The following is a 144179-nucleotide window of genomic DNA, read 5'->3' as shown; positions in this document are numbered from 1 at the left end:
TCTGCATTCTTAATTAAAAGGGGTTGTCCACATAAAAAAAAGTTAGGAACTGCTGAGGGGAGGATCTGTTGGGAAGTTGTCGAGAGGATGCTGAACTGGATAAGACGGAAGGCAGATGGGCTCAGGCTGACCGCAAGGCAACTTTTTCTAACAGCGGGTGCATGCATAAAACATGGTGGTGGTGGGGGGGGAGCTGGGTAAGAGGTGGATTGGCTCTTCTCAGGAGGACATGGTGGAAGTGATATTAGGGTAAAAAAAAAAAAGTGGAGAGCCGACACGTTTTGCTCCTCCTAGTGTCAGACTCCTTGTGCTACTCCAGTCACTGTTAGGCTCTATTCACACAGAGTAACGCCAGGCGTCATTTGTGTGTAATTTGTGTGTCTTTTACGGCCATCATAAAACGTTTACATAGAGTTCTATAGGAAAAGACATCCGTCATTTACGGCCGTCATTACAATGACGGCCATAAATGACGGCCGTAAATGACGGGACGTCTTTTCCTATAGAACTCTATGTAAACGTTTTATGACGGCCGTAAAAGACACACAAATTACACACAAATGACGCCTGGCGTTACTCTGTGTGAATAGAGCCTTAAGCTGCATTCTCTCCATTCACATCCTAGATAACCAGTCATATGCTGTCGAAATACATGACCTCTGTGGTCAACCATTGGCCTCAGTGGTGATACCAATGAGGCCTGTAATTGGCTGCACCAGGTGTGATGTCATCTAACTGTCTGCTACTGTGCTTTGGCAGTACAAGACCAATTATCCAGACAGTGAGTAGAGAGGGTGTAGCCCATGGGGGAGTGGGAATTATGTTTTTCATTTACAGTGCAACTAGCAGTTGATAAAAAAAAAAATCTTTTCTGTGCACCAACACTTTAAAAGCTCCATTTGTTTTGATCTTTCTAGGAATCATCTGTTTCTGACCTCAGTAGGCCACCATATACATGGTTCTTACTAGGGCACCATTTATTTGACATCTTAAAAGACTCCATTTATATTGACCTCTGTAGAGCACAATTTCTTTTTAAGTCGTTTTATTCATCCTCACTCGTGCACTATTTCTTTGGACCTCTTACAGGCTCCATGTTTTGGCCCCCGTTAAAGCTTCATAAATTTTGGCCACTCTAGGGCACCATCTATTTTAGGCCTCTTATGGGCATCATGCCTATGGTCCTCACTAGGGCACCGTTCTCTTGGTCCTCACTTGGGCACCATTATATTAGAGACGTGTAAATATAGGAAAGATCCGCAACTCTTCATCATAGTAAAAATTATGTTCTTTATTTCTTAATATTAAAACGGTATAGAACCATAGACAAACAAGTGCAAAAGGAAGAAAAACACTTTTTTGAGGAAACATCGGTAACAGAGAATGCAGGGGGAGTACATACAGCACATTCTATTAAGGAGAGGGATGCATTAGTCCTCAGCGCTTCTTGTCAGGAGCATACATCAATGCAAAGCCTCATTGATTTAGATTATGAGAACAGGACAGTTATTAGAGATTTTGACACAATTAAAGTTGATCGGGAAAATTCTAAATTTTACCCCCTTAAAGCTAGAAGTGTTAATTACACTATATTTCAACAAAAAATAGAAGATGAATTAATAGAGTTAGAGAAAAAAGTAAAAAATAAAAAGTTAAAAAATAATCTATCATGGAAAGAGAGGAAAGCGTTTTTGGAATTAAGAAAGGAGAAAAATCTAATTATTAAAAAAGCGGATAAGGGGGGAAAAACAGTTGTACTGGATAAAACCGATTATATCGAAAGTTGTCTTAAAATCTTGGAGGATAGAAATACTTATTTACCACTTTCTTTTAATCCGACTGATAAATTCAGCCAAGAAATTAAAAACTTGATTATGGAAGGAGTTGCGCTTGGCATCTTTACCCAGATGGAGGCAGACTTCTTATATAATCCTACACCCACAGTGCCCACTCTATATGGGCTTCCCAAAATTCATAAGGAAGAAAAACCGATGCCATTGCGTCCTATTATTTCGGGAAAAAACTCCATCAATGAAAAGTTAGGCTCTTGGCTGGACAAGATCCTTCAGCCCCTGGTTAATCGCACGCCAGGGTACATTCGGGACAGCAAAGAAGTGCTACGATGTTTTGATAAATTCAAATGGAACAAAGATTGTTCCTGGTTAACTTGTGATGTTCAAGCGCTTTATCCAAGTATCCCCCACGGTGATGCCCTGGAAGCACTGGCATTCCATCTTTATAAATATAGCCAATGCACGGAGACACTTAATGAGTTTATCATCACAGTAACCAAATTTTTATTGAGTCACAACTTTTTTGTCTTTGATGGGGTCTATTATTTACAGATACGGGGGGCACCTATGGGTGCCCCATTTTCACCTTCCTTGGCAAATTTATTTTTAGCACATTGGGAGGAACGGTTTTTGTTTTCTATCAGTAATCCGTTTTTACGGCATCTGTACTGGTATGGGCGCTACATAGATGACCTACTCATCGTGTGGGTCGGAAATGTAGCGCCCATACCAGGCTTCATAGATTTTTTGAACAGTAACATTTTTGGTTTAAAATTCACCTTTGAAAGTCACGTTACAGTTATTAATTTTCTGGATATTACTTTGAGGGGTTCTGTAGAGGAGGGTAGGGTGATCACAACTCTATACAGGAAACCAACAGCAGGTAATAATTTATTAAAGGCCAATAGCTGTCATCCAAAGGCTACTGTCCGGGGCATCCCCGTGGGGGAACTAATACGCGCTAAAAGGGCTTGCAGCAATAATGAAGACTACATTAAACAAAGTGGAGAACTTGTAGAAAGGTTTAAACAAAGAAATTATCCTGAGTGGACACTCAGAAGGGCTACAGCTTTGGTAGATAAAAGAGAAAGGAATTCCTTGCTTTTAGAATCCTTGTCCAACAATAAAGTGGAAGAAAAAGGATTAGTATTCACTACATCATACAGTCCCGAATTTAATGAGATTAAAAAAATCATTAAAAAGAATCTACCTATCTTAGAAGCAGACGAGATTATGGGCAAGATTTTACAGCAAGGAGTGCATTTTGTACCCAAAAGGGGCGCTACTTTGGGTAGTACCCTTTCTCCCAGTCATCTTTGTACAGATGAGTCGGTCCACGAAAATGTTAAAGTTAAACCAGGTTCTTTTAAATGTAAACAACTAAGATGTAAAACTTGTAAGCATACGAGCAACATAACTAGTTTGAGAAGCTTAACCACGAATTATGAAGTTAGGTATCGTACACACATGGATTGCGGTACAAATGCGGTAGTTTACTGCATTAGATGTGAGCCATGTAGAGTTGAATACATAGGGTGTACATCAAGACCATTGAGGGTTCGGATCCTAGAACATATAAAAGATAGTAGCAAAGGAATACTGGAGGGTATATCAGGGGCTTCAAAGCACTTTGCCCTGGAACATAAAGGATCAGTATCCACACTTAGGTTCTGGGGGATAGAAAAAATTCAAGAATCGTCAAGGGGAGGAAATGTAAAAGAAATGTTATTCAAAAGAGAAGCCTGGTGGATACTACGGTTTGGTTGTAGACAACCGCAAGGCTTAAACATGAGATCTGATTTAGCCCTTATCTATTGAGTCAGGTTGATGGCAAGGGTATCTGTATTTATTGTTTATTGTTCTATTTGTCTGTCTTTATATACCTTATGTTTATTTTTGCAGTTTCAGAAGTTCTGGACAGTGCTAGCCGCAGTTTGTAGTAAGATTCATCAAATTCTCTTAGTCCCGGGACTTTGTAATAAGGTTTGAATGTTGAGTTTACCTCATTGGTGTAGTTCGGTCACGTGACCAGTAGTAAATTGTGAATGGAGTTTCAGTCCATTCACATATAGGGGTAAACGATAGGGAGTTATTATTGGTCTCCCTGGGTCATGTGACCGGACACACGCAGAATACTATGTAGGAGTTTTCCGGGTGAATAGAGACATAGCAGGAGTATAGAATTCGTAAGTACAATTGTTCTAAGATCTATAATTATGCCATTTATATGCGTGTGGTATCTCCTGATTAACTAAGGAGTGTTGCTTGTTTTCTTTATGATCTCTTTGGTCTTCGTTCCCTCTCCTTTTGGAAAATAGAGTTGGAAGCTAAAACTTTATTAGTATTTACATCGGTTGTTTAACCCCCTGAAGGGAGGTTCTACTCAGTACATTAATTGATTCCACTTGAGTTTTGAGTTCCATTTGCTTTATACAGGTAGATGCTATTTTCACTTGTATCGAGCACCCATAAGGCTATGATTAAGAGACCTTGCGGTCTTGAAACGCGTCAGCCAGTTATGTGATACCAGCGTTTTTTTATCACACTTCATGTTTTTCTTCCTTTTGCACTTGTTTGTCTATGGTTCTATACCGTTTTAATATGAAGAAATAAAGAACATAATTTTTACTATGATGAAGAGTTGCGGATCTTTCCTATATTTACACGTCTTTGAATACTTCGTCCTTCCTTAAGTCCGGAAGAATTAAGATCGTGCACCTTGCATCAGAATACGGTGAGCTGATTTATCAAATCTTTTTTCTTGAATTACCATTATATTAGACCTCTTAAAGGCTCCATTAGTTTATGCCCCTTTAGGGCTTCATACAATTTGACCTCTCTAGGGCACCATCAATTTTAGGCCTCTTATGGGCACCATTCTCTTGGTCCTCACACGGGCACTATTCTATTAGACCTCTTACAGGCTCCATTAGTTTATGCCCCTTTAGGGCTTCATATAATCTGGCCTCTCTAGGGCACAATCTATTTTAGGCCTCTAATGGGCATAATTCCTATGGTCCTCACTCGGGCACCATTCTATTAGACCTCTTACAGGCTCCATTAGTTTATACCCCTTTAGGGCTTCATATAATTTGGCCTCTCTAGGGCACCATCAATTTTAGGCCTCTTATAGACATAGTTCCTATGGTCCTCACTCGGGCACCAGTCTCTTGGTCCTCACTCGGGCACTATTCTATTAGACCTCTTACAGGCTCCATTAGTTTATGCCACTTTAGGGCTTCATATAATTTGGCCTCTCTAGGGCACCATCGATTTAAGGCCTCTTATGGGCATAATTCCTATGGTCCTCACTCGGGCACCATTGTATTGGTCCTCACTTGGGCAACATTCTCTTGGTCCTCACTCGGGCATGATTCTATTAGACCTTTTTAAGGCTCCATTACTTTATAACCCTTTAGGGCTTCGTATAATTTGGCCTCTCTAGGGCACCATCAATTTTAGTCATCTTATGGGCACCATTCTCTTAGTCTTCACACGGGCACTATTCTATTAGACCTCTTACAGGCTCCATTAGTTTATACCCCTTTAGGGCTTTGTATAATTTGGCCTCTCTAGGGCACTTTCAATTTTAGGCCTCTTTTGGGCACCATTCCTATGGTTCTCACTCGGGCACCATTCTCTTGGTGCTCAATTGGGCACCATTCTATTACATCTTTTACAGGCTCTATTAGTTTATGCCTCTTTAGGGCTTCATATAATTTGGATTCTCTAGGGCACAATCTATTTTAGGCCTTTTATGGACACCATTCCTATGGTCCTCACTTGGGCACCATTCTCCTGGTCCTCACTTGGGCACCATTCTAATAGACCTCTTAAAAGGCTCCATTAGTTTATACCCCTTTAGGGATTCATATAATTTGGCCTCTCTGGGGCACCATCAATTTTAGGCCTCTTATGGACACCATTCCTATGGTTCTCACTCAGGCACCACTCTCTTGGTCTTCACTCATGCACTATTCTTAGACCTCTTACAGGATCCATTAATTTCTGCCCCGTTAGGGTTTCATATAATCTGCCCTCTCTAGGGTACAATCTATTTTAGGCCTCTTATGGACATAATTCCTATGGTCCTCACTCAGGCACTATTCTCTTGGTCCTCACTCGGGCACCATGTTCTTGGTCCTCACTCGGGCACCATTCTATTAGACCTCTTAAAGACTCCATTAGTGTATGCCCCTGTAGGGCTTCATATAATTTGGCCTCTCTAGGGCAGCATCTATTTTATGTCTTTTATGGGCATCATTCCTATGGTCCTCACTTGGGAACCATTTTCTTGGTCCTCACTCAGGCAAAAGTTTTATAGTCAACATTTGAGAACCATTTATTTGGACCTGTTTAAGGCTCCATTAGTTTTTGCCCCTTTAGGACTTCATCTATATATATTGACCTCTCTAGGGCACAATCTATTTTAGTCCATTTATGTGCATATTTCCTATGGTCCTCACTCGGGCACCATTCTATTAGATCTCTTAAAGGCTCCATTAGTTTATGCCCCTTTAGGGCTTCATATACTTTGACCTCTCTAGAGCACCATCAATTTTAGGCCTCTTATGGGCATCATTCCTAGGCTACACAGTCGGGCACCATTCACTTGGTCACCATTCTCTTGGTCCTCACTCGGGCACCATTCAATTAGAACTCTTACAGGCTCCATTAGTTTATGCCCCTTTAGATCTTCATATACTTTGACCTCTGTAGGGCACCATCTATTTTAGGCCTTTTATGGGCATCATTTCTATGGTCCTCACTCAGGCAAAAGTTTAATAGTCAACATTTGGGAACCATTTCATTAGTTTTTGCCCCTTTAGGACTTCATCTATATATATTGACCTCTCTAGGGCACAATCTATTTTAGGACTTTTCTGTGCATAATTCCTATGGTTCTCACTCGGACACCATTCATTAGACCTCTTAAAGGCTCCTTTAGTTTATGCCCCTTTAGGGCTTCATAAAATTTGGCCTCTCTAGGGCACCATTCTTTTGGTCCTCACTCGGGCACCATTCTATTAGACCTCTTAAAGGCTCCATTAGTTTATGCCCCTTTAGGGCTTCATACAATTTGGCCTCTCTAGGGCACCAATTTTAGGCCTCTTATGGGCATAATTCCTATGGTCCTCACTGGGGCACCATTCTATTTTCTATTAGACCTCTTAAAGGATCCATTAGTTTATGCCCCTTTAGGGCTTCATAAAATTTGGCCTCTCTAGGGCACCATCAATTTTAGTCCTCTTATGGGCACCATTCCTATGGTCCTCACTTGGGCACCATTCTCTTGGTTCTCACCCGAGCACTATTCTATTAGACCTCTTACACGCTCCATTAGTTTATGCCCCTTTAGGGCTTCATATAATTTAACCTCTCTAGGGCAGCATCTATTTTAGGCCTCTCAAATGCATCATTCCTATGGTCCTCACTTGAGCATCATTCTAGTGGTCCTCACTGGGGCACCGTTCTATTAGTCTCTTACAGGCTCCATTAGTTTATGCCCCTTTAGGGCTTCACATAATTTGGCCTCTCTAGGGCACAATCTATTTTAGGCCTCTTATGTGAATAATTCCTATGTTCCTCACTCGGGCACCATTCTATTAGACCTCTTAAAGGCTCCATTAGTTTATGCCCCTAGTCCTCACTCAGGCACCATTCTATTAGACCTCTTAAAGGCTCCATTAGGTTATGCCCCTTTAGGGCTTAATACAATTTGGCCTCTCTAGGGCACCATCAATTTTAGGCTTCTTATGGGCACCATTCCCATGGTCCTCACTCGGGCACCATTCTTTTGGTCCTCACTTGGGTACCATTCTACTAGACCTCTTAAAGGCTCCATTAGTTTATGCCCCTTTAGGGCTTCATACAATTTGGCCTCTCTAGGGCACCAATTTTAGGCCTCTTATGGGCATAATTCCTATGTTCCTCACTGGGGCACCATTCTATTAGACCTCTTAAAGGACTCACTAGTTTATGCCCCGATAGGGCTTCATATAATTTGGCCTCTCTAGGGCACCAATTTTAGGCCTCTTATGGGCATAATTCCTATGGTCCTCACTGGGGCACCATTCTATTAGACCTCTTACAGGCTCCATTAGTTTATGCCCCTTTAGGGCTTCATATAATCTGGCCTCTCTAGGGCACAATCTATTTTAGGCCTCCGATGTGCATAATTCCTATGGTCCTCACTCAGGCACCATTTTCTTGGACCTCACTTGGGCACCATTCTATTAGACCTCTTACAGGCTCCATTCATTTATGTCCCTTTAGGGATTCATATAATCTGGCCTCTCTAGGGCACAATCAATTGTAGGCCTCTTATGGGCATAATTCCTATGGTCCTCACTCAGGCACCGTTCTCTTGGTCCTCACTCAGGCACCATTCGATTAGACCTCTTAAAAGCTCTATTAGTTTATGCCCCTTTAGGGCTTCATATAATTTGGCCTCTCTAGGGCACCATCAATTTTAGGCTTCTTATGGGCACCATTCCTATGGTCCTCACTCGGGCACTATTCTATTAGACCTCTTACAGGCTCCATTAGTTTATGCCCCTTTAGGGCTTCATATAATTTGGCCTCTCTAGGGCACCATCAATTTTAGGCTTCTTATAGGCACCATTCCTATGGTTCTCACTCGGGCACTATTCTATTAGACCTCTTACAGGCTCCATTAGTTTATGCCCCTTTAGCGCTTCATATAATCTGGCCTCTCTAGGGCACAATCTATTTTAGGCCTCTTATGTGAATAATTCCTATGGTCCTCAGTCGGGCACCATTCTATTAGACCTCTTACAGGCTCCATTCATTTATGTCCCTTTAGGGCTTCATATAATTTGGCCTCTCTAGGGCACCATCAATTTTAGGCTTCTTATGGGCACCATTCCTATGGTCCTCACTCGGGCACTATTCTATTAGACCTCTTACAGGCTCCATTAGTTTATGCCCCTTTAGGGCTTCATATAATTTGGCCTCTCTAGGGCACCATCAATTTTAGGCTTCTTATGGGCACCATTCCTATGGTCCTCACTCGGGCACTATTCTATTAGACCTCTTACAGGCTCCATTAGTTTATGCCCCTTTAGGGCTTCATATAATCTGGCCTCTCTAGGGCACAATCTATTTTAGGCCTCTTATGTGAATAATTCCTATGGTCCTCACTCGGGCACCATTCTATTAGACCTCTTACAGGCTCCATTCATTTATGTCCCTTTAGGGCTTCATATAATTTGGCCTCTCTAGGGCACCATTCCTATGGTCCTCACTTAGGCACCATTCTATTAGACGTCTAAAAGGCTCCATTAGTTTATGCCCCTTTAGGGCTTCATATAATTTGGCCTCTCTAGGGCACCAATTTTAGGCCTCTTATGGGCATAATTCCTATGGTCCTCACTGGGGCACCATTCTATTAGACCTCTTAAAGGATCCATTAGTTTATGCCCCTTTAGGGCTTCATATAATTTGGCCTCTCTAGGGCACCATAAATTTTAGGCCTCTAATGGGCACCATTCCTATGGTCCTCACTCGGGCACCATTCTATTAGACCTCTAAAAGGCTCCATTAGTTTATGCCCCTTTAGGGCTTCATATAATTTGGCCTCTCTAGGGCACCATCAATTTTAGGCTTCTTATGGGCACCATTCCTATGGTCCTCACTCGGGCACTATTCTATTAGACCTCTTACAGGCTCCATTAGTTTATGCCCCTTTAGGGCTTCATATAATCTGGCCTCTCTAGGGCACAATCTATTTTAGGCATCTTATGTGAATAATTCCTATGGTCCTCACTCGGGCACCATTCTATTAGACCTTTAAAAGGCTCCACTAGTTTATGCCCCTTTAGGGCTTCATATAATTTGGCCTCTCTAGGGCACCAATTTTAGGCCTCTTACGGGCATAATTCCTATGGTCCTCACTGGGGCACCATTCTCTTAGACCTCTTGAATGATCCATTAGTTTATGCCCCTTTAGGGCTTCATATAATTTGGCCTCTCTAGGGCACCATCAATTTAAGGCCTCTTATGGGCATAATTCTTATGGTCCTCACTCAGGCACCATTCTCTTGGTCCTCACTCGGGCACCATTCTATTAGACCTCTTAAAAGCTCCATTAGTTTATGTCCCTTTAGGACTTCATATAATTTGGCCTCTCTAGGGCACCATAAATTTAAGGCCTTTTATGGGCACCATTCCTATGGTCCTCACTCGGGCACCATTCTATTAGATCTCTTAAAGGCTCCATTAGTTTATGCCCCTTTAGGGCTTCATATAATTTGGCCTCTCTAGGGCACCATCAATTTTAGTCCTCTCTAGGGCACCATTCCTATGGTCCTCACTCGGGCACTATTCTATTAGACCTCTTACAGGCTCCATTAATGTATGCCTCTTTAGGGCTTCAAATATATATAGGGCACCACCTATTTCAGGGCACTCATAGGCATCATTCCTATGGTCCTCACTCGGGCACCATTCTATTCGTCTCTTAAAGGCTCATTTAGTTTATGCCCCTTTAGGGCTTCATATAATTTGGGCTCTCTAGGGCAGCATCTATTTTAGGCCTCTTATGGGTATCATTCCTATGGTCCACAGTCGGGCACCATTCTCTTGGTTCTCACTTGGGGGCACCATTCTCTTGGTCCTTACTCGGGCACCATTCTATTGGTCCTCACTCGGGCACCATTCTCTTGGTCCTCACTCGGGCACCATTGTGTTGGCCCTCACTTGGGCACCATTGAGCTGGTCCTCACTCGGGCACCATTTTGTTGGTCCTCACTTGGGCACCCTTCTGTTGGCCCTCACTTAGGCACCATTCTGTTGGTCCTCACTTGGGCACCATTCTCTTGGTCCTTACTCGGGCACCATTGAATTTGCCCTCTAACAGGCTCCCTTATATTATGCCCCTTTAGGGCTTCATATATTTTGGACTCTGTAGGGTACCATCTATTGTAGGCCTCTTATGGACATCACTCCTATGGTCCTCTAGGGCACCATTCTTTTAGTCCTCACTCGGGCACCATTCTCTTGGTCCTCACTCGGGCACCATTCTCTTGGTCCTCACTCGGGCACCATTCTGCTGGCCCTCACTTGGGCACCATTCTGTTGGTCCTCACTCGGGCACCATTCTGTTGGTCCTCACTTGGGCACTATTCTGTTGGTCCTCACTCGGGCACCATTGAATTTGCCCTCTTACAGGCTCCATTAGTTTTTGCCTCGTTAGGGCTTCATAAATTTTGGCCTCTCTAGGGCACCATCTATTTTAGGCCTCTTATAGGCATCATTCCTATGGTCCTCACTCGGGCACCATTCTCTTGGTCCTCACTCGGGCACCATTCTGGTGGTCCTCACTTGGGCACCATTCTGTTGGTTCACACTTAGGCACCGTTTTGTTGGTCATTTGGGCAACATTGTATTAGACCTCTTACAGGCTCTAATAGTTTATGCCCCTTTAGGGCTTCATAGATTTTGGCCTCTCTAGGGCAACATCTATTTTAGGCCTCTTATGGGCATCATTCCTATGGTCCTCACTCGGGCACCATTCTTATAGTCCTCATTCGGGCACCATTCTGTTGGTCCTCACTTGGGCACCATTTTGTTGGTCCTCACTCGGGCAACATTGTATTAACTGTCTTAAAGGCTCCTATAGTTTATGCCCCTTTAGGGCTTCATAGATTTTGGCCTCTCTAGGGCAACATCTATTTTAGGCCTCTTACGGGCATCATTCATATGCTCCTCACTTAGGAACCATTCTTTTGGTCATCACTCGAGCACCATTCTGTTGGTCCTCACTCGGGCACCATTGAATTTGCCCTCTTACAGGCTTCATTAGTTTTTGCCTCATTAAGGCTTCATATATTTTGGCCTTTCTAGGGCACCATCTATTTTAGGCCTCTTATGGGCATCACTCCTATAGTCCTCACTCGGGCACCATTCTGTTGGTCCTCACTCGGGCACCATTCTGTTGGTCCTCACTTGGGCACCATTCTGTTGGTCCTCACTCGAGCACCATTCCGTTAGTCCTCACACGGGCTTCACATATTTTGGCCTCTCTAGGGCAACATCTATTTTAGGCCTCTTATGGGCATCATTCTTATGGTCCTCACTTGGGTACCATTCTTTTGGTCCTCACTCGGGCACCATTCCGTTAGTCATCACTCGGGCACAATTCCGTTAGTCCTCACTCGGGCACCATTCCGTTAGTCCTCACTCGGGCACCATTCTATTGGTCATCTTACAGGCTGCCTGTGTTTCTGCCTTTAGGGCTTCATATATTTTGGCCTCTCTAGGGCACCATCTATTTTAGGCCTCTTATGGGCATCATTACTATGGTCCTTACTCAGGGACCATTCTCTTGGTCCTCACTTGGGCACCATTCTATTGCTCCTCACTCGGGCACCATTCTGTTGGTCCTCACTCCGGCACCATTCTATTGGTCCTTTTACAGGCTCCATGAGTTTTCTGCCCCTTTAGGGCTTCATATATTTTGGCCTCTCTAGAGCACCATCTATTTTAGTCCTCTTATGGGCATCATTCCTATGGTCCTCACTCAGGCACCATTCCTTTGGTACTCACTCAGGGACCTTTCTCTTGGTCCTCACTTGGGCACCATTCTATTGGTCCTCACTCGGGCAGCATTCTATTAGTTCTCACTCGGGCACCATTCTATTGGTCATCTTACAGGCTGCATGTGTTTCTGCCTTTAGGGCTTAATATATTTTGGCCTCTCTAGGGCACCATCGATTTTAGTCCTCTTATGGGCATCATTCCTATGGTCCTCACTCAGGCACCATTCCTTTGGTACTCACTCAGGGACCTTTCTCTTGGTCCTCACTCGGGCACCATTCTGTTGGTCCTCACTTGGGTACTATTCTATTGGATCTCACTCGGGCACCATTCTATTGGTCCATTTACAGGCTCCATGAGTTTTCTGCCTTTAGGGCTTCATATATTTTGGCCTCTCTAGGGCACCATCTAATTTAGGCCTCTTATGGGCATCACTAATTTGGTCCTCACTTGGGCACCATTCTCTTGGTCCTCACTCAGACACCATTCTCTTGGTCCTCACTCGGGTACCATTGTATTAGGCATTTTAGAGGCTCCATTAGTTTATGCCTCTTTAGGGCTTCATAAATTTTGGCCTCTCTAGGGCACCATCTATTTTAGGCCTCTTATGGGCATCATTCCTACGGTCCTCACTTGGGCACCATTCTATTGGTCCTCAGTCGGGCACCATTCCGTTGGTCCTCTTACAGGCTCCATTAGTTCATGCCCTTTAGTGCTTCATATATTTGGCCTCTCTAGGGCACCATCTATTTTAGGCCTCTTATGGGCATCATTCCTATGGTCCTCACTCGGGCACCATTCTTTTGGTCCTCACTCGGGCACCATTTTGTTGGTCCTCACTTGGCCCACACTCGGGCACCATTCACTTGGCCCACACTCGGGCACCATTCCATTGGACCTCACTCGGGCACCATTCTATTTGTCCGCACTCGGGCACCACTCTGTTGGTCCGCACTCGGGAGCCATTCTGTTGGTCCTCTTACAGGCTCCATTAGATTATGCCCCTTTAGGGCTTCATATATTTTGGCCTCTCTAGAGCCAATTTTAGGGCCTCTCTATTTTAGGCCTCTTATGGGGATCATTCCTATGGTTCTCACTCGGGCACCATTCTATTCCCCTTACAGGCTCCATGTGATTTCTGCCTTTAGGGCTTCATATATTTTGGCCTCTCTAGAGCACCATCTATTTTAGGCCTCGTATGGACATCATTCCTAAGGTCCTCACTCGGGCACCAATCTTTTGGTACTCACTCGGGCACCATTCTTTTGGTCCTCACTCAGGCACCATTGTATTAGGCCGTTTAGATGCTTCATTAGTTTATGCCCCTTTAGGGCTTCATATATTTTGGCATCTCTAGGGCACCATCTATTTTTAGGCATCATATGGGCATCATTCCTATGGTCCTCACTCGGGCACCATTCTATTGGTCCTCACTCGGGCACCATTCTATTGGTTCTCTTACAGGCTGCATTAGTTTATGCCCCTTTAGGGCTTAATATATTTTGGCCTCTCTAGGGCCTATTTTAGGGCCTCTCTTCGGCATCATTCATATGGTCCTCACTCGGGGATTATTCTATTGGTCCTCACTCGGGCACCATTCTGTTGGTCCTCTTACAGGCTCCATTAGTTTATGCCCCTTTAGGGCTTCATATATTTTGGCCTCTCTAGGGCACCATCGATTTTAGGCCTCGTATGGGAATCATTACTATGGTCCTCACTTGGGCACCTTTCTTTTGGTCCTCACTCAGGGACCATTCTCTTGGTCCTCACTTGGGCACCATTCTATTGGTCCTCACTCGGGCACCATTCTATTGGTCCTCACTCGGGCACCATTCTGTTGATCCTCACTCGGGCACCATTCTTTTGGTACTCACTCGGGCACCATTCTCTTGGTCCTCACTCGGGCACCATTCTCTTGGTCCTCACTCAGGCACCATTGTATTGGGCATTTTAGAGGATCCATTAGTTTGTGCCCCTTTAGGGCTTCATATATTTTGACCTCTCTAGGGCACCATCTATTTTAGGCCTCTTATGGGCATCATTACTATGGTCCTCACTCGGGCACCATTCTTTTGGTCCTCACTCGGGCACCATTTTGTTGTTCCTCACTTGGGCACTATTCTATTGGTTCTCACTCAGGCACCATTCTATTGGTTCTCACTCGGGCACCATTCTATTGGTCCTCACTCGGGCACCATTCTCTTAGTCCTCACTTGGGCACCATTCACTTGGCCCACACTCGGGCACCATTCCATTGGACCTCACTCGGGCACCATTCTATTTGTCCGCACTCGGGCACTACTCTGTTGGTCCGCACTCGGGAGCCATTCTGTTGGTCCTCTTACAGGCTCCATTAGATTATGCCCCTTTAGGGCTTCATATATTTTGGCCTCTCTAGGGCCAATTTTAGGGCCTATTTTAGGCCTCTTATGGGGATCATTGCTATGGTTCTCACTTGGGCACCATCCTATTCCCCTTACAGACTCCATGTGATTTCTGCCTTTAGGGCTTCATATATTTTGGCCTCTCTAGAGCACCATCTATTTTAGGCCTCTTATGGACATCATTCCTATGGTCCTCACTCGGGCACCAATCTTTTGGTACTCACTTGGGCACCATTCTTTTGGTCCTCACTCGGGCACCATTGTATTAGGCCGTTTAGATGCTCCATTAGTTTATGCCCCTTTAGGGCTTCATATATTTTGGCATGTTCCCCTTCTCATTCTTTTCCTGTCTTCTCGTAGAATTGGTGTCTTTGTAGCGTTTGTATGTCTGGCCCTTTGGTCTTTGCTCGTTTGGTCATGTTTGTGTCATCCATATATTTGGGTTGCAGCCCGACGTTCCAACTTGTAATCCCTGTCCTACTGATTGGACCTATGCCGATTCTTCTTCTGTTTGTAACAGTTTCTTTTTTATTATATTGTAAAAGGTTTTCTTCTTTTCAATAAAAATCATATTTAAAATAAAATATATTTTGGCATCTCTAGGGCAAAATCTATTTTAGGCATCTTATGGGCATCATTCCCATGGTCCTCACTCGGGCACCATTCTATTGGTCCTCACTCGGGCACCATTCTATTGGTCCTCTTACAGGCTCCATTAGTTTATGCCCTTTTAGTGCTTCATATATTTTGGCCTCTCTAGGCCACCATCGATTTTAGGCCTCGTATGGGAATCATTACTATGGTCCTCACTTGGGCACCTTTCTTTTGGTCCTCACTCAGGGACCATTCTCTTGGTCCTCACTTGGGCACCATTCTATTGGTCCTCACTCGGGCACCATTCTGTTGGTCCTCACTCGGGCACCATTCTATTGGTCCTCTTACAGGCTCCATTAGTTTATGCCCTTTTAGTGCTTCATATATTTTGGCCTCTCTAGGCCACCATCGATTTTATGCCTCTTATGGGCATCATTCCTATGGTCCTCACTCGGGCACCATTCTTTTAGTCCTCACTCGGGCACAATTCTGTTGGTCCGTACTCGGGCACAATTCTGTTGGTCCTCTTACAGGCTCCATTAGTTTATGCCCCTTTAGTGCTTCATATATTTTGGCCTCTCTAGGCCACCATCTATTTTATGCCTCTTATGGGCATCATTCCTATGGTCCTCACTCGGGCACCATTCTTTTAGTCCTCACTTGGGCACCATTCTGTTGGTCCTCACTTGGGCACCATTCTATTGGTCCCCTTACAGGCTCCATGTGATTTCTGCCTTTCGGGCTTCATATATTTTGGCCTCTCTAGAGCACCATCTATTTTAGGCCTCTTATGGGCATCAATCCTATGGTCCTCACTTGGGCACCATTCTGTTAGTCCTCACTCAGGCACCATTCTGTTAGTCCTCACTCGGGCACCATTGTTATTCCTCACTCGAGCACCATTCTGTTAGTCCTCAATCGGCACCATTCTGTTGGTCCTCACTCGGGCACCATTTTATTGGTCCTCTTACAGGCTCCATGTGTTTTCTGCCTTTAGGGCTTCATATATTTTGGCCTCTCTAGGGCACCATCGATTTTAGGCCTCTTATGAGCATCAATCCTATGGTCCTCACTTAGGCAGCATTCTGTTAGTCCTCACTCGGGCACCATTCTGTTAGTCCTCACTCGGGCACCATTCTGTTAGTCCTCAATCGGGCACCATTCTGATGGTCCTCACTCGGGCACCATTCTATTGGTCCTCTTACAGGCTCCATGTGTTTTCTGCCTTTAGGACTTCATATATTTTGGCCTCTCTAGGGCACCATCGATTTTAGGTCTCATATGGGCATCATTACTATGGTCCTCACTTGGGCACCTTTCGTTTGGTCCTCACTCAGGGACCATTCTCTTGGTCCTCACTTGGGCACCATTTTATTGGTCCTCACTCGGGCACCATTCTGTTGGTCCACACTCGGGCACCATTCTTTTGGTACTCACTTGGGCACCATTCTCTTGGTCCTCACTCAGGCACCATTGTATTAGGCATTTTAGAGGATCCATTAGTTTGTGGCCCTTTAGGGCTTCATATATTTTGACCTCTCTAGGGCACCATCTATTTTAGGCCTCTTATGGGCATCATTGCTATGGTCCTCACTCGGGCACCATTCTTTTGGTCCTCACTCGGGCACCATTTTGTTGCTCCTCACTTGGGCACTATTCTATTGGTTCTCACTCAGACACCATTCTATTGGTTCTCACTCGGGCACCATTCTATTGGTTCTCACTCGGGCACCATTCTCTTGGTCCTCACTTGGGCACCATTCACTTGGCCCACACTCAGGCACCATTCCATTGGACCTCACTCGGGCACCATTCTATTTGTCCGCACTCGGGCACCACTCTGTAGGTCCGCAGTCGGGAGCCATTCTGTTGGTCCTCTTACAGGCTCCATTAGATTATGCCCCTTTAGGGCTTCATATATTTTGGCCTCTCTAGCGCCAATTTTAGGGCCTCTCTAGCGCCAATTTTAGGGCCTCTCTATTTTAGGCCTCTTATGGGGATCATTCCTATGGTCCTCACTCGGGCACCATTCTATTCCCCTTACAGACTCCATGTGATTTCTGCCTTTAGGGCTTCATATATTTTGGCCTCTCTAGAGCACCATCTATTTTAGGCCTCTTATGGACATCATTCCTATGGTCCTCACTCGGGCACCAATCTTTTGGTACTGACTTGGGCACCATTCTTTTGGTCCTCACTCGGGCACCATCGTATTAGGCATTTTAGAGGATCCATTAGTTTGTGCCCCTTTAGGGCTTCATATATTTTGACCTCTCTAGGGCACCATCTAGTTTAGGCCTCTTATGGGCATCATTCCTATGGTCCTCACTCGGGCACCATTCTTTTGGTCCTCACTCGAGCACCATTCTCTTGTTCCTCACTCGGGCACCATCGTATTAGGCATTTTAGAGGATCCATTAGTTTGTGCCCCTTTAGGGCTTCATATATTTTGACCTCTCTAGGGCACCATCTATTTTAGGCCTCTGATGGGCATCATTCCTATGGTCCTCACTCGGGCACCAATATTTTGGTCCTCACTCGGGCACCATTCTCTTGTTCCTCACTCGGGCACCATCGTATTAGGCATTTTAGAGGATCCATTAGTTTGTGCCCCTTTAGGGCTTCATATATTTTGACCTCTCTAGGGCACCATCTATTTTAGGCCCCTTATGGGCATCATTCCTATGGTCCTCACTCGGGCACCATTCTATTGGTCCTCACTCGAGCACCATTCTGTTGGTCCGCACTCGGGCACCATTCTGTTGGTCCTCTTACAGATTCCATTAGTTTATGCCCCTTTAGGACTTCATATATTTTGGCCTCTCTAGGGCACCATCGATTTTAGGCCTCTTATGGGCATCATTCCTATGGTACTCACTCGGGCACCATTCAGTTGGTCCTCACTCGGGCACCATTCTCTTGGTCCTCACTCGGGCACCATTCTCTTGGTCCTCACTCGGGCACCATTCTCTTGGTTCTCACTCGGGCACCAATCTATTGGTTCTCACTCGGGCACCAATCTGTTGGTCCTCACTCAGGCACCATTCTCTTGGTCCTCACTCGGGCACCATTCTCTTGGTTCTCACTCGGGCACCATTAAATTAGACCTCTTACAGGCTCCATTAGTTTATGCCCCTTTAGGGCTTCATAGATTTTGGCCTCTCTAGGGCAACATCTATTTTAGGTCTCTTATGGGCATCATTCCTATGGTCCTCACTTGGGAACCATTCTTTTGGTCCTCACTCGGGCACCATTCTATTGGTCCTCTTACAGGCTCCATGTGTTTTCTGCCTTTAGGGCTTCATTTCTTTTGGCCTTTAAATTGATTTCGATCTTTTTGGGTCACCATTCTTATAGTTCACACTTGGACACTATTTTTCTGGTCCTCAGTCAGACACAAGTTACATGGTCCTCATTTACGATAAAAGGGTAATGAAGGAGAGGGGTTGAGGTCAGGAAACAGGTCAGTTTCAGAGATCAGCAAAATATCACATATGTAAGATGTAGGAATAGACATAGTAATACAGTAACAGAAGAAGGCAGTGTACATAGACAAAACAAAGTATAACAAAAAGCATAGACAATAAAATCATAGTCAACTGTCACCTACCTCTTGTAACTTATCTGTTCATCACATACCTGTAGGACTATGACTAGAAACTAGAGATGAGCGACTACTATTCTAAACGGCCGTTTCGAATAGCACGCACCCTTGGAATGAATGGACGCAGCCGGCACGCAGGGGGTTAAGCGGCTGGCCGCCGGCAAAGTTTCATTCATTTCTATGGGTGCGTGCTATTCGAAACGGCCGTCTTGAATAGTACTCGCTCATCTCTACTAGTAACATCAGATGAAAGCAGCTTCACTCTAAAAAGAAAATAAAAAATCCAAAACACAATATAGATATAACAGTAGCAGAAGGCAGAATGGGCACCTCAGATGCAATGGGTGTCATTTGTAAATTGGTGTAATTTGCACCAAATACCTGTCTAACGTGCAATATTTGTCAAGTACTTTAGACACGTTTTCAATTTCTGTGAAAGGGAACGTGGCCTTATAGGAAAGGGACGTGGCCTACATTTCACCAAAAATGCACCAAGAACTTTTCAGCCAAGTAATAAGTGGTGTAATGTTAGAGTAGACAGTCGAACTATATCCAGATTTAGCAACACATACTAGGATAAATCTGGTGCAGATAAAGATTGCATTGTCTAAAACTTACTGGGGAAGATTTCTGAAGACAAGGGCTACTAATCCAGTCACTGGTGGAGGGTCCGCCTCATTTATGACAAACCACACCCTACTTTAAGAAGTGGGCCTGGAGGGACATCTACATCATCTCATAGCTGGCGTAAATTTCCAGACTCAATTTATGCCTATCAATAAATCTGGTGGGGCTGAAAGTGGTGAAAACAGCGCAATAAACAAAAACCTGCTGAATTGCTCAAAAAGTTTGCACCTTTTTATGCCTTGTAAGCCAGAAAACGGATCAAACCTGCCCAACTGTTAATAAGTCTGCACCATTATATATATTTGTTTTTATTTAGCACTTGCTGGTCACAGCTCAATAACATTCATTACCTTTAGGTGCAATGTAATAATACAACTATATGTATGCACCTAGCCCTAGCCTGAATGGTGAACGCTTGACTACCTGCAGACATGACATGTAGGGTCCTACACGTATTTTGTGTGTACATCGTGTATATGCTGTACATTATGCATAAGTGCACACACTATATCTATACATATAAACATCATGTACCCAACGCAAATATAAAGGAAAGATATACTGTAACTCAGTTTTATATACAGTATATTTACACCTTAATATATCACAGAACTCTTAATATACAATGACATCCCCATGCTCTAATACACAGTGAATGCCCCCGTCATATTCAGTCTCTCATACATATCGATATATATAGTTCTCTCACGTATACCGGTCCGTGTGTAATATACAACAACCCTACTATACAGTGATATATAGGTACTTATGTAAAACAACCAAAACCAGTGAGGTGAAGGAGAAGTTCTGCCCCAGCTCTTACCTGTAATATGTTGAGCTTCCGGCCACAAGTGCAGACCTCCCTCCGTGCTTCTGAGTCCTCCTGTGCGGTAACTGGGTGACGTCCTTCTGGTCAGGGCTCAGCCGTTGTTGTACCGATGTGTCCGACATCCTAATTCAGAAGCAGGACCGGTCTGTGCTGGAGATCTGTAATGGAGGGGCTGCTTGGTCTTCTGGTGTAAACACGGCCGCCTTTCCTGGTCCTGGAGCAACCGTCACATCAAGAGTCCTGGAACTGCCATACTGTGACCTCAGTGTGGGACTAGTCCTGAAGTCCTGGTGTCTGCAGACATGGAGGGATGACAGGTCCTTATTATTTACTATCTGCCCTGTGGACGCTTCTTGTAGTAACTGAACAAAATCTCTACTGTCTAACTCCAGGGAAATACTACAATGCCATCTGCTGAGGTCTGTCTGCCCCCATTTGTCTTTTCTCCTTACTAACGCCATTTTGGAGACCCCTTCTGTCTACTAGGTCTCAGCTGAATCCTGTACTGACCATGACCACAGAGAGGCGCTGCCATGAGTCGCCCTGCAGATAGGAAATATCCCAGTATGCCTCTAGTGGTGAGCCTGGGGATTTATGGTGATGTTCAGATAGCAGAAATAGGGTCCTTTAAATACATTTGAGGTTCCCACTGTCGGACTGGGACGTCTAGGGCCCACCAGTGGAGTTAATTCTAGGGGCCTTACACTATTGTTACTGGCGTACAAGCCATAAAAAAAAAAAAAAAAAAAAAATCAAAAAGTCACACCACATTCCTGGCCACGTTAAATTTATCATCTTTTACCTCTTTTCTGATGTGAATGATGGCAGAATTCTACAACAGCAAGCAGTTTCTGTGTAGGTCTGTTTAGGAACCTGGGCCCCGGCGTATATTACTCTGAGTTGTCGGAAGTAGGTATGGACTACGGCAACTAAGGGGTAAAATGGCTGACATGGTTCTCCATTAGAGCAGGCACTATCACTGCAGCATAATGGTACAGTGGTTGGCAAGAGTAAAACTACAACTCTCAGCAGGTCCTGGGGGTCTGGGGCTGCTAGGGTTTGTAGTTCTCAGAGGGTCAGAGAAGAGCAAGGGCCTGTTCAGATTGATAATGAAGAGGAATAGAGGCCTCAGGTTGTTCTGTATTTTCCAACTCTCCAGCTCCCTGGTCAGCCCTTTACTGGCCCCCACATGGTATAAGCCCCTTGTACTTTCACCCATAGGGTATTAATGCCCTCTGTACCGATTCCCATGCAATAAAACGCCTGGCCACTTATACAGAATATTGTCCCCCTTAGTGACCACCACCACACAGTATAGGCACCTATACAGTACAGCCTCCCTCAGATCTTCATACAATAAGAACCCCCATACAGTGACTAGGCCCGCTACTTTCTGGATTACGCCGGCAGATAAAGGCTGCTATTTACTTACTGACCCCTCTCCTGCCCCTCCTCCATTTACCCTTCACCCCTCAGGGGGCCCTGTGCGCCGTACATCATATTCTGACACAATGACATCATGTGAGGTAAACGGGGCACCCTGGACACAGAAGAGAAAGTGGCTGCTGTGGGGGTGAACACAAACTATAGTGGGCACCTGTGCAAAGAATGTGCCTGGGCCCTCTCCCCAAATTACCTGAACATGCATTCACATATAAGACTATATTGCATTAAAAATTATATTTTTTTTTAATTCAAATAAATAATTGCAAAACTAATAAACATTACTGAATAGCTAAATGTATACCACAAACTACTGCAACCATGGTAATCTAGGATCACACTTGCGCTTAGGTTTCCGTTTTCAGGTAGGCTTGGTTGCAGGGGGAACAGAATGCCCGAGCGCAGATGTGAACACAGCCATAGGAAACCAAATCAAGCTCCTGAAATGTCAGGAAAGTAACAGAAAAATATATGAAAAAAAGGGAAAAATCCAATGACCATGGTTATACTACACTGCCAATGAAAGGGGTTATCCAGTTACTAACATAGATGGATATGCCATCAATATTAGATCTAAGGGGGGGCACACCCGGGACCCCTGCAGATCACCAGTGCCCGGACAGCGTCGTTCTCTATATAATTTACATACCACGATCCACGCTTCTCACTCAGGGTACACTGTACCAGCAAGTGAGGGCACTGCAGTGCTGTCTCATAGATCTCAATGGGGTAACACTGCAATACCGTTTCTCAGTGCGACATGCCGATAGGGTGATCTGCGGACGTCTTGGTTGTCAGACCCCTCGTAACCTAAGAATATTCCTTATAATGTTTACATTATAGTCATTTGGATAAGAAAAAGAAGGAGGGGGCTTTGTCTGCTACTGTTAAAAAGGTTGCCTAGGATAAAATGAAATTCATAGCCTAAATACAATCCCCCGCCTACTTTCTAAATTACATATGTATATTTGCCCATATTTTCTGGTAAGGGCTCGTTCACACCTGCGCCCGGGGTCTCTGTTATGCAGGCATTTTTATGTGTGTATACTTCTGTATTATATTACTGTGTATTATCCTGTACCTATATTACTATGCTGCTGTAACATATTGAAATTTTCCCACTGTGGGACTATTAAAGGATTATCTTATCTTATTTTTCAAGCCCATTTATTTGAATGGGTTTGAAAAGTGTCCGGCCGTGAGCGCCGGTGAGTGTTTTATGCTCTCCGCCGTGAAACCGTTTTTTTTTTTAACCGGACACAAAGTTGAACATGCAGGACTTTGTGTCCGTTTTTTTTTTTTTTTTTAAAACGGTTTCGCCACGGAGAGCATAAAACACTCACCGGCGCTCACGGCCGGACACAGTCTGACAGGTTTCCGTCTTCTGCCGGCAGAAGACGGAAACCTGAGTACGGAGACGGAACGCTGGTGTGAACCCAGCGTTATCTGGTGACGTTCAGTCTCCCCCGTTTCCGGAAAAGGAACGTCACCATTACTTCCCCCGCCTTTTCCCCATGACACTTCCCTGTCCGCCTTCCAGACTTCCTTCCGCGAACGGCTTCTCTTTTTTTTCACTCTGCCGACACGCATAATAGTCCCAGCGCTGCATCCAGCAATCCAGCTCTACTGGGCAGGCATGGAAGGCTCCTGCTCCCACACCGGCACAGTATGGGTGGACTGCCAGCTGCAGCGAAGCGCCGGGAATATTGAAAAGAAAAGAGGAGAAGCCGTTTGCAGAGTTAAGTCTGGAAGGCAAACAGGTAAGTATGATGGGGTGGGGGATGGATTGAGTTAGTTGGGAAGGGGTAGTAGTGGGCGGGATAGCTAGGGAGACAGGGAGGGGAGAGGGAGAGGTGTCAGAGAGGGAGGGAGGGAGTATGAATCAGCGTACAAGTACCATGATGCATTGTGGTTGTAAGAAAGCAGGAAGCTACACCAAGTAAACAAATGCAGAAGATGCCAGGAGCGGGTTTATGCTTGGTGCACACTAGTGTTCGGGCTACCAAACTGGTCAAAAATCGGAAACCCTGGACCCAATAGACTGTGTTTCTGAAATGTTTAAAGCAGAATAGGGGACGGAACCCCGAACATAGACTGAGCACTAGTGTGAACCTGACCTTAGTCTGTCTGGTTGTCTGTGCTCCGCATTTATCATACAGTCACAATCTCACTGTTGTAAAGTGTAGTCAGGTAGACATAGAAATCTCCCAAATGTATCAACTATCAGGCAACATTTCAGAAAATTGGGACAAAATAGAACATCCAATGTCCATGTGGACATAAATAAGAGCCATTTATGCATAACACAGCGAACATCATAGTGGGAACCAGAACTATAGGAGTAACACACTGGGAGAAACCACATGTGCACAAGGCAGTCATTGCAAAACCACCAAGATGACAGGCAGTACTACATGAATAATGCTCTGGCAGAAACCACATTTGAAAAATGCAGTTATTGCAATGCACCAAAATGACAGGCGGTACTACATGAGTAACACACTGGGAGAAACCACATGTGCACAAGGCAGTTATTGCAAAACCACCAAGATGACAGGCAGTACTACATGAGTAATGTACTGGCAGAAACCACTTGTGCAAATGGCAGTAATTGCGATGCACCAAAATGACAGGCAGCACTACATGAGTAACACACTGGGAGAAATCATATGTGCCCAAAGCAGTTATTGCAAAACCACCAAGATGACAGGGAGTACTACATGAATAATGCTCTGGCAAAAATCACATTTGCAAAATGCAGTTATTGCAAAACCACCAAGATGACAGGCAGTACTACTTGAGTAAAACACTGGAAGAAACCACATGTGCACAAGGCAGTCATTGCAAAACCACCAAGATGACAGGCAGTACTACATGAATAATGCTCTGGCAGAAACCACATTTGAAAAATGCAGTTATTGCAATGCACCAAAATGACAGGCGGTACTACATGAGTAACACACTGGGAGAAACCACATGTGCACAAGGCAGTTATTGCAAAACCACCAAGATGACAGGCAGTACTACATGAGTAATGTACTGGCAGAAACCACTTGTGCAAATGGCAGTAATTGCGATGCACCAAAATGACAGGCAGCACTACATGAGTAACACACTGGGAGAAATCATATGTGCCCAAAGCAGTTATTGCAAAACCACCAAGATGACAGGGAGTACTACATGAATAATGCTCTGGCAAAAATCACATTTGCAAAATGCAGTTATTGCAAAACCACCAAGATGACAGGAAGTACTACGTGAGTAGCACACTGGGAGAAACCACATATGCACAAGGCAGTTATTGCAAAACCACCAAGATGACAGCCAGTACTACATGAGTAACACACTGGGAGAAACCACATGTGCACAAGGCAGTTATTGCAAAACCACCAAGATGACAGCCAGTACTACATGAGTAACACACTGGGAGAAACCACATGTGCACAAGGCAGTTATTGCAAAACCACCAAGATGACAGGCAGTACTACATGAGTAATGCACTGGCAAAAATCACATTTGCAAAATGCAGTTATTGTAATGCACCAAAATGACAGGCGGTACTACATGAGTAACACACTGGGAGAAACCACATGTGCACAAGGCAGTTATTGCAAAACCACCAAGATGACAGGCAGTACTACATGAGTAATGCACTGGCAGAAACCACTTGTGCAAATGGCAGTAATTGCGATGCACCAAAATGACAGGCAGCACTACATGAGTAACACACTGGGAGAAATCACATGTGCAAAATGCAGTTATTGCAATGCACCAAGATGACAGGCAGTACTACATGAGTAATGCACTGGAAGAAACCACATGTGCAAAATGCAGAAATTGTGATGCACCAAACTGACAGGCAGTACTACATGAGTAACATACTGGGAGAAATCACATGTGCACAAGGCAGTTATTGCAAAACCACCAAGACGACAGGCAGTACTACATGAGTAATGCACTGGAAGAAACCACATGTGCAAAATGCAGTTATAGCAACGCACCAAAATGACAGGCAGTACTACATGAGTAACACTGGGAGAAATCACATGTGCAAAATGCAGTTATTGCAATGCACCAGATGACAGGGAGTACTACATGAGTAATGCACTGGAAGAAACCATATGTGCACAAGGCAGTTATTGCAAAACCACCAAGATGACAGGCAGTACTACATGAGTAATGTACTGGAAGAAACCACTTGTGCAAAATGCAGTTATTGCAATGCACCAAGATGACAGGGAGCACTACATGAGTAACACACTGGGAGAAACCACATGTGCACAAGGCAGTTATTGCAAAACCACCAGGATGACAGGCAGTACTACACACTGGAAGAAACCACATGTTCAAAAAGCTGTTATAGCAATGCACCCAAATGACAGGCAGTACTACATGAGTAATACACTGGGAGAATCCACATGTGCAGAAGGTAGTTATTGCAAAACCTCCAAGTTGACAGCCAGTACTACATGAGTAACACACTGGGAGAAACCACATGTGCACTAGAAAGTTATTGCAAAACCACCAAGATGACAGGCAGTACTACATGAGTAATGCACTGGAAGAAACCACATGTGCAAAATGCAGTAATTGTGATGCACCAAAATGACAGGCAGTACTACATAAGTAGCACACTGGGAGAAACCACATGTGCACAAGTTATTGCAAAACCACCAGGATGACAGGCAGTACTACATGAGTAATGTACTGGCAGAAACCACATGCGCAAAATGCAGTTATTGCAATGCACCAAAATGACAGGCAGTACTACATGAATAGCACACTGGGAGAAATCACATGTGCCCAAGTCAGTTATTGCAAAACCAAGATGACAGGCAGTACTACATGAGTAAAGCGCTGGAAGAAATAACATGTGCAAAAAGCAGTTATAGCAATGCACCAAAATGACAGGCAGTACTACATGAGTAATACACTGGGAGAAACCACATATGCACAAGGCAGTTATTGCAAAACCACCAAGTTGACAGCCAGTACTACATGAGTAACACACTGGGAGAAATCACATGTGCAAAATGCAGTTATTGTAATGCACCAAAATGACAGGCAGTACTACATGAGTAACACACTGGGACAAACATGTGCACAAGGTAGTTATTGCAAAACCTCCAAGTTGACAGGCAGTACTACATAAGTAGCACACTAGGAGAAACCACATGTGCACAAGGCAGTTATTGCAAAACCACCAAAAAGTCAGGCAGTACTACATGAGTAACACACTGGGAGAAACCACATGTGCAAAATGCAGTTATAGCAATGCACTAAAATGACAGGCAGTACTACATGAGTAATACACTGGGAGAAGCCACATGTGCACAAGGTAGTTATTGCAAAACCTCCAAGTTGACAGCCAGTACTACATGAGTAATACACTGGAAGAAACCACATGTGCAAAATGCAGTAATTGCAATGCACCAAAATGACAGGCAGTACTACATGAGTAACACACTGGGAGAAACCACATGTGCACTAGACAGTTATTGCAAAACCACCAAGATAACAGGCAGAACTACATAAGTAGCACACTAGGAGAAACCACATGTGCACAAGGCAGTTATTGCAAAACCACCAAGATGACATGAAGTACTAAATGAGTAACACACTGGGAGAAATCAACATGTGCAAAATGCAGTTATTGCAATGCACCAAAGTGACAGGCAGTACTACATAAGTAGCACACTGGGAGAAACCACATGTGCAAAGCAAAACCACCAAGATGACAGGCAGTACTACATGAGTAATGCACTGGGAGAAACCACATGTACAAAAAGCAGTTATAGCAATGCATCAAAATGACATGAAGTACTAAATGAGTAACACACTGGGAGAAACCACATGTGCACAAGGCAGTTATTGCAAAACCACCAAGATGACAGGCAGTACTACATGAGTAACACACTGGGAGAAACCACATGTGCACAAGGCAGTTATTGCAAAACCACCAAGATGACGGGCAGTACTACATGAGTAACACACTGGGAGAAACCACATGTGCACAAGGTAGGGGGCGTTCACACTACCGTCGGTGTCCGACGTGTAGTGTCCGCTCCTAGTGTCCGCTCAAAATCTGTCACGGACACTAGGAGTGGACACTAGATGTGTCCGTGACACCTGTCATTCACTTGAATGGGCATCGGGTGCGTTCTTTTGCACTCCGTGCCCGTCCTTCTCTGTCCGCAAGAGAAGATGTCCGACTTCTCAAGCGGACAGAGGAACCCTGCATGCAGGGTTTTTCTGTCCGCTTGAGAAGTCGGACATCTTCTCTTGCGGACAGAGAAGGACGGGCACGGAGTGCAAAAGAACGCACCCGATGCCCATTCAAGTGAATGACAGGTGTCACGGACACATCTAGTGTCCGCTCCTAGTGTCCGTGACAGATTTTGAGCGGACACTAGGAGCGGACACTACATGTCGGACACCGACGGTAGTGTGAACGCTCCCGTAGTTATTGCAAAACCTCCAAGTTGACAGCCAGTACTACATGAGTAACACACTGGGAGAAACCACATGTGCACTAGACAGTTATTGCAAAACCACCAAGATGACAGGCTGTACTACATGAGTAATGCACTGGAAGAAACCACATGTGCAAAATGCAGTTATTGCAAAACCACCAAGATGACAGGGAGTACTACATGAGTAACATACTGGGAGAAATCACATGTGCACTAGACAGTTATTGCAATGCACCAAGATAACAGGCAGAACTACATAAATAGCACACTAGGAGAAACCACATGTGCACAAGGCAGTTATTGCAAAACCACCAAGAAGTCAGGCAGTACTACATGAGTAATGTACTGGAAGAAACCACATGTGCAAAAAGCAGTTGTAGCAATGCACCAAAATGACAGGCAGTACTACATGAGTAACATACTGGGAGAAATCACATGTGCAAGATGCAGTTATTGCAAAACCACCAAGATGACAGGCAGTACTACATGAGTAACACACTGGGAGAAACCACATGTGTACAAGGCAGTTATTGCAAAACCACCAAAATGACAGGCAGTACTACATGAGTAACATACTGGGAGAAATCAACATGTGCAAAATGCAGTTATTGCAATGCACCAAGGTGACAGGCAGTACTACATAAGTAGCAGACTGGGAGAAACCACATGTGCACAAGGCAGTTATTGCAAAACCACCAAGATGACAGGCAGTACTACATGAGTAACACAATGGGAGAAATCACATGTGCACAAAGCAGTTATTGCAAAACCACCAAAATGACAGGCAGTACTACATGAGTAACATACTGGGAGAAACCACATGTGCACAATGCAGTTATTGCAAAACCACCAAGATGACAGGAAGTACTAAATGAGTAACACACTGGGAGAAATCACATGTGCAAAATGCAGTTATTGCAATGCACCACGATGACAGGCAGTACTACATGAGTAGCACACTGGGAGAAACCACATGTGCACAAGGCAGTTATTGCAAAACCACCAAGATGACAGGCAGTACTACATGAGTAACACAATGGGAGAAATCACATGTGCACAAAGCAGTTATTGCAAAACCACCAAAATGACAGGCAGTACTACATGAGTAACATACTGGGAGAAACCACATGTGCAAAAAGCAGTTGTAGCAATGCACCAAAATGACAGGCAGTACTACATGAGTAACATACTGGGAGAAATCAACATGTGCAAAATGCAGTTATTGCAATGCACCAAGGTGACAGGCAGTACTACATAAGTAGCACACTGGGAGAAACCACATGTGCACAAGGCAGTTATTGCAAAACCACCAAGATGACAGGCAGTACTACATGAGTAACATACTGGGAGAAACCACATGTGCACAATGCAGTTATTGCAAAACCACCAAGATGACAGGAAGTACTAAATGAGTAACACACTGGGAGAAATCACATGTGCAAAATGCAGTTATTGCAATGCACCAAGATGACAGGCAGTATTACATGAGTAACATACTGGGAGAAACCACATGTGCACAATGCAGTTATTGCAAAACCACCAAGATGACAGGCAGTACTACATGAGTAATGCACTGGAAGAAACCACATGTGCAAAATGCAGTAATTGTGATGCACCAAAACGACAGGCAGTACTACATGAGTAGCACACTGGGAGAAACCACATGTGCAAAATGCAGTAATTGCAATGCCCGAAGATGACAGGCAGTACTACATGAGTAGCACACTGGGAGAAACCACATGTGCACAAGGCAGTTATTGCAATGCACCAAAAAGTCAGGCAGTACTACATGAGTAACGCACTGGAAGAAACCACATGTACAAAAAGCAGTTATAGCAATGCACCAAAATGACAGGCAGTACTACATGAGTAATACACTGGGAGAAACCACATGTGCACAAGGTAGTTATTGCAAAACCTCCAAGTTGACAGCCAGTACTACATGAGTAACACACTGGGAGAAATCACATGTGCAAAATGCAGTTATTGTAATGCACCAAAATGACAGGCAGTACTACATGAGTAACATACTGGGAGAAACCACATGTGCACTAGACAGTTATTGCAAAACCACAAAGATGACAGGCTGTACTACATGAGTAATGCACTGGAAGAAACCACATGTGCAAAATGCAGTTATTGCAAAACCACCAAGATGACAGGCTGTACTACATGAGTAATGCACTGGAAGAAACCACATGTGCAAAATGCAGTAATTGTGATGCACCAAAACGACAGGCAGTACTACATGAGTAGCACACTGGGAGAAACCACATGTGCACAAGGCAGTTATTGCAAAACAACCAAGATAACAGGCAGAACTACATAAGTAGCACACTAGGAGAAACCACATGTGCACAAGGCAGTTATTGCAAAACCACCAAGATGACAGGGAGTACTACATGAGTAACACACTGGGAGAAACCACATGTGCAAAAAGCAGTTATAGCAATGCACCAAAATGACATGCAGTACTACATGAGTAACACGCTGGTAGAAACCACATGTGCACAAGGCAGGTATTGCAAAACCACCAAGATGACAGGCAGTACTATATGATTAATGCACTGGAAGAAACCACATGTGCAAAATGCAGTAATTGTTATGCACCAAATTGACAGGCAGTACTACATGAGTAGCACACTGGGAGAAACCACATGTGCACAAGGCAGTTATTGCAAAACCACCAAGAAGTCAGGCAGTACTACATGAGTAATGCACTGGAAGAAACCACATGTGCAAAAACCAGTTGTAGCAATGCACCAAAATGACAGGCAGTACTACATGAGTAACATACTGGGAGAAATCACATGTGCAAGATGCAGTTATTGCAAAACCACCAAGATGACAGGCAGTACTACATGAGTAACATACTGGGAGAAACCACATGTGTACAAGGCAGTTATTGCAAAACCACCAAAATGACAGGCAGTACTACATGAGTAACATACTGGGAATAATCACGTCTTAGAATTCTCCTCACAGGTGGTCAGAAGATAACAGGGACGCCCCCATTATAGTAACTGCTTACATTGAGTTCTGCTTGTGCCCTTTGCCACCACTAAGGCCCTCAGCAATCCCACACACATGTAACACCAGAGCATTACCTTCTATGTGTCTGCCCAAGGACTGCGACCTCTCCCTCCTGTGTGCAGGGTAACAAGAGACCGTATGATGCAATCTACACACATACAGGCAGATAGGGGAGGGCGGGGCTAAAAGAATACTATTGCTGATTGGCTGAAGCTCAGGAGCCAATCAGTGAGTAACTAAAGCCCTGCTGCTCTTCTATCTCCAGGAGCGCGGGGCAGTGATGTCTGGGCTGTGCCATAGATACAGATAGATACAGACTCCTCCATCTCACCTACTGGAAGCCTCTCCCTGGTCACATGGGCTTTGGCTTCTGCCTGCTCTCACAGAGGGTCGGCCATTTTCTATCTTGTTTAGTAGCCAGCTTTTATTCTAATTGAGTCCCCTATGTAAAGATTTCATAAGTGCCCCCCCATCACCAGAACTTAGAAATACCGGACCTGTACAAAATATAGTGGCCCCCACATAGTATAATGGCCCTTACTGGCCCCCACACAGTAGAATGCCTCTAGTGGCCCAGTACAATGTAATGCCCCTCCATGGCCCATCACACAGTCAATGGCCGTGCGTGCATCACACTAACCTGTCCCATCCCCCATGCAGGGTATCCCCACAATTTCATGCCCCCCCTTTTTCCCAACCCAGATCGCAGCGCCAAAAGAATTGCACAAAACACTTGCACAAAGTCATCAATAAAGTTTACATTGTTTTACTGTCCCTGTCCTGTCCATACCTGATCTTTATTGAGTAGAATACACCGACCGCCTCTCTAGTGATATCCGTTATACACTAAGATAATAGTAATAATGATTATTACTAGAGATGAAGGGATAAAACATTCCTGACGGGTGGAAACTTCCATCAGTCACATAACACATTGTCATCCAATGAATGTCACCATATAAAAACCCAGTATTTGGCAGCATTCAGCTGGGTATAATAGTGAGTGGTGATATGGGGGGGGGGGGGGGGTCACTCATGACACCTTTGCAGTGGGCCCAGCAGTGTGGTAAATGTCCCTGTGCACAGCTCCCAGCATTGCTTACGTGCCGCGCACTTCTTACTCACCATATACTTGGTAACAGGAGTTTTGGGTACCATAGTTACATCCCTTTCACATCAATGGGACACTGATGCACCACCCATAAGCACCACTATCAAGAATACACTGTAGGGGTGGGGTAGGGGGCCCCAGTCAAAAGTTGCACCAGGGTCCACAAAATTTTTGGTACGCCACTGTAGATGCTAATATACAATATCATTTCAAATATACAGTAAAATTTACAAGCCTCAGTACACATTTCCCAATATGACTGCAGGAACTGCTAGCGCCTTTCTATAATCGTGGACGGCCACTCCAAACCTCGAGCACAGCATTGTAGCGGGGATGTCCGAACCTCTTTCCAGGGCTGCCCACCAGCTGAGCCCTCACAAACCTGCCAACTGTGACTGCTAGCAAAGAAACAAAGTACAAACGTAATCACTAACCAAGACTGTACAAAAAGTAACAAAACGTGAGGAGAACCCCGAAAACTCCGGACAAATAGTTTCCAAGAATAAACAAGGTTGGCCAGGAAGTGGGGGAAGCCTGCGCTGGTCCCGTCCGGAGGAGGTACCAACCATGTGACTACTATATATAAAGACCCCCTATGTCAGGGCCCAAGGCCTGACATCATATCTCCAGGCCTATAGCCTTCCTGACTATTACTTGACCCCACTACCTACTTCCCCGGTCTATGGCATCTTTCTTAGACAGTGCAAAGCCAGCTAATAGTGATATTTACAGGTCTTCATTCATAACCAGGGACATAGCTATAAAGAGTGCATTAGTTATAACAGGTCCTGGAGCCGGAGGGGGCCCAGAAGGTCCTTCTGTCCTCTATGTGGAGACCACTACTTTCACTATTTTCAGGCTGGATTCACACTTTTGTTGGAGTCTCCGTATAATCCAATATACAGTGTTGTACATGTGTGAGGGGCAAGTATAGTCATGTATCTCTATATCCGCCATTTTGTTCTATAAACTTAATTTTCTTATATATCATCCATTTTGTATCCTCACACATATATACTATGAGGTGAGGTCATTCAGAGTGTGAAACATAGACTTTCAGTTGTTCAGTTATCTGCAAGGCCGTAGTCGTCTGGCACCAAGCATGTCATCTTATCTCTTTTGCCATGATATATACATCTAAGATGTCAGCTCATACATAAGTGTTTTGCATCTTTCTTTGTTTCATGAGAAAGTCCATCCCAGTCGGGAAAGTTATAATGAGATGCAGATTACATTAGGCCTCAGCCAATAGTCATGTGCCGGCCTTATCTGATAACTTTATAACCAATCATGTTATACTAATTAGAATAGCCAAGCCAGCTCTTTGTCTGAATTGTACTTAAACTATGTTTTTCCCGCAATTAAATGAGATCACTTGAATACAGCATCTGAGTGTATGTCTGTGTCTGTGTTCTCCCGAGCGCTCGTACCTAACTTTGCCAAATTTGGATACCGATGGCATCTACCCTGGGTGTTCCCCCAACACATGTGTCCTCATATACAGTTATGTCCAAATAATTCCATATACAGTGATGTCCTCATATACAGTGATGTCCACATGTCCTCAGATACATTGATGTCCACATAATTCCATATAGAGTGAAGTCAATAAACCCATATACAGAGATGTCTATGTGTCCTCTTATACCATGATGTACACCTGTCCCCATATACAGTGATATCCACATAATCCCATATAAAGTGATATCCACATAATCATATTAATATGTGAAATGTTTGTGGGTTTGTGACTTTAGATGTTTGGCGGTCAATCACGCAAAACCCGCTCCACCGATTTGGCTGAAATTTTCCACAAACATAGTTAATACACTCGATTGCGCAATAGGCTACTTTTGCACACAATAACCCACATACGTTTTCCACATGAGCCCCACAAAAACCAAACTGACATCGCCATCTCTGCAATCTCACACACTTTGGACCATAGCAAGCCCCTAAACTTCACATTACCCACAGCCTACAGCCTAGCCCCTAACCCCACACACTCACACATACTTTCCCACTTTCACCCTCACCATCCTGCAGGAGCCTACCTCTGTCACTCTCCGGACCAGCCATGTTTGCCGACCCCCACCGCTGGGAGGATCCTCGGCACCGCCCACCACACTACTCCACTAGCTTCACAGGAGCATGCGCACTTTGCACACATAAACAACGTGTTACTAGTACGCCACCATTTTGTGCCTCCACCTTAGGCCGCAGCACACAAAATCCTGCCTCCAACCCACAACAGTACCTGACGCCGCTATCACCTCCCTGCTGTTTCCTCTGCACGATCCATCCACCAGCTCGACACTGGTAAGTTCACGTACGCCATAGACGCATACACTGCGCTACCCCCGTCATGTCTCTGGTTCCTGCCAACTTTGCGTCCTCCGCCGCCTTCTCTTATCTGTCCCACGGCTCCCGTCTGTCCCTCGCTGCGCGGAGGCATCCTCCTGCTCATCTCCGCCGCCTACACTGGGCTAGGCTGCTGCCACGAAGGTTCCTATAGCAGCCGCTAGCCCTCCTACGCCTCCCACACAGCTCAGTGTGTCCAGGCTGCTGCAGGCTATGCTATGTAGCCTGCAATAGCACTGGCACGATTATGCAATACTTAGCAATACATTATGATTGCAATGCATTGCATTGTTCAGGACACCCCCTGCTGGTGTACAACAGTATTGTTTTGCAAGCTGCTGGATGCAGCCTGCAAACCTCATTAGCATTAAAATAAAAAAAAAACAATACTGTGAAACACACACATTACCTATCCCCGCCTCCGAAATACCCCACTCTACTAACCGAACTAAACATTATGCCTGCATACACTCACACTATTAGGCAATGCATTGCAATACATTACTATTGCAATGCATTGCATTATTCAGCGCACCCCCTGCTCTCCTTCACACCCACTAAATGCCCAAGTATTTGCTGAAAATACACGTCTACAATTACACGTGTAAGGGTCCATTCACGCGGTGTAACGCGGCGCTCATTTGGTGCTTATTTTTACGCTGAGCGCAGTGTTACGGGAGCGTTTGCACTGTGATATTTACGGTGCGTGTTTATGGTTGTGTGTACGCGGCGTTAACGCCGCGTAAACCCAATCGTAAAATTTCACTCGCGACTCGATTTACACACTTCTACAATCACCGCAGACGAAGTAGCGGGTAGCAGCTAGTCCCATATAAAGTGATGTCTACATGTCCTCATATACAGTGATGTAGACCTGTCCCCATATACAGTGATATCCACATAATCCCATATACAGTGATGTACACATGTCCTCAGATACATTGATGTCCACATAATCCCATATACAGTGAAGTCAATAAACCCATATACAGAGATGTCTATGTGTCCTCTTATACAGTGATGTAGACCTGTCCCCATATACAGTGATATCCACATAATCCCATATAAAGTGATGTCTACATGCATACCTCCCAACTTTTGAAGAACCGAAAGAGGGACAAAATGTGCGGCGTGCGTAGCGCGCCGCGGCAAATTTAGCCCCACCCACTTTTGTGTTGACTCCGCCCACTCATTAATTTTTCATGTGCCCACACACAGTATATTCCTCCTACAGTCACCCGTAAATTATATGTCCCCCCTCTATCTCTCCCCCAGTTTCATATACACCCTTCATCTGCCCCCAGATTCATGTCCCTCCATCTCTGCCCCCAGATTCATGTCCTCTCCATCTCTGCCCCCAGATTCATGTCCCCACATCTCTGCCCCAGATTCATGTCCCACATCTCTGCCCCCAGATTCATGTCCCTCCATCTCTGCCCCCAGATTCATGTCCCTCCATCTCTGCCCCCAGATTCATGTCCTCTCCATCTCTGCCCCCAGATTCATGTCCCCCATCTCTGCCCTCAGATTCATGTCCTCTCCAGCTCTGCCCCCAGATTCATGTCCCCCATCTCTGCCCCCAGTTTCATGTCCACTCCATCTCTGCCCCCAGATTCATGTCCCTCCATCTCTGCCCCCAGATTCATGTCCCCCATCTCTGCCCCCAGATTCATGTCCCCCATCTCTGCCCTCAGATTCATGTCCTCTCCATCTCTGCCCCCAGATTCATGTCCCCCATCTCTGCCCCCAGTTTCATGTCCACTCCATCTCTGCCCCCAGATTCATGTCCCTCCATCTCTGCCCCCAGTGTCATGCCGTCCTCTCCTTCATCTGCCCCCAGATTCACGTTCCACCTCCACATTAAACTTACCTTCTCCTCCGCTCCCTCGCCGCTCTCTGCCCGCCTCTCTCGCTGACACATGCGGCTGAAGGAAGGAGATGACACAGGTCAGCTCCTCGCTTCGCTGCTGCCCGCCTCTCTCCCTGACACATGCGGCTGAAGCTGCTCGCGTGCTCACTTCGCCGCTGCGTCTCTCTCTCGCTGACACATGCGGCTGAAGCGAGGAGCTGACCTGTGTCAGCTCCTCGCTTCGCCGCTGCCGCCGGCTCCTGGCTTCTACATCGCGTCTACAAGCCAGGAGCCGGCGGCAGCAGCGAAGTGAGGAGCTGACACAGGTCAGCTCCTCGCTTCAGCCGCATGTGTCAGCGAGAGAGAGACGCAGCGGCGATGCGAGCACGCGAGCAGCTTCAGCCGCATGTGTCAGGGAGAGAGGCGGGCAGCGGTGAAGCGAGGAGCTGACCTGTGTCAGCTCCTTGCTTCAGCCGCATATGTGTTCAACTCAGATCTGCGTCCTCTGGACGCAGATCTGAGTTGAAATCAGGACATACCTCCCTCCAACCGGGACCGCGGGACATGTCACCCAAATCGTGACTGTCCCGCGGAAATCGGGACGGTTGGGAGGTATGTACATGTCTTCATATACAGTAATGTCCCCATATACAGTGATATCCACATAATCCCATATAAAGTGATGTCTACATGTCTTCATATACAGTAATGTCCTCATATACAGTGATGTCTATATGTCCTCATATACAGTGATGTACACCTGTCCCCATATACAGTGATATCCACATAATCCCATATACAGTGATGTCCACATGTCTTCAGATACATTGATTTCCACATAATCCCATATACAGTGAAGTCAATAAACCCATATACAGAGATGTCTATGTGTCCTCTTATACAGTGATGTACACCTGTCTCCATATACAGTGATATCCACATAATCCCATATACAGTGATGTCTACATGTCCTCTTATACGTAGAAGAAAATTCAGACAGCACCTCCCAATATGAACAGGTGCAAGCTACTGTGGCAAAATACATAAAAACAGAAAAATAAAGCAGCACTCTGACACAGCACAAAGGCTATAAGGAACAAAGAAAAACTATAAAAATACTATAAACTAAATATATAAATAAATTTGAGGTTCCTCGTTGTACATATTTGATCAAACAGTTGGAAGCCCACCTGCCCCGACACGGCGACCTCATTAAGGTAGGACCCTACACTAATACCTCTCCTGGACCCAAATATGGGTCTGCAGTGTGAACACAGGGCAATAAAATACCTCTCCCTGACCAGAATAAGTCTACAGTGTGAACACAAGGGAAGTAAGGTCCAAAGAACACTCACCTTAAATGGCCTTAGGGAAATGGGTTCTCTGTTCCAAATAAATAGGCCTGTGCAATTGAATGGGAATGCAAGTCCAACTAAAGGGAACCACACCCCTCTTATTATATAAATAGTCCTCTTATACAGTGATGTACACCTATCCCCATATACAGCATACTTCCCAACTTTCAAAGAGCCGAAAGAGGGACAAAATATGCGCCACATTCTCATTCATTTTTCATGTGCCCCCACACAGTATAATCCTCCTACAGTCACCTGTAAATTATATTCCCCCCTCCACCTCTCCCCCAGTTTCATATAACCCCTTCAGCTGCCCCCAGTTTCATGTCCCCCATCTCTTCCCTCAGTTTCATGTCCCCCCATCTCTGCCCCCAGTGTCATGCCGTTCTCCCCCCCCCCTTCATCTGCCCCCAGTTTCATGTCCCTCATCTCTGACCACAGTTTCATGCCGTCCCCCCCTTCATCTGCCCCAGTGTCATGCTGTTCTCCCCCCCTTCATCTGAACCCGTCATGCCATTCTCCCCCCTTCATCTGTACCCATGTCATGCCGTTCTCCCCCCCACCATTCATCTGCCCCCGTTTCATAGGCCCCCTTCATTATGTTCCCCTCAATGTTTAGCACAAAAAACACTTATACTCACCTTCCAACGCTCCCCCTCCGTTCTCTCCGCAGACTCCCTCCACTCACATAGTTGTAGGCCCGATGTGACGTCAGCACATCGCGCCTACACAAGCAGGTGCCGTAGCGCAGCATTAAAGCAGGAGCTGAGCTGTGACAGCTACTGATTTAATCGCCTATGTATTAAACTCATCGGCGTCCTCCAGACGAGTTGAATTCAGGACATGCCGACTGGGACCACAGGACAGGACACCAAATTCATGAATGTCCCGCGGAAATCGGGACAGTTGGGAGGTATGTGTACAGTAATGTCCACATATTTCCAAATACAGTGATATCCATACTCCCTCAAATACAGGGACAAAAACATATATAATAGGGTGTTGTGTAAAATGAAAGATGGCACTTGGAAACATACCGTATTTTTCGGACTATAAGACGCACTTTTTTCCCAAAAAATTTGGGGGGAAAAGAAGGGTGCGTCTTATAGTCTGAATGTGGCACCTGGCATCCGCTGTAATAGAGAGGCGGAAGCCGGCAAGTGATAGACGCCATTACAGGTGCCGGGGCCTGCGACATCGCTGCGCTCCTCTGCCCTGCATGAAGCCAGCAGCGGGAGGAGTGATGCTATTCCGCTCCTCCGTCCCCCCGCCGCTGGCTTCATGCAGGGCAGGGCAGCGATGTCTCAGGCCCCGGCGTCTATCCCTCCCCGGCATCCGCCTCTCTAGTACAGCGGATGCCGGGTCAGTATCAGCGGCCCCTTCTCCCCCGGGGGCGGTCCCCACCGGCCCCGTACCTGTAAAGTTGCAGGCCGGCTCCTGCGCGACGATATCGCAGGAGCCGACCTGTTTGGGTGACAGCCGGGAGCCTAATGAGGCTCCCAGGCCTGTCACTGCTGTATTAGTATTGCGGCTGGTCTCTATGACCAGCCGTAATACTAATAGACAGAATGTCCCATAGACGGCAATACAGTTGTATTGCCGTCTATGGGACTTGCAATCAAGTGACCGCAGGCTCAAGCCCCGGGGGGGGGGGGAATAAAATAGTAAAAAAAAAAAGCTTTAAAAATATGAAATAAATAAAAGTTCTAAATCACCTCCTGTCCCTAGAATATATATATAAAAGTAGAAAATCATATATCATAAACCACCGGGTTTTTTTTTCAATAAAAGGTGATCTAAGCAATAGATATTCCCCAAAATGGTATAACTAAAAAGTACTAAAAAGTACTTCTGGCCCCGCAAAAAAAAACACTCTATGCATCCCCGTACAGCTGCAGGGTCACCTGTCAATGTGGCCTTGCAGCTGTTGCAAAACTACAACTCCCATATATTAAATATTTTACCAGTTTTTGCTTCAAAATTTTTTTTCCCTATTTTCCTCCTCTAAAACCTGGGTGCGTCTTATAGTCCGAAAAATACAGTAATTGTTAAAGGAATTGTCTCTTCGGAAATGTCTTCCCAGATAGCAAGCCTCCCCCCCCCCAAATAGACCCCCAAGTACATTATATCACACTCCAACAGAGTCCTGAGTAAACCAGTGAGGTGAAGGAGAAGTTCTGCCCTAGCTCTTACGCTAGGTTCACACTAGCGTTCGGGTTAAAATACCCCCCCCCCCCCTATATTAGCCCTTATATAAATAACCCCGCCTTGTATTAATGATATACAGTATTTATGTAAGGGCTATTAGGAGCATTATTAATACAAGGGGGTGTATTTAAAATACCCCCCTTGTATTAATATTACCCCTAATAGTCCTTATATAAATAACTCCTGTTAATATATAAAGTGCCCCTTCTTAACGAACCACAAACTTCCCAAAAATACCCACAACTCGGCTAAAAAAAAAAATTATGCTCACCTACTTTGGAGCATTAAGATGCAGCTGCCGTCTCCTCTTCATCACCCAGGATAATAGCGCGCAGGACATTTGCATCTCAACGTAGGAGACGCGTGACGTCATAGCATTGTGCTTCCTACACAGAGATGCAGACATCTTGTGTTTTTCTTCTCAGTGTCTCGTAAACTGAAGTTGCTTACAGTTTACAAGACAAAGTCACGTCTTGCAGACGCCGATCTAGTTAACAGTGAAGCATATATTAAAGGCCCGGGGCACCTAGTAGTAGAAGGGAAGCCAAGGCTGCGTGTGTCCCGTCAGGTAAAGTTACCTGCAGAGCAATGTACCTGACAGGATGCACGCAGACCAGCGCCCCCCCATGCTGCCCCTCCTGATAGAGCCACCTCACGCGCCTCATTAGAGGTGCGCCCCTGTACTCACCTCTCCTTGCTCCTCTGCCACTCTGTCTGCAGTCCCAATCACAGAGTGTGCCGCAACCCAGATGAAGGAGACTGGAGGATAGGAATTGTAATGGCGGAAGATATGCCACCTGCTAGGCCGAGCACAATCAAACACTCCAGCCCCGCTCCTGGGCCGGACACCACTGAGGGGGATGTTGCAGCACTACCCAGCGCCGCAACTCCCATGAGGCGACCTGAAGCAAGCGCTTCAGGCGGCGCTATGTCAGGGCCCCAGGGAGGGCGGCATTTTTGCTTCCCTAAGCCAGTCCAGGACAAGTCTACTGCTGGAGCTGACTTCTTAAGCCTCCTTGAGGAGGAGACTCTCAACAGCTGAGTCACTGCTGGAACAAGCGCAAAGTGTGGACCGGAGGGGGGTGGAATGACAGGTCCCACTACCAACCTACCTGTCATTCCTAAAAATCTAGCCCTATACTGAGCATTTACCAAAATGCTCAGCAGACGAAAGTTGTGTGCTGAGAACAAACATCATTTTTGGAGTTTTCTCATCTCACTCACCTTAGTAGTCTGGGTGAGATGTACACCCCCTCCATTACCTGATCAGCCATCAGCTTACAAAATATATATATATATATATATATATATATATATATATATATACACACATAGTGGGGGAGGTAGGCTCAGCGGTAGCAGCAGTGGACCCAGACAGTCAGAGACAGACACCAAAATCAGGTTTAACAGGTTATTAAGCATGTGCATTTATTTTGCAACAAAAAAGTACTGGCAGACAAAATAAACAGGCCTTAGCTTCAGGCAAAAAATAATAACACAAACACCTGCTCGTCTGAGCAACTAACTAAACAAAAGTACTCTAACTATATGTGTGATTTGCTTCCGCCAACCGGGAAAACAAAAAGAGAAGCTGTGGGGCACACTGGTCTCTCATCAGATATAAGGCTGTAGGGACAGAACCCGGCTCCTCCACTCTCCCCCAGGAACTGCCCAGAACTGAGGTCTTGACATGTTTAATAGGCCTGTAATGAGGTCCAGCTCCAACCTGTGCATGAAAGCTCCTTCCTGCAGTAGGATAAGAAGAGGTTAAACTCACTGGTGAGGTTTTGGTACAGCCCTGTCATGTCCTCACTCACCACAAATAAGGGTCCATTCACACTGAGTTTTGTGGTACTGATTTGGTGCCACAAAACGATGTAAAACTGAATCCCATTGAGTTCAATGGGTTCCGTCTTACACGCGCTGCCCACTGAAGTCAATGGGAGGCTTTTTTACCTATTGCTCTCAATGTGTTACGCGTTTTAAGCGTAAATGCGTTAACACATTGAAAGCAATAGGTAAAAATGCCTCCCATTGAGTTCAATGGGCAGCGTGCGTAAGATGGAACCCATTGAACTCAATGGGATTCAGTTTTAAGGCGCTTCTTTTTTACACGAGTTTTGTGGCCAAATCAGCGCCACAAAACTCTGTGTGAATGAACCTTTGGAGAGGAATCTGGGGGAGATACAGTGTTGGCCAAAAATATTGGCACCCCTGCAATTCTGTCAGATAATACTCATTTTCTTCCAGAAAATAATTGCAATCACAAATTCTTTGGTATTATTATCTTCATTTAATTTGTCTTCAATGGAAAACCACAAAAAGAATTGTCAAAAAGCCAAATTGGATATAATTCAACACTAAACGTAAAAAGGGGGTGGACAAAAGTATTGGCACTGTTTGAAAAATCATGTGATGCTTCTCTAATTTGTGTAATTAACAGCACCTGTTACTTACCTGAGGCACCTAACAGGTGGTGGCAATAACTAAATCATACTTGCAGCCAGTTGAAATTGATTAAAGTTGACTCAACCTCTGTCCTGTGTCCTTGTGTGTACCACATTGAGCATGGAGAAAAGAAAGAAGACCAAAGAACTGTCTGAGGACTTGAGAAGCAAAATTGTGAGGAAGCATGAGCAATCTCAAGGCTACAAGTCCATCTCCAAAGACCTGAATGTTCTTGTGTCTACCATGCGCAGTGTCATCAAGAAGTTTAAAGCCCATGGCACTGTGGCTAACCTCCCTAGATGTGGACGGAAAAGAAAAATTGACAAGAGATTTCAACGCAAGATTGTGCGGATGGTGGATAAAGAACCTCAACTAACATCCAAACAAGTTCAAGCTGCCCTGCACTCCGAGGGTACAACAGTGTCAACCCGTACTATCCGTCGGCGTCGGAATGAAAAGGGACTGTATGGTAGGATACCCAGGAAGACCCCACTTCTTACCCAGAGACATAAAAAAGCCAGGCTGAAGTTTGCCAAAACTTACCTGAGAAAGCCAAAAACGTTTTGGAAGAATGTTCTCTGGTCAGATGAGACAAAAGTAGAGCTTTTGGGGAAAAGGCATCAACATAGAGTTTACAGGAAAAAAAAAAAGAGGCCTTCAAAGAAAAGAACACGGTCCCTACAGTCAAACATGGCGGAGGTTCCCTGATGTTTTGGGGTTGCTTTGCTGCCTCTGGCACTGGACTGCTTGACCGTGTGCACGGCATTATGAAATCTGAAGACTACCAACAAATTTTGCAGCATAATGTAGGGCCCAGTGTGAGAAAGCTGGGTCTCCCTCAGAGGTCATGGGTCTTCCAGCAGGACAATGACCCAAAACACACTACAAAAACCACTAGAAAATGGTTTGAGAGAAAGCACTGGAGACTTGTAAAGTGGCAGCAATGAGTCCAGCCCTGAATCCCATAGAACACCTGTGGAGAGATCTCTTGATGGCCGTTTGGAGAAGGCCCCCTTCACATCTCAGGGACCTGGAGCAGTTTGCCAAAGAAGAATGGTCTAAAATTCCAGCAGAGCCTTGTAAGAAACTCATTGCTGGTTACCGGAAACGGTTGTGCGCAGTTATTTTGTCTAAAGGTTGTGCTACCAAGTATTAGGCTGAGGGGGCCAATACTTTTGTCCGGCCCATTTTTGGAGTTTTGTGTAAAATGATCAATGATTTGACTTTTTTTCATTCTCTTTTGTGTTTTTTTCATTGCAAGCAAAATAAATGAAGATATTAATACCAAAGAGTTTGTGCCTGCAATCATTTTCTGGAAGAAACTGAGTATTATCTGACAGAATTGCAGGGGTGTCAATACTTTTGGCCAACACTGTATAGAGACCTTCCAGAACTTTCCCTGTCACTTTCTCACTAGATAGATAGATAGATAGATAGATAGATAGATAGATAGAATTTGCCACCTTAGGCACTGGATCTTTGCTCTGGCTCTCAGGAACATTTTCTGCCCATAGGCCCTGTTATATATAAAGAGGTAAGTACAGATAAAAAAAATAATACTGTTCAAAGGTAAATGTATAAAAAATATGGTGGGTAGTAAGGGGCCTCTGATCATTATTGCCCATGGTTCCAGGTCACTCTCATTCTTACATTTACTTGGAGGTCTTTTCTCTCCGCATATCTTAAGCACAATTGGGGACAGAATCCCCGAATGCTCACACAACGTTAGTGTGACCATAGCCTAAAAGGGGTTTTCTTGGCTAAAAATATTGGTGACTCAATATTAGATCAATGGAGGATCAACACCTGACACCTTCATCGATCAGCTGTTCTCAGCAGCTGATACACAAAGAATGGAGCAGGAAGTAGACAGCGCTGTTCTTTGTGTAGTGGTGGAACTGAGTCACTGCAGCTTAGTATATATTTAAAGGGATTCTACCATTAAAAACCTTTTTTTCTCGTTGACACAATGGAATAGCCTTAAGAAAGGCTATTCTTCTCCTACCTTTAGATGTCTTCTCTGTTCGGTTAAAATCCAGTTTTTCGCAGGTATGCAAATGAGTTATCTTGCAGCACTGGGGGCAGGCACCAGTGCTGAAACAGCACTGGGGGTGTCCCAAATGCTGTGAGAGAACTCCTCCATCTTCTTCAGGAAAGGGGTCTTCCCGCATCTTCTTCCGGGGGTTGGCTTCAAACTTCTAGGCCTCGGGCCTAGGGCAAAGCCGACTGCGCATGCCCGCCAGCTAGAGGAAAATGGCTACTAACACAGTATTGTAAGCGGCCATTTTTTTGTGGTGGCGGTCATGCGCAGTCGGTTTTACCCTAGGCCCAAGGCCTAGAAGTTTGAAGTCACCACTGGAAGAAGACACAAGAAGAGGACGTTCCTGAAGAAGATGGAGGCAGTGCTGGAGAGTTCTCTCGCAGCATTGGGGACGCCCCCAGTGCTGTTTGAGCGCTGGTGTCCTTGCCCCAGTGCTGCAAGATAACTCATTTGCATACCGGCAAAAAACGGGATTTTAACGGCAGGGTGGAGAAGACATCTAAAGGTAGGAGAAGAATAGCCTTTCTTAAGGCTATTCCGTTGTGTCAACGAGAAAAAAAAAGGTTTTTAATGGTAGAATCCCTTTAAGTAAACAGGAGCTGACCTACAGTAACTTGTCTGATCACTACACAGGGAACAGAGCTGTCTGCTTCTGAGAACAGCTGATCGCTGAGAATGCGGGTTTAAGCTCCCCACCAATCTTATATTCATGACCTATCCTTCGGATACATCACCATATTTTTTTTGGAAAACCCCTTTAGGTCGGGACCCCTCATTGTGAAAATGCTGTGTTTTATATTACCTGAAAAGTGGCTGTGGTTCTAGCTAATCCCATCCACACATTGCAGAAAGAATTTTGCAGCGCAAATGCTGCGATTTTAAAAAAACGCTTGCATTTTTGGAAATCGCAGCATGTCTATCTAAGTAAACGCTGGCATTTTTCGTATAGGTATAAAAGAGGCAGAAAGTCCAAAAATCTCTGCGACCTTCCAGTGTAAAGTACTACAGAAACAAATGTGATGCGTTTCCACCACGATCTTTTACTACATTACGGATCTGTTGTTCAGCGGCCGCTGAACTCTCCGTTTACATTGCTTACGTGCCTGTGAAACACTCTCGTGACCTATCATTGAGTCATTATGTAGACGCCTGAGTTCCCCGCTCTTCCTGGGGGACGTCTTCTGTCAGTGAGGATGATGATGCTGTGCATTGGCTTAGAAAATTATGGTCAGGGGAGGTAGAAACATGAGCTGTGCTTCACACCACCTAGCAATAGACCGAGGCAGACAATGTCCGCTAACATGGTAACAGTTAATTATCTGTGTGTAACATGATAATCGCTGCTACACGGATGTAACGTGTCCCCAGGTTACATTACACGGAAAGACAACATGGAAACCTTGAACCACAGAGAAGAAAATCAGAAAAAGATCACATCAAACTGAGGAGTCGTGAAATCCTGCAAAATTAAATGAACTATTTTTAAAGCCAAATTTTTATGTAAAAAAAAAATCAAATCAAATCAAATAATGATGTCACATTCCTTGGTCGAATAGTATAGCAGCAGCTCAGTCCCTTTCAAGTGAATGAAGCTGAGCTGCAATACCAAGCACAGCCACTACAATATGTATGGCGCTGTGCGGAGTTTAAACCAAACGCTGCAACATCTTCAACCAGCTGATCGGTGGGGATCTTTGGTGTCTGACCCCTACAATGACATATTCATTTATTTATTTAGCTTACTTATATAACGCCATCATATTCTGCAGCACCTCTCCTAAGTATATATCAGTGTATAGTTGTATAAGTCCATCAGTGTATAAGTCCATGGTCAATGGCAGCCAAGGGATCCAAGTGGTTAGACACAGAGAAGGGGCTCCATTGATCCTTTCATCAGCCCCCCTCTTAGTTCATCCATTCCGTTCTAATCCCGCTATACATAGCAGGACAGGACCAGCTCTATAATTATTGGATTGGAATGGCTCATCGTAGCCCCCCTCTGAAGGCATACTTGGTCGTGTGCATGGGGCATAACAAAGTGATATCATAACAGATAAGATGGACAAGGGTTGTCTTCATGAGACACAATGACATTCATTGCATACAGTGTACATGCACCAATGCTCCACTACCAGCAGATGGCAGCAGAGTAGTCATATAGTTTCTGGCATCTCACACACTGTCAGCAAATTTTGATGCTGTATTGGATACTAAACATATGGTAACTTGTGTATCTCTCTCTCTCTCTATACACATAGCGACTAAATTCTATATAAATACATATACATACATATATATATATATATATATATATATATATATATATATATATATACACTGCGGCAAAATTATTATCATTATATATACAGTGACCATATTTAAGTGTAGACATATATACTGTAATATATAAAAATGGTGTGTGTATATATATATATATATATATATATATATATATATATATATATAAAAATAACTACATTATTATAGGAAATGGATGAATGAAATTTATTTATTACTCTAAGACAGATCCTTCTGAACATAGTACAAAATTAAAATATCAAGCTAATGTGAATGGGGCTATAAAGTTAATTGCTTGCATTGCAGACAGACTTGGCCCATGAATGTGTTTATACCTTTAAGTTCCACATATACAAGTACAGGTCATTGGTGAAGGCAAAGCTGGACTAAAGAGTTTTTCAGGGACTTGCTTAGGACAGGATATCAGTATCTGTTTAGCAGGGTCTGACACCTATGGCCTATTCATTGAATACCAAGCACTGTGCCATACACACACTATGCTTGTTATTGCAGCTCAGGCCCCTTCACTTGAACGGGACTGAGCTGCAGGTGCACCATGTGACCAATGAACATGACGTAATCACCACAAGGAAGAGGCTGAGTGTCACAACCCCTTCAAACAGCTGTTCTGAGGGTGCCCTGGATGTTGGACCATCACTGATCACATACTGATAACATATTCTAAGGATCAGTAGTTCAGTCTCATATATGAATGGTGGTGGCCCTGAATCCATCTCTGGGATCTGGATCCCTTCTGTACTTTATATCAATCATATATCCATGACCCATACCACTTAAGGAAGCCATAAATGCCTGAAAGATGCTGGTCCTTCTTCTGAGACCTACACCTTTCTCCAGAACAGGAGTATCCAATACTGAATTGGCTGTCTCCGTTCATTGCACCTTCTCATTTCTGACAGACATGGCACCTATCTGGACATTGAGGAGTCAAGGAACTCCTGTCATGGATATGTCCTTGGCCATTTTAAAGGGCTATTTTCATAATCCCATTTTATATTGGGCTGAGGTAACTTAAGCCTTCCATAGGTAATGGCGCTAAGGGGCCCACCCTCAAACAATCCTCAAACAAATGGACCATAGTACCCTTGTTGTCTTTTGCTAGACCATTATTGTGTTGGAGCTTGGGCCCACCGTAGGATCCTCTGGTACTTGGTTGACCAGTCCAACACTGATCCTATCTATTTTATAAGAACATGGCGGCATGCTGTAGCCAATCTTGCCACTTCCCTGACTAATCTATATAGGGCATACACACAATTGCTGTGTCTCCCACAGCCGGTCGCTGCTCGGCCACCCTATACAATACACTCTTTACCCCCGAGTGACTGAACATTCAAGAACTCCCTCTATTGTATGCAGGGGGTTTTGTAAGCGCTTGTTTTGTTGGATGCCACAGAGAATCAATCAGCAGGTTTTATCATGGCACCAATGCCCTGCCCCCTCCTCGGGCTCCTGATATCCCTCCTGCTGTGGTATTATCAGTGCTCGCTTTGCCTCAGGCCCACACCCATAGCCTGCAGTTAGCCAGGGCTGGATGCTGCTGATTACAATGCATAGGACATGGGTGCTACCACTTTGTGCCGGCTTCTCCGCCGTCAGCATGTTACTAAAATATCTTATATCAGGAGAATTCCTCTCATCTGTCAACTGGAATATTTGCCCATTGCTACGAACAAGGTAGTTCATAGCAAGCTGAAATTTCTGTAATAAATGAAGAATAGTAATAAAGTTTGTATTATATCTAAAAAGTGGTCATCTACTGTGCCTGGAGGGGTATAAAAGGGGGACATAAACTGTGGAGGCCATTAAAAGGGGGATCATATGCTGGGGGGGGGGCCATAAAGAAGGGTCATATACTGTGTGGGGGTCATAAAAGGGGTCATATACTGTGGGGTCATAATAAAGGGGTTATATACTGTGGGGAGCCATAAATAGTGGCATCATATCCCGTGTGGTGGGCTACAAAAATGGGGTTATATACCGAGTGGGGACCAGAAAAAGGGGGTTATATACTATGTGGTGCTCCAGAAAAAGGGGGTTGTATATTGTGTCGAGGTCGAAAAAGAAGGGATGTTATGCTATGTGGGCATCAAATAAGGGGATTTTTTGATCTGTGAATGGGGGCCCCATCACACTAACAAAGATAGCAAGGATTCCTTTTTATTTTTTTTTTTTGGGGGGGGGCTTTCTATAGTTTGCCTCAGGCAGCGGAGAGGCTAGGTTCACACCTGCATGTAGAGGAGTGCATTTGCGCCTATTTTGCGCCTCTTTATAATAGATACATGTTGGAATCAAAAAAGTAAAACCACTCCCCTTTGTCCAGATAAAATCTCAAAATGACAATGAGAGTTTTTGCTGAGATCACAGCTGCAAATGAATAGTAAATACTGGGCAAGTGCACTATTGGCCCTATGGTTAAAGCGGTCCTGCTCTCGGGGCCCCTGTTCTTCTGAATGTTGGGGGTTCCAGTGGTTGTACCCTCAACTGTCTGGCACTTATCTCCAGTCAGATAATTCTAAGCATATCCAATATGCTAAAATATAATTTAATTCCCATTGCTGATATGGCACCAACATAATCTCCAGTGCTGTACAGAAATTGTACAGGCCATATGGGTTTCCTACAGAATGGTCTTCAAGGAAAGGAGGGTGATAGCATCTCCTCCATTTCCCTGTAAAGTGGCATCTACACAGATCACAAAGGATGCCCACAACACTCTCCCATAGAAGTCAATGGTGGAGATTATCATGCCTTGTACACCAGTTTTTTCATGTACAAGACATGAAAACCCAGTAGAATAGAATACTTTATTGATCCAGTTGGTAAATTCATTGTCTGACAGTTCATCACTACATTAAAATACAATACACGCACTAGGACCAAGGCATAATACATTCACGGGAGTGAATTGGGCCCAAGGACAGGGTTGATTGATCCATAGAAGCGTGCTATTGCGGAAAGGATAGGTGACCTCTTCAGCCTTTCACTAGATAAACCTCCTACTAAACTTGCTCCGTTGACAGATCTCCGGATCATGGAGAGGGTGCATTGGGTTCGCCACTATTGATTGGCGCTCCTTAAAAGTTGTAGCCTGACTTATGAGGAGGATACTCCTTGTCCTAAATGAGTCCCACCCTCCACAGCACCAGTCTTCATAAGTCTCCCCCAATGAGTTGTCCTCCCATGTCCATTTGTCTGCAGTAAATCAGATCATTAGACTGCTGTGCACAGCTCAGACAAGATGGCCACCCCATAGACATGACTTTACACTCACACATTTTGTACCGTTTCTCTACCACTCTTTACATTTATACAGCATAAAGACTAGAGATGAGCGAACACTAAAATGTTCGAGGTTCGAAATTCGATTCGAACAGCCGCTCACTGTTCGAGTGGGTTTCGAACCCCATTATAGTCTATGGGGAACATAAACTCGTTAAGGGGGAAACCCAAATTCGTGTCTGGAGGGTCACCAAGTCCACTATGACACCCCAGGAAATGATACCAACACCCTGGAATGACACTGGGACAGCAGGGGAAGCATGTCTGGGGGCATAAAAGTCACTTTATTTCATGGAAATCCCTGTCAGTTTGCGATTTTCGCAAGCTAACTTTTCCCCATAGAAATGCATTGGCCAGTGCTGATTGGCCAGAGTACGGAACTCGACCAATCAGCGCTGGCTCTGCTGGAGGAGGCGGAGTCTAAGATCGCTCCACACCAGTCTCCATTCAGGTCCGACCTTAGACTCCGCCTCCTCCGGCAGAGCCAGCGTTGATTGGCCGAAGGCTGGCCAATGCATTCCTATGCGAATGCAGAGACTTAGCAGTGCTGAGTCAGTTTTGCTCAACTACACATCTGATGCACACTCGGCACTGCTACATCAGATGTAGCAATCTGATGTAGCAGAGCCGAGGGTGCACTAGAACCCCTGTGCAAACTCAGTTCACGCTAATAGAATGCATTGGCCAGCGCTGATTGGCCAATGCATTCTATTAGCCCGATGAAGTAGAGCTGAATGTGTGTGCTAAGCACACACATTCAGCTCTACTTCATCGGGCTAATAGAATGCATTGGCCAGCGCTGATTGGCCAGAGTACGGAACTCGACCAATCAGCGCTGGCTCTGCTGGAGGAGGCGGAGTCTAAGATCGCTCCACACCAGTCTCCATTCAGGTCCGACCTTAGACTCCGCCTCCTCCAGCAGAGCCAGCGCTGATTGGCCGAATTCCGTACTCTGGCCAATCAGCACTGGCTAATGCATTGTATTGGCGTGATGAAGCAGTGCTGAATGTGTGTGCTTAGCACACACATTCAGCTCTACTTCATCGGGCTAATAGAATGCATTGGCCAATCAGCGCTGGCCAATGCATTCTATTAGCTTGATGAAGCAGAGTGTGCACAAGGGTTCAAGCGCACCCTCGGCTCTGATGTAGCAGAGCCGAGGGTGCGCTTGAACCCTTGTGCACACTCTGCTTCATCAAGCTAATAGAATGCATTGGCCAGCGCTGATTGAAGCAGAGCTGAATCTGTGTGCTTAGCCAACTACTCCACCGGTGTAGTTGAGCTAAACACACACATTCAGCACTGCTTCATCACGCCAATAGAATGCATTGGCCAGCACTGATTGGCCAGAGTACGGAATTCGGCCAATCAGCGCTGGCCAATGCATCCCTATGGGAAAAAGTTTATCTCACAAAAATCACAATTACACACCCGATAGAGCCCCAAAAAGTTATTTTTAATAACATTCCCCCCTAAATAAAGGTTATCCCTAGCTATCCCTGCCTGTACAGCTATCCCTGTCTCATAGTCACAAAGTTCACATTCTCATATGACCCGGATTTGAAATCCACTATTCGTCTAAAATGGAGGTCACCTGATTTCGGCAGCCAATGACTTTTTCCAATTTTTTTCAATGCCCCCGGTGTCGTAGTTCCTGTCCCACCTCCCCTGCGCTGTTATTGGTGCAAAAAAGACGCCAGGGAAGGTGGGAGGGGAATCGAATTTTGGCGCACTTTACCACGCAGTGTTCGATTCGATTCGAACATGGCGAACACCCTGATATCCGATCGAACATGTGTTCGATAGAACACTGTTCGCTCATCTCTAATAAAGACATATAAATAACATCAACACAATAAATGAAGCTCCATAGCAAAATACAAAAATAAAAGCCTTCTGGGATTTTTTTCACTTGTGTCTCTATCAGTGAGATGGCGACAATGAAGATCTTCTCCTTTAGGGAGCAATCTTGGTAGCTTCTTTGGAGAAAAAATGATATCCTTAGGTGACAAGTGCTGGAGATATTCACTGTGTGTTACACGCCGTGTTCTGTAATACCATGAGAAGTTGTAATGATACGTTTTTTTTCCATTTGTTAACCCTTTAATGCCTGTGCTATTTAAAGGATTCAGATGCCAAAGAAAAAAAAAGAAAAAATGGACAAACAAGATATGTGACAGATTGTGTACTGTGTGAACCTGCCCTACATGGCTACATTTTCTTGGACTGTGTTACCTTTTAAGAACAATACATGCAGAATACGTCTTTGTTGTCTTCTCCGCAGCTTGTGTGACCGTGGGCCTGTTGACATAAGTTGCCATAGGATACACAAACTACACTTTGGTTATTGTCTTCTTAAATACAATATTGTGGTGACAACCAAGAAAAACATTGTAAAAAAATAATCATCAAAATATTTGATAAAGAGATGGGAAATTGGGAAAAGTTGCAGTTGGGCATTAAAAGTGTAATAAAGCAATCTGAAGGGTCAAAACAGAATGGAATCCATTTAATGTTGCCTCTAATAATCCCCCAAAATCTATCTATCTATCTATCTATCTATCTATCTATCTCCTATCTATCTATCTATCTATCTATCTATCTATCATCTATCTTTCCCATATGATCTATATATCTATCTATCTATTTATCTACAGTCCTATGAAAAAGTTTGGGCACCCCTATTAATCTTAATCATTTTTAGTTCTAAATATTTTGGTGTTTGCAGCAGCCATTTCAGTTTGATATATCTAATAACTGATGGACACAGTAATATTTCAGGATTGAAATGAGGTTTATTGTACTAACAGAAAATGTGCAAGATGCATTAAACCAAAATTTGACTAGTGCAAAAGTATGGGCACCCTTATCATTTTATTGATTTGAATACTCCTAACTACTTTTTACTGACTTACTGAAGCACAAAATTGGTTTTATAACCTCAGTGAGCTTTGACCTTCATAACCAGATGTATCCAATCATGAGAAAAGATATTTAAGGTGGCCAATTGAAAGTTGTTCTCCTATTTGAATCTCCTCTGAAGAGTGGCATCATGGGCTACTCACAACAACTCTCAAATGATCTGAAAACAAAGATTGTTCAACATAGTTATTCAGGGGAAGGATACAAAACGTTGTCTCAGAGATTTAACCTGTCAGTTTCCACTGTGAGGAACATAGTAAAAAATATCAGAAAGGCAGAGAAGAAGAATGGTGAGAACAGTCAAGGACAATCCACAGACCACCTCCAAAGAGCTGCAGCATCATCTATGAAAAAGTTTGGGCACCCCTATTAATCTTAATCATTTTTAGTTCTAAATATTTTGGTGTTTATAACAGCCATTTCAGTTTGATATATCTAATAACTGATGGACACAGTAATATTTCAGGATTGAAATGAGGTTTATTGTACTAACAGAAAATGTGCAATATGCATTAAACCAAAATTTGACCGGTGCAAAAGTATGGGCACCTCAACAGAAAAGTGACATTAATATTTAGTAGATCCTCCTTTTGCAAAGATAACAGCCTCTAGTCGCTTCCTGTAGCTTTTAATCAGTTCCTGGATCCTGGATAAAGGTATTTTGGACAAACAATTCAAGTTCAGTTAAGTTAGATGGTCGCCGAGCATGGACAGCCCACTTCAAATCATCCCACAGATGTTCAATGATATTCAGGTCTGGGGACTGGGATGGCCATTCCAGAACATTGTAATTGTTCCTCTGCATGAATGCCTGAGGATTTGGAGCGGTGTTTTGGATCATTGTCTTGCTGAAATATCCATCCCCGGCGTAACTTCAACTTCGTCACTGATTCTTGAACATTATTCTCAAGAATCTGCTGATACTGAGTGGAATCCATGCGACTCTCAACTTTAACAAGATTCCCGATGCCGGCATTGGTCACACAGCCCCAAAGCATGATGGAACCTCCACCAAATTTTACAGTGGGTAGCATGTGTTTTTCTTGGAATGCTGTTTCTTTTTGGACGCCATGCATAACGCTTTTTTTTTATAACCAAACAACTCAATTTTTGTTTCCAAAATGAAGCTGCCTTGTCCAAATGTGCTTTTTCATACCTCAGGCAACTCTATTTGTGGCGTACGTGCAGAAACGGCTTCTTTCTCATCACTCTCCCATACAGCTTCTATTTGTGCAAAGTGCGCTGTATAGTTGACCGATGCACAGTGACACCATCTGCAGCAAGATGATGCTGCAGCTCTTTGGAGGTGGTCTGTGGATTGTCCTTGACTGTTCTCACCATTCTTCTTCTCTGCCTTTCTGATATTTTTCTTGGCCTGCCACTTCTGGGCTTAACAAGAACTGTCCCTGTGGTCTTCCATTTCCTTACTATGTTCCTCACAGTGGAAACTGACAGGTTAAATCTCTGAGACAACTTTTTGTATCCTTCCCCTGAACAACTATGTTGAACAATCTTTGTTTTCAGATCATTTGAGAGTTGTTTTGAGTAGCCCATGATGCCACTCTTCAGAGGAGATTCAAATAGGAGATCAACTTGCAATTGGCCACCTTAAATACCTTTTCTTATGATTGGATACATCTGGCTATGAAGTTCAAAGCTCACTGAGGTTACAAAACCAATTTTGTGCTTCAGTAAGTCAGTAAAAAGTAGTTAGGGGAATTCAAATCAATAAAATGATAAGGGTGCCCATACTTTTGCACCGGTCAAATTTTGGTTTAATGCATATTGCACATTTTCTGTTAGTACAATAAACCTCATTTCAATCCTGAAATATTACTGTGTCCATCAGTTATTAGATATATCAAACTGAAATGGCTGTTATAAACACCAAAATATTTAGAACAAAAAATGATTAAGATTAATAGGGGTGCCCAAACTTTTTCATAGGACTGTATATTACTGTATTATCCATGCTCCTATAACACACTGAATTTCCCGATGGTGGGACTATTACAGGATTATTTTATCTATATCCTGTCTGTCTAGGATATCTATATCCGATCTATCTATGTATCTCTTATCCTTAGGTCACGGCACAGGTGTGTAGGTGGTTATTGCCTCTCTACAGCACCTGTAAATAACTGCTCTGTCTGTATAGATTGTGTAATAAATGCTCCAGGCTCATGGCATGTGGCATCAGTAAATGCTGACGTCCCTTTATGTAAATGTAGAGGAGACTCTCGGCTGCAGTCACAGTGCAAAGGGCTTACTGAAGAAGCCACTGAGTCCTCCATTAACCCCTTCATTAACAAACAAGGCCAAATACAAAGCAAAACTTCAGGGTTCATCAACTTAAAGAGGCTTTCCAGAACTTAAAGGGGTATTCCCTCAAACATAACCATATTTAAATTATTAGACATATAAAAGTTAAACATTTTTGCAAATATAAATCATTAAAAACTATTCAGAGTTTTAAAGATTTTCTCTAACCATCTTGGTAACATCTGTTGCCTTGATCGGTTGTCAGTGGATATAACCATGCAGGAACTTTCTATACTCTGAAACTGAGCCATGAAGTCCTTATTGTACCTGGGTTATCTTCTCATACATGTAGTGTCCCTGCCTGATAACCTGACCACAATAAGGACATCATGGCTGGACCAGACCAAAGAAGGTTCCTGCATTTATGGTTTTATCCATTGGCAACCAACAAAAGAAAAAACGAACTTTTAGTTTTCTACAAATCTAAACATGGTTATGGTCATGGCCTGGAATACTCCTTTAAGTATTGAGGATAGGTCATCAGTATTAGACAGGTAGGTATGCGGCTATACTCCTACACTTTGTGGACTGGTTACATGGTCTGTAGAGTAAACAATGGGCCTTTTGGACCTTGGAGTCCTTCTTACCTGCACTCGCACACCAGTACTTGGGCCATAGGCTCCAGTGCAGTTCGAGTTGTCTGGCCAAAATGAGCCCACACTTTTATGACAAAACCCCCCTCCCTTCTGATTCAATATTGCACATATGGTGGCTATGCTACAGCCATTTTGGACTGAAAATTTTGACAACTATTCGCAGATTTCCTCTGTGTCTCTGATATTGCACCCTCAGCTGGCTCTTCTCTCACTGACCCCTGACCCCCCTGGCTAAAATTTAGAAAGCCCTCTGTAGACACTTTCTGACGGCAGCCAGAGGTGTGATCCCTAGGCACTGGAAGTCACCCCTAGATAGGAAAGGATCTCACATTTGGCACCCCTATGATCAATTTTATCAATTTTTCAAACCTGCACTCAAGTCAACACCTTTTTGTGCTTTACAAATCAGTGTCATGTTCATCAGTCACATGGTCAATCTGAAGATCCATTCGATGAATGGGGCTGAGCTGCAATACCTAGCACAACCACTATGCAATTTCTGGCGCTGTGTTTGCTAAGGGCTCGTTCACATCTGCGTCGTCGGTCCTTATTGCAGGTTTCCGTTTCCTGCATAAAACAGATGCAGGAGACGGAAGCCTGCAGGAGACTTTCTCACCCATTCATTTGAATGGGTGAGAAAGCTGTCTGGCCGTGCGCGGCAGTGAGCGTTTTGCGCTCTCCGCCGCGAAACCGGGTTTTATAATCCGGACACAGAGTCGGACATGCAGTACTCTGTGTCCGGATAAAAAAATCCGGTTTCGCGGCGGAGAGCCTAAAACGCTCACCGCCGCGCACGGCCGGACCCGATCTATGGTTTCCGTCTTCTGCCATGCAGAAGACGGAAACCATAATACGGAGACCCCAGACGCAGGTGTGAACCCAGCGTAAGTAGTGAAGAGGCCGCAGAGCTCAACTGAACACTGTAGCCCCTTCAGTCAACTGAGGATACCGGTTGTTGGATCTCCTGTCCAAAGAAATGTCAAACTGCGTATTGAAATGCGCATTGATTTGGGGACATCCTAGAGCACGCTTTTAATTTTTTGATAAGGACCTGTCTGAGTGAAAAAACTAAAGTATATATGGCTCAATTCAGTTCAGAGAGACTGATCTACGGACATTGGACTCGGGTGACACTGTCATCTGAATATGCTCTTAACTGGAAAACAACTGATTGACATCTATGGGAAAACGTGGGCATGCTCTATGACCTGATCTGCTGTGGTCAAATAGTGTGTGATGTCAATGGTGTTGTGTTATCTACTCGTAGTTTTATAATAGAGATGTTTCCTTTCATTGAAATCCTGCTCAATGTTGATCACCGAGCACAGGGTACGCAAGGTATAGGCCTTATCTACTGAAAGGGGTTTTCTGGCCCCAATTCTTTATTCCATATTGATGACCTATCCACAGGATAGGTCTTCAGTATGTTATTTATTGGGATTTGACACCCGGACTCTGCGCAGATCAGCTGTTCTAGAAGCCTCCAGGTGCCCAAAGCTGCTAGTAGATGGGCGCATGTGCAGCACTGCTCCTATTCAAGTAATAGCATTGGCGCATAAGCCAAGTCCACTGCATATAGTTGGTTCTGGTGAACTGCTGCACTGCTCCTGTTACTTGTATAGTAGTATTGCACGCATCGCCCCTCCACTAGCAGCTTCTGACACCAGGAGGCTACTAGGAAAGCTGATCTGTGCGGGGTCCGGAAGTCACAGCATGGCCGATCACATACTGACTTACATCCTGTGGATAAGTCATCAGGATGAAAATTTGATTTGGGGACAGAAAACCCCTTTGATAATTGACTAGAAAAATAGAAAAACCATCAAAAAAAACTTCTGTAAAGTAGATATTTTGACTTTTAAAGTACTTTATGATCTTCAGATATGTATTATGAAGGCACACATAGAGCTGTGTACAATGTTACCCAAACAAAGCAAAAGGGTTGTATATTTAGCAAGGCCCTTCACCCAATTATTTATCCACAGAAGGTCACAGGACGCAGGGCGGCAAACTTTGTCCTCACCGCCAGGACAATCTTTACACTGAAGTGGACACAAGCTCTGGCCGCCCACTCACTACAATGACAAGGCCAGTTTATCCGCTGCTACAAATGCCATCACTCCTATTACAATGACTATGGGCTCTTCCGGAGGGATAATCTGATGATATTGGGTCAAAATGCAAAATCTCTAACTCGATCCCTCTAACCTCTTGTGTAATATCTATAATACTGGTGTCTTCTTATGTATTGGTGAACTTTTTGGGTTCCCCGAGGAGTGACTGTTACTTTGGCATCCCCTTATATCTATGCCGCTGGGCTCTGTGCAGCAGATAAGGGGTTATAATGAGTTAATTATTGCCTGAATGGCACCGGACTCCTCCGTTATCTGACTTTTCTTTCACCTCTTTGCTCTTGCACATTAATATTATTTGTATAACTTTTTATATTTGTTTTGCAAATTAAAATTAAAATTCTCCACCATTGCCCAGGTTGTGCCAAGTCAAATGCATACAGGGCCAGCCTTAGGTCAGGTGGCGCTCTGTGCGGAAATTAGCTTTTGATGCTCACCCATCATAAGAAAAAAACAAAAGCCAGCTCTCGATAAAAATATAGTACCAGAATTAACCTCAGAACAGAAAAACTGTCTGGAAAATATATTACCTATACAATTTTCTGGCCCTGAAGTTGGAGACAGAGATTTCAACTCTAGAGTGAGGAGAAAGAGTATATGGAAGAGTTAGGCCTTACGCTGGGTTCACACCTGCGTTCGGGTCTCCGTTATCAGGTTTCCGTCTTCTGCATGCAGAAAATGGAAACCTGTCATGCCGAGTCTGGCTGTGAGCAGCAGTGAGCATTTTATACTCTCCGCTGCAAAACCATATTTTTTTTAACCGGACAGAGAGTACTGCATGACCCACTCTGTGTCCGTTTAAAAAAAAAAAACAGTTTCGCCGCAGAGAGCATAAAACGCTCACCGGCGCTCACGGCCGGACACTTTTCAAACCCATTCATTTGAAAGAGTCCTGCAGGTTTCCGTCTCCTGCCCTGTTTTGTGAAGGAAACGGAAACCTGCAGAACGGAGACCGGGCGCAGATGTGAACAAGCCCTATGTCACACTAATGTGAACAAGGGGCGTCAATGGGGCTATTTAGATGTCCATTTTATGATGGACTTTGTAAACAGTCTGTCAAAAAAAATTGGATATGTTGTATTTTTGGCCATTTTCAAAGATCACTGAATAGACTACTCTATGAGGGAAAATGAGTGCCACATGGATACAAATTGGCTCTGAAAACCAGACCGTTTCCTCTCTTTTCTTGGGCGATTTGCATCACAGTCATGTGAACATAACCTTACTGTAGTAACTGGGGCCTTGTCGTATTACTTAATGGAAACGGCATAGGCCTCAGTTATTACACTAACTCCCTGACTGATTCTGGGTGGTGAGTAAGGTGGGGTGCTGTCCATGAATAATATGGGCCTCGCGCGTCTGCGTATACGGACGTGTGAATGAGGCCTTACGTTCCTTACTTTGTGCTTGAGGCCTAAATGGAGATGTTGAAGAATACAAAGAACAGCTATATATAGATGAGTCTATTTTGCATACGTAGTATAGTACATGACATATTAGAGTGTAGTATATATTGCATAGCGTGATACGTGATGTGAGGCCTTATCTGCACCATTGTACCCATATACAAATCAATACTGATATATGTGATAGGACATGAAAATATAAATATAGTCTAATAAATTGTCAAATAAAATAAAAATACAGGATGAAGGCAACCATCTGCAGCTTCAGCTCGACTGCCCCTTTCTTTGAGTAGCCCCTCAATGCTTTGGAAATGAGTGGAAGCCATTGTCTTCATTAGAATGGCCACCCTGAGGGGCTGATGCAGTTTGGATTCTGTCACGACTCGAAGGTCTAGAAGATGGCGATTTCCCTGAACCTAGACCCAGTGTGTATTAGCACTACATGGGCGAACTGTATTTAGAAAGTGAATGTGATTGTAATTGTTGTAGAAATTGTAATGTATTGTCAAATAAAATATTATATAGTCATTGTATGCCTTCATGTTGTCTTCTCCCTGTGACGTTGTGAGATTTTGAAGATATTGAGGTTTCCTGCTGCCGGTACATGGGATTTATGTGACATAATGTGAACACCAGCTGATTCATCGCAGATTTGTTTGACAGGAATGCAAATATTTATGCTCATTACCCCGAAATCCTTCTCACCTGCCAGAAAGAAGAGGCGGATTAGAAAACACCGCTAATGAGGTAAAAAGGGAAACGCGACCTATATAAAAGTGACATATAGCAAAAGGTATAGCAAGTGGCAGTACCAGCAGTAGATCTAATAGCACAGAGAATGGTTCTTCTACCAACTTGATAAAGAGTAGGATTGAAGGACATAAGGTCCATGTACACAGCCATATTAGAGTTGTGCACATCTGTAATGCGACAACCATAGGCCCATACTGATACTCATCGGACAGCAACACCACCAGGCTATGTGTTAGTATACTATATTCAGGAGATTATTTAGGAAATTACTAGAAATGGGTGAACCCCTCCCAAGATTTCTTTTGTTTTGGATCTGTACATTTTAGGCAGCATTCACACTGAGTAACGCTGGCGGTTTTTGTGCTTATTTTGGCACGTAGCGCCGCGTAAACGCCGCGTTTACGCGGCGCTACGTGCCAAAATAAGCACAAAAAACGCCAGCGTTACTCAGTGTGAATGCTGCCTTAGTAAGATTTATATTTCCTTTTCCGGACCCAGACTACCATGAAGACTTGTTCACAATATATCTGTACACACACAATTTCCATCATTCCCATCCCCTGTCGGTGTCCCCCACATAGTATTTATTCACTCTTTTTTAGCACAGCCTCCCCCAGTGAATTCTTCCTATATGCTGCTGATCAACTGCTACTTTTTCTCTTTTCTGACAGTAGAAGGCTGTGTATCATAACTCTTCTCGTGCACCAGAGGATAGGGGTTATTAATTTCAAATGCAAAATCAGGAAGGAAATTCATGAAGTTTATCCAGCCCTAGTTTGTTAATGGTAATTTGGAAGTCGCCCATGCTTCTGGGCCTGGTCCCATCTGTGACCACTGACACCCCTACTGATACTTAGTCCATTGCTCCAGACAGTTTCCTATAGATAATGAAAGGCTGCAATCGACAAGTCATCTCTGTAGTAAGCTGGATTTACACACTGCCTGTGACATACATATTGCAGTATATTGCGCAGTCTGCAGCCTCTCTTGTGCATTTTCAGATTTCTTATCCATACATCTGCGGGTCTTTACTCTCCCGTTTCAGACGCGTAATGTGTGCGCAATCTGATCTACCATGTTTCCCCGAAAATAGGTCATCCCCAGAAAATAAGGCATGGGGGAGGTTTCTGTTTAATTGCCTACTATAAGGCACCCCCGAAAATAAGGCATCACCCAAAAACCATTGCAGCACAACACTGTGCGTGATGTTCTGTGTGCACAGGAAAGCCGGCTGCTGCCTCTGCTGTGATACTGTAGGTGGTATCCACTGTCCCTGCTGTAGGATGAGTTGAGAGATGCCCGCTGTGCATATGCTGCGGGGAGTTGGCTCTCCCCAGGGCCGCCATCAGGAATTTTGGGGTCCCATACAGTCTAAGTGTCTGGGCCCCCCCCCACACACACACACACACCATTTTAAAACTACTTTATTTTGCGACATTGCCCCCTGTACCTATAAATGATGTCCCCTGGCGCCTGCAGCAGTCATTGTGCCCAGTGAGCAGCGCCGAGCTCCAGCTCCTCGCATGGGTGCAGTACTACCCGCTCGCCGGCTTCAATACGAGTAGTACTGCGCCTGTGCGAGGAGCTGGAGCTCGGCGCTGCTCACTGGGCACAATGACTGCTGCGGGCGCCCGGGCGCCGGCACACGGTGGCGGGCCAAAACCGGGCCCCAGGGCCGGTTTTAGACAAAGTGGGGCCCTGGGAAAAACTAAAAGAGGGGCCCTCATATCCTGACATACCAACACCATCATATTCAGTCATTTCATTCAGTCATTTCAGTAGCCGCTGCACTTCCAGCGGCATTGATATAGTCTCAAAAGATCAGGAATACAAAAAAAATTGTAAAGATATATATAGAAACTGCTATATATGTACCGCTATACTGGGGAGAATTATTACCACTATACAGACAATTACCAAACAATACACATCATGTATAGACCAACAACACCTCTATACAGGGACCAGATAGTACACGACCTCCACACTGTGACAACCTCCACTACATTGCATAGTGAATCAAAGACAATAGCCAAGCACTACACAGACTTCTAACCTAATAAACATCACATCAACTAAAGGGTTTTCTTGCCCCAAATTGATTCTTTTATACTGATAACCTATCTACAGGACAACTCATCGGCATGTCAGTATATAATCTATCTACAGAACGGCTCATCAGAATGTCAGTATATAATCTGACAGGGTTCGACACCCGAACCCCACACAGATCAGCTGTACTAGCAGCCTCCTGGTGCCAGATGCTGCTTGTGGACAGGATGCCTCAACGCTACTATTCAAGTAATAGGAGCGGTGCTGAAAAACCCAGAAACACCACTTTACAGAGGATGGCGCTGCTGTGCCACTCCTATTACTTGAATAGTAGCAGTGCTGCATCCTGTCCACTATAAGCTGTCAGCACATGGAGGCCGCTAGAACAGAAAGACCCGACAGATCACATACTGAGGTCCTGTCCTGTGGACAGGTCATCAGTATCAAAAATCAGTTTGCGGCTAGAAAACTCCTTTTTAAATAGTATATTAATAAAACCCATTTTGCCCATATGCAATAGAAATCACCACCTTTGGTATCACCTTATGAGTTATTATAGCTCCCCCTTATAAATAATAGTCCCCGATTATGAATAATAGTTCCCCCTTAGAAATAATAGTTTGTCTTTATAAATAATACCCCCTCCTCTATCAGGAATAGCTTCCCATTATAAGTAATAGATCCTTCTTACAAATAGCCCCCCTTATAAATAATAATTTCATCAGCTTCATTAATAATAATAATCCCTCCATATGAACCATAATTCCCCAGCTGACCTTATTATTAATAGTTCCTCCTTATAAATAGCCCCTCTTATATATATATATATATATATATATATATATATAATAGTTCCCATAACCTTATTAAGGGGGCATTCACATGGAGTAACGCGGCACTGATTCTGCACTATAACTCGCGTTAGAATCAGCGCTGCAAAACAGAATCCCATTGAGTTCAATGGATTCCATTTAACGCGCGTAACACATTGAAGGCAATGGGTTAAAAGGCCTCCCATTGATTTCAATGGGTTACACGCGTTAAAACGGAACCCATTGGACTCAATGGGATTCTGTTTTGCAGCGCTGATTCTTACACGAGTTATCGTGCCAGATTCAGCGCTGCGTAACTCCGTGTGAATGCCCCCTAATAATAGTCCCTTCTTTTATATATAGCTCCCTCATTAATATTCCCCACCCGCCTTATTATTTATTATTAGTTCCCTGTAATAAATAATAGTTCCACCAACCTTACTAATATAAGACCCTCCTTATTAATAATAATATTAATAAGGCTGGGGGAACTATTAGTAATGAGGGGGGCTAATAGTTCCCCCAGCTAGTAAGTAATATATCCTCCTAATTATTAATAATAGTTCCTCTGTCTTCATATACTATATATATATATATATATATATATATATATATATATATATATATATATATATATAAACTCCCTCCCACTCCCAGATTTATTATGAATAGTTTCTTTTTTATACAAACTCCCCCCCTAGACTTATTAATAGTAGTTTTTCCATATATATATACACACATATATATATATATGAGCTAGTCTATGGGGACTATTATATAAGGGGGTATGTATATCCTATCTCCCCATCATTATATAATAGCTCCCCTAGGGATATTATTAACAATAAACCCTCCTTATAAATAGCCCCCCCCTCCCCTTATGTTACTCTGAAATTATTAAAACTAATCCCTGTTAGTAAATATCTGACCCCCTTATCATTAATAGTCATTTCATTTCTAAAAAAAAAATAATGAAAGTTTCCCTCACCTTCCCAGGCTCCTGCTGTGTCCTGGGGCTGAAGTCTCTCTTCCTCGGCAAAGGACCTGTGATGACGTCACTAACCACGCCCCCTCACAGGTCTTATGCCGTTTTCTATGCAGTGACACCTATGTAGAGCAGAGACTACAACGTCCTGTTCTATCACAGACGTCAATGGCCACGCTTGAAACTAGGGCTCCCCAGGTCCGGACTCACTGGGCACAATGACTGCTGCGGGCGCCAGGGCCCGGCACACGGTGGCGGGCCAAAACCGGGCCCCCCTCATTTTTCAATTTGGCCGGGCCCCTTCAGCCGGCTGCAATGTCCACAAAGTGAGGCTCTCCGGCAACTGCTGGTAGCCGTGCTAAGCCCCACCCACCACCTCCACCGCCGCGATCAACAGCAACACCAGCGCTGCTATGAAGATAGGGAAGATAAGTAGCCTACCTCCCCTAACCTCCTGCATGTCTTATGGAGCGGGTTGTCCCCTGCTCCATAAGAAAATAAGACATGTCCTATATTTAGGACGGGAATTTAATATAAGACACTGTCTTATTTTCGGGGAAACACTGTAAGTATCACCGTATTGAAGTACACACAGCTATTGTGTACATAGTGGGTTCCTCTTTAACGGAGGGAAAGAAGTAGTTTAAATACATTGTATAGACAAAGAACAGGTCGGATTAGTATAATTAGCATAACATAATTGGTGGCAAAGGTGTAAAATAGTTCGGACACATGGCTATTGGATAAGAAACAGGAAAGGAGTCGTATCTCATTAAGGCTGAGGGGTGATGTGAGCTCTCTAAACAAAGAAGAATATAAAATTGCTACGGTCATGGCCCCCCATGGCCCTGAAATTCAAAATGGAGGATACACAGGCTAACAACTTCCACAGTAACATGAAGCAAATGCACTACAAAATCTTTACCATGTCCCCCAGCTATAATGTATTGTTTAAAGTACTGGTCTCATATTGGGACGAGGCACCTTATGGGCTCACTTAGGCCTACGGCACACAAACGAGTGTGCAAGCCGATGCTCCACCAAGAGGGGCGTCCGATGGTCTGTTGTGTCCCAATGAGCATAGAGCATGTCCTATCCTGCTTCTTGTTGGAACAGAATTCATTGGAAGCCCTCATGGGGGTAAGTACATCATGGAATGCACTTGGCCCCACATTGGACAGCACACTTGGTCATGTGCATGGAACCTAAGATTCATGGGCTTGGATGTGTCTGCACCACCTCAAGTTACACCCCTGTCTGCTTACAATCCGGAACAATCTTTATAACTGTAGGTTTTGATATATGTAATGTGGATAAGGCACCGTGGCGTGTAGAAAGTTACTGTGACAGTGACAGACAGAAGTTGGATTATACTCAAGTTAGGGGTGGCATTGGGGGAATAGAAGACATATCACTGCACTAGTACACAGACAAAACACAGGTCCTTTGGTATTACTGGGGTCTCATCCACCTGTGGCCACAATATCAATCTGGAACATGTAATTTTCTGAATGCAGGGAAAACTTGGCAAAAGACTCTTTACTTAATTCTCAAGGTGCCAAACCAGACGTGTCTATTAAAAGGCATGAGCGAATGTGAGTGACTGCTTGTTGCAGGCTTCTCTTTATTGGGCCAGTAGTTTTATTTTTAGTAAAGTGATTTAGAGATCTTTTCATTACAGGTTTATATTCAGATGAATCTGTTTATGAAGCGATCTCGCTCTGTGAGGTATTAAAGCATAAGGTCTATAGATCTGTGCCATACAGATATGTAATGGTGTCCAGAGCCTGTTACAGCCTCATATAATACCTCTATGACCTCTAAGTGGGTGTTCAGAGTCATTTGTAGCTGATTTTGACGCAGATTCTGCTGTAAATCAGCTGTAAATTTTGGCAGGTATCCTTGTTTCCAAGGGGCAGATGCTTGTTTTGCCAGGATATTGAAAAAACAGAAGCGTCCTGCCTGGTCTCAAGTGGATTCCGTGGCTTATTCAGCCATAGAGTCCATGGCACAAGTCTCCAGCGGATCAGCCCCTTTGTATCTGAGGCTAATATAAGCAAGTAAACCCTTGGCACAAAGCCAACACTCTGCTTTGGCTTAAAGTTCCGTTCCCATAGAGTAACGCGCCACTCATTTAGACATGTAAACACGTGTCAGAGCGAGGCGCCTCAAAACAGATCCCATTGACTTCAATGGGTGCCGGTTTATGCGCGCTACACATTTAAATCAATGGGTTATAAAGCCTCCCATTGATTTCAATGTGTAGCACGCGTAAGCCGGCACCCATTGAAATCAATGGGATCTGTTTTGAAGCGCCTCGCTCTGACACGTGTTTACGTGTCTAAATGAGCGTCACATTACTCTGTGGGAACGGAGCCTTATGCTGCGGAATATGCAGGTCCAGAATTTGGAGAGGAATCTGAGGCAGAAGTGTGGGGATCTCGGAAAGAGACACTCCTGTATTAGAAGTATCTGAAAAGGTCTGGAAATTGATTTTCTAAACTGGACATCCCCTTTAAGCAAAAACGTGTTGATGGACTGAAGGAAAAATTTAACACTTGCTGACAGTTTCCCCAGCTGACTGTAGCTGAAGATCAGAGTAGCGGGATCATTGGGGATGTCCCTGACCAAAAAAGATTTTCAAAGCGGGCTACCACTTTAAGGAATAAAAATGCTATATCAAGCACCACTACCTATACATATGGACAAAAAGTGGAGAAGTCTGGCTGTCTGCAGCGCTTCTAGGATACAAGTAAATTTTAGACTACCATGTAGGTCATGGCGTCCTGAAAGCAGCTGTTTACAGTTTATAGCTGTAATATGCAATAGGGGACATGAAGGGAGTCGAAATCCCAGTTCTGCAACCCCTCCCATCAGGAAACATTGGCCTGGTCGTACCCATGCTGTGCAGGCATGCTATGGTCACACAGATCCTTTAATCCCATCCCTGTGTTCCCTGTACATTGCTTGTACAATAGCCGCCTGGGGTCTGATGCTGGCATTGCATTTTCCTTGATAGTTGACTCTTTTTTTTTACACTCTGATTCGCTGACCAGCTGCTGACAGTGTACTATTAGGATGCTCTAGATACATTGCAATGCAACGATCAGGGTGGGTGGGTGACCCGGGTTCTACCACCTGTCTGTTTGATGTGGGTCATTTATAAGTTCACATCCTATATAGTGGGTGACCATGAGCCCAGTTCACAAGTGACATTTCAGTCCAAAACTAACCCATATGTTATTTAAAGAAGTCTATATGGGGCATAAGTCTCATGACCGAAAAATGTATGAGATTTGTCAGCAACTTGATGTCATGTGACTATCTAAAGGGGATGTCCGACTTACATTTTTTAAGTGACATTTTTTAAAATAAAGACGTATTTGCACTGATCACGCATTGTTTACCTGGTCAAGTAAAGGACAAGTAACTGCTGCAGTCATTCGCCGGTCTTAGCGATCACATGTTGTTGATGTCACATTGACAGCTCCTGACTGCGGTAACCTGTCATATGACCAATGGCTGGCTGCATCGGTTACGTGCCATTACATAGTAAACTAAGCCTGGCACAGGCGTCAGACATGACGAAGAAAGAAGACGACAGACAAGGGGAGGAGGCAGATGAAGAAGAAGGACGCCCCCATTGCTGCCGAGACCTCATTAGCATACCGGTAAGTACCAGTACTTCTAAGGAACGACGCAACGGAGACCACATCCAAAGGTAGGAGACAAATAGCCTTTCTTAAGGCTATTCCGATGTGGTAATTAGAAAAAAAGTTGCTTTAATGGTAGAATCCCTTTAAGGTTTATATTGGCAAACTCACATGTGACTGTGAACTGTGACCAAAAGCCAGCTACCAGGGTGAACAGCTTATCATCCTGAGTTCTGCTCTCAGTACTCCCAGGGAAAGGCTGATCTTGTCAAGGGAAGCTACAGCCAGCCATTCTCATGAATAGCCAGCCATTTGGGGAGAAAGAAGTAACCATAGTGTTCAACAGCAAAAGTTGTAATGGGGCTCCACTCTACCATCACCACCTCAAAGGGGTTGTCCAGGATGAAATTATAATTTACCCTTTACCCCTAAATTAAACCCCCTGCCCCACCTATCTTTTAATTTACTTACATAAAAAATCTATAATTACCGTATATACTCGAGTATAAGCCGAATTTTTCAGCACTGTTTTTGTGCTGAAAAAGCCCCCCTCGGCTTATACTCGAGTAAAAAAAAAAAGCAAAAAAAAAAATTATTATTATTTTTTTTGGAGGGAGGGGTCTATGACCAGCCGCAATAGTAATGTATAGAATCTCCCATAAAATAGTGAAGAAAAAAAGCTTTAAAAATGTAATAAAAAAATAAAGTAAATAAAAGTTCTAAAACACTCCTTTCCCTAGAATACAGGCTGAATTCCAAGTGGGGGAAAAAACCCAATCCTCAAGCTTAGGGAAGGGGCAGACAGACAAGCAAAACACCCCCGCCCCTTCCCCATCACCCAGCAACTACTGCATTTCCCCCCTAGGATTATACTCGAGTCGATAAGTTTTCCCAGTTTTTTGTGGTAAAATTAGGGGCCTCGGCTTATATTCGGGTAGGCTTATACTCGAGTATACACGGTACCTATATCCCAGGCACACTTTCTGATAATCTGATAATGTTCCATTTCCTTGTTTCCGAAACAGAACGTCACTGTTACTCTCCCCCCCCCAACCCCATCATGCTTACGTATATTTCTCTCTGGAAACGGCTCCTCCCCTCTTCCTCTCTACAAGCTCCTGTGCAGTCTGAAATCTCACAGTAAAAGAAAAATAGGAGCCATCTACCAGAGAGGAAGACAGGTAAGTATGATGTGGTGGGGGGTTGAGTTAGTTGGAAAGGCCTAGAAGTGGGCGGGATAGCTGGGGAGACTGGGAGAGGGTGTAACTGAGTGAGGGAGGTGGGGCCAGTGAGAGGGAGGTAGTGTGGAAGCTACACAGGAAGCCACACAGCAGAAAGCTACACAAGTAAACAAATGCAGAGGATGCCAGAGGCAGAAATCACTCAGAACACTGCTAAAGGTATATGGGTGCACTTATTAACCCATTACTAGCTCTAACAGACTTTAAAAAAAAAAAGATTTTTGCCCAGAAAACCCCTTTAAGCAGCAGGGTGCTTGAACTTGAAAACTGTCATTATTTTGGTCCTCTTTACACACAGAGATAACGCAAATAGTGATTTTACAATATAGTACACACAGAGATGTGACAGTACAGAGATAATACACACAGTGATGTCACAGTACAGGGATAATACACACAGTGATGTCACAGTACAGGGATAATATACACAGTGATGTCACAGTACAGGGATAATACACACAGTGATGTCACAGTACAGGGATAATACACACAGTGATGTCACAGTACAGGGATAATATACACAGTGATGTCACAGTACAGGGATAATACACACAGTGATGTCACAGTACAGGGATAATACACACACTAATGTCACAGTACAGGGATAATATACACAGTGATGTCACAGTACAGGGATAATACACACAGTGATGTCACAGTACAGAGATAATACACATAGTGATGTCACAGTACAGGGATAATACACACAGTGATGTCACAGTACAGAGATAATACACACAGTGATGTCACAGTACAGGGATAATATACACAGTGATGTCACAGTACAGAGATAATACACAGTGATGTCACAGTACAGGGATAATACACACAGTGATGTCACAGTACAGAGATAATACACATAGTGATGTCACAGTACAGGGATAATACACACAGTGATGTCACAGTACAGAGATAATACACACAGTGATGTCATAGTACAGAGATAATACACACAGTGATGTCACAGTACAGAGATAATACACACAGTGATGTCACAGTACAGAGATAATACACACAGTGATGTCATAGTACAGAGATAATACACACAGTGATGTCACAGTACAGAGATAATACACACAGTGATGTCACAGTACAGGAATAATACACACACTGATGTCACAGTATAGGGATAATACACACAGTGATGTCACAGTACAGGGATAATATACACAGTGATGTCACAGTACAGGGATAATATACACAGTGATGTCACAGTACAGAGATAATACACACAATGATATCACAGTACAGAGATAATACACACAGTGATGTCACAGTACAGAGATAATACACACAGTGATGTCACAGTACAGGGATAATATACACAGTGATGTCACAGTACAGAGATAATACACAGTGATGTCACAGTACAGGGATAATACACACAGTGATGTCACAGTACAGAGATAATACACATAGTGATGTCACAGTACAGGGATAATACACACAGTGATGTCACAGTACAGAGATAATACACACAGTGATGTCACAGTACAGAGATAATACACACAGTGATGTCACAGTACAGAGATAATACACACAGTGATGTCACAGTACAGAGATAATACACACAGTGATGTCACAGTACAGTGATAATATACACAGTGATGTCACAGTACAGAGATAATACACACAGTGATGTCACAGTACAGAGATAATACACACAGTGATGTCACAGTACAGAGATAATACACACAGTGATGTCACAGTACAGAGATAATACACACAGCGATGTCACAGTACAGGGATAATATACACAGTGATGTCACAGTACAGAGATAATACACAGTGATGTCACAGTACAGGGATAATACACACAGTGATGTCACAGTACAGAGATAATACACATAGTGATGTCACAGTACAGGGATAATACACACAGTGATGTCACAGTACAGAGATAATACACACAGTGATGTCACAGTACAGAGATAATACACACAGTGATGTCACAGTACAGAGATAATACACAATGATGTCACAGTACAGAGATAATACACATAGTGATGTCACAGTACAGGGATAATACACACAGTGATGTCACAGTACAGAGATAATATATATAAAAAAAAAAAACTTGATAGTCTTCAGTAGTTGATACTGAAGACTATCAGTAAACCCTATGGACAGGTCATCAGTATCAAAAATCCATTCGTGGTCAGAAAACCTCTTCTGAACATAATCATATCTATATTTGTAGATAAATAAAAGTTAAACATTTTTGTAAATATAAGTAGTTAGAAATTCTGCAGAATTTTAAAGATTTTCTCCATCTTATTGGTGTCATCTAGTGTATTGATTGATTGCCAATGGACACGACCACAAATCTAGAAACTTTCTATGGTCCGGGACTTGTCAAAAACCCAGCTATGATTTTCTTATTGTAGCCGGGTTATCAGGCAGGGACATACTTGTATGAGAAGATATCTCGGCCACAATGAGGAAATCTTGGCTCATTTTTTGACCTCAGAAAGGTTCTGCATTCATGGTCGTATCCACTGGCAACCGATCAAGACAATAGACTGTAACCGCAAGATATTTAGAGAAAATCTTTAAAACTCTGTAAATTTTTTAATTACTTATATTTGCAAAAATGGTTAACTTTCTATTATCTACAAATGTAAAAATGTTTATATTCGTGGGAATATCCCTTTAAGTCAAAGGGTAGAAGTGGGTCGGATGTGAGGAACAGAAGAAGGAAGGGGACACTATAAAGTGCTGTAAAGCAATATGCAGTAACACAATTTAATTATTGGTGTAGTCAGTGGCCGAGGTGCGGACCGTGACTGAACACACACCTTCCCGCTGTGAAATACAAACCGGTAGTGCTGCTATGAAGAAGGATTACCTCATGCTCACTACACAATACGGTAACATAGAGGAGAGTACATACGGTATGACTCATGGTGTGCCAAGTGTATATAACATAAATCATCTCATGACAGGGAGCGGGACAGATTTCATTTTTCTAATGAAAGCTAGATGTATGACATAGACAAAGCACAACCAGCGCGTGACATGAAATATACACATAACTCCACCTAAAACTGACTGAACTAGTAGCCATACCTCACTATACCTTCCTCTGCAAGTCTAGGTGTATTCTCATATGTACCCTAGTGGCGCTCAGTGGTCACTGCACGTTAGGTCTGACCGCAGCTAGGCTCATTGCAGGCATGACTGGTGGTGAGACCCCCACTGATCCTGAGATTGGTGGTGTGGTGGGTTGTACTCCTACTCACTTCAATGGGAATGCCAGAGATAGATGAGTGCTGTACTTTGCTTACAGTGAATGGGAGCGCCACGGAGCACCAGTCTGGGGATTAGTGGGGTCGCCGCACCTCCCATGAGGCGACCTGAAGTGACCGCTTCAGGCGGCACTATGCCAGGGCTCCAGGGGGTGGGATGTTTGGCATTTTTGCTTACCTAAGAAAGTCCAGGACAAGCTGTCCTGGACTGGCTTAGCGTCACCGTCTCGGCAGCCCGGCATGGGAAGCGAGTGGTGGATTGGGGAGGCCCTGTGGACGCAGCGCTGCTCCAGCGGCCTCCCCTCACGCTCAGGCAGAGAGCAGGTCCTCTCCCTGCCTACTCTCTGCCTGCTAACGCCGCTCCGCCACGCCCCCTTTGCTCCGCCCCGCCCCCTCCTCCCGGGGGGGTTGGGCGGCTTTCTGTCGTCCGCCTCGGGCGGCAAAAAAAAGGTAGGTTCACCCCTGGGTCTTAGCAGTTAGACCCCCACCAATTAGGTATTTATCCCTTATTCTATGGATAGAGGATATATGCTTTCTGTAGCACAACACAGCTGGTCTTAAAGGGTTTGTCCATGATTTAGAGTAAACTCAAGGGCAGTTGGAGTGGTTGTAAAATAATTTGGCCCATGCACCAGAACTGAAATAAATGCCAGCACCCCCACCAGTCAACACCTCAACGCTTTTAACAAAAGTGGCATGCTAGCGACTGGTATCTACTATATCGCGATATAGCTGTCTACATTTCAGCTAATACGTGTCAGTCTTAGTGCCACTTTAAAGTGCCAGTCACTGCTGTTTGGCATGTTGTGTTTCTGCTGTTTGCATTTCAACTAATAAAAACGCAGGTACATGAGATCCACTCTAGAATGCCAACCATTGTTGTCTGCCATGCTGTGCTGCAGCTGCCTACATTATATCTGGGAAGACGCACCAGTCTGTGTGTGCCCGCCAATGCTTTCTGCCACCCTCCTTTTCAACTTTTTTTTTTAATAGGCTGTTACCCACTGGATTACACCAGCACATAATGGCCCCTATTTACTTACTGATCCCCGCTCTTTCCCATGGCTGCTTCTACTCCCCATTCAGCCCTTCAGGAATAACCTCCTCGAAAATGAAGGGAAGCAGAGGTGGGCGAGGGCAGGAATGAGGATCGGTAAGCAAGGCTGGGGCACTTAGAGTATTTGTACAGCGAGATTCTTCTCACGACGTTCACCCGGCAGTTCCATTCAGACCACACATGTTTGTAACGAAATTGCCATTATTATAATTGGAGACCCAGAGGAGGTGACAAACATAAAAAGCAGTGTTATTTACTCCAGAGTGTGGGTGGTGAACCAAAAAAATGAACAATATAGGGGTGACTAGGGGCATTGTATTGTGTGGAGGGGCCACTGTGAGACCTTATACTGTATGGAGGCCACTGATGCACATTATACTGTGTGGATGGACCACTATGGGACTTTATCATGTGTTTTTAGGGACTACTGTGGGACATTATACTGTACGGAGGCCACTATAGCACATTATACTATGTGGAGGGGCCACTGTGGTACATTCTATAGTCTGTGTAGAGGTCACTATGGCACATTATACTATGTGTAGGGACCACTGTGGGACATTATACTGTATGGAGGCCACTATAGCACATTATACTATGTGGAGGGGCCACTGTGGGGCATTCTATAGTCTGTGTAGAGGTCACTGGCACATAATACTATGTGGAGGGGCCACTGTGGGGCATTAAACTGTGTGTAGGGGCCACTATGACACATTATTTTGTGTTGAATAGCCACAATGGGACATAATACTGTGTGGAGGGGCCACTATGGAACATTATACTCTGTTTTGAGGAGATACTGTTGGACATTATACTGTGTGGTGTAAATGGGGAGTTATGCCATGTGGGGGCCAGTAAATGGAGTGTTTTACCACATAGGGACCAGTAAAGAGGTCTTTGGGGGTAAGGAGGCAATTCAAAACTTTGCTATGGGGTCCAGTCTTTGCTAGCTACGCCCCTGCCTACAGCACCACTACATCTGCTGGTGCTTCAGAATGGCATTCACAGACGTGCCATGTTGACAGCTACACTTCAGCTAAATGTAGAGCAGATAGTGGTGGCTGGCGCTGTGGAGTGGCACTGGCAGACTGATCTGCCTTATAAGCAGGAACATAAGGTATGGCAGCATCTGGAATGACACTTAGTTCCCCTGCTGTCTATCATACCCTGCTCTATGCTCTGCCCACTATGACACACCCACGCCAAGGTGCCAGCTGCTACAGCCCGTGAATGGAGTTATGCTGCAGTTCTGGCACAGCCATGGGTTGGGAGTGGCACATAAGATTTAAAAAAAATAGCATTTGGTAAAGACCACATGTTTTCAACCTTATTTTAGGAACGTGATTTTTTGCAAACCCACTCACTACAAAGTAACATTTGGTAAACACCAAAAGTGCCAAAAATGACCAGTCTAGGGGCCGTATAATACTTTATATAGCTCAGCCCTGTAGGAGTATATAGCTGAAAGTATGTAATGACAAATGCAGAAGGTGGCAAACTAGTTTGTAAAGGCGAGAGCTACGTATTTCTACTGCCCACATACATACATGAGGGGGATAAGCCGCTGCCATACACCTCTGACAATGCTTGTCTTCGAAGGCATGTATCAGAATAGGTGAAATATATCAACCCGGAGAGAATACATAGGCTTAAGATAGCTACAGATGACAGCAATTACCCCCAATGCCCCCTACATATGTATGCTTGGCCAAATGGTGCCTATGTACTGAACTGGACTGAGCTCTTTGGAGCAATAACAACACCCTTGTCACTCCCTAGAGCTCATTTGCATAGTGACAAAAACAGCGATATCTCGGCAACAATCGCTGAATCAGAAGATAACACTCTTTGATTCAGATGACCCTAACCTATCTATCTGCAAGGGATGATATTCCATGTTCAGGTGACAGAATCTCTTTGGCGAAGTATTTCCAGCCATGCATGGCGTATTGATATTCAGACTCCTCTCTATGAGCCAGAAGAGTGACCTGTAGGGGTATCTCCCATTCTGAATAACATGGCCGATCATCCCAGGGGCCAATTCTGAAAGGGGTTGTTGGATAAACACCTTTAATACTAGAATGTGATGGGACGGGGGACTACCAACGTATGTATCTATGGGGCTAGGGCAGCAAACTGAACCCTAAAGGGTTGCACATACCATAATTCACCTTTTTTGACGGTATCCATCTTAAAAGAGTTGTTTTTGGCAGATTCGTTTTTTTTCCATCTTGTTCATAGCATGTGCAGAGAAGAATATAGAGGGACAAATGGATTACAAAATGGATACAAATAGATTACTATTCATCAGTGATCCATTTGTGTCCGCCTTCCATAGACCTCAATGTTAAAAAAAAAAAATGGATACCTTACTGTGCATTGTATATCTTTATTTTTTGGACGGAGCAAAAGTGCTGGAAGTCCGACTTTTGTCTTCATCCAAAGTAGCGGTACACAACGGAAAAGCTTCAAACAGTATACTTCAACTATGGTATATGTTTTATTCAAATCATTTTTATTCTGCTGATATATGTTTTATTGAAATCATTTTTATTCTGCTTACTTATATAGCACCATCATATTCCACAGCACTTTACATATAATGTCAACACTTTCCCATACAGGCTCACAGTCTAAGTACGCCTTTCGAATTTTGCATCTTTATTTTTTGTGTGCAGCTTTATTTTTGTATATATATATATATATATATATATATATATATATATATATATATATATATATATATTTATGATAGCACAAGGTACTAGATTGTAAACCCTTGCGGGCAGGGCCCTCTACCCCACCGTGCCAGTCGGTCACTGTTAGTATTATATCTACCTGTATATTTTGTGTATTGTATGTAAGCCCCCAAATTAATGGTGCTATATAAATAAACAATAACAATAATTACTTAAATTAACAAAAACAAATAGCTTTCACTCTCCATTATGGTAACTATTATATAGGTGACACATAGTTTTGTGTTGCTGGGGATGGAGCTAGAACCTGCTGTGTGGGTGTGATAGTGGTCAGTGGTGTAGCCCAATGGAGTGCATAGGCAGCAGTCTCTATTAATGCCTGGACCCTAAAGGGGACCCAAACGTCCCTCTGCCACATACAATATACCCCTATTCTAAATAGTACAAAGTAGATATTTTGTATAGTGTGCATTGGGGCCAGGAGCTTCAGGTTACACCTCTGATAGCCCCAGTGCTGTAGCTAAAGTTTTGTGGGCCCCCTGCTTGTTGTGCAATCTTTTGTCTGGGGCCCCCTAACACATCACGTCATAGGAACAGCAGTGGGGACCCAGCGAATGTCTGGGTGCTGACAAAGAACCAGCTCTCCTCCACCCAGGCCGGACTGCAGTGTCATCAAAGGGTGTACTGGACACCCCACCTCCTCCAGTCACCGCCCCCCATATCTTCTGGGTCAAAAGACTAGTAAAGGGGGGACCCGCAGGTGAATTCTTGATAGTGATGGTTACAGGTGCTAAAGAGTTTAATCCACCTTACTCTGGGTTTACACCAGCGCCCGATTTACGTTTTCAGGTTTCCGTCTTCTGCCGACAGAAGACAGAAACCTGGCAGACCGTGTCCGGCCGTTTTTTTTTTTTAACCGGACACAGAGTCCTGCATGTCCGACAAAACCCTCACCGGCGCTCACTGCCAGACACTTTCGGTTTGAAAAATGACTGCAGGTTTCCGTCTCTTGTCCAGTTTCTCGGGCAGGAAACGGTAACCTCCAAAACGGAGACCGGGGCGCAGATGTGAAAGAGCCCTTAGTGTGGTTGGGGTAATCTGTGGGTCTCCTTGGCTGCAATCTCAATACTCAGAGTCATATTGTACTGTGTTTATGGGCCCCGTAAGGCTCCTGGGCCCCGCTGCGACTGCTCCCTCTTCACCCTTCAAGTTCCACCTCTGGATAGTCCTGTTTTTTAACTTCACTGGATTTTTTGTCCCTTTTTATTTTTTTTATACAATGCCCTAAGATTTTATATTATTTTTTAATGTTTTTCTAGTCCTGTACAGATCCCTTAAGGCTAAAGCCCGACATCTAATGAAAGCTGTTTTTTTTTCGTTGCAGTTTTTTGAGCCACAGCCATGAGCAGATTGAGCGGATTGTATCCGTATAGGAGCCCCTATATATTACCTATTCAGCCTTATATCTGGTGAAGAGAATGTTATCAGCAATACTGTGGCTTCATCCCAATGTGTTGTGGCACTATAACTCCCAGCATGGCCGCTGACAACAGCTGGCTCCATAGGGTTAGCAGGGCTGTGCAGCAGGGGCAGCAGGATGAGGCGGGTCACAGGCATGAATGGGGCTCCAGCTGACCCCAGCCCCGCCCCTTCCCTCCTCCCCCCGGAGTTGTCGGGGTCGCGCACGTCGGCGTGTCTCAGAGCTCGTCCCCGCACAGCCCATCGCGTGGTCTTCCTTGGCTTCCATATTGCAGCGGTAAGCTCGGGATTCCGCCCGGTGATCGTGCGCCCGGTGTCCGCTGATCTCCCGGCCCTCATCCGTACGTGAGCTGTGCAGAGCGGAGCCCCCGGCTGGTCGGACGCTTCTCCCCGCCCGGGTGGAGGTGGTGGGGGGCCAGGGACATGGCGACTCAGGTAGAAGCTCCGCTCATCCCCCCGCCGCCCCTGCAGCAGACGCCGCCACCGGACACTGAGGTGGAGGGAGGAAAGCCGGAGCATGGCCAGGACGGAGAAGACGGGCTGGGGCGCAGGGAGTTTGTGGAAGCCCCTCCACCCAAGGTGAACCCCTGGATCAAGGCAAGCGGGGGCCCGATGAACGGCCAGATCTCTGCAGGTGGGTCACCCTCGTGCTTGGAGCATTTGCCGGCTGTTTGTGTATTAGCACCTCGGCATGGGCTGGGGTGCTGGGAGTGTCCCTGTTACTAAGGCTGGCCATGTGCTTGATTTTTAAGGGGGGGGGGGGGGGGTGTGATCAGGATCGAGGCGCTTGTAAGGTCACCTGCGGGTCCCCCCTTTACTAGTCTTGTGACCCAGGAGATAGGGGGGGCGGTGACTGGAGGAGGTGGGGTGTCCAGTACACCCTTTGATGACACTGCAGTCTGGCCTGGGTGGTGGGTGGAGGAGAGCTGGCTCTTTCCCAGAACCCAGACATTCGCTGGGTCCCCACTGCCGTGCCCGTGACGTGATGTGGGAGGGGGTGCCGGCAGCGGACGGGTTAAGCGGTGGAACGTTCCATTTGTAATTTTTTTTTTTCGGAACGTCCAGAGTCCAACGTTCCATTTTAGAGCGTTCACGGTCCAACGTTCTAGTAGCCCCGCCCACCTCTGCTACTACCCAGCATTCCACTGCAGACAGGCAACGTGGGTCGCGGCTCCTAGGCCTGAGCGCCTGTCGGCCCCGTGCACTCGGCTGCACGCGGTGATTTGCTAAGTGTATAACACGTTACCGTGCGGCGCCCGGTCTCAGGCTGGGTTTAGCTGCCATGTGGGGGGATCGCCTCCTATTAGGGGCTGGTGCAGCGCCCCCTGGGCCTTGGCGAACCTCCCGTGCTGCGCTGGCACTCTGCAGGCCTGCACTGATATAAATAGCCCTGGCTACTGTCCTCAGGCTATAAGTGGCGATCAGGGGGCTACACGAGGGGCTGCTGCCTGCTGGGAGGAGACATGTGCTGAGGAGTTCTAGCACCTCCTTGTCAGCGCCTGAGAGCTCAGCCAGGCTCAGGACTCATGTGTACTACTAGGGGCATGTTCACACTAAGTCATTTGCAGCTGATTCTGCATGACAATCCGCCTGCCGCTCATTGTTTTGTATGGGAGGAGGCTTCTTTTTCTTAGTGTTCAACTCAGTCTTGCTTCGGAAACTGTCAGAAAGCTGCACATGGCCATGTGTAATATCAGTCTGCAAAATACAGATCAGTTCCGTGTGATCGTGTCTGCAGAAGCGGTCAGTATTGCGTCCGTGCGTAACCCGTATCTGCGGATCCGTAAAAACCCAACAGTAGTTAGGGAACTGTAACACAAACATGGATGTCACATGGATTAAATCTGTGTTGTGTCCATTGTTTTCGGCTCCCGTGGATAAATCCCGCACTCTCGGCGAGCGCTGATCGGTATGAATGGGTCAGTGTGCTATCCGGAAAAACCCAGCACTATGTGGTCATGTGTATATGGCCTTAGGATATGTTCACACAGTACAGTTACAACTGCATCAGAAAAAAAAATGCATGTGGCTCTTTACAGGTAAAACATGCAAGGCTGGGGCTACATGGTAACTTTGGTTGCATGACCAAAGATGGTGTCGTGGCCTCAACACTCCCCTCCCCCATGTGACTTTCACTGGTGACTTCTAGTCATGAAAATCAGGTGTGTTTTTGTTTTTTAAAACTTTATTTTTGCAAAGATCTCCATTGCAAGACCCAAACATTAGTGACTTAGTTGTATGGTGACCCAGCGATCTTCATCATGGCCAAAGTCATGTAGCCCTAACCTTGACAAAACTGCACCACAAAGCTACATGCGTTTTTTATGATGCAGTTTTATTTGCACTGTGTGAACACTCTCCAATTGAAGATTTACACCAAAAAAGTTTAACCCTAAGACTGTATTATCCCGTCCCTATCACTGCCTTGGAATCTGTCCATGGTGTTGCATGTTCTAAGCAGTGCTGTGGGTGAAGTGTCGCTGCAACGTGTGAGTAAGATGGTCACACAGACCATGTGAGTTTTGTCATTTTGGAGACATGAACAGCTGTTGTGCCTGCAGGAGCAATGAGTGATACTGTGAAAGTCACTCGGTACTCATGAAAGTGCCTGGCGCAAGCTGCATGGGGACGCACAATTGTCCCACATTGGAAACCCCCCACATTGGGTTTTTGTTTTTTTTCAGATTTTGCAGCGGTTTTTGAGCCAAAGCCAGAAGTGGATTGCACAGAAGGGAGAAGTATAAAACTTCCTAGAAATTTCCTATTCCTTCTGTAGCCATTCTTGGCTTTGGCTCAAAAAAAGTGATAAAAATCTGCGTTTACACCACATGGGGCCCCGACCTTAAAGGGTTTTTTGCATGTCATCAATATCAGATCAGTGGGGATCAGACATCAGAAAAGTCCAACCAGTCAGCTGTTATGAGTGAAGTAGGAAGCAGATGGCGCCACTCTGTGTAGTGGCCAGACCAGGGTATTGCAGATCACCTTCCATTTGTTTGAATGGGAAGATATTGGCATGAAAATGGCAATATATATGTACTCATTGCTGAAATGTAGGGAGGTTGTATGGTGAAGGCTTATAAGAAATGGAATAGTTGCCATCTTCTGACATGTCTGAGACATGAGTGGTTGCTATTGGCAACTCCTGCCTATTACAAGAGTCCTTTAAAATCGTCAGCCTGGAGGGTAAAACAGAATAAGAAATTATATTTTGTGGACTAAAGTTTCTTGAAACTAGATCCTATGGAATGACCTGAAGGCACTGGCTGGTGGGAGGACGAGATGTTCACAAGGTGCTGTTTTTGCATACATGGACACAGGTATGAAGCGGTAGACCCACAATAGCTATTTACCACCTATCTACATGGTGGGTTATGGGCCTATGATCGCTGGTCTCTTTTAGGGTTCTCATCAATCGCAAGAGCCTTAGTATAGCTGGAACACCTGTAATCTAATGCTATCACACGGCTGTATACACATACCCGTGTGTTATCGTGGGGCTGTGAGCCTGGGACAAAATTCAGGACAGGTCCTATACCTGTTCATTTTGTGGCCTAGGCTTAATGATGGGTCTGTGGAGGCATGGGTGACCCACAGATGTCATCCATGTACTGTTCAGACACATCCCAGCTACCTGTATATATACATATTCTGATTTGAGTAGTGTCAGAAACCTAGCTTTCCATCCAATAGACTTGCTCACTTCTGTTTTAAAGCGCCTTAAGACTGAGGCCCCATGTTGCGGAAACGCAGCTTAGGCCCGATTCACATCTGCGCTTGGGTTTACGTTCAAGGAGCCCGTGGAAACCTAAGCCACATAAAATAGAGGTTACCTTAGGAAACTGGCGGAGACCCCATAGACTAGTCATGGGTTTGGTTAAAAAAAAAAAACACAACAAAATCTGCAACAAAAAAAGCTTTGATTCCGCAATGTAGGGCTGTAGCCTCTCTGCATTCAGTCCTGCGGTTCATGACTGTTTAACACTCCCTGCAGCTAAAATCATTGCGCGTAGCGGTTTTGTGCCGGAGTCACCACTTCTTGTGTAGTGTAAATGACGATAGAAATGTACACAGCTATGAGCCGAGGCGCAGGCATTCCCGAAGGAGGATACGCCTGATCCACGGCTAGGTGTGCGCCTTGTCATGCATTAAGTGCTGCAAGGGATATAGCGACGGTATACAATATGCTGCTCTCCATGAATTACCGCCAAAGTGTTCTGGGGTTTACAAGGCAGTGGGTGAAAAATTCAAAACTCTGCAGTATTGAGTGATGTCTATGACGCTACTAGTTCTGGTTAGAACTAGTTATGTGGCAGTAAAATGGACCCAATAACATGGCTGACTGCAGCGTAATAGATCAGGACAAAGATGTCGTCCTGCTGTGTTTGATGCTCCAAGTATGTCTGTACATTAACTTATACATCTTATGTACAGATATTTCACCTGTATATCTTGTCTACATCTGGTAGATCCAGACTAATCTGTGGTCCTAATAATGTCTAAAATACGACCCCGATTTTAATACATTGCTTCACAGACAACCTATATGTAGACACTTAGACGTGCACACTCGGTCAGGTCACAAGGGAGTAGCTGTCCCCGACAGCTTTATACACAGCAGTAGTTCCACCTGATACTGGAATATGAAAGGGATTCTCATGCACCGTCGTCCCTGCACCCATAGGACCCCCTATCGCCTTATCTGTGCCCTGGAGCCATAAGCCTTACTACTTAGTAGCCAGAGGAAATAACAGGCCTGTGTAAAGTGACCACCCCAGGGGACATCTTTGTGTTGGCTCAGTAGGTGGGGGTGCATGTGTTTGCTCTTACAATGCATTTGTTTTGGGTTGCTGATGACATTACCATTTCATTACCCCCCCCCCCCCCCCATGTTAAGGTTTTATGTAAATGGATGCATACAAATGGCCTGATAATAGGAAGGTTTTCTAGTTTTGCTCCATTTATACTTGTACCCTCAATGAGCCACTTTTCTGTATTCATATTAATGGGGTCACCCAGAAACTGCTCGCTTATGCCTGGTGCCCCCTTGTCCTGGTCTCCTTTTATCACTCATATACATTACTAGTGTCCACTGAGGCCACCGATTGGTGGTGGGAGGGAAGAGACGATTGTCCAAGACCAGACATTGGAGTGCAGGGGTAGCAGAGTGTCTTCTTCTGTTTTCCCTTTGCCTCTGAGTTTGCCATGAAGGGATAATATGATATAACCATCCTAATCCCGACTGTGTGCATTTAGTTTCACATGACCGGAGAGAATCTCCTCTTTCATATGACTGCAAAAGCAAGTCTGTATGTTTTATAATGTCTGAGATATATCTGTTTAAAGTGTGCCCCCACCCCCTCCCAATTTTACGCTACACTTTAAACAACCCCTTGCTCCATACTCGGTGACTGGGTGAAAGGCAGGAACCGCTTTCAATGCAGAAGTAAGGGAAAGAGTGAAAAAATATACAGAATTTCACCGAAAGGAGCCAAAATGTATTGATACAAATACGGCCACAGAAATTGTCCAGAAGTTTAGTTACGCTTTAAGACAGAGTGGATAACTAAATTTATGAGAAATCTGCATCAAATTTCTAGCAAATGCTACATCTGTGCAACCCGTGCATTGCAAAAAGGGTAAAAGCCATTTATGGACAAGGTTAGATTAGATTTAAGTTGGAGATATCTAAATGGTCAGATAAGGATTCCTATAGGCGTCCATTAAAACAACCCTGAAGACCAGGTCCAGACTTGCTACTTTCATTCAATAACTGGCAGCTTAGTTGTCTGACAGCTATTCCTCTTGACCTATTGTTCACATGCATGCTGGGCCGGGTATGCATCAGCTTTTAGTAGGAGACAAATATTTTGCTAGCTTTTCCATCCGAAACATTTAGTTGATTGAGACTATTCTTCTTCACCAGACAGTGACACTACTGAAGGTATGGACTTGTTCCTGTTAAACAATGAAGGGGCTATGGTGGGGGTGTGCGTGTTGAATGTTGTAACCCTATGGTCTGATATCCTTGGTAATATAGTCTAAGGGGGCAGGGTATGTTGTGGAGGTGAGAGAACTTGCATTTAGGGGGATATATTAAGTCTGACTCTTAATCCACTCCCTTGCCGGCGGGAGGTACAACCGAATTATTCAACTGCACCATAGGAGGTCATGGACTGGCATAGATCTCTGGTGTAACTCGTGCCATATTTCTGTCATAGTAAATATGTTGGGCCATGTGTCCCTGGCCTGCCTTGGTCGGCCCTTCTACATGATGCCACTTTTTAGAAAGGTAGGCAGAGCAAAGTAACACATCTATGCTGGAATAGTAAATTCCCCCCCCCCCCATCTTGGCAGTTTTGCCCATCATGTTACTTTCATCCCAGTTGACCCTCTAGCCACATGTTTTTTGAGATCTAAGACTAGATAAAGTGAAGACTTTACCTGATAGCTGATGGCCAACATAAGGCATCATCTATATAATGTAATGTCCTTAATCTAGGATTTACATACATGTGCAGGTTGTATGTATCTTCCGTGTTCTCATCCTACCAGGTGTTTGACATGGCGAGAACCGCGATTATGCGTTTTGTTCTGTTAATCACTTAATCTCCTCCATTCCAGCTAAATACGTCTGCTGTATACCCCGCACAGATCTGAGGCTGTGGACATATGCTGGTTTGGACATAGTATTTGGAGAAATCGTGTATGGTTTGGCAAGGTTACGTAATGAAAATGTTGCGAGATATGAATGAAATCCACGTGACAGTTCTTTTTTAACCCTCACAGGCTGTCAAAGTGACAACTTCTGTTCTGGACCGTAGATGTCTTTAGTGCCACTTCCCTTATGTGTAGCTTTGAAGGCGACTTCAGAATTTGTCTGGAGGGAAGATTCATCTAGATTTGGAGAAGGTCGAGTCCAGAACCATTGTTACGGAAGCAAATTGTCATTTTTACGTTTTTATATCTCATAGTGAAGATTTGTATATTTGGGTCCCTTAGCAAACTGTTGCGGTCATGTATGGGGTACGTGTTCACATGTTTTGTTGTCTGGGTCTGTGAAAAGCTAAATGGCCGGTGTTTGTGAGCCTTCTGTGTTTTTCATGGGACCCCAACATTTGAATGTACAAGACTGAGCCACAATATTTTATTTTATTTTTTTGGTGGTGCCCCAACTTTTTCCCAGCAACGGGTGTTGGGTAGGTTCCTATGTTGAATTTCAGCATGCCCAATCCTTTTGTTTTCCAGGGGAGTTAAGCCATCTCCAGAAGTTCTTGGAAGGGCTTACTCTTCCCATTTGCCTCTGGCGAACTATTGCACATTGCCAAGATGAGCCTGTCTGTGTACGGGAAAGTCTGGAGTGACGCCTGTCTAAAGTGTATGGCCAGGTTCAGTGGGGCCTATTCTTTGATCTAATATCTATGGCCATCTTCGGACCTTTCCTATCGACATCCCCAGTGTAGCGGTGTTTTACATAACTGAATCATATTATGTAAGATATCAATGTGTAATTTGTCATCTATAGCTCCAGGCAGGAATGGATGGGTTCCAGCAGAAGCTGCACAGTTAACGCAAGCCAAGTAATAGTACTTTCCATAAGGAAAAATGTCTTTGATACCCAGACAGTATAAACGGGAAGAGTTCCCCGCGTTCTGTATACATCTAGTCATGAGAAGCTCTGTTTTGGTAGTGGGGGTCAGAAGGGGTTAGAACAGAACATTGCGTTAAAATTCAGCGCTTTAAGAACTAGTAGTCAGTACATACACCATGTGGTCTGCACATGGGTGTGAACAGATCCATACTCTCTGCGTGAGCCACCATGAAACTGCATATACTCCTATAGAAAAATTATATAAGGATAGCCAGGCATTGGCCTGGATTTACCAGAGGGCTGCACCAAGAAAGTGGCCTCAAACTGTCTCTCAAGGTGTTTTTGGTGCACATCTCATTCGTGCCCCACTCAGTCACTCACTCACCCAACGTTAACTGTTGGGAGTTATACCAGAATCCTACCAGCCCCTGACTGATGTAGATTCAGGTTCAGGCCAACATGGGCAAGAATTGAGAGGACAGAGGCTCTTAGTAATTCTGGTGCATCTAGCACACTGGACCCCGACCTATCCTTTAAGTCACACGTTCAAACCCTCAACACTTCCTGCCGCCTCCAACTCAAGAACATCCACCAAATCCGCTCCTTCCTCACCCCTGAAACGACTTACGCTGGGTTCACACCAGCGCCTGAACTCCGTTTTCAGGTTTCCGTCTTCTGCATGCAAACCTGTAATACCGAGTCCGGCCGTGAGCGCCGGTGAGCGTTTTATGGACTCCGCGGCGAAACCATTTTTTTTTTTTTTTTTTAAACCGGACACAAAGAGTACTGCATGTCTGACTGTGTGTCCGATTTAAAAAAAAAAAAAAAAAAAAATTTGCCGCGGAGTGCATAAAACACTCACCGGCGCACACGACCGGAGACTTTTCAAGCCCATTCAAATGAGTGGGATTGAAACATGCTGGCAGGTTTCAGTCTCCTGCACCTGTTTTGTGCAGGAAACGGAAACCTGCAGAATGGAGTACGGGCGCAGATGTGAATGAGCCCTAAGATGCTCGTCCATGCCCCCATAATCTCCCACCTAGATTGCTGCAACATCCTTCTCCATGGACTCCCAGCTAACACCCTCACCCCCCCTCCAGTCCACCTTAAACTGCGCTGCTCGCCTCCCGATCTTCATCGGCTGCTCCCCTCTGCCAAGTCCTTCACTGGCTACCCATAGCCCAGCGAATTGAGTTCAAGCTACTAACATTAACATACAAAGCCATCCACAACCTGTCCCCTCCATATATCTCTGAATTAATCTCCCACTACCTGTCCACTTGTAACCTCAGATCCTCCAAAGACCTCTTACTCCACTCTGCTCTCATCCGCTCCTCACACAACCGTCTCCAAGATTTCTCCCGTGCATCCCCCATACTCTGTAACTCCTTACCACGACACATAAGACTGACCCCCACAATCACAGGCTTCAAGAAGGCCCTGAAGACTCATCTATTCAGGAAGGCCTACAACCCCCAATAACACTATCACCGCATCACCATCTGTACAGTCTCTCCCTCTCCTTCTGTCTCTACCCCCTTCCCTCAAAGATTGTAAGCCCTCGCGGGCAGGGCCCTCTACCCCACTGTGCCAGTCGGTCATTGTTAGTATATCTACCTGTATATTCTGTGTACTGTATGTAACCCCCAAATGTAAAGCACCATGGAATTAATGGTGCTATATAAATAAACAATAATAATAATGAACGAAGACTGGCATAAGAAACTCCAGTCTTAATAACTTCCCCGATTATTTATCTGAGGCAGTTTTTTGAGTCCTAGCTGGATGTGTGCGTTCCCTTGAGCAAGAAAAGTGTGAATACCCAGATTGTCTCATACCCTGGGGCTGACATTGGCCCTTTGGACAACTTGGATCCATTATATAGTCAAGTGCGGGGCCCCCGAGTGCACTGTCTCCTTTTTATCGTATGAAGTATTGGATGTCTTTGCGGCACCTTTAAGAAGAATTCTTTAAGTATTCATTATTCAGTCATTTTCTATCCAGTCTGAGGTCAAAGACAATGGAAAGAAATCAAAGGTGGAAACCTTGCACGGTACATTAACTCAATAGACACTAATGGCGCTACGGCTCGCCACCTTACTGCCACAGTGTGGAAGACTTTGTGTATGTGTATATACACCTTGGCAACTCTCATGTCTGACTCCTCTATGGCTCCCATGTTTTGTTTTTCGATCCCTATGACTTCTCATGGCTTACAATCCTGAGAGTTGTAGTAACGCCAGTCTTGTTTGTGTACGCTCTACGGCCACTGTAGCGGCTGTTGGTGCTATGGGAATCATTGCCATTGTGTTGTTGCCTCTTAGATTTGGCAGCATGTGTTGGCTTTTGCTGTCTTGTAGAGATAGACCATTTGTCTCGGCGGGGTTTGCTTGCATGCTTATCCTTGGCTAGGTGTGGAGGAGGGGAGACCTGTTTATCCAGCTAGCCATCTTAAGAAATTTGAGTCCTAGTGGTGTGCGCTGTAGGGACTTGGCCTATTGTGGTAGTGATTTGACAAAGCCTATTAGGCTGACCATGTGTAGTAGCATTTAGTCAATGGCTATTTTCTCCAACACCCTCCGATTCATGCACCCTCAGCTAGGACAGCTTCAACCTGAGAACAAGACCCCCCCCCCCCGGACATGTTTAAATCCATTTGTCGTGAATGTGGCTGAGTTGCAATACCAAGCACTGCCACTATACCATGTATGGTGCTGTTTGACTAGATCATCAAACGGGAAGATCATTCCCTGAGAGCCAAAGGATAGGTTCAGTCTTACGGAGCTAGGAAATCCTTTTAGGGTTATGAGGTAACCAAAAGGAACATATGTTACCATATCTGTGCATAAACCCATATGTCTGAATTGGCACACGCCACCGACGAGAGGAGGCAAGTTTAGAAACGCCTGGGGTAGACTGAACTTGGCTGTACAATTGCTTTTGGCATTTAGGGATGTATATGTGGTGTGATGGTTGTTATAGCTTCACTACCTAGCCACCGCCGACTATATGGTCTGATACTCTAATATTAGAGTAAGGCCCTGTCCACACAATTTACGGATAAAAGTATGGACCCATTCATTTCCATGGCCGCCCCATACACACACCTACAGTTTTTACGGCTGTGTGTCCAGGGCATAGAAGAGGACTGACTATTATGACCGCCAAAGCATGTCCTATTTTTGGCCACACTATGAAAATGGTCGACCAAACCCCATCTAACCCCCCTTGCCAGAACCTTGTACCCTCATGGTAGCAAGGGTGACATCTGTATTATTTAATGTTGTATAGTCATTCGGCTGATTTTGATTCTCCGGAAATTGTCTTCTAGTACCCCGATGGGGCTATAAATGTTGTTTAAGGGACGTAGAGACGGGGAGGTCTGCTTTGCAAAGCTCTTTTGATGTGAGTGGGGGGCCCGAGATTATGGCCTCTATTGTGATGACACGTTGTGGCTTGTTCGTATAGCATGTGGGACGTTGGAGGACTGACCTCTTAATATAGTGTTGGTCGCTTTTGGCCTCTTTGGCTTTCCCGTTAATCCTTGCACGCTGTCCTGTGGATAGGGGCATAAGGCTACATACTACACTGCGGTTTATTCCACCTGCAAATGCCGGATGGAAAGTCTGCAACATGTGAATTGACCCTTGCACATATTATGCTATGGATCTGTAATATGGGACCATATTGTATCTTCAGGCACTGGGACCTCCACCAATAAGACTTTAGACCCTAGTTTTGAAGGGAGATGCTGGTCTCTCCATTTGTTTCATTGGGGCTTCCATAGAAAACTGAAATACTGCTTTCAGTTATCTCCGGTGGTCCAACCAATCACTCCATTCAGAACTCCCCAAATGTGATCGGTGGGTAGGGGGTAACTTGCGTTAACCAGACAACCCCTTTATGCTGGTTGTACATGGCTGCTAATGCGGCAAATTCATTCAGACCTAAGCAACTAAACTGGCAGAGTTTTTTGGGAAAAAAAAACGGCATCAGAGATCTGGCCGATGGTGCCATACACTTACGTTTTTGACTGTTGTCTCCCAACTTGAACTTTTGTCTTTATTTTTATACCTGATCACCAGCCAAAAGTGGTCATGAAAGTCTACCCTATGTGACCTGGATTAGTTCTATGTAAACCCGTGAAGGCTGTGGACCTAGGAGCCCTTTATGCCTTTTAGGTTTGAGACCTCATGGCCGGACTAATGGAGCACTGACAGGTCGGAAAGTGAAACACTAGAGCCGTATTGTGAAATCTGCGATAACCAAAGCTGCAGGGCAGCATTATAGAGCGCTGCTGGGGCTGGATTAACTAGTTGTGTACAGAGCTGTACAACGCTGATGCAACAGGTAGAACGGAGACGTCTTGGTGACTTGCTGCAGCCTCAGACCTTTGTAAAACTGGCACAGCCTGCCAATTGCTAAGCAAACTTTGATACTGCCTTGTAGCTGTGTTTGGCTGTGTGTATATATTTTATATTTTTTTTCTTAAGAAGTCGGAGTACACTGTAGCTTAACCAATGGGTGGGGGTAATGGAGGGGTGGAGCGTAACCTTCCCAGCTGCTGATTACAGTCTCTTCTACCAAGAGCTGAGCTGGAGATCTCGGTGATGGGCCATTGATGATCTTGAGCGGTCGGTCATGGTAGGGTGGGGTACGTAGAGGTGGGGCTTTAGTCTCCTGGAGGAGAGGGTGGGGGGGTGCAAAGAACATTGTTTTGTTGTATCCTAAAATAGCTTCCCTGGTGTCGAAGCTGTGGCATAGGCTACGAGATCCGAATATGGTGATGTGTAAGTTTCTCCTTTTTCTTAAGTCTGTTACTTGTTTGAAGTGTTTTTGTGGGAAAAAGTATATAAAAAAAATTCTTCTTGAAACATGTGAAAATTAAAACCTTTGTATCCCCGACACAATGGATTTTTTTTTAGATGACTGAAGCAGTTGGGTACATGATGTCACCCTTCATATCTGGTGACATCACTGGTTCCTGTTTGGTCCAGAGGCCACTGTTGCCTATCTTACATGTTTACTTGGTGCTGTGTTGTCTTACGTGGTATGACGTTCGTCTGTCGTCATTGTACAGGTCCTGATACAATTCCTTGATCGAAACATTACCAGGTCTTAGATCTGTTTATAGGGCTACGCTGTATTGTTTTGTTATGGGCGTACTCTAGGATATCAGTTTTTCGTGGTATTTGCACATCCTTTTTGTTTGCTTTTCTATTGGTAACCCTTTAGTGCCGTACTCAAGGCTGGCATCGATCGGGCACTGCTTGTCTTTGAAGCACCTGAAGATGTTGCAAGTGTCTCGATTTCTCTGGGTAAAAGCCTTTTAATAGAAGTGCGTAGTTTCCATTGCACACATTCCCAGGAGTCGTGTAGTTTGTACAGTTCAGAGTTGTTTGCGCAGAGTCCATTGGGCACTATATACCTTTTTAAAGATCCATGTTACCTGACTCTCCTTAGCCCCTTAGTGGGTTAAGTCAAGTTACCTTACTTTCTGATCCCTCCCTATAGTTCAGCAGGAGGCAATTAGTTAATGAATCAGGAGACTCTGTATGAACTATGCTACAGACCCTTTTCAGATATAGAGGAAGGAATGAACTTTCTAGGGTGTAAAAAAAAAACCAAAAAAAAAAACAAAACAACTTTTCCTAGTAAAATCAATGCATGTTTGCGTGGCGCCCCATGCATTGACGCTTGCTAGGGTCAATCCAGGTGATGACATATGACTAGGATGTGCCATCACTTTATGATCGATGTTGATTTGACTTATGGGGCACACACTTAGAAAGAAGAGGTTATGGCACTGATGGGGCACTGTGTCCTCTTCACTATTTACCCCAGGTGGCTGCATCTATATTTACGTGGGGCTGGATGCAGTTGGGCGTCAGTGCTGGCGGCTATAATATTCAAGATCTGTCACCCGGGACACTCACTGATCAATACTTTTATAGTATGGGAGTACCCCTTTAAATTACTTTGAACAATGGGCCGGGAGGCAAGATGCCTGCAGGTAGTGGGACTTTATTTGCTTGTTCTTGACTTCCAGCTTCTCCAGCTGGGAGGAAGCTTGCTGATCCTGCAACCCCCTCTCCCATACTCTTGATTGTATGCCCTGTGGGGAGGGGGTGGTAGAGCCTGTTTATCCTGCTGAGCCATCATTATACTACTTTTGGTAGAGTTTTCACTGAGGCAATGGGTCCACCTTTTGGTGTAGGGTTAGACGACATACTCTAGGCCAGAGCAATGTGGACCAATTCAGACACCAAATTGACTCTTCTTTTGGCTGGGCCATAAAAGCTTTCATGGACATTAGCCCAATGTAAAAAGTTGGTAGTGGTTATTTTGTAGGTGTACTAGCTACCTGGGTAGGATACACTGGGGAGAAGTGTGATGCCATATGTTTTATAACCACCGTACAGACATGATACTTACAACTGGTTATTATCACTAGCTATAGTGCAGTAGTGATGAACCAAACCGTATCCATGCTATTGCCAACAATTTTTATATCGTCTTGCTTGTGTTGATACTGGTGTAATGCGATATTCACTGTTACTGCACCTGAAGAAACGTCACATGGATTCTCAGCGCGAACAAGGACCAAACTTATCAGATCTGAGTGCAGAGCATGAGCTGTCTCCTGGCGATTGGTTTGGCACGCTGCAAGCATGCTGTGCCTCCTATCCTATGGGGATTTGCTGTTCCTCCTAGCTAGCAGAGGTAGTCATGTGGAGCCACAAATAAATAGATTTTCTACTAAGCCTGGAGTTTTCTTTTTATGTACATTTCATTGTCTTTTACATTTAGGTCATGCAAATATTCAGCTTTGTAGGTAAACAAAAGCTAAGAATAAGCCATGGTTCCATATAGAACTTTGTGTGCACCGCTCACACAGTAAAGTTCTTTAGTAGAGATGAGCGAACACTATTCGGAACAGCCGTTCCAAATAGCACGCTCCCATAGAAATGAATGGAAGCGGCCGGCACGCCGACTTTGCCGGCGGCCGGTCGCTTAACCCCCCCGCGTGCCGGCTACGTCCATTCATTTCTATGGGAGCGTGCTATTCGAAATGGCTGTTCCGAATAGTGTTCGCTCATCTCTATTCTTTAGTCTGATAGTTGATGCTCCAGAGATCTTGATTGTTCATGCTCCTCTGGGGCTGGCCCGGGCCTCTAGCTCCTCTGGGGCCGGCCCGGGCCTCTAGCTCCCCAGCTGGAATTTTCTCTCTCTCTCTCCGTTCCTGAACAATCAGTGTTCTTAGTTTCACCACAATTATGTTCTCTGTCAAGTAGGTAGTCCTTGCGTTCTCTAGCTTGGGACTGCCCACCTGACAGAAGAGAGCCTAATAAGCATTTTGGGTACTAAACTAGAAACAGCAATTGCTCAGAAACTGTGGGGGCTAGAGAAGAAATTCCAATTACACTAGAATCAGTGGAGCGGCGCCTACTAAAGGATGTTAAGAGTTGGAAATAGTAGAGTTGGTGGAAGGTCCTCTTCAACATCTACTGCAGAAGACCCTGTTAAGTTGCTGGTTCCTTCCATTTTCTACAGGATCCACCAAGTATAATCTTTAGGTGTTTAGACACTGTTCAAATCTATGGTGTTTGTAGAAGTCGTGACACTGACAGATCTGTTGCACAATGGACATCGGGGGTACTTGGTATGGGACCAAGTGGATTCCCTTATAGCATCTGTTTTGTTGAGTCCACTAAAAACTGCAGTAATCTGCAGTGCCGTATGCTAACTGAGCTTCTGACACAGGTGTGAACAGCGCACAATCCTTCAGTCAGGAGATAAGTAGCTGCCAGATATCTCCAGTGCTGCTTCTCTCTATAGAAATTGTGTGCTTTGCAGTGTTGAATGTGTGTTAAAGTGGCGTCAATATGATGGTTGTAAAATAGGTTATTCCGGGAAGCGAAGGGACTTAATAGTTATCTGCTGTAGGAAGCGTGTGCTAGAATCCGTCCTCGGAGAGGCCGTCGCCTTGTGGCCATGGGATGTCACCTGTAGCTGTAGATCTCTTCTCTCCAAGGTTTCTGTTGCTGTTTATCTGTAACCTGCTTTCTCAGGAGAAGTGCGGGGGGCAGGGAGTTATCTGTACCATGAAATTCCATTAATCTCTTCTTAAATATAGCTTAGACCTTGACCAAAGTCACAGCGAGAAAGCGTCCCCCGAGTGAAAAAATAACCCAAAACCTACATCTAATCCATATTTTCCCTTTATTCTTAAAGTTGAGTTCCAGATCTAGTATTGACTCAGGTGCTGGTTCTCATGGCTGCTCACCTTGTGTGAGACGCTGTCACTTTTCTGTCTTAAAATAGCTTCCCCTTGAAACACGTTTCGGATTGTGCGGTATCCAGTATGTTTGGGACACGTCTTCCTTGATATCGGTGACTCACGCCTGGTGCTGGCCGGTCACGTGTAACACAGTGTGTTAATATTTATCTCATAATTATGGAGTCATGATAAGGTTTTACCAGGCTGGCAAAAAAACAAAATGGAGTGACTACTTCCCTTCAGCCTCCCTCATTCAAAGTGAGAGGGCTTTGGAGTGACCTCAGAATGACGGAAGATCTGAATTTCACATTTTCTGGTTTCCTTTTGCAGCATGTGTGTCCAGTTACATTGGTAGCCATCTTGTAATCCATGGCGAAAAGATTTGGCTTGAGGGGGGAATTTCATCCAGGTTGGTTTCTCCTATGGGCCCGAATGGTATTATTAAATTTATTCCAATCAGGAACTGCCCTAAATTTCTCATGGAACTCCGGTTTACTGTTTAAGAAATCTGTCAGGCCAAGTTGGCCCTGGTCCACGCCATTGACATAAAATGTGGCACGCTGTTTTAAGAAAGGGCCATGCACCACACTAATACCGATGGGGAAAAAAAAATCGGAGTATATGGGTGAAAGGAATTTAACTGTATATTGTATATCTGGGACCAGTTCTTGTCACTCAGCTTTTCCTGAGATGTTTGGTGTAAATAAGGCTCTAGAAAGGCTGAGCAGACTTGTTACTAACTTGACTGACTCCTCAAGGACTTGACCTTTTTCTAGGACACCAATGATACCTGGTGTTTTATATATCCGTATATAATATGATCGGGGATGGTCTGAGTGGAATTCCCCTTTAAGTATCAAGGTGTAATAGGTTGCTTATAAAATGGTGGCCATAAGCATTTCTCTCTCTAGATTCTTTTAAGAAATTTCTCTCTGAGGGTCTCCTTTTCACCTCCATCTTTTAGCCACAGGGCATATCACAAGTGAGTTGAGTGTGGGATCACATGGGCCCTGATCCTTCTTTACTCCGCTCCCTCCCCTGCTGGTTTTCTTCCTTATGTAAATGGGCAATCTTTGCCGGAGCCTTCCCCCGTCTTAGAAAGGGAACACTTGATCCTTAACCGCTTGCGTTCCGCCTTGTTTGTGTCCTGGGTTAATCCTGCAGCTTCCACAGTGTTTCTTCTTCACAGGATTACATTGCCGCTGCAGCCATGTGTGCTGCAGACACGCCCCGGGCACTGTCACTGCGACTATAGGCCACGTCACTCTAGCTTCTTGTTCCATATGGTTTCTGAAGGACACCTTATCACTCGTGTAATGCCGCCTCTCGTGCTGCAGGCCTCTGATACACTGGCCCGGTCTAGTTAAGGCTAGATAAATATGTCACACATATCTGGGCCGGGAACATGGTTGGTACATGTAATCAAAATTATTTGTGTCTGTAGATATGTTATGTATGTTAACACATGGAAACCGTATATTTTCTCGATAACAAAACCATATTTGCTAAAAAGGATAAAGGATCAATTACTGCAAATTTGTCTGTGAACCTGGGAAAAATATTTGCATGTTGCAAAAGGTATGGCAGGTTTAATGGTTGTCACCCAACTTTCTTGAAGCCCTACATTGCCTAGTAGACAGTATTGCATAAGGATAGGGCTACATGATTTAGTCTCGCAACCCAAAAAATTTTTAGTTTTTGTCATTTTGTGGTGTGTGCGTTTTCCCATGGACCGGTGTTTTGAGGTTTCTAGAAAGGAGCAGCCATGTTTTCTAAAGTCTTGCTTATTGCAGACATAACAGTTATCATTTACAGTTCTGTTATGTTAATGATCTTTGTCATTTTGAGACAACAATGTCATAATAATTTGCTTCTTTTGCAGATCCTCCGGTGCCTGCCAAGGTGGTGAAAGCCGGTGCCAATCGGCCAAGACGAGGCAGCAAGGTAATGGTTTATTTCATGCTAATGATTTCTTGCAGAGGTTGCGAGTCCAACAGATTGTGCATCGGCAAACCTTGTGCTGTTCTACGGACGACTGGCACAGACCACAGTGACTGTTTCCTGCAGTGCAAAAATGCCCTGCCTTAAAGAGGTTGGCCAGGTCTCTAGTTAGTTATGGCCTATCCTCAGGCCATAAATATCTGATCAGTGGGGAACTAGCAGACAACCCTGCACAGATCAGCTGCTTGGGATCCATCCTATCCACTGTATGGAGGAGGACAGAGAGGACTTCGATCCCTGTATAGTGGCTGGGCGCCATCACTGCGGTCCAGCTTCTATTGACTTCAATGGGAGCTGAACTGCAGTGACAGTACTCGGCCACTATATAGGGCACGGAGCCATCTGCTCACCGCTGTGTGCCCTGTATAGCCACGTGATAATCTCACAGCTCAGACCTTATGCAAGTCACCTTCTGTGACTGGTGTGACACAATACATAACAGTGGAGTTACAAGTTCAGCCCCTTAAAGGGATATCCATCCATGAGGTATGCTATAAATGTTTGATACACGTGGTCTCGCTCCCCCCACCGCACCCCAACAAGTCTTTACACACAAATGGATGCATGCAACTACTGTATATACAGGCCTGGTTTCTAGAAGTTACTGGAATAATTTGGTTGCAAAAATGTAGTCTTGCAACCCTGACTTACAAAGTCACCCATTCATGTAGTCGGCACCAGATTATTACAAAAAGAGAGAGTGTTACCGGGGAATGTCGCCAGCTTGCTGCACCAATGTCTAAAAATGGTGCTACCCCTAGTTTCCGCACCTGCTACTATATAGTGTCTGCACTGTGACCTCCATGTGTTTAGTGAACAGCGCTCTGCCCTCTAGTGGCTGCTATGACTTTAAAGCTAAGACCACTTAGTGACTGGTTACACCCAAGTTGTGATCTTGGTGTTGTGTGACCACAGTCTCCATGCAGTCCTAGACTTAAAGGGATTTTCCTGTTTGGGCAAGTTATTCAGTGAGTGTACCACCACTCAGTCGGCTACCGATCAGGAGACACTGGGATTTTTATCTCCTGTTTTGAAGGGAATGGTGATTGGGTAGCATGCACAACACTCCCTTCATTTCAATAAGAACCGTGGACATAGCCGAGTGTTGTACGTATCATGTATTAAAATGAATGGAGCTATGAGCTTGTTGTCTGACCACCATATGTCCACAATTCCGTGCACAATGGGGTACAAAAATCCCCCATCCTCCTGATCAGGGTTGTGTCTTTGCAACATGCTATAAGTTCATAAGATGGGCAAACATCTTTAAATGGCTATTGTAACCAAACTCTTTAATGGATATCTTAAAAATATCTGATGGTTTCAAAAATATTGTCACAGAAACTTCATTGCAGACCTTGATCCTGCAAGGAATGTGGCAGAAACCTGCAGAATCCTGACTGTAGCTTTGAATCGGAATACTTTATAAGACAGTGGAATTTTTGTAAGCGGCCATTTGATGGGTTTCTTGCGTTGTCTGGCGTGGTTGTGTCTGTGTTCTTTTAGCTATATTCCATTGTTAGAAGATATTGGTGACTGAGCCGATGAACACTCGATGTAATTTTTGTCTTTTGGCAGGTTGGAGACTTCGGTGATGCCACCAACTGGCCAACGCCTGGAGAGATCGCCCATAAGAGCACACCGGTAAGAAGCTGTTATTACTAAATTGTATGACATTGTGGAAAGTACATTGAGGGTTATTAACAGAATTGGGACTTAACGCACTTGAACAGTATAGGTGATAAGTTTCTGATCGATGGGGTTCCCTCTGATCATGAGTCAGAGATCACTTTACTTGTGCTTGGGTTGACTGTTATGTCTGCCAAAACAGTATGGGACTGATGAAGATGGCTAAATCCCATAAAGATTAAATGGAGTGGTGTCATGTGTGAATCTTGCCCCATTAATTATTTGAGCACCCTGCCCCCAAGCAATTGCCCATCCTGTGGGTAGGTGATGCCTATTTGTTTGGGACCACCTGATTAAAATGAACAATTTCATGTCCTTGTAGTGTATGGTTCTCTTAACATAGGGTTTGATCTCTTGAGCGAAGTGACAAAAGCACATTTTTACTTCCATGTTATTATTATCCTAATTTGTTTTGTGGAAACCTGAGGTGCAGTGCACCTTCCATGGGAACACATTGCGTTGCTACCTTTTGTAATATATTTTTGCTTGTAACCTTCTATATTACTGCTGCCTTCACAGCACTGTCAGTCACGTGGCAAACTGGTAGTGTCGCTTGACAGCCAAAGTAGATTATAATGCATTCTGATAGCTTGAGGCAAAGGGGCATGACTCTGTGCCCAAGCCCCTTCACTTGTAGGTCCCACAACCTGTATATCCCCACATATCAGTTCTGATGGTAATAGTTCAGATGATATTGCAACATAAGGTGGAAAGTGAATTGTCTGCCATTAATCCCTACCCTCATGCACGCTGATGTGGAATGTGTGGAGATTGGCATGAATGGCAGTGCGCGGCCCTGGCTCTGTACTGCAGTCACATTTCATGCGAGGATCTTGGACGTTGTTGTGTGACACCAGGAATAGCACAGACAGGTCCCCCCGAGCAGGATTTCCATTTAGGGGCTGCCCTCCTTCCAAGTCCTCCCACCAGGTCCGCTGCTGGCAGTCTCTATTCTGGGACTGGAAGCCTCCGGTGCAGCATGCCCTGCGCTCTGGGTGAAAGCTTCATCCCGGGATATATTTTTAGGATCTGGGGTAGAGTAACTTGGCTTGGGAGCATGTGGAGGTTTCAGGTTTCATTAGCTCTTTGAGGACACAGGTAAGGGAGATGTGCGGTCACTTATTTGCAAAGAGAAAATCCTTCTTTTGCTGGTTTCCTGCAGTTTAGAAACTGGGAGGATGTTTGGCCCGAGCACTTTATGTTTACAGATGTAGCTGAGCTGGGTTTGTCCTATATAGCAGGGCTTGGTATATGACTCAACATGTTGTATTTTCTTTGACCTAGGGCTGCATGTAAAGCCAAAGCGTATAACACGACAAATTCATCTCTGCTATAATTGGTCTCTGCATTGCATTACTTATTGTATCGTCATCTTTCTCTGTTGCTAAAGTGGTCATAACCTAAGCTGTGACACTGGCTTCTATCCCCTGGTTAATCTGCAGATTATTCCTCCTCTCACCTCCTGGACTAGGTGGATTAGCGGCATAGACTGCAGCGCAGATCCTTGTACTTTTAGGAATGCATAGATCTGTGTTCGTATGCCCGGTGGGTTACTTGTTGTACCCGGTATTGAGTTGCTTGGACGTCCTGTACTCGTAGTGGGCTTTGATCATTGTGTCTGTTTGCAAGTTCTTGGCTATGAGAGTGAGGTTCACTGAGGAGTGAAAACTTTTAGGTGTACTTGTATTAAATATTGTCAAGGTGGATCTGTGGCAGGTTATTAGATAAAGGGTAAATATTTGGGTCTGGCATTAGATTATTGGTCCATCCTGTCAATTTTTGTCTATGGTCATAAAAGTTGGGGACCAGAAGCCATTATCTATGTGCATGATGGCCTGGCTCAATTCCCTCATGTACCCTGCCCTCTATGGACCACATGAGGTAATCGCAACATGAAAGGTCATTCATTTGTCTTACCCTGGTGATAACAGCTGCTCCCTGGGGGTGTATAGAAGCTGATGCCCCCCTGAGACCACCTATTTAAAGGTTAATTCTGGCATTAGCAAGTCACAACATATCAGTAAGACTGCTAGGACCCCCTGCGGTTTGTGAGATTGAAGGAGACTTCCACATAGTGGTGCTGCACAGAATGTACCCCCATAATGGGCACCCTATGCAGGAGGACCAGCCCTGGCCTCATTCATGTCAATGGGCTGAATAACTGATTTTTGCACTAGACAGGAGAGGAGCTAAGGCAGTGTTCACATCACAATTTTGGTCTCTTAGTATGTACATCTGGAGCCTTTCAGTATTAAAACGGCAGACCCTGTTGTAGTCAGTGGGGTCCACCAAGCTGCACAAATAACCTCTATATAGTCTTCCTGTCCGTTGTTCTGGTCCTCTGACTGACCGTAACAGAATTGTAACACTAGTGTGATCCTAGCATTAGTATGGCCATAGGGTTCTGTTAACCCAAAAGTGACTGTTTGCCCCTATTTGGGTGTTATATGTATGTTACCAATGGACGATATAGGGTTCTGTAATATATTACACTATATACTATACTATGATATATAATGGTATTAAATTACCTCATGGAATTATGTTCTACATGGGAGCCTATGGGTGATGGCTACCACTGTATGATATGATGGTGTTATATGTCAGAAGCTTGTCTTGGTTAATATGTCCAAGGCAGAAACGATAACTGCATGTGAGTACAGTCTAAACTTTGTAATGGGGGCTTGGGTGGGAATACAGGCGCACCACTGAAAGTCCCTATTATAAACTATGTATTGGTGGTTGGGAGTCAAGGCCTTGGGCCTCATGTACACGACTGGATGTGCAGGCCGAGGCTCATCCAAGGGGGTTCTGGTGTTACAGAGCAGATAGAACCCACGAATGAAATCTATAGGGGACGGAAGGCACAGGGATGACATTCCCTCCAGCGTGTACATGAAGCCTTATATTTACTGGGTATTATTTCTCTGCCTAATGGAGACAATCCATTATTCATGTAATACAACATGTCTGCCAGCAGCCTGGTTCACACGTAAATAACCTGTGGCTTATTTTGGCACCGGAAAAAAAAGCTTCCTAATTAGGAAGCTTTTTTTTGGACATTGCCAAGCTTTTTTTTGGAGATTTTTTTGTAAAAATAGCTTTAAAAAAAAAGTCAGGCTGTTTTCTCCTTCTGTAAAGTGAATGGGCTGAAAAAAACGCGTCGCGTTTTTTTTGCAAAAAAAGCGTTGCTTATTTTTGCAAAAACCCGTGCGGGGAAAAAAGCACGGTTTTCGCCTTTCATTCACTTCTATTGCTTTCTTCAGGCGGAAAACGCCTGAAGAAAGGTCATGTCGCTTCTTTTTCTCTGCTAGCAAAAAAAAAAAAAAAAGCTAGCAGTCTACATAGACTAAGGGCTTGTTCACACGGGGGGCAGTGGGGCAGATTTTGACCATATTTTGACTCGGGGAGCCAAGTCAAAATATGGTCAAAACCCGCCTGCCATGATGTCGCAGCTTCCCCCACCCCGGAGTCAGCTCAAATGAATGGGCCGATAGCGGAAAAAAGAACGCTAGTGGTCTCTGTAGACAACCATTGTCAAGGGGCGGATTATGACGTGGATTCCGCTGTCAAAATTCGCCCCTTTGACCCCGTGTAAACTAGCCCTAACATTGTATGGAGGAGGATTATGACGTGGATTCCGCTGTCAAAATCCTCCTCCATGTCCCCGTGTGAACTAGCCCTTAAAGGGGTAGGTTTGTATGAAGTTGCATATAAAGGGGTTAATTTGCATCTAACATTGGTCGAGATAGATTATAATTATGTGTGTGTATATATAATTTTATTTTTTTTTCCCATCTACGGCATACAGAAATCAACACCACTTTTAGTACTACCTGGCAATGTTGTCCCGATCCATCACTAGGCAGCCATGCTTATTCACTGTCTGGGCACAGTGTCGGGCCTTAAAGGGGTGAAATGTTCTTGGTGCACTATTTTAAGAAGTATTGCTTACAATATACAGGACTTAACAGACTCTTAATGGGGTCTGTATATTCATCTATCCTTGTGATTGGTGGGGGACCATCATCTGGAACCCCTAGAGATCAGCTGTTTGAAGGACATTGGTATGCTGCAGCCTCTCTAGTTACTTGGCACAGCATCAGCTCAGTCCCTTTCAAGTGAATAGGGATGAGCTGTAATACCAACTACTTTCCCTTGTAATAGAGACTGCGGAACTTACCTGAACACAGTGAACACATTCAACCATCTAATCTGAGTATTGGACCCCCACTAATTACATTATTGATGCCCTAAGGATAGATCATCAGTATATAGGTCCTGTAAAACCCTTTAAGGCTTTCCCTATCTGAATTGTTTTTAAGTATCCAACGGCAAAAACCCATGTAGGGTTGAGCAAGTTGTTGTATGCTATAGTATGTAACCAGTCCATAATGGTCACTTGTTTTTGTCTTGCCCATAGCCGCCTCAGAAACTGCAGCCGGCCCGGAGATCATTTGGGAGGAAGGAGATGAAAGAAGAGAGTGCGGACGGGAAGGAGAACCAAAGAGTAAAGTCTGATGAGTCCAGTGAGGAGAAGAACGGGGATGACGATGGGCAGAGATCATCTCACAAAAAGAAAGGTGCGGTTATACACACAATGTATTTTGGACTTGTACTTTGGATGCATCCTTAATGGGGTTGTTTCTTCTTTTTTACATTTATCCCCTATCCACTGGACAGGGGGATAAGTGTCTGATTGCTGGGGGCCTGAAGACCAGGTCACCCAGTGATCAGAGGGGATGGGAAGTCCTCTAAGTACGCCTTGTGAATGGGGCTCCATTGCGCTTGCGTGATTGGCGCACCATTCTCCTCTATGTGGCTACCAGGACTTTAACCTCCCCTTTGTTCACAGCCCTGGTCACACAAGTGCACTGGCGCTGCATTCACAAGGAGGCCTATTGGACACACCGATAGGACATTTCTCCCCGTCTTGTGGATAGGGGATGAGGGTTCATAATGGGACAACCCCTTTTTAAATTAAAGTATCAATGTCCCTGTCCTGGAGTGCGGTAGCAGCACTGCATAGTATATTGTGTGGCAACACCCTTAAGGGGCTTTTTGGGATCAGGCTATTGATGGACCATCATTAGGATAGGCCATCCATATCAGATCGGTGGGTTTGACTCTTGGCATCCCTGCGAATCCGCTTTTAGAATGGGTTGTGGGACTTGTGTTGAACACTGTGGCTTCTTGAGTGTTTACTTTTCTTCTGAAGATAGGACCCCCAGCGATCGAATGCTTAGCTTTAGAGATGAGCGAGTAGTGAAATATTCTAGATTCGATATTAGTTTCGAGTAGAGCCTCAATTTTCGACTACTCTATCGAATCCCATTACAGTCTATGGGAAAAATGCTCGTTTCAGGGGAAACCACTATTCGACTAAAGGAGAGTCACCAAGTCCACAAGTAGCAGGAGGAGAGTGGTTAGGAGGAGCGCTGTGCAGTTAAAGCGCACAGACCCCATAGACTATAACGGGTCCATGCGCTTTAACTGCACAGCGCTTGCAGTTGCGCTGATATTCCGTTCGGACTCCTTCCGGACGGGAGGCAAGCGCTAATGTGAACTTGCTCGTCCTGCAGAACCAACAATGATTGGCTGAATGCTATGCATTCAGCAAATCATCGCTGGTTCTGCAGAAGGCTCTTCTTTGCTAGTCGGGAGAGCTGGCATCTTTTGGTTATGCGGGAGCTGACTTTTTCTCATAGGAATGCATTGACCAGCGTTGATTGGCCGAATGCTATACCGTGTACAGCATTCGGCCAATCAACGCTGGTTCTGCCGAAAGCTCGTCTGTGAGGAGGCTAAGATCGGACCACAATGGAGACTGTTGTGGTCTGATCTTAGACTCCGCCTCCTTACAACGCTGGTCAATGTATTCCTATTAGAAAAAGTCAGCTCCCGCATAACCGAAAGCTGCCAGCTCTCCCGACTAGCAAAGACGAGCCTGCTGCAGAACAAGCGTTGATTTGCTGAATGCTATACAGTGTATAGCATTCGGCCAATCAATGCTGGTTCGGGATCAAATCTTTACTGCGAATAGGAGTAGTATTCGAATGAGTACGAGTATTTTGAATACCGTAGTATTCTATCGAATACCTACTTGATCGAATACTACTCGCTCATCTCTACTTATCTTCTGTTCTGTGGATAGGATATAAGTGCCCATAATGGCACAACCCCTTTAAAATGCATCATTCCCGGAACTGTTACTGATGAACCATCTTTAGAGTCCTCAATGTAAAATATTGGGGTTCTAGCTCCTGGGACACTAATCTATCAGCTGTTTGAGTTGGTCACAGTGTTCGGACAAGCACTGCGACTTCTTCACTGTATACCTACTACAGTAATATATGCTCTATAGCAGTCATTTCAGTGGGACTGAGCTGAAGCATGACCGTGTGACCAGTGATAATTACCTTTAAAAAGAAAGTAGTGCTTGCACGAGTGCCACAGCCTCTAAAGCCTCCTTGTAAATGGAGAGCCAGTGCACTTTTACAAGTGGTGGTCCATTCACTTCTGTGGGGCTTTGGGTAACTGCTCTAGATTCTAGTCCCAGATGTTCCCTTCACAAGGAAGATTTAGGAGAGCTTTCGGACCCCCTCCGTTCTCTTGATTGCTGGGGGGGGGGGGGGGGAACGACCTTGTGGTCTGGCCCATAGCAATCGAATGCATCCTCTGTCTTAAAGGCACAACCCCTTTAAGTTATTACCATTATTATTATTATTAGCCAGTCTGACCCTACAGGGCCAGGTTTTTGTTTTTTTTTTTTGCATAGTAGGTGATTTCATGTTATATTCAGCGATTTTCTTTGTTAGTTTTACATCACTGCTTTGTCATAGGATGACTTTTGCCACTTACAGAGCTGAATGGGATCTCATTAGACCTAATAACTCTACACCGTGTGCCTGGTTACCACCGGTAATATGGGAAGCGCCGGCGGCTTGTCATGTATTCATAGGCACTTTTTTTTAAGTCAAATTAACCTTTTATAACCTGAACACTTACAATAGGGAACTGCTGACTACGCAGTATACAGTAGTTGCTACTACCGTAGAGCGCAGTGCAGCCTTTGGCGCTCTGTGCTCGTGACAGCCGGTGTATATTGACCGAATACAAACGCTGCTGATGGTGCCTGAGGAGCAGCTGTGGGGAATTCATTTTCTCTGTAGCTGCTTTATTCCGTTAGCTGGATTGTTCATACTGCTAAAGCCAGTTTCAGAGAACTGGGTTCATTTTTTGGAAAAAGGCGACTGCGTATTGGCGGCATTTCCCAGACTGGACACTGATCAGGGGCCTGGACTCCAACCTTCAGAGTAATCCATGATGTTGGAAGTCCCTGTGGCACTGTCTATAATGGAAACCTGATTACACATTATAAGTGACTATAATACTTGGTCTTGGGTATGCAACAGGCATACAGTCTGTATTTGGTGAACTGAACACAACAGCCTGAATCTGGACTAGAGGAAAGCGATTTGGAAAATGGTGTGATTGTGGAGAATTGCTAGTTATGCAGTTCCATAATCGTTAAAGGGGTTGTCCAGGATAAACTAAGAATTAACCCCTAAACTAAACCCCCCTCCCCCCACCTAACTTCTAATTTACTTCAATTAAAAATAAAGAAATCTATCATATCCCCGGAGTGCTCATGTGACCGTCTCAGGGATACTTCCTGATAATCTGTGACGTTCACATTACTCTCCCTCCTATCCCCATCAATACTTACCAAGCCTTCATGTGTCCAGGAATGGCTCCTCCCTTCTTCCTCTCTGTTAGTAGTGCGCACAATAGGTTAGCTAAGGGCTCGCTTCTGGAGCACATATACTAAAACTGGAACAATACAGAGAAGATTAGCAAGGGTGATATGCAAATTCGTGACGTGTTCCATATTTTGAAACCATTCTTTCATGCACAGTCGGGCAAACGCATCTTTGTCTGACACACACACATCCCCTAAATCAATACCACCTACGCAAATGGAGACCCCAGATCACATCCCCTAAACTAATGCACATACCAGACTCCCTGAATGAAGGCAAGACCCTACAACCTCTAAGACCAGACCAGATCCCCTAAATAAACCCAACCTCCTATGGTAAAAATAAAAAAAATATCTGCCCGGAAAACCCTTTTAACGTGATAACTTTCCCCCTCTGGATTTTGGCGGCCGTCGATGCAGGTCCCATCTCTTGGTGTCTAGGTACAGGCTAGCAGGAACAGTTCAGATCTGCAGCGGAGAGAGACCGAGACCCTTCTGAGATTCACTGAATGTGTGCCATGTAGTGAATAGAGGAAGCAGCAGAGCCACTACCTCTATTGGACCTAGTGATCACGTGATCCCTGGTGGTCTAGTACCAGGGAGCATACAGAGAGAGTGAGGGCTGTCACTTCAAAGAAATCTTTAGTAGGTGGGGGATTGCTTCCTCCACAGATCATGGGCTCTTGTGTTCTCATTTGTGACCCAAGTGAGACACAAACATGTCTTCTGCTGCCACTGTGTTCCAGCTATCTCCATGACTGAGCTGCGGTGTTCCTGCAGGGTCAATATTTGGTTGGAAATGGCTGACTGGGCATAGATTTGTGAGACCACCTCTTTATCAGAGAGATTCTAATAAGTATTGCCAGTTAAACTTTAAGTTAATTAGTATAGATATGTTTATATACTAAACTTCAGTTTTTTTTTGACAGGAAATAAACACAAGTGGGTTCCCCTCCAGATCGAAATGAAGCCAGAGGGGCCAAGAGAGAAGACGGCATCACGAAACAATCGACAGAATGAGCAGCAGCGCCACGCCCTCAACCGGAGTGACCCTAAAGGTACAGACGGCGCCACCCATCTCCTAATGTATCATATATATACCTGGAATTATTGACAAGTAGATTCCAGTCTTCTGGATTCTGAATTCACAGGATCGGCCTCCAGTTACACTCAATGTTTGCTCAGGCAATTAATGCCGAACAAACAGTGACAGCTTTTTCCCCTGCGGTTATAGGAGGTGACTTTCTTTGGCAGTAGCAGTAAATTATTTTATACATCCATAAATTATATTTCAGCTACTGGTTTATTTTAACACCGTAATGACCATGAGTATCTGTATAGCATCTCTCTTGGATCAGCTGATCTGGAGCCGCAGACTACTGTGATGGACAAGAAGCAGCTCTGCTCCTATTTAATGGGTGCAGAACTGCAGCTTCATCCAACAGTGGTGCCGGGGTACTGCAAATACACCTCTATTACTGAAAACAAGCGAGCTTATAGGGCTTGAGGGCAGCTGATCGGGGCGTGGCCCAGGTGTTAGTTTCCCATACATCTAGATAGGTTATCTGTATAAAGTGCCACCTGTGGGCCATAAAACCCCTTTAAACCATTCCAGATGTCCCTTTTGACTATATATATATATATATATATATATATATATATATATATATATATATATATATACACCGTATTTTACGGACTATAAGGCGCACTGGACTATAAGGCGCATTGCCCATGAGCGCCTTATAGTCCGTCTCGGTTCATATATAAGGCGCACCGGACTATAAGGCGCAGTCCGGTGCGCATTATATGTTATTGAAAGCGTCGGCTGGCAGACTTTGCCAGCGGCCGCTTAACCCCCCGCGTGCCAGCCGCTTCTATTGGAAGCGCTCGGCAGGCGAGGAGGGGCTCTATCAGCAAAATCATGCTGATAGAGCCCAACCGTAAAAGCTATATTAAACTACCCCCCCGTTTTAAAATAAAACCCTGAAACAGAATGTGAAACTTACCGAGCGGTGCAGGGTGGGCGGGCATTCAGGCCTCCTCTTCCTCCGATGTTCCGTCCTCCTCCTCCAGCGCTCGCTAACTGATAATGGCCTGGGCGCATGCGCAGTAGCCGTAGTAGAAGCATTATGATATTGCGCATGCGCCCATGCCATTATCAGTTCGCGAGCGCCGGAGGAAGTGGTCAGGACATCGGAGGAAGAGGAGGTCTGAATGCCCGCCCTGCACCGCTCGGTAAGTTTCACGTTCTGTTTCAGGGTTCTGTTTCACGGGCGTGACAGCAGGGCTGCCGGACACTTCCCATTCATTTCTATGGGAGCCGGCATTCGAGCGCTCCCCATAGAAATGAATGGACTGCTTTTTTCCATTCATTTCTGTGGGGAGCGCTCGCATGCCGGCTCCCATAGAAATGAATAGGGAGTGTCCGGCAGCCCTGCTGTAACGCCGGCGTGTACGGCTGTGATACGCGCCGGCGTTCCGTAGTGTGAATGCACCCTTACGGTGCCTTTTATGTATGTATGGAAGCGGCACGCAGACTTTGCCGCCGCTTCCATCCTTATATAAGGCGCACCGGACTATAAGCCGCACTTACGATTTCTGAGGAAATCGTAGGTTTTTATGTGCGCCTTATAGTCCGGAAAATACGGTGTGTGTGTATATATATATATATATATATATATATATATATATATATATATATATATGTATGTATGTATGTTAGTGTATATGAACAGGCTGTCCACGCTTAACTCTACAAGGATGTACACAAATGTTTGTGGCTCCTTTTCCAGCCGGAGGTCCGCGTTTCGATTTTCTCATCCAGATAGCTGTATCTATGTATTAAATGCCATTTTTTGAGGGAGGAAAATGGTATTCATTTGCTTTATTGCGGTCTATGCTTGTGATCCCAGTTCCTGAAACCATATCAGATTTTGTTAGCTGTGTTTTCCTTCTATGTTCATGTGTTGTATTTTTCCCAATAGCTTGGTATCCTGATAACAAGCAGGAGAGGGAGTGGCCAGACTACGACGACACTTCCAGTGTGAAAAGTGAAGGCGCTGTCCGAGGTGGCTTCAGAGGAAGGGGCCGTGGACGGGGAAGGGGGAGAGGACGTGGCCGTGGGGGCTCTCGCTGTGAGTACATGTGGTCTCTTGCACCAATTGTTGCACTCTTTCTCCTGCTATACTGTATAAGGGAACCATTACCACAGTTTGCATTATAAACTCTATGGGACTCAGTGGAGCAGATTTGATATTTTATGCCAGATTTCATATGTAAAAAAAAAAAAAAAAAAGCCATATGCCTCAGATTCATGACTTGACTATATTGAAGCAACTGGTGGTTTTGCACTGCCCATGCCACTTTCCCCAAAATGAGAACATGCTGGTGGTGGCACCAGCACCGTTGCCAGATTTATTATCAGCTACATCAGAAAACGGCCATAAATGATGATGGAAATGCACCCCAGCTATGAGCTTGCATAGATTTCACTAGGCACACAGCTCAGTGGAGGGTGCGCCTCATTTCTGAGGAGGTGTGTATCTTCATAAATCTTCCCCATTGTTTTATTCTGGCAAGGGACGCACCACATATGTCTTCATGAAGGCATGTATCTGTATTAGATGGTGACCCATCTGCAACACTGGGCATGACTACCCATAATCCAATAGTTTATTGCATTGTGCGGACTTGCGTTGTATTTGCACTCCAAATATTGTTACTACTTCTCGAAATGTATGGATAAACTTCCTCCTGGCCAATAAAGAAAGTTGGACATGTCGGCACAGATTTACACGGTGTAAGGACTCATCTTTTTGGAAAGGGGGGAATGATGAGGCTCAAATGTCAGTTTATTCCTAAATTTCCAGGAGGAGTAACAGCGGCACAATTCTGTATTATGAAAAATTACACTTCAGAATTATTTAATACTGATTCTTGGGTTGAGTTTGAGGTCTGTGTCGTGTACAATTTATATTGCTCTTATAGTATTACTGTCCAATATGGAGAGCTTTATGTTTCACCTTGTTTTTTTTTTTTTATTGTTCTCCACAGCTCATTTTGACTATCAGTATGGATACAGGAAATTTGATGGTACTGATGGCCCCCGGGGCCCGAAATATTCCAGTAATATCACTTATTACTACGACAACACGAGCAGTTCAGAGCTGTACACTGTTGATCAGGAGCTGCTTAAGGATTACATAAAGAGACAGATGTGAGTGATTTATATATTATGTTCTGGTGTATCACTAGTAGTAATGATGATTGGTAATGGAAATCGCAATGACTTTTGACCTTTCTGCACAAGACATGGGTGTGGTGCTGGACTAAATCAATGACCCCACTAGTTCTAGAAGACCTCAGCATAATCCAGTGCAATTCTATCACTCCCTGTGTGTGCAGCACAAAAGATAGAGATCCCTGCATAGGTATCCCATATCAAACTGCATAGTCCAGTTCATGTCACTCAGGATTCTGGGTCTTTAAAGATGGTGACTGCACTGCTGCCGAGTGGCTGCCATAGCTATCCGGAGCTGAATATGCCATTGATCAGAATTTACTCTGCTAGCGGTCATTGCAGGCCCCCAATGTAAGATAAATCCCCGGGACCAGTCCCATACCTTTAACACTGCAGGACGGCTTCCGCTCGTCGAGATTGCGCCATCCGTCTTGTTGCCTACTGAAGGCTTCCAGTCCTGCAATAGTAAAATTACTAGCGAGGCTGGTCTATGATATATGTAAATAAATCATATGAATTAGGTATCCCCCGGATTGTACCAAAAATAGAATACAGATGACATGTCACTTTAGCTGCAGTGTGAATGCTGTAAATGACGTCTGTAAGAAAGTCGCACAAATACTCTCCAATTCTACTTCATTGTGAACTTATTTCCCCCCCAGCTTCCGAATCCATTGTACAGAATAATAAATGGTGCCATTATGAAGAATAAATTGTCTTGTAAACCTTAAAATCGAAATATGTCACTGGTGGGAAAGGGGTTAACCCTTGTGTTTGTTGGTTTTCAGTGAATATTACTTCAGCGTGGACAATCTCCAACGAGACTTCTTCCTGCGCAGGAAAATGGATTCTGAGGGCTTCTTGCCCATTGGGTTAATAGCAAGCTTTCATAGGGTGCAGGCCCTCACCAAGGATATCGAACTTATACTGACGGTGAGGCTGATGACCCTTTGTCACTTTCCGACCCTGACTTTTATTGGGTGTACTTGGTTTACTTCTGTAGAACTATTTTTAATGTAAAATTTTATTTTATTTTTAGTCCCTTAAAGATAGTAAAATCGTAGAGCTAATCGATGATAAGATCAGGCGAGTAGAGAACCCAGCTGCTTGGCCGCTGCCTGGTCCGTCTCTCAATGATGTATCTCAGACAGACTTCACCCAGCTTATCAACTGCCCTGAATTTGTACCAAGGCAAGGATACCAGAAAGAAACAGGTGAGTGCCACGGTGTATGCTAGGCCTAGCTTAGCTAAACTGGACCTGTTGCCAATAGCAACCAGTCAGAGCTTCTACCTTTGTAGAAAAGTAACACTGTGATTGGTTACTGTGGTAAACCAGACCAGTCCCTCTGATAGACAACGGGGGGGGCCATATTCAATACTCTGTGTATGTTAAAGTGCGGCGTCTTACAGGGTTAGATATTGCAGTGGCCTTCCATGAGTTACATATTGATGACTTTTCCTTAGGCAGGTTCACAAAATCTGGTCAGTGGGGGTCTTTCACTTGGGACCCCCACAAGTCAGCTGCTGACAGAGTTCTCTTCAACAGTTTTTCACAGATCATGTTAGTGCTGCCCCCTCTCCATTCAGTGCCGTTCATTGTACAGAGGCTATGCTTGGTGATGTTGCTCAGCCCCATTCACTTGAATGGGTCTGAGCTGTAAATAGGCCACATGACCGATGAAGGTGCCACTTTCAGCAATTGATCTCGGCATAGGTCCGCAATTTCTGATCCGTAGTGGTTCGAAACCTGGGACCTCCAAAGTATAGGTCATCAATATGTAACTGCTGGGAAACACCCTTAAAATTTCTTATGCTAGGTTCACATGTGCATTGGAGTCTCTGTTGTCCGTCGGAAAAATCAGTGGAGGCAAAGGTCATGCATGGAGGACTTTTTCAATCCACCGGTTTCAGTTTTAAAACAATGGATTACATTATAGTCAATGGGGTTCGTAGGACACCATTATAGTCAGTGGGGTTTGTCGGACACTGTATGTTACCTATATTTTAGCAGTCCACCTCTTCATTGTTCAGGTCCCCCACCAGACCTGTGCAATGGAGGGGCAATGCTAGTGTGAACCTAGAGTAAGTCTCTGTCCATATTGGTCTCGGAAGCTTCAGTGTAGCGGTTGACTAGAACATCTAGGTACATTTATTTGCAGCACGATTTTCTTCTCAGTTGACCCCATTATAATGGGGTCTGTTGTGTTGGATCTGACTATACATTATGATTAGAGATGAGCGAGTAGCATTCGATCCAGTAGGTATTCGATCGAATACTACGGTATTTGAAATATTCGTACTCGATCGAATACTACTAGCTATTCGCAGTAAATATTCTCTAAATGTAGTGTCCTCCAACTTAACCATTCCCAAGTAATGGTATAGTACTGCTACATGTTAACGCTCTGTCCCAATTTCTCTTTCTAGAATCTGCCCCTGGCTCTCCCCGCACCGCTAGCCCCATTATGGCCACCAAAACCGAGGAAGTCAGCAACCTAAAGACTATGCCAAAAGGACTTTCTGCTAGTTTACCAGACCTGGACTCTGAGAGCTGGATAGAGGTGAAGAAGAGGCCTCGGCCTTCACCAGCCAGGGCAAAGGTCAGAATTTCCAGGAAAACCTTTTTGTCTGAACAGGCACAAAGTGCACTATTGATTTTATTTTTGCATAGTTTGCACCCATTGCTTTCTCATCCATTGTAGATGAGTACATTGACTGACTTATGTTCATCTTGATACCTTTTGATAGTGTATCCTTGAGCCCTGTGCCCCATAACTTTCTAACGTTTGCAAAATTACAAATCCCAGTCCGGACAGGCTCATGCTGATGGGAGTTGTAGTTCTGTGACATGTTGGAGATAACCGGCTTAGGCGGTACATCTTCTGACCTGCAGGTGGATGTTCCATTGTTTTCTTATTTGCATACATAATTTTCATAAAGCAGCTCTGCAGGCGTAGACTGCTCTATAGAGGAGGTATAGATGAGAACTGTAGCCAGGACATATGTAAGCAACATTGCTCACGGACGTCAAATAGGTGTGTGCTGAGGTGAAGCTTGGCCATATCCTTAAAGCCATGTCTCCTCTTAACGACCTGCAGCCAAAAAGTGATGCAGGAAAAACTGTGGCGGAAATGCATTGCGGTTTCCCCCCAATTCTTTTCACAGAAAGTTCACAGGTTTCCGCTGTAGATTTTCTGCTTCAGTTATACCTATACCGAAAATGTCAGCGTTACTGCAAGTATAATTGACATGCTACGATTTCCAAAAAGTTTTGAAACGCAGCGTTTCTACTGCAGGTTTTTTTCTGTTACATGTGGATGAGATTAGCCAGAATGCCATACACATTGCAGGTACTAGGTAAAATTGCGGCGTTTACTCTACGTGGGACCCCAGCCTAAAGTTGTTTTACAGGAGATGCACATTAATGACCTATCCTGTATACGTCATCAAAAAAACGTTAACGCGGCGCTATTATGCGGTGGCGTTGCCCGGCGTTAACGCGGCGCTAAGTGCAAAAAACACACAAAAAACGCCTGGCGTTACTCTGTGTGAATACAGCCTTAGGCTGGGCTCCCACGTAGCATAAATGCGGCAATTTTACCCAGTACCCGCAATGTTTATGGCTTTCTGGCTAATCCCATCCACACGTAGCAGAAAAAACACAATGTCTACATGGCAGTATTATATGACAGAAATCAGAAGGGGGCAAATCTCAGTGCAGTCTCAGGCTTTAGATTGATCTGTGACCATCCCTGCTTTCCCAACGACTGTACACAATGAGCGCTCTGTATACAGCTATGGGATATGCACATGATGGCCATGTGGTCTGCCAGGTGTCATTGAACTGCAAGAGCTAGGGAGTCCTAAAGGACCCAGCTCAGCACTGCATTGTGTACTAGGCGGCCATATTCCTCCTGTAATTGGGGCTAATGTATACGGCACATACAGGTAAAATGGGGTCAACAGCAGTGCTTGTTAAATGTAGTATTATAATAATTCTACATACTGCGGTTATGTTAGTAACTCTTTATTTTCCATAGCTTTATAATGGTGCTCCCTGCTCAATTTCCTGTGTCTTAGTCACTATCTAATCCCTTGTAATTGTAGTTTCATGTGTTTTAATCTTTTTTTTTTCTTTTCTGTTTTTATCCTTTTTTTTTTTTTTTAAATCTTATTATATTAGTGTTTTTGTGGTTGAGATGAATGTAGTAAATCCTGCTTGAAAGTCTGGATGAATGACTGTGTGTTCTTTCCGTGACCCCCTTGGTTCTTTCCAGCTCCGAGGATACTTGGCTGGTGCTAGTAGTAATGCCTCTTTTGAATTAACCTAGAAGCCAGAGGAAACAAAGCAGCCTGAAACGCAGACCTCGCCCACCCCAGTGACCCCCCCAAAGGCTCCCAAAGAGCAAGATGAGCCGGAAGAGCTGGACTTCATGTTCGATGAGGAGATGGAGCAAATGGACGGCAGGAAGAATACCTTCACTGACTGGTCGGATGAGGACTCAGATTACGAGATTGATGACCGGGATGTAAACAAAATCCTTATTGTCACGCAAACCCCACCATCGCTACGTAAGCATCCTGGAGGAGACCGGACCGGCAACCATACGTCTCGGGCGAAGATGAGTTCAGAATGGGCCAAAGTAATCAACGATGGTCTGTACTACTATGAGCAGGACTTGTGGACAGAGCAGTTTGAGCCAGAGTATTCACAAATTAAGGTGAGTGAGTGGGGGCGCTATTTTATTCACAAATTTGTACCAGATATGTCAAGGGTATCCCCCAAATTTCTTGAAATTAGCCACATCTATTCTCACTGGTTACAAATCACTCTTAATAAGGTGTTTTCTTTTTCATGAGTCTAACTATATATATATATATATATATATATATATTTTATGCTATAGGCCCTGACTACTGTCTGTTTTGCTCAGACCTTGTTCCTTTCGGCTTTGTAGCTAAGTCAGAGCTGTGATCTGTGACGACATCTTGGCCACAATGTGTACAGGAGGTCTGAGGTTGTCTTAAACACGCCTCCTATCTCTATATTGGTTCAGCTTGCTATTGTCCCTCCCCCTGCAGCTTTGATTGGCTGCTGTATATAACACAAGTCTATGATTGGCTGACCAGGCAGTCAGTGCATGTAGAGCAAGCTTCATTACTATATCACCAGGGAGAGAAGGATGGATGCCAGGTCATTTCTAGTGTATGGTTTAGGTCATCAATATTTTAAGGGGTTGTCCAGGGAGTTGTAATTGACTTACCTGACCTAGGGATTGCTGATTTACTCCGCTATTCCTTGACCACTGGTCATGTAATCCAAAGCTTATTTCCCCACCATCACGTCACTTTGTCCCCTGATCTCACAGGTAAATGAATAGCTTGTGCTATGGGGACTGGCTTTATCATAGTCAGCCAGTCCCCACAGCAACTGAGATTGGGGAGGGGGGCAGAGCGACGTTCTGGCAGTGATCTCACGGACCAGGTAAGTCAATTACAACTTCCTTGAAAACTATTTTAAGTAAAGAGCCACTAGACTAGTTATGGTATATACGTTATCACCCTGGTATAGCAGAGACGTGTATCTTGTGATGGATTTGTTCTGGTCCGTCACATGCTCTGACAGCACTTTCCAGGCCTGGCCTTGCAGTTTGGGTAGTATAGCCGTGTGACTTGTCAATGGGCACATTCTAGTTCTGGGTTGGAGTGCTGGGCATGGTCAGTGAAGTGGCGGAGAGGCACATGCCACATTGTCCTCTGTATGGAGATTCTATGGAACTGGTCCCCACCTCTTTTTCAGATAAGTTATAATTTTGCCGTGTTTCTCTGAGTATCCTCCTTTTAGTGATTTGTGGTAGTTTTTGGTCTTCAGCTGCCTTGTGTGTCCAGACAGTATGGTGAGATTTTTAAGACTTCTTCTTATAGATTATACATGGTTATAGATACATGGATTGCTGTAAATATAGATAGATAAATTGACTTTATTTTACTTATGTTTTGGTTTACATTTGTTTTATGTTCCCATATATTGTTGCCTATCCTCACGCTAGCACCAGGCTCTGGACTGCTACTACAGCGGTTATACGCAGACCCCATTCCCATTGAAAGGGAAGGGAAAAAAGGTTCTTTTTGCAGGGCTTGTTTTCTCTGCCGCTTTTCGTCAGTCTCCGTGGCTCCTATTCGCACGTGAGCCTTAGGATAGGACGTCAATATCTGATCAGTGGGGAGTCCAACACTTTAGCCTCTTCCCTATGCTGATGATAAAAGGAAAATATTTGTTTTGGTACCGTGTTAGCCAGTGGTTATAAAATATAAAAAACAAAAAAACTTTGCAAGACTTCAGGAGGTGAAAAAAAGGTATCGCCTACTGAAGACTTGCAAAGTTTTTTTTGTTTTTTTTTTATGCTGATGTCACGTTCATTGGTCACATGATACAGCAACATCGATGTCCCAATCACGTGAAAGGGGGTTAAGCTGCAATATCAAGCACAGCCACTACAATATGTGCAGCGCTGTTCTTGGTAGAGAGGCCACATCAATCATCTGAATGTTGTGGCGCCTTCCACCAGCTGATCTACGGAGGTCTCTATTAATTCCCTACTGGTAACATATTGACACCCTACTCAAAGGGTAGGGCATCAGTATAGAAGACCTGGTGACCTATATGGAAGCATAAAATGATAAATGATATTTCATGAAAACTTCCAAGATAGTAGCTGCAGTTTTACAGGGTTTAAAGCTATGACCACCCATGTCCGATTCCCCCTCCTGCATGGCCATGTCACAACCACATGTGATCCGAAACAGCGTTCCCCACCATGTGTTTAATATAGGTCTCTTAAGTTGAATGAAGAGTGCTGCAATGTATTTTCTTGTTGAGGAGTGAGATCTTCTTTTTAAGATGTTACTATGGGTACTTGTGCATGGTTCCTCTTCACTGAAATGAATGGTAATTATGGACATCTAAGGAGGGCACTGATGGCTTACCTAAAACCTGGTCTTGGTAGATACTCCATCTTACGGTCTCCTTGGTGTAGTATAATTCTATACCCCTTATACCGATCTATATCTTCTCTCATTGCAGCAAGAGGTGGAGAACTTCAAAAAGGTGAATATGATCAGTCGGGAACAGTTTGACACTTTAACCCCTGAACCGCCTGTCGATCCGAACCAGGAAGTTCCACCTGGACCTCCAAGATTTCAGCAAGGTAAAATTTTACTATTTCTTACATCACCTCCATTTTTAGAATTTAGAGCATTTACAAATAGATAATGCAGTTAATTTCTGTCCCCTACTTATGGATATTAGCCCCCATTAAGTAAAGAATAGAGACACATCCAATGTAGTTCTCTGTTTTCCCCACTGGAGGGCGGCAAAATCAGATCATGGGATGTTCATTTAATTTTCTTGGAAAACAGATATGCATATTTTTCCCATAATCCCCCAGTGGAGCGAAAAAGGCTTGTAAGTCTCCATACGCCTGTAAAGGTGTACACTCTCTAAGGAGTGTTATCCACTGATCTTCATTTTGATAGGCAGTGTGTTCTGTCTTGTAATACTGTAAATAGCCAGCAGGGGGAGAAGAGAGATTTGTTTGTCTTTTGTTAAATGGTATATCTGAACAGTTTGGGTTTGAGGCAATTTTGTGAAATTTAACAGGAACTTCTTCTGGAAATTTTTAATTGCTTTACCTTCAAAGCGGTAGCACGTTGAGCAGCGCTTCTGCTTCACAGGTCACATGACCTGATCGCAGCTCAGTCCCATTCAAGTGATTGGACTAAGCTGCAACACCATGCAGATCCACTGTGCTTTGTAAGTACTCACCCAAACACCGCAGCCTCTTCAAACAGCTGATCGGCCTGGGTATTGCACCCTTACTGATCTTTAACTGATGTCCTAGTCTAAGAATAGGTCAACAATTATTTGAGTTTTGAAAGCTCCTTTTAATCCCCATTCCGGAATGAATATTCTCTTAATCTCTGCCTTTTATTAATTTTTCAGTCCCCACAGATGCCTTGGCTAACAAGCTGTTTGGTGCCCCTGAACCCACCTCAATTGCCCGTTCCCTACCGACTACGGTCCCTGAATCTCCCAACTACCGCAATGCACGGACGCCACGCACACCACGGACGCCCCGGTTGAAAGATCCCACACTTACTCCTCGGTTTTACCCTGTTGTGAAGGAGGGCCGGACGATTGATGCCAAGGTGAGGACTTGTCTCTGTGATTTTATATGTTTGGTAACTTGACAACGTTTTCCTGTTTCACGTGGGTTGCTTATTGTATCATCTACCCTATAAGAGAAGTTGTCAGTTTCATGGCCAGGCGTACATTTTTGACTACTTAATACCACTAAGGGTGAGAAAACCATCTTATCCAAGTCTTAATATTGATGGTCTATTAGGATAGGTCGGTATGAGATAAGATGGTGGTCTCTGCATCAATTAGATGCTCATAAACCCTAGAGAAAGATGCAACCTGAACTTATAGGACCCCCAGGATAGTGGCACCATGCACTGGAAATGTTGAAGACCCCTTAGTCCATTTTTCATGGTCATTGTGATCCCTTGGGGTCTAAGTTGTCCAGTGATGACCCATTCTAGCAGTATGCAGTTTCTTAGGTGTAAAACTCCCTCTAAGGATCAGATCCCTACTATTACCAACGCAGGAGTGCTCATTGTTAACCTTTTAAATGGTTTCCATTTTTAGACGCCAAGGAAAAGGAAAACGCGTCACAGCTCTAACCCACCCATGGAATGCCACGTTGGGTGGGTGATGGATTCAAGGGAACATCGACCACGAACTGCCTCTGTGAGGTAAGTTGGGAGCTTATAGGAGCAGTTTTTGTATGTAGATGTAAGCCATACGACTGGTTCTAATTCACATCTCGCTCGTGGCTACCATATATTTCCCTTGCAGCTCCAACGCCAGTCCCTCTGAGGGTGCTCCTGCTCTGAGTAACTATGGGTGTACACCTCAGTCTCTGCCAAAATTTCAGCATCCTTCTCATGAGCTGCTGAAAGAGAATGGATTCACTCAACACGTTTACCACAAGTACCGCCGACGTTGCCTTAATGGTAAGCAGCGCAGTCCATATGGCTATGAAGGCTGGTAGCCCATCACGGTGTTGGATGTATCTCTCATATTCTTTCTTTTCTCCCAGAGAGGAAACGGCTAGGCATTGGCCAGTCCCAGGAAATGAATACTCTCTTCCGTTTCTGGTCTTTCTTCCTTCGAGATCATTTTAATAAGAAAATGTACGACGAATTTCGTCAGCTCGCAGTTGAAGATGGGAAAGAAGGCTACAGGTTAGTGGCGACTTCTTGGTGTCTTTTCTGTAATTTGTGGCAAGGCCTGAGTGTTATCAGACATTATTAACATCTGGCTTTGTCTTCAGGTATGGCTTGGAGTGCCTTTTCCGATATTACAGCTATGGCCTAGAGAAGAAGTTCCGAGTGGACATATTCCGGGACTTCCAGGAAGAGACCAGGAGGGACTATGAGACAGGTGTGTAACGTGACATTTGCAAAAGGAAATACTCTTGTCAGTCTTTGCGCCAGGGTAATTCAGTTTTTCTGTTTCCAAAGGTCAACTCTACGGACTTGAGAAATTTTGGGCCTTTTTGAAATATTCCAAAGCCAAAAACCTGGATATTGATCCAAAGTTGCAGGAATATCTGAGCAAATTCCGCCGGCTAGAGGATTTCCGAGTAGATGTAAGTAGTGCTGGGCAGGTGTGACGACTTTAAGTATTGTTTGATACTTGAGTATGTTCACATAGAATTTTTTTTTATTTTTTATATTATATATTTTATTTTTTTTTATTTTTTTTTAAAACTCAAACTGGTTTTTCACAATATTTTGGCTGAAGTTTTTGAAATTGAAATTGGTTGTTACATGCTGGCGGTTTCTATATAGGTATAATAGGGACAAAGTCTGCAGAGGAAAACTGTGTGGACTTTCTGTGAAAGCGCTGCAGAGAAAGACTCTCTGCGTTTCCACCACTATCTTTTCTGCAGCGCTTTTTGGCTGCGGGGCGGCAATACTAGGCGTGGCCAGTAACTATTGTTTGCCAGGCGTAATGCTGTACATTTAAGATGGTAATGCAGAGTTAGTCAGACCTTTTAGTTGTCTAATATTTGGCAGTCTGACCCCCTACAATCTGATATTGCTGGCCTTTCCTAAGGGTAGGTCATCAGTATTAAGTCCTGGAAAGCCTCTCGTGTGATGAGGACAAGGGGAAGGGGTTTGCTTTCCCCCCTGTACACCCCCCATAGATAAGAGTGGTGCCGTTTCATGCATTCATGTATCTATAATCAAAATCCTATCAGCATCTGTTTAACTGGGTTTTTTATTTTGTTAACCCCTCTCTTTCCAGCCACCAATGGGTGAGGACGCAGGCTCCAGGAGGCGTCACTCCCTGTCGGCGGGTGAAGGTAGGAGAAGGTATCCCTCTCAGTCTTCCAGTAAAGGATCAGGTCACCACTCATCAAATAACACATCAAAGGAGGACGCCAAAGGCCAAAGCCAACACTTATCTGCCACCCTGGATTCCCAAACATTAGGAGGAGGAAATTAGGAAGCTTGGAAAAGAGTGATGGTTTATGGGGGTGAACATGTGGGAAAATTCCTGGCTGTGGGGAGGATTGTATGGGTCGCAGAGTGGGACTACTTCCCATAACTTCCTATTGGAGAAGATTATTCAATATTCAGAGACTCCATGTTCTGGAGACAATTGGAGACTGTTCCCGTGGCTTTCCTGCAAGGGTGGCGGATGCTTATCCCAAAAGAAAGAAGAAAATTTTAGTTTGTTTAGGGATATAAAATTTTAGGTTTTTTTTTTTTTTTTTTCCTATTAGCAGGAACCTGGAGGAAGGGGCTCGTGTTGGGAGGGAGAGAATTTTTCTTTTCTTTTTTTTCTTTTCTTTTTAAATTATTGAAATGCTACCCTCCCTCTGAGCAGGGGGCTGCCTGGGTGGCACGACGAGTGCAAGCCTCATCTCGGCTCCGATTGCTGAGTGGACTACCAGAATTTTGCTGTTACAGGCTCTCAGTGGACAAGATGTCATCATGTATGTCTCTGGTGGGGGGGGGGGGGAAACCCAAACATTTTGCTTTAAAGCCCATTGGGGTCCACCTGCCATCGTCACGTGGCTCTGAGGCGGACTCCTCCTTACAACATGGAGGACCCAACAGTTGGACCACCAGGTGACACAGTTGTTCTTGGCTTCATCTGATCCTACAGCAAAATCGTAAAAACAGCTTCACACGGCTCATTGCTTTCACGACAGCCCTGCTTATTTTTATTTTTATTTTTCCTTTTTAAAGATATATATATTTTTATTTGTTTTATTGTTACTTCAGACTGTGAAAGAGAAAAAAACTACATAAAACTTTAATAGCAAATGGCTGCATAAGGAAAAAAAAATGGGGAAAAAAACTTTAAAAAAAAACTTAAAAAAAAACACAAAAAACTGCCTTCACTTTCCCTTTCAAATTAATTCTAAGCGATGATTAAACAGTACAAAAAGTTGCCTTATTGTAACCTTGAAACTTGCAGACAGCTGCCCCGTTTTCTCCTAAGGATCGGCAGCAGCCAATCGGAAGCAAGGACTGCAGAGTGGTGACGACGCGTGGCAACAATTTCACCCCCCTCATCACTGCCACCTATTCTAGATCTTTCAACCCAGAGGGCTGTTACTGGGTATTTACAGAACTGTGTGTCACTCATTGCAGAGAATGACTGTTGCCCCCTCCTCCTTCCTCCTTGTTTTCCCCCCCTCTTCTCCCGGCAAGTATTGAATTATGGTCATTGGGTATTGGCGTGTGTACACGTATGTATAGGTGCATATGTATAGGTCTTATATACGCATGTATACATACAATTATTGACGTATACACACTATGAGGGTTGGTTGTTGTGCATCTGCTGTGTCTTTTAGGCATATTATACTACCAAATGTTGGGAAAAGTTCTGGTCCTCCTTGTCCACGATGGTCCTAGGTTCTCTACAGGCTGAATATAACAAAAACACCCTTTATTTTTGATTCATTAACCATATCACTGCCACATTGTCATCATTTTGGCTTTTGAAAGCTGGTATGTCTGGTTAAACAACAAAAAATGGCTGCTTCTCGAAAGTGGCAGAGCAAACTAAGGTGCAGAATCCTTTGTATATTTTAGGTAAACTAGGCTAGGCATAAACTGCCATTCCATACAATGTGAACTGACATTTCATACCATGGGGTCGGGTCAAGGTGTGCAGTTAGGGTGACCTTAAGGGGGGAGTCTACGTGATTGCTCACCCCTAACTGAACCTTGTGACCCCCGTATTACTGTATCCTCCTGTGTCTTTCACACACCGCATGACAAATGGTGCATTGATCAGTTTTAGTTTTCAAGAGTCTCAGATTTCAAGGCAAACTAAGTGTCCCTAGCGGGTCAGCCATTTTGTGGGCCGTACCATTTAACAGTCTTGGTGTTTTTGTATTCATTGCAAATCGGTATAAATTCGGCCCGCAGAATGGCTTCCCTATATCTTTTCCGGTTCAGCTGATGCTGAGGTCGTCATTTCCAGTTATTACTTTCTACCCCCCTCCAACCCCACTAGTACGGGTTCTCGCTGCACACCATCAATTATGCAATAAGAGTTTTGTTGCATAAAATTTTAGGGCTGGATCCTTAAGGAAATATTTTATTGCTGGTGACTTAAAATAAGAAAATGGTTCCCTTTGTATTCCCTGCAGCTGAAAAGCAAAAAAAAAGTTCACCATTGCTGGTGTCTGGGTACCAGCATATCCCTACTTTTTCTAGTAGAGTGGTCTTTTCTTTTGTGGAGTATGGGTGAGGGGCCGGAATGAGTGTCTATGTAACCCTCAGAATCCCCTTGAAGACATCTTGATGGTGCTTTAAGACAACCTCTCGATACCCCATCCTCCTTTTTATATTTATGCAGCGGAAAGGGTAAATCGGAGCCCGAAATAATAATATAATTTTTTTTTTTTTGCGGGGGTAGGGTATGTTTGTGCTAAGAAAACCTATATCTTCTATTATGTATAGATATATTATATATAGATATCGGTCATGACTACATGGTTACACCTTTACCTGGCCTACGTTTTTATAACTTGTTCGGTTTTTGGTTTCAATTTTATTTGATAGTCGAGAGTTAAAAATAAAAATCCAAATTTTTTGCACCTTATGCAATACTGGTCATACGTTACCGGTACCGAGCGACCTAGGGCCAGCACAGGGAATCTCTTCATACCATTGCCCACTTTTTGAGCTGCTTCCTTAGGTGCAAAGTTGGTATTCTTGTGGCATTTTGGCCCCCGTATGGGCTTCACTCCCCGACTTTTTAGGGAGCGCGCACACTACTGTGTTCTAGGCTTCACAACTGTTCTAGATTCTCAAGACATCAAAGACTTGGCTTCCGGAAACTTCTAATCAGGTTGTTCTGGCATTGTTCTAATCTCAAGTTGCCTCCCATACAATCATATGCCAACATCAAAATCCCATAGACATTCAAAAGATTTGTCTATATTTCATGCAAAGCTGCTTTCCCACAACATGGAATGCTACAAGTACATAATCTTGCCCGTTATACTCCAAGAAATCATTAAAGAACAGACAAATTTAAGACAAAAACACAAAAAAAAAAAAAAAATAAAAAAAAATGTAAAATACTTGAATGAGCGCTTGTATTATAACATTAATATTATTCAGAGTATCCATTCTTATTGCGTTATGATTTGCTTATAGCTGTGCTTTAGTCATGGTAATTTGTGGTAATTCTACTTTTTCCTTTTTAATACAAAAAAAAATGTATAAAAATAAAAACCTTAAAAGACCAAATTTATGTCTCTGGTAATTGATTTTTTGAAGCCTTTAGTTACCCTTTTGGGTTTTCTCATAGTATCCAGCAGTGATGTATGAATTGGATGGAGTGGTGAATGGGCATTAGCATTGAATCGCTGACCTAAACTTCCTTGAGATTTCCTGCAGCTACCACTAGGGGAGCTTAAAGGGGACTTGTCAGGTTGATATTGCATACTAACCACCCATAGGTCCTTATGGACTGGAGGTTCAGTGTCCCAAATAAAACAGCAGCAATGTCATCCACAACCGGATGAGTCTCACCAAACTCCATCTCTGGTTGTCTCAGCGCCTGCGCGGTTCAACCTGACTTCACACCTGGCGCATGCGCACTGTAGTTGCCATGTACTCCTCCAGATTCACTAAAGAACTGCCAGGAGTGCAGGAGCTGGGTCAGTATGAAGGATTTTTATATGTTTAACATAGTCACGGATGGTATTGCAATAGGTCTTTTTAGGACCCTAAACCCCCAGTCAATAAGTACGAGGGTGATCTAAGTGCCCTAAATCTCTCTGACCTCTTCTCTTTTTAAAAGGGAATTTTTCATCCCTTCCATCAACTCATTGCATCCTTCAATAGGCTCCACTCTGATTCCAGTGCAGTTGGAATTTTTTTTTCTCTTCCCCACCATCCCCCAATGATTTCTGTTATTTCAGCACAGTCCTACTTTGTACTACCAGGTGGGAAGTCCTAAGCTTGAGCTGAAAGACTAGGACCGCCCACTTGACAGCGGAGTGTGCAATTGTGCTGAAACTGATGGCAATTATTGCTCGGCAACGGTGGTGTAGAGGTGGTAACGGGTTCTTTATAATGTATATAATCCTTACATCTTTACATTTATAGGGATTAGTAAGAGGATAGTTGATAAGTTGATCACTGAAGGGGGGGGGGGGGTCTGCTGAGAACGGAGGTAATTGCAATGGTGGTCACACAGTCATGTTACCTTTTCATTCAGTAGGTGACATTGAAGGAGATGGCCAAGACCTTTTCCTTTATCAAACCTCGCCCATCACCACATACCATATTCTTGACCTTGTTTAAGGCATATACAGTATAAAAAAAAAAAAATGGTTGACGCACGTAAAGCAATGAGTGCATTAAATTATTGTAGCAGATGTCTACATACAATGTATTGGTATTTTTTGATCTTATAATTTGGGTTATGCCATAATTTGAAAACTGTCCTGGTGGTGAAGGGTTAAAGAGGACCTCCTAAGTGCCGTCTCCCCCCCCCCCACAGGTATTTATCCTGTAGATGTGTCATCAGTATCCGTTTTTATGGTATATGGTTTTATGGTATACATAGGAATGCACTTTTTGTAACACTGTTCACATTCTCTGGGGGAAATGCTGCAAATTTTTGTTTGCGTTATGGGGAAGGGGGCAAAAAAAAATAAAAAATCGAAGGATAATAATCATGGTATTACAGCAATACTCCATACATAAAGACACTTTAGTTGAATGAATTCTCCCCTCCCCCTCTGCGTACAGGCAGAATAGCTGTTCATGTTGATGGCGAGCTTGTTCATGTGTGGTGTGGCGGACCATTATCTGATGTGTATCTGATCTCAGAACTGGGGCTACACAGCAAGTTTGGCCACGACCACCAAAAATCACCATGTCAACATGTGAATCCTTCACTAATGTAAGTGAATGGTGTTACATTGCAACTTCGAGCACCGCTGCATCTTATTGTGACAGAAAGATGTAGATATGGCACCCTCAGAGTCATATTCACTAATGTTAGTTCTATCACACGACCAATGATTGTTGGTCAAGGGCATAGGTGTCCGATAGCTGGGTCCCCCAGTGATCAGGAAGATGGGGGACTAAAAGTTTCCTAAGGCCTCCTTGTGAATGGAGAGCCAGTGCTCGTGTAACTGCCCCTCCATTCACTTCTATGTGCTGCAACCATTACATTCCCTTCAGCTCCATTGAAGTGTATGGGAGCACTGGTCATGCAATTGCATTAGCATTCCATTCATAAGGAGGCTTTAGGGTGCATTCACACTGAGTAAACGCTAGCTTATTCTGAACGTAAAACACGTTCAGAATAAGCGGCGTCTAAAGCAGCTCCATTCATTTCTATGGGAGCCGGCATACGAGCGCTCCCCATAGAAATGAATGGGCTGCTTCTTTCACTCCGAGCAGTCCCATTGAAGTGAATGGGGAGTGCCGGCGTATACGCTCCGGCATGAGCAGAGCTTGCCGTATACGCCGGCACTCCCCATTCACTTCAATGGGACTGCTCGGAGTGAAAGAAGCAGCCCATTCATTTCTATGGAGAGCGCTCGTATCCCCGCTCCCATAGAAATGAATGGAGCTGCTTTAGACGCCGCTTATTCTGAACGTGTTTTACGTTCAGAATAAGCTAGTGTTTACTCAGTGTGAATGCACCCTTAGGGGGATTTTTTGGTCACTGGGGGACCCGGCGATCTGATACTGGATAAGGGCAATAAGTGGCCATAGTGGCTCAATACCTAGGTCTACCGTGTAGCACTTACATCTGATGGGAGGGTAGATGTAAGTTCACATGGTGGAAAGTGAAGAAATAGAGATGAGCGAGTAGTATTCGTTCGAATATCGAATACCATTATAGTCTATGGAAAAAACGGGAATGTTGTTCCGGTTTCCATGGAAACTAACATTCGACACATTGGATCCTCCAAGTTCAGGGAGGAGCATTGAATTCAATCGAATACTATTTGCTCGTCTCTATGAAGAAACCAACATCCACCTCATTTTCCAGCCTCAGCTCCCCATGGCGGAAAAACAGATTGAATGCGCCTGATGCAGGAGATATCTTTTCATTGTCCAGCTCCTATCTGACTCCCGCTGTATATATATTTATACAATTCTTGGGCAAAAATTGTGACAGATTGCGCTGTTTGAGTGGGCCCTAACATTCAGAAGACAGACGTGGAGATGTGTGTGTGTGGGGTTTTTTTTTTTTTTTGTGTGTGCGCCTATGCATGTATTTTTTATACAGTCTAAGGGTGAATTCACACTGAGTAAACGCTAGCTTATTCTGAACGTAAAACACATTCAGAATAAGCGGAGTCTAAAGCAGCTCCATTCATTTCGTGTACGCTCCGGCATGAGCAGAGCTTGCCGTATACGCCGGCACTCCCCATTCACTTCAATGGGACTGCACGGAGTGAAAGAAGCAGCCCATTCATTTCTATGGGGAGCGCTCGTATCCCCGCTCCCATAGAAATGAATGGAGCTGCTTTAGACGCCGCTTATTCTGAACGTGTTTTACGTTCAGAATAAGCTAGCGTTTACTCAGTGTGAATGCACCCTAAGACTGAGTGACTAAATCTAGCCTTCCATTGATACGAAAATGTCTGACTTTGGTTTATGCAGTAAAGACTTCTGGGAAAGTCGGACATGATGTTCAGGGTGCTTCCCATAGAGGGCGGCATAACACAGGCACGGTCTCCCTGTTTACATCTTGGGAGACAGATTTGCATATTCTTCCCATGGTCCCTTGCAGTGGAGCAACTATGGCTGTATAAGTTTCCAGACACCTGAAAAGGTGGTCTCTCCCTAAGGATGGACGTTATCCCCCATAATCTGACTTTGGTTGCTAATTCATACCCAAGCTCACAGAAGGAAGGGTGATTATGGTGTAGAAATAAAATTCAGACAAAGATGAAAAACCTCCATGAGCACTCGGTGCCTTAGAGATGTCCAGGAGGAATGGCGGCAGACTTCACATGTTCTATCATTTATAAAGTTTACTTATATTCCATTATAATGCACAGCATTCAGTCTTAGGTCTAAGCAGATTCTGATCGTTTTCCATTATTTACTTGTTGAATAAAAAAAAATATATTGCACACAATATATTCAATTATAAGGAATTGGAAATAATTTACCAAGAGAGGGTCAATAACCCAAATATAGCTTTAGGTTACATCACAAACCACATTTTTCAACTTTGAGGGTGTGATACATGACCAAAATGGTCTTGGCTAGGTTTCACACTAGCGCTTGGGGATGTCATTCCCAAAGAACGGCAACCCAACCGCAGATGTAAGCCTACATTCACACAAATGTCGGAAAACCTCATATAGGTCAAACTCTATTTTTGTCTGTTTTCTCAGATCCTTTCATACACTGTTATGTATGAGGGATCCATGAAAAATGGACATCCATCTTGCACGTCAGTCATGTGACTGTAGCCTCAGCCTGTGATACCTGCTCTGTCAGATCCTGGGAGTTGTAGTTGTACGTCCGCTTAGAGAGCTACATGTTGGAGACCACGTGTCTAAGGATCGCAATATTGGACACATTTATTTTGCTACTAAAGCCAGGTTCACACATACATGGTAGTGCTTGCTCTCTAAAGAAAGATACTTTTATTCTTGGTCTGGACTCGGCCTTACTACTGGAATAATGTAGCAAACGCTACTGAAGTGTGACCTGGACTAAAAGCCCGATCATAGGAAAATACTTTGGTATTATTGGACACACTTGCTCAAAGATCAATAATACATTTCTTAAGTCGGTATAGACAGTCCTCTAAGATGTTACTCTGTTCTCTTGGGAGGTTCAGGAATGCTTTGAGTCAGAGGGGTGAAGTTCAGTAGTAAGATGTGTCTGTCGTAGGCCTTGGTTTGCTTGAATATCAGATCAGTCCCGTGTAGTCGGTCAAAAACACCCAGTACTCCATAACATTGGTTAAATCTAGAAGAGAAACAATGGAGAGATGGGTAACGTGTACAAGAAGTTTGTCTCAACCTCCACATAAAGGCTACGTAAGGAATTATCAGGGGTTCTTCGTGACTTTGATGGCTCTTTCTTAGGATAAGCCATCAAAATTAGATCAAGGGTAGTCTAGTTCTCAGCATCCCCACCGATCAGCGGATTGATGGGTTTGCGGTGCTCTAGCAAGTGAGTATCCATTTCATTGTATGTTTGTGGCCTGGTACTACAGCTTACTTGAACAGGACTAAGATGCAGTACCTGGCACTGCCATTACATAATGGATAGAGCTGTGCTTTGTAAATGATGGAGGCAACATGGTGCTCAAAGCAGCGCTGCAGACTTGGTGATCAGCTGATTGGTTGGGGTTCCGGGTTTAATGATAGACTATCAATATCAAAATCCTGGTGAGACCATTTGGTTATGAAATAGTGGAAAATAATTTACCCAAGTGAAACTAGTTCTTGTCAACTCATTCAGTATTACCTGGGGAGGGGTAACTACAAGGCCCACAACAAAAATTTCAATACCTCCTTTAATTTTACCTCCAATAAGGTATAAACATACCATAGAGGCAGACCCTATGGCTACTTTGTGAGCCTTGCAGACAGCCTAAGTTGGGCTTTTATCCTTTATTCATATACTAGGGCATGTCGTACCTACAGTACTTTTTATGACACAAATACAAAAATGCTCACCACACCATTTTTGGGGAAGCCATTTATGTACTGAATACAATAACAGATATCCCCCAGATGTGGGAGATTTGCCATCTCTTTTGGGAGTTTGGGCAGTCACCCCTCATTTTGGGAGCCTCCTGGATGTTCTGGGAGAATTGACAAGTATGTCTTTATTAGGAAGGACCTGCCGCATACCAGTAACCCTGTGGATAAAGCTGCCCAGGCCAAGCTGTCTATAGTATTGGGACTAAATCCCATGATTACATATAGGGTTAACTAAGATTTGGTTCTGAAAAAAAGGGGATCATTCACTCCCCTCTCTCAATACAAATATAATTGTCAGTTCTTTGGATTTTTCACTTACTTGAGATGATGGAAGTCATGAAACTCTGGGGAAGGCAGGAAGGGCAGGTGGTAGCCGCAATGTGAGATGGTGGTGGTAACCAGGGCAATACAAAACCATAGCATGATGGTAGTTACATGGGATCCCATCAGCATTGGTCCCGCCATGGACGGTAACATGTTGGAAAGCTGCAGATTGAAAATAAAGAGCAAGTAAGTACCATTGTGTAGATAGGAGGCTGCACTATTGAAAGACTGATGGCAGCTTGTCCCATTGTTCTTTCTAACAGAGACAATCTTGTCATTGAGAGCTTTGTGTATTAGGCTTAGTTCACGTGGGTGGAGGGGGGGGGGGGCGTACGGGCGGATTTTGGCTATATTCTGACTCGGGAAGCTGCATCAGAATACGTCCAAAAACCGCCTGCTGCGACTTCCGACAGTTGTGGCACTCCGGTCCGGCATAGGCCCAAATGAATGGGCCTAGTCCAGAGCATGCTGCTGCGAGCAGACGCCGCAGCCGAATCAGCCGCGGATTCCGCCTGAAGAGATGGCAGCTCGCTTCTTTTTTTCCGCTAGCAGAAAAAAGAACGCTAGCGGTCTCCATAGACCACCATTATGAGGAGGCGGATTATGACATGGATTCCACGCCGTGAACGGACCCTTAAAATCAACATCAGTATTCCCACATATGCCACGCATAGCTGGTAAAAAGTCAATGGTGATGTGAATTTACACAAGGTAAGTAGTTCTGCCAGGACAACACTACATCTTATATTAACAAGACGACCAAGAATTGTTGTTTCAGAATTTCTCAGTAGTGCAGCCTTAGGCTTTGGGCCTCCATGTAGATTACAGTCTTTTATACTGTATTCCCTTACATATGCCTCCACTATGTATCACTCTATAGGTGTACAATTTCATACATCATCCTTAGGGTCTGAGGCTGAAATAAAACAATAACTAATACCACGTGGTATACTTTTTTTTGCTCCTTTCAGAATTTGTTTTGATAAATCCATCTCAATTTAATCGTGAAGATACCAAGCTCCAGTTATCTAGTGAAAAGAGTCAGTTGCTGAACTCAAGGCTCATGAAACATTACCAATTTTTTGAATCGTGCTACCTACACTGAATGAGATTGTCTTATAACAAAGCACAGGTCCATGTATTACATAGGCAAGAACTGATCCAAATGGTCTCCATGTAATACTACATTTCACCAGCAGTGGCCACTGCAGGGAAAATACCTAGCTGTCTATAACCTCCCTAGCAAACAGCCAATCACTTGATCGCCAACATAAAAGCTTCTGTCTGTGATGAGACAATTTTACAGGTAATAATTTCATTTGTTATAGCTTATACTTACAACATGCTCCACCGGATGAGCATACAGTGACACCACTCCTACAGGGGCAGTCCACTCATGGTGCTGTTTGTGGATATGTTTGTAAATGCTTGGGTGATGGAACAATCTGTACAACACACAAAAAAAAAAAATTGCTAATTTCTGCTCCTTCAAATATATTTCTATCCCCTCCCTGACAAAATACAAATCCATAATACGATCTAGGTTTACAATTCTGGGTTCATTATTTCTTATTATACAAGTTTTCTGTATAGACACAGATTTTAAAAAATACCATGATGGCTACCTGCTGCCACCACTAGAGGGAGCTCAGGAGCTTACTGCATACTGTTTATACATTAAAGTCTATAATAACGCAGTATGCGGTAAGCTCTTAAAGGGGTTCTCCAGGGGCCTTTAAATACTTACTCTGGAGCTTTTAGGCAGCAAACCCAGTAGAATTCCAACCCCGGGTCCCTCTGCCTCCTCTCTCCTTACCTGTGCTATTGGAACTGGCAGACTATAGTAAAGCCAACCCTCATAGCACAGGTAACTAGTGGTGAAAATGGAGAGGACGGAGGAGGCGGAGCAACCTGGGGGCCATGAGCTTGCTAGGATCATGTGACCCAGGGTCAGGACCAGCCCAGAACCCTTGGACTCAATGAAAGAAACTCTGGAGAATCTTTTTAAAGAGAACTTGCCCTTATGCTACGGGGTTTAGTGTCCCAAATCGCCCTGCTGTAAAGCCAAACTTACCCGCAATAAGAAGCTTTATATTCACCCCACTGCTGTACTCCTCATGCTGGAGCGGTCCTTCACTGAAGCCTGAGGAGTATAACTTGGCTTCAGTGTGCATGCACCATACCTCAAGTACATGCGTAGCGAAGCCAGGGTGTAAAGTGCTCGGCTTCACTGAAGAACTGCGCAGACGTCATCTCTAGGTAAGTAGAAAGTTTGAGGGGTTTTTTTGTTTTTAAATGCAGGCACGGATGGATTTCAAACAGGGTGATTTGGGACACTAAACCCCTGATCTATAAGGAAGGAGAGGTTTAGTGCCCCAAATTGATCTGACTGATTCTCTTTATGCTCCCTCTAGTGATGGCTACAGGCAGTCAACGTGATATTTTTTGCATCTATGTCCATGCAGAGAATATTTGGAGCTCTGTATCAGACAAAGAAATCTCCAAATGAATCAGCATGGAATATTGGATCTAAAAATGACACGGTGTGAAAAGGTGATCATTCACTTTAAGAGTACTGGGTTATATCACACACTGTTCCCCCATATTTATGTTTTTTCCTTATAGTTTTACCTGTGTGAATAATAGAAAAGGATTTCTTCTACCAGCACAAAAACCGAGAGCTCCAGTAAAACCCAGTGAAACGTGGGCAACTCTGTACCACAAGGGTTACCACGCCACTTCATGAATGGATACATGAGGAGGACCATAGGAAAGGAGAGGAAAATCTGGTTAAATAAGACAACCTTCACCGCATGTTTAAGCTTTTTTGGATCCACCTGCGAACATCAACCAGAATACAGATGCATTAAGATCATAATTCAGACTTATCAATACACTATAATAGTATATGCCAGTGACATCTCTACATTTGTCTTTTCAATTATGGGAACAATATGCAAATCTGTTTTCCAGGATGTAATTAGGAGAACAGTGCCTCTGTTTACTGCCTCTTAGATCAGCCCCCTTAGGGTGCATTCACACGGAGTAACGTGCCGCGTGATGTGGCTCTTATACGGCGTGTGTGACTTTGCGCGCCTCGATCGTATACGCCGCGTTATTTTGCGGCCACAAAATAACGCGGCGTATACGATCCAGTCACACACGCCGTATACGTGCCACATCACGAGGCATATTACTCTGTGTGAATGCACTCTTAACATCATGCATGAAGTCATGGGAATTCCTCAATACCTTTACACCAGTTTTCTGGTATAGATGGATGATATTGTGGCGCTATGTGTGCAACAAGCCTCGATCTGCACATTGCTTGCCACATTGTGCGAATGTGAGCATGGTGGAGATTGGACTGAGGAGGGGACGCCTCAGCCCGACAGGTTCACCATAGCTCATACCAGTTTTCTGGCGTGAGTTATAATGGAGATATACTGTAGGTCTGACTGATATCTCTCAGCACCTGCACCAATGGAGACCTTTATTAAGACTGGTGTACGATACGCCAGTCTTAATAAATCTGCTCCATAGTTTTTTTTTTAATTAAAAGCATAATTCCTACAGTAAGAAACAGAAGACATTTGGTTCTTAATACATACTGGATCATTCTTTCCAGGCTGAATTCTATACCGAGTTAGAAAGTTTGGTTTTCCAGTCAGATCAATCGCCATCAGGACTGCATTGTATGCCCAAAAGGATAGAGAGGGAATGATCATGGCCCCTGGACAAAAAGGTGAAAAACATCACGTCATGGAAAGATGACACAATAGAACTAAATAGACAATGTTGGTAAACATACTTGATGTTTGTGAGAGGTATAGGCAGGGGACCTACTGTAAAATCCCATACAAATTAGACAAACCCACTATGGGATCAAATGCGAATCGAGGGGGAAGGATGACTGGGCATGTTGGGTTTCAACATATCCAATCCTATTGTTCCCAAGGAAGATAAGCCACCGCAAGAAGTGTCTGTCAGCAGCTTATTCTCCTCTCCCTATTGAGCTGAGTATGCATATACACTCACCGGCCACTTTATTAGGTACACCTGTCCAACTGCTCGTTAACACTTAATTTCTAATCAGCCAATCACATGGCGGCAACTCAGTGCATTTAGGCATGTAGACATGGTCAAGACAATCTCCTGCAGTTCAAACCGAGCATCAGTATGGGGAAGAAAGGTGATTTGAGTGCCTTTGAACGTGGCATGGTTGTTGGTGCCAGAAGGGCTGGTCTGAATATTTCAGAAACTGCTGATCTACTGGGATTTTCACGCACAACCATCTCTAGGGTTTACAGAGAATGGTCCGAAAAAGAAAAAACATCCAGTGAGCGGCAGTTCTGTGGGCGGAAATGCGTTGTTGATGCCAGAGGTCAGAGGAGAATGGCCAGACTGGTTCGAGCTGATAGAAAGGCAACAGTGACTCAAATAGCCACCCGTTACAACCAAGGTAGCCAGAAGAGCATCTCTGAACGCACAGTACGTCGAACTTTGAGGCAGATGGGCTACAGCAGCAGAAGACCACACCGGGTGCCACTCCTTTCAGCTAAGAACAGGAAACTGAGGCTACAATTTGCACAAGCTCATCGAAATTGGACAATTGAAGATTGGAAAAACGTTGCCTGGTCTGATGAGTCTCGATTTCTGCTGCGACATTCGGATGGTAGGGTCAGAATTTGGCGTCAGCAACATGAAAGCATGGATCCATCCTGCCTTGTATCAACGGTTCAGGCTGGTGGTGGTGGTGTCATGGTGTGGGGAATATTTTCTTGGCACTCTTTGGGCCCCTTGGTACCAATTGAGCATCGTTGCAACGCCAAAGCCTACCTGAGTATTGTTGCTGACCATGTCCATCCCTTTATGACCACAATGTACCCAACATCTGATGGCTACTTTCAGCAGGATAATGCGCCATGTCATAAAGCTGGAATCATCTCAGACTGGTTTCTTGAACATGACAATGAGTTCACTGTACTCCAATGGCCTCCACAGTCACCAGATCTCAATCCAATAGAGCATCTTTGGGATGTGGTGGAACGGGAGATTCGCATCATGGATGTGCAGCCGACAAATCTGCGGCAACTGTGTGATGCCATCATGTCAATATGGACCAAAATCTCTGAGGAATGCTTCCAGCACCTTGTTGAATCTATGCCACGAAGAATTGAGGCAGTTCTGAAGGCAAAAGGGGGTCTAACCGGTTACTAGCATGGTGTACCTAATAAAGTGGCCGGTGAGTGTATATGGGAGAATCACAAGGAATAACTGCCAACCAAATGAGTCTTTAAACACCAGATATGGCCACCTTAAGTTTGTTGTCCATGGACCAATACTGTATACATCTGGAACCAGCCATAGGGACAGAGCAACGTTTTTAGAGTTAACCCATTTGTTTATTTTCCTGTTTGTTTTTGGGGGCCCAGACTAGCCGACCAGAGGATGCTATGCTTAACCCAGGTACTGATCCAATGATAAACCAAGGCTAAAACAGCCCATGACGTCCAACAAAGGAAAAACCAATCTGCTAATAGTTCAGACTTTTGGGTCATTTCCAAAGTTATCTATTAATCCATATTCATAGTATATACACTACATGGAAAAGCTACAAACATCATGGCATTTGTTTTAAATAAGTTATAATAGTGAATTTATTTTGCGGGTGGTACCTGTTGGCATAACTATATGGGGCAACCGGTCTGGAGGGTCCATCTGTCTTCCCCCACATTCTATGCACCTATTCTGATGCACAGGACAGAAAGGGCAACCCCTGGGGTTCCTTATATTGTCAAGGTGGCTACTGAGACTCCTGAGAAGCTAGTGTTAGTACCTGTAACCTCTGCCATGTTATAACAGGGCACAAAGTAGCTGCTTCTAGGAAAACACTAGTAATCTGGATTAAAATACCAGCAATGCCTATTATGCCTGGAATGTATATTAGCAGACAGTGGGGGATACTAGAGAAAGTCACAAGAAAGAGTGTTTTCCATTGTACAAGATACTATGTTTTAGCTGTATACCATTGCATTGGATAGCCTTGTATATTAGGCTACTCCATAGTGCAAAAAAGGTACACTGGGCATGTCTTTGACCTTCCTCAGGTATATGGAGCCCAATAGATATTCTAGTCCTATTTGGGGTATTAATAGAATCAAATATATAATACAATTACACAATACATTATAGTACATAAACACTTAGCATATGAAATAGCTGGCTATAATCTTAGACTCACCTAAACAGTATAAAGCCAATTCACTGCCCCCAAAATAGTTGTATAGCCTTCCCCATAGTGCTTGCCAAAAATCGCCAGATGCACCCCAAAAACGTTGTAGATGCCTACAGTGGAAGATCAGCAGAAGACAAAAGAGATGAAATAGGAACAATTCCAAAAAAAACTGCTGGTACTTGTAAAAAAAAAAAAAAAGGGTTTAAATGGGTTTCGGGCACATATCGTCTATACACAGGACAGGGGATAAGCATCTGATCGATTAGGGACCTGGTCATTAGGTCCCCCAGTGATCAGGGGGACAGTCCCGTTAAAGCTTCCTTGAGTAGTGCTCCATTAACTTCTGTGGGGTTGCTACACAAGCGCATTGGCACTCCATTGACAAGAGGAGCTTTTAATCCCCCATCCTCCCCATCACTGGGAAACCTGACGATCGAGCCCCCAGCAATCAGACACTAATCCTTTATCCTGTGGAAGGGGAAATAAGTGTCCTTAACAGTACAACCCCTTTAATATGAAGCTTCTGAGCCTCACTGCAAAACTGTAGGCCCCCTGTGGTTCTGAAGGGGCCATATTATCACTTCCAGGACTCCTCCTTCCTTTGAAGGAGCTGGTCATACCACATATGCATGGGATTAGATTTCCCTTTTCTTCATTCCCTTAATTTTGTTAGTCGACAAAAATAAACTATTAACCCTTCTATTTTTTAAAACATTTTTACTTCACAGCATTTTCCCACACCTGCCTAAAATTTTCGCACAGTACTGTATCTACCAGAAACATCTATCACACATGCATCACTGTGATAAACCTGGTGTGTCGCCTACCCAGTCTAGTTTTAAGCTAGTTTAACCCAGTAAAAATTGATACCGCAACTTTTTTTTAATGGTTTTGCCACAATTCTATAAACACAATAAAATCATAAAATATACATGCTGATACACCTTTAAATATAAAGCGTTAAAAATTTTATAAAACTTAAGAAAACCTCTCAACAAAAAGGACAGCGTTGCCGGTAAACCAGAATAGTCGGTCCTAAACAATCCATTATATAGCTATAAATGGGTGTATACCTATAGAAATGGGGGCAGGATCTAGGGGGTTAAGTAACATTGTGAAACAAAAAGCTATGATTTGAAATCTTTCAATTCCTGTTTTGCATATTTCATCTTTGCCGAATCTTTGGGTTGTCAGTCTGCGGTAACTGAAGGAGAACTAGAGTAAACTTGAGTCATAGGATCTTCTCGCCAGACTCCTAGAAACAACAAAGCTACCAAAGTTCCCCATTAACTCACTGAGCAATATACAGACTGATGTTATTCCGCCATATATGTCATATAAAATAAGAAAATAGATTAAAAGAAATTTGTTAAATGGTTCCCGGGGGGTGAAAGCAGAAGCCATCACATGTAGTTTACAAGTCTAGTAATTGGGATGGTGTAACCTATAATTTCCTAAGCATCACTTGATCGTAGTCAATGCCTTAGATTCATGAGGAATTGTGACATAATTAGCTGTCTCACTACAGTCTTCTTCCATGTCCCATTCATTCGGAGGGCTGAGTTCCCATCAAAGTTATTGCTAAGAACACAATGATTCTTCTACTGTAAATCTATTGACCTCCAACATTGTTCTGTCCCCTTTACTTCCAGCTCATTCCACGCTTTACAGACTTTGTGTTCCTCAAAAGCAAGAGACGGTTCTCTGCCTAAGGCAGAAATACCACCGAGGCTGCTGCGAGAGTTCAGAAGTTTAGTTGCACAGTCTACAATGCATTTTATTCAGTGAGTAGTTCAAGTCATCACTTCAATCTGTGTCAAAAATTGCCATAACTAAAATGGTCATCAATGGTTAGATAGGTCCCTCGAATATTATATCACCATGAAGAGCGATCAATGCTCCTTTTTACACTCATTTCCCTGGCTCCTGACTTTGGTAGCACTTGCACTGCCCTCATGTTGTTTCTGCATCATTTAGGTCCTGCGCCCAATGTTTCAAACATGACCTGCTCTAATGAAGAGTCTACACCATGTAGGTCCTGCACCCAATATTTCAAACATGACCTGCTCTAATGGAGAGTCTACACCATGTAGGTCCTGCGCCCAATGTTTCAAACACGACCTGCTCTAATGGAGAGTCTACACCATGTAGGTCCTGCGCCCAATGTTTCAAACATGACCTGCTCTAATGGAGAGTCTACACCATGTAGGTCCTGCGCCCAATGTTTCAAACATGACCTGCTCTAATGGAGAGTCTACACCATGTAGGTCCTGCGCCCAATGTTTCAAACATGACCTGCTCTAATGGAGAGTCTACACCATGTAGGTCCTGCACCAAATGTTTCAAACTTGCACTATGCTAATGTTGGTTCATTGCTATGTAGCTCCTGCATCCAATGTTTCAAACATGACCTGCTCTAATAGAAAGTATACACCATGTAGGTCCTGCACCCAATGTTTCAATATGTATCTTGCCCATCAGTGTGTGTCATCTCCTGATGCTTTCTTTAAAAATTATCAATGGGTACACATACTTACTTACTACATACCATATATAGATATAGATTTGCACTCTACAATCTCTTGTTTCCTTACCATGTGACTGTGTTCCTGAAAGCAGCAAAGGTAAGAAGCCCAGTACCCAATACAAAGGCGGTTTTCTTCACGGAGTCCCAAATGTGACCATCCTAGGGAGTGAGATAGATAATATTCATTGTTACTTAAATGAACACTATATCTGCAGTATTTGATCACTTTTGGAATGTATTACCCAACATACCTGGTGCCTGCGTTCTCGGAGGGCAGTGGGTTCATTTTTGCCCATCTGTAAAGAAGCAAGAACTCTCAAAGTTAAAACTACTGAGTCCCATCTTATCCCTAAGCCCCCTTATCAGAGGCTCAACTTGAACCCTCCAGGCCCCAATTCAAAAAATGTAATCAGGCCCCCAAATACCACACTATGTCCCAGGGGACACCAGCAATTCTCCTGTACCACTATGGGTCAGTCCAAACTTTGCTCCAAGCCAATGGATTACTTACTCAACAAATGGCTGAAAGTAATATGGCACCGTGGGCCAATAAAAGAGAAGAACACGTACAGTATACACGTGACAATTACCTTGAGTTATTATCCTTTCACCCACCCGACTTATCTCATGATAGAGAAGAAAAACACCAAGGACATAGATAAACATACTGGGAATATTTGTTATCTGTCATATAAACATGTCCTCATATAAATGACACTTTTCTTATCTGGAACTAATAAAAGTAAAAAAAAAAAAAAAAAAAAAGCTAATCTACATCAAAAACCATTATGGCATTACCATTATAGATGTTTATGAATCGGGAATATTGGGGCCCAACCACTGGGATCCTCACCGGTCCTGAGAATGACAGTGCCTAGTCCTCTCCCTTTGTTCGCAGAAAATAAATTACTGCCCAGAAAAGTGGAGTCTTTGGAAATGAAGACTGAGAGAATCTCCATTTTGTTCCTGGTTAAGGTGATAGCTTTAGGGCCTGACCCATGTCAGAGGTCATTTTGGGGGGATTGTGCCCATCCAAACGCTGTCTCCAGACTCTATAGTGAGAATCTTCTATTTGGAAGATTCACTGGTTCACTGCCAGTACAAGCTTGTAAGTATAGAAATATTTATGTTGTCAAGATGTATTGATACGTATTGTCTAGTGACCCCGTGTTGTTTCTCCAGTGTCCCTATGTTCTTCTTCCAGTGACCCCATGTTGTTTCTCCAATGACTCAATGTTCTTTCTCCAGTGACCCCGTGTTTTTTCTCAAGTGACTATATGTTCTTTCTCCAGTGAAGCTGCTTTCTTTCTCCAATTACCCCATTTTCTTTCTCTAGTGGCCCCATGTTCTTTCTCCAATTACCCCATTTTCTTTCTCCAGTGACCCCGTTTTCTTTTTCTAGTGACCCCATGTTCTTTCTCCAATTACCCCATTTTCTTTCTCTAGTGACCCCATGTTCTTTCTCCAGTGACCCCGTTTTCTTTCTCTAGTGACCCCATGTACTTTCTCCAATTACCCCATTTTCTTTCTCTAGTGACCCCATGTTCTTTCTCCAATTACCCCATTTTCTTTCTCTAGTGACCCCATGTTCTTTCTCCAGTGACCCAGTTTTCTTTCTCTAGTGACCCCATGTTCTTTCTCCAGTTACCCCATTTTCTTTCTCTAGTGACCCCATGTTCTTCCTCCAGTTACCCAGTGTTCTTTCTCCAGTGACCCTGTGTTATTTCTCCATTGACCCCGTATTCTTTCTCTAGTGACCCTGTGTCTTTTCTCCAGTGATTCAGTGTTCTTTCTCCAGTTACCCCATTTTCTTTCTCTAGTGACCCAGTGTCCTTTCTCCAGTGACCATGTGTTCTTTGTACAGTTTTCCTGACCCGCCACTCCATTCAAAGCCCCTGTACTTGTGATTGGTGGAGGTAATCCATTTGATAGGATGTAACTTTGTGTTACCCCAATACCACTTTAAATTTGTTCCCCTCTTTCCAGCTCTCTGATGTGTTCTTTTTTTTTTTTTTTTTTTTTTTTTAATAAACTGTTGCCCAAAACAGGACAGCCTAATGAAGATGTGGTCACATCAATCCTTAAGAGTAATGCTTTTGTCTCTAAACTCCACAACTTACAAATCTATACCAGCGCTTCAGAAACTATTGTAATAAACGATAAGAACATACATGAGACTCGGTATCTGGATTATATAGACTGACCGTATCGCACGTATTATTAGAACCGCTTATAAATAATTCATGTTTCCGCTGTACATGTAATTCCCAAAGAATTTCTCATCTAATCAATATACTGCAATGCAAACAAGTCCAATGTACAGTGGAGGAACAGTCAAAAAGTCCTGAAAGGGTAAACAGAACACGGCCATTCCCGGAAAAATATACATCCATACAATGTACGTAGCCTAACAACGCAAGACGAGAGCACAGGGTTTGTATGTACATGGACTAAAGGCGTATTCCTATCTTCAACATTTATGGCATATCATCAAGGCATAAACACTTGGCATATGTCCTCTGTCCACTGTTTTTAGCTCAGGAGTCTCTCTGTCTTGCCCTCCAGCCCATCCCTAAGAGTTTGGTCAGGGACATAGCTATAGGGGATGCATAGGTCACAATTACTACTAGGCCCTGGGTAAAAAATATGCAAATCTATTCTTCAGGATGTAAATAGAACAGTGCCTGTGTATGCTGCCCTCTAGGGACATCCCCCTTAACATCATGCATGACTCAATTAATAAGCCTACTAACATGATGCAGAGTTTATTGCCAAATTAGTATTTCTATTCCAAAAGGAACAGATTCCCCGCTATGGACAGCACTGTTTCAGTCTTTTGGACCTCCTCAGCATAGCGCAGGGATACTGATTTGGCAGAGTGAGAGACTATAGACCAGGGTCAGGGGATAATCATACACATCAGGGAGAGTGTGTGCCTACAGAGGCACTGTTCTCCTAATTACATCCTGGAGAATAGATTTGCATATTTTTTACCCATAATCCCTAGCGGAGCAGGAATGACTTGTAAGTCTCCGTATGCCTATGTAGGCACACACTCTCCCTAATGTGTACGATTGTCCCCTGACCCTACTAGGCCCTGGAGCATGAGGAGGCCCAAAGGATTCCCTACAACATAGGAAGATACCAGTGGTAAATGGGGCCCCAATACAGATTTTATGTGGGAGCCCAGGAGCTTCAATTGACACCTGTTCACATTAGCTCACTGAGTACAAAATAAAATAGGGGAACAAGGAGAAACATAGGGGCAGACAAGCACAAACACCATAGGGGTAGTAAAGATTTCTCCCTACTTACCTTGGTATTGATGGGGCTAACAGAAGTCAAGGGCTATGGAAAGCAGGAGAAACAGGAGTCAAATTGTTTTCCAGATCAGTAAGGGTCCCAACAGTACACCTACACATCAGCCATTTTTGGGTTACTCTATATATGTTGAAGATAGGGTTAACCCTGTAATGGTTACGTCCTTCTTTGCAATTACTTTATATTTCTTTTAATCTATGGAAAAATTAAATATAAGCAACATGAAAATAAAAATTTTCTGTTTTGCTTCTACAACTTCGCTGCGGATCTGTGTCTTCATGGTAACAGACAACAAGCAAATCTTGTGTAGTCTGATTCTCCAGTCATACAGGACTTCTTTCTATCTGTTACTTATTTCTTGCTAGCATATATTTGTAGGTTTTCAAGATAAAGATGGAAGAACAATGAAGGTAGTGTTCATAGCATTGCTGGAACAGAACCACAGAAGCGCCAACGACATGTGACTTTCATCTTAGGGGCTATTCACGTGACATTTTGATCAGTTTTGTGGATATAAAAATGGGAAAAAGTGGATGGAATCTGTTGACCATCCATGTACATAGGGGGTCACAATGTCATGGTTGACACTTGCGTCTGCCTTTTCCATTGTCCTGGTTCATTACATAATGAGCTATAATGGAATCCGTCAGGTGTCCGTTCTCTAAGACTGAAACCGCCAGACAAAAAAGTTGGACTTGGATCTGTAATCTATGGGCATACTGAGTGGCAAGTGTTCTGGATTTACATTGCACAGTTCGCATTGAATTCAGAGGACTGTCCATATAAAAGACTGACGTACCGAGTCCTCCAGAGTAAGAGATACTCTTTGTAGACACCCTCTATTCTGTATAATAGTTGATGGTCCTAAATGGGGAACTCTTCTTTATGCTTAAAATGAACTTTCTATCCTACTTAGATAACGTAGTAAAATCTCAGTTTGTCCGCTCCATGTACACCTCATAGCCAAGCTACAGATATAACAAGAATCCACATGCATTATATTCACGTGCATTCGAAGCCAAACCCTCGCATACAACCAATCCAGTAAGAATGGGGAAATACAGACAAATAACCCTATGTGTTCAGACGGTGCATTTCCTTCATTTTCCATTACAAGTCATGAGTTCTGATTTGTTAGAAGTTTAGTGGATTTGTCCCCCTCCCATTGTTGTGTCCTTACCCCTGCTTTCCCTGGCCGGTCTTCCTTGGTGTATGTTTCTAGGACAGGCAGACTGGCTTCTCCGCAGATCTTTATTGTTATTTCTTCTGACAGCCTTCCAAGCCTTGTCACAGTCTCCACCTACCCGTGATGCTGAGCCAAAGTGCATTGAGTTAGACTGGAGGATGTTACAACCTCTTAAAGGGACAGTGTCTTAGTTAACTGCATCATAGATATGAATATAGTTTTACCAAGTGCTGGATTTTCTGTCTGTTATATTGTATATTCTGTCTATTTGTAGCATTTTATGTTGAACTATGACTTGACACTTTTGACCCATATAGTTATTTGTAGTTTGTATTCATTGGGGCAGATGTATTAAGACTGGCATATCGTATGCCAGTCTTAATAGAGTGTCCAAGTGCAGGATCTTCATAAATCAGTTGGAAGACCCTGCACCAAGATGGAAATGCACACCAGTTATGAGTCTACGCCAGTGCTTGGAAACACTTAGCCAGTGGCGTAACTAGGAATGGCGGGTCCCCATGGTGAACTTTTGACATGCCCCCCCCCCCGACCGACACCAACGCTGAAGACCTCGACCAACCCCCTCCCACGCATTTCTGCGCATTCTATTATGCCCCATAGTGGCCCCTTAACACACAGTATTATCCCCAATAGTGGCCCCTCCATACAGTGTTATACCCCATAGTTCCCATACAGACAGTATTATGTCCCACTGTGGACACCCATAAACAATTATTATACTCTGGGGTCTTTTCAGACCCCAGAGTATAATAATCGGAGACCCGGGGGAATAAAAACATAAAAAACTACTGTTGCTTACCTGTCCCCCGGCTCCTACGCTGTCGGCCTCCGCTGCCTTCTGCGCTGCTGTCCTTGTTCAATGACGTCGGACGTCACATGACCCGGGACGCAGGCCGGGTTCATGTGACGTCAGAGATGTCAGGAAGGAGGCCTGGCAGGATCGTGGAGAGGTAAGTAACATGTTTTTTATGTTTCTTACCTCTCCCAATCCACCAATCATTATACTCGGGGGTCCGAAAAGACCCCCGAGTACAATGGTAGCTGCGGTAGCAGCTGTCACCGGGCCCCTAATGTCCCGGGCCCTGTGGCAGCTGCCTCCGCTGCTATGGCGGTAGTCACGCCACTGCCCTTAGCTTTCCATTCCATTATGAATCGGTCAAGCTGAGGCATCCCAGCTCCACCCCCCACCCCATTTGCACAATGTGACAAGCGTGGCACAGATCGTGGCTTGTGGCACACCTTTGAGGCATGAAAGGGCCTTGCGCCAAATTTGCACCACAATATCATTTCTATATGCCAAAAAACTGGTGTAGAGTGATGAATTCCCTCCTGTGTGTCTTTGATAAGGGTAAATTCACACAGTGGAATTTTGAGCTAATTTTGAGGCAGATTCTGTCCAGATTACGAAAAGCCTGAAGCAAGACGCCAAAAAAATAAGGACCTTGCTCAATATAGTTACAGATTGCATGACTGATTCAGAACCCGCAGATCCGACCGAGTCATCTGAGGCTAATTGGCAAATAAAAGCTGTGGCGGAAAGCCAGAGGGCCAGGAAGTGAAGAACAATTTTAGGCAAAAGTCTGCTTCAAATTCCTCTTCATTTTCCGATGTGTGAACATATCCTTATAATGGAAATCAGCTCTCCCTGAACTGACCTTCTGCTTGTAGGCACCAAACACACCACATAGACAAGGTAAAATATGGAAGGAGGGACAGAGCAATGGCCTCTGAGAAAACAAGAGGATGGGATTCAATCTTATAGTCCCTATAAACACTGCAATGTAATGAAATGGTTATACAGGATTAGAAAACATGGCTGTTATACAAGACACAATCTATGCGCAGACAACTGACACCCATGTTATGCTCTCCTTGGGACCCCTCTATTGGGGATAGCCACAAAAATCGGTTCTGCAACTAAAGGCTCTTCCAGGAATTACTCTGAAGGCTCATTATTAGGGGTATCAAACCCAAAGCAATAGGGGTAGGGGTAGGGGTATTAGGGGTAGGGGT

The 144179-nt window shown here is 44.2% G+C and overlaps 2 protein-coding genes and 1 pseudogene across 8 annotated transcripts; 2 read left to right on the top strand and 1 right to left on the bottom strand.

The window, feature by feature from the left end:
• Positions 1-77903: 77903 nt before the first annotated feature.
• LARP1 (La ribonucleoprotein 1, translational regulator) lies at positions 77904-120329 on the top strand. 6 transcript variants are annotated; one of them, XM_075274844.1, is made up of 19 exons: positions 77904-78305; positions 95426-95487; positions 97123-97188; positions 101657-101816; positions 105925-106053; positions 107983-108132; positions 109052-109214; positions 110027-110171; positions 110278-110452; positions 111667-111839; positions 113574-113960; positions 116324-116447; positions 117242-117447; positions 117950-118056; positions 118160-118317; positions 118404-118548; positions 118638-118747; positions 118828-118955; positions 119618-120329. In XM_075274844.1, the coding sequence occupies exons 1-19, from the start codon at positions 78095-78097 to the stop codon at positions 119816-119818; spliced, it is 3000 nt and encodes a 999-aa protein (XP_075130945.1). In that variant the 5' UTR covers positions 77904-78094; the 3' UTR covers positions 119819-120329. The 6 variants fall into 6 exon arrangements, with proteins under 6 accessions (XP_075130945.1, XP_075130946.1, XP_075130944.1 ...); XM_075274845.1 differs by having other exon boundaries at positions 113571-113960; positions 117251-117447; XM_075274843.1 differs by having other exon boundaries at positions 113571-113960.
• On the top strand, positions 105037-105130 carry LOC142205382 (U6 spliceosomal RNA; annotated as a pseudogene).
• Positions 120330-126854: 6525 nt separating the features above from the next.
• Positions 126855-142231, bottom strand: FAXDC2 (fatty acid hydroxylase domain containing 2). 2 transcript variants are annotated; one of them, XM_075276397.1, is made up of 10 exons: positions 142140-142215; positions 140954-140986; positions 137890-137934; positions 137706-137797; positions 135118-135221; positions 132485-132606; positions 131505-131710; positions 130213-130318; positions 128869-129035; positions 126855-127806 (listed from the first exon to the last, which is right to left on the bottom strand). In XM_075276397.1, exons 3-10 carry the CDS (start codon positions 137932-137934, stop codon positions 127650-127652), a joined length of 999 nt encoding a protein of 332 aa, XP_075132498.1. In that variant the 5' UTR covers positions 140954-140986; positions 142140-142215; the 3' UTR covers positions 126855-127649. The 2 variants fall into 2 exon arrangements, with proteins under 2 accessions (XP_075132498.1, XP_075132499.1); XM_075276398.1 differs by lacking the exon at positions 140954-140986 and having other exon boundaries at positions 142140-142231.
• Positions 142232-144179: the final 1948 nt, after the last annotated feature.

Source organism: Leptodactylus fuscus, chromosome 5 (assembly GCF_031893055.1).
Source record: "Leptodactylus fuscus isolate aLepFus1 chromosome 5, aLepFus1.hap2, whole genome shotgun sequence".
Taxonomy (NCBI): domain Eukaryota; kingdom Metazoa; phylum Chordata; class Amphibia; order Anura; family Leptodactylidae; genus Leptodactylus; species Leptodactylus fuscus.
This window is presented reverse-complemented; position numbering and strand designations above follow the sequence as displayed.

Coding starts and splice junctions, on each gene's coding strand:
- LARP1 (XM_075274843.1), top strand. CDS start 78,095: ATGGCGACTCAGGTAGAAGCTCCGCTCATCCCCCCGCCGCCCCTGCAG. Junction 109,215..110,026: donor GATTACATAAAGAGACAGAT/GTGAGTGATTTA, acceptor GTTGGTTTTCAG/TGAATATTACTTCAGCGTGG. Junction 113,961..116,323: donor CAGAGTATTCACAAATTAAG/GTGAGTGAGTGG, acceptor CTCTCATTGCAG/CAAGAGGTGGAGAACTTCAA.
- FAXDC2 (XM_075276398.1), bottom strand. CDS start 137,934: ATGGGCAAAAATGAACCCACTGCCCTCCGAGAACGCAGGCACCAG. Junction 131,711..132,484: donor AGCCTGGAAAGAATGATCCA/GTATGTATTAAG, acceptor TGATGTTCGCAG/GTGGATCCAAAAAAGCTTAA. Junction 127,807..128,868: donor CATGACTTCCATCATCTCAA/GTAAGTGAAAAA, acceptor TTTCTCTTCTAG/ATTTAACCAATGTTATGGAG.